The sequence below is a fragment of the Dipodomys spectabilis genome, unplaced genomic scaffold (assembly GCF_019054845.1).
Source record: "Dipodomys spectabilis isolate Male_0828 unplaced genomic scaffold, ASM1905484v1 ptg000002l, whole genome shotgun sequence".
In the NCBI taxonomy this organism is placed as follows: Eukaryota; Metazoa; Chordata; class Mammalia; order Rodentia; family Heteromyidae; genus Dipodomys; species Dipodomys spectabilis.
Window position 1 is genome coordinate 3,039,355 of NW_024870679.1, and position 143,090 is coordinate 3,182,444.

A 143,090-nucleotide genomic window follows, 5' to 3' on the forward strand; every position below is an offset into this window, starting at 1 on the left:
AATCTGTGGAGAAAACCCGAGAGCTGCAGGCCAGGGCAAGAAGGAAACAGACGCTTATTGTACAGCTGCGGTACATCACGTAAACACAACAATATTCTTACAATGCTTATAGAATAAGGTATTATAATCCCCTCAAGGGATGTGTCTCAGCCAGTAAATGGCAAATAAAGACTAAACAGAGGCTCACGTGATTCAGTTTATGCCTGTAGTGAGAGAGCGAGAAAGAAGGTAACAGACAGGAGATATCAACCTGTAGCCAGGACTGGCTATATCATTTGTAAAACTGAGTGCAAAATGCAGCTACAGGGCCTCTGTTCAATGATGACCAACTTCACTATGGCGACAGCCGAGCTCTGGACCCAGCTGAGTGACAGCAGGCCTTCCCTGCTCATAAGTCCATTGTGTGTAGCCTCTATGTGAATGGAGGACAGTGAAGGTATTGTGTGGTGACTGACATCCTATCTGGATTCGGGTATGTTCACTCCACATCTGTAAGTAGCCCCTGATCAGCTGGGGGCTCATGGCTCAAGCCTGAAATTCTACCTACTCAGGAGGCTGAGATCTGAGGATCACAATTCAAAGCCAGTCCCAGGGAAGGAAATTATGATTCTCTTATCTCCAATTAACTACCAAAAAGGAGTGGAGCTCAAAGGATAGAGTACCATCCTGAGCAAAAAAGCTAAGGGACAGTGCCAAGACCCTGAGTTCAAGCCCCAGTACACACACACACACACACACACACACACACACCCTACAAAAACAAAACTATAAAAACTCATGATCATGCCAGCAGTCCCATATTGGTCTTGTTCCATCAGCCATCCAGTCATTTCAGTGACGGGGCCTCTCCAGGACTTAGAGCTGGTGCCACTGCAGGGAAGGGGAGATCCCCTGCACAAACAGCAGGCTCATAGTGGACCTCCCTGAACAAGGAAGGCTTCTTCTATGTCATGGGGTTCAGGCAACAGCCATGGAGATCAGAACACTACCCAAGAGTTGTGGGTTGTGTTAGTTCCCTTTTGTATGGCTTTGGGCAGCTCACTTATCTCTGAGCATTTATTTCTAGGAGTACAGTGCGGGGATGAGCCCCACGGAGGATCCCCAGTGGGGTAAGATTAGGACCAGGTGTGTTGCGTTGCTCAGGTGTAACAGGTCAGAGGTCCCCACACACCCTGAGCCCAAAAGGAGACAGACACACAGAGGAGCAGCAGGACACTTGAATGTCTTTATTGGGGCTCGAGCACAGCATGACAGTTGAAGGCGTGCAGACAGGGCAGCAGAGCCCAGCCTAGGCGTGCCTCAGACACACATAAAGGTACAGCTTTAGAAAAGGACTGACCAACACCAAGGAGGGGCAGGGAAGGAAGAGAGTAGGAAGGGAGGCCAAGGGAGGGGCAGAGGCCAAGGCTGAAGGGGCCACCTGGCCTCTGCTATTGCACTCATCCTCTGGCCACTGGCCAGGAAGTACAGTATTGCAACTGGTTTCCTCTCATCCAAGGCGTCCCCTTCTCAGACCCCTGAGCCAGATGGGCAGACAGACCCCTTCCCTGCCCGTCTGCCCAGCAGCATCTTTTAAAACATATGACAAGGGAGACAGAAAAAAAGTCAAAGGTGAAAATAACGAAATGCCCCACCTCTGCCAAAAGCACAGATCAGGATGTTGGAAGGAGTCGTTGGGCTACACAGGAGCCCCTGGAAGTCCCCCCACAACTGGAGTGTGGGGTGGGAGGTAGAGTCCCAATCTGGGGGAGGGTTGGGCTAGCAGTGGCTGGGGGTGGGAAAGTGTGGGAGCAAGTCTCACCTTCAACAGATTCCAATAGGCCATCTGCTGGCAGAGGAAACACCCACAGAGAGAGTATACTGGGACCACCCTGCTGGATGGGCAGATCCCAGGGGGCACTTTTCCTGGGACATCACACACACTCACACACACACACACACACACACACACACACACACACACACACACACACACACACACACACAGGAGAAAATGAGGAATCTGGGAAGGGGAAGAGGATGGGAAACAGGGTAGGGAGAGGGTTTGGGGAGACAAAGCCTAACAAAGAAGACAGACCACCAGTAGCACGTGCACTACACACAGGAGTATAGTATGTATGAATATAGATACTATATGTGCATATATATCTCTTCAATGTACAGTAGAACAGAACAGCAGGACCCAGATGGTTCTGGGCCCTGAGGGTCACATGGGAGCTTTTCCACCAGTCTGGTATACAAACAAGGATATAGGAGTCTCTCAGCAAAAAGATTCGTGCCTGGGTTCCAGAGTCTCCCTATGTCTCTGGCTTTCTGTCTGTCTGTCTGTCTCTCTCACGCTGGCGCCGCTTTAAGAGAGGGTGAGGACTTCAGCCTGGGCATAGTTGGATGAGAGGGCGTCTTGGCAGGTCTCTGTGTTTAAAGAGCACAGGTGTGAGACACTGGGACGCACGCTTTCAGTTCAACATTGCCTTGGGGGCGGGGAGGGGAAAGCAAAGAGTTCAAAAGCAAAAGAAAGGGAGAAACAAAGAAAAAGATATTAGAAGGAAGCCAGCTGCTGACCTGCAGGCTGAGTGCTAAGGAACAGGCCAAGAGCAAGTTGGAAGGCATAGGGACCCCAAAGCTAAGAGGCAAGGAAGAGCCAAGATGGGTCGAGGAGTGGGGTGGGCCCTTCATCACCCCTCTTCCAACCCAGCTCGAGGCTAAAGGGACTCAAGTAGCCAATACCTTCAGAAACAACCAGCTTTTCAGAGGTTCTAGTGTAGTGGGAAGAGGGACCATAACTCTCTCTACAGCTGAGCAGGAAGGCAGCGGGAAAAACTGATGTGACCTTTGGTTCCTAAGTCAGGACCCCAGTCAAACTATCCCACAAACATCTCCATCTTTCTCCACCACCTTGAGCTATTCCATTATCCCAGGTAGCTGGCGAAGAAGGTTCGGAGCAGAGTCATATTATGACCAGTCCTACCCTCCATGTAGCAGAAAGAGTTTCAGCAGATGGAGGGCATGCAGCCTCAGGAGGAAAGGCTCGCAAATAGCATCATATGGAGCAACCCAAGCCTTCAGGGTCCTCATTGGTACTACCTTCTCAGCCTGGGGTGTTGAGGCTTGGGTCAGGGAACTGGGCTAACAGTGAGGGTGTGGGTTTCAGCCATATACTAGGATAACCTGAAAAGATACCGTGTTTGTGATCCTGCATGGGGATCATCAAATTGAGCTTCCAGACCTCATAGCTTCTGTTCTGGAGTCTCCTGCCATGCTGAAAAGCCTCAGTTACTTTCTTGGGACACATCTCAAAATGACACTGTTTCCACATCCTTAATACTATGGGTTCCAGCCACTTCCTTAAACACTGCCCTTTGATTCACTAGTGTTCTGAGGCCCCAAGTACCTCCCAGAGCTTTCCCACTTTTGTGCTAGTACTGGAGCTAGTACTCAAGGCCTCATGCTCTTGCTTGGCTTTTTCTGCTCAAAGCTGGAGCCCTATTTATTGAGCCATACCTCTACTTCCAGCTTTTTGTTGCTTAATGGGATCCCTAAGCGTCCCTTGGATTTGTCTTCTCATGCTGGCTTCAAACCACGATCCTCAGATCACAGACCTCCTGGATAATTAGGATTGCAGGTGTGAGCCACTGGCACCTGGCTAGAACTCCATTTCTGAAGACAAGCAGGGAGAGCTGTGCTCTTACACTGTACTCCTAATAGAAACCTGTTTGTGCATTTTCAACAATACTCAGCCACAGCCCCTAGTCCCCAGGGGAAGAGGGCAGTCTCTGAACTCCTGTAGCTACTAGATCCTAAGAAGCACTAGGGTGAGAAGGGCTTTAGGGGGCTTTTTTACTGACATCCATGGGTCATTCATGACATTCCTTGGGGCTCTCAGACATTTGGGGAAGTTTTTCCTGGAAGACTTTATCTTACCTTAGATTATCTATATGACCTACCATGGTTGGGCCAAGGGTTACAAAGGGTGGCTCTTGCCAGGGTAGCATAGGCTCTGCTTTCCTAGGTACTCTATGAATGGCAGCCCTGGCCCAATGGTACTTCAAGACTCCAGGTTCTTAAGCTAGGTGCTAGTGGCTCATGCCTGTCATCCTAGCTACTCAGGATGCTGAGGAATTGTGGTTTGAAACCAGCCTGGAGACTTAAGTCCATAAGACTTCATCTCCAATTAAGTGCTTTCAAAAAAGGCAGAAGTAGAGCTGTGGCTCAAGTGGTAGAGCATAAGCCTTGAGCAAAAATAGCTCAGAGACAGCACCCAGAGCCTTAGTTCAACCCCCAGGACTGGCACCACCACCAACAAAAAAGTTCAGGCTCTTGGCAAGTGCTCGGCCTTCCCTCTTCCTCTTCCTGTCAGCCTGGCTATATAGCCCAAACATTCTCTTCCCCTCTCATGGCACCTCACAGCCACTCTTCTCAGAAATATCCAGCTGTAGGGCAGCCTCTAGAGTTGCCCAGCCTTGGGTCAGATTGGAAGATGCTAACTAATTGGTGTTTATGATACTTCTCTGCTGTGGAGAAAGAAACCAAGTCCCAGCTGTGGAAAAGGTTTCTAAAAGCCAAAGTAATAGGAGCAAATCCAAGTCCAGTACAAGGAAAAGCAAACTACACTCAGATTTGGGTAGGAGAGACCCTTCTCCTAAGAAGGGCTGCCTGAGGCCTGGGTAGGCCTGAGGCTTGTACAGGTAGCAGCTCCCAGGCCTTTAAGACTCAACTGTTTTCAAGGTCTCCCCCTAACTGGGTCCTGTCTCTCTTCTCTAAAGCAGGTGGGGTTGGGGGAGTGTGGGAGTTTCCCCCAGGCACTAGGGGCTACAGCCTGGCACTGCTGTGCTGTGTTGCCCAGGGACATCTGTACCCCCCACAGGGGTGCTGTGAGCATGCCCATCCTCGTAGGAGGGAAGAGGGGAGGAGGCGGTGGGTGCCGTGGAAACTTGGGCTCCTGACAACTTGAGGGCTGCCTCCAAAATAGCTGCCTCAGCTCCCCAAACCAGAAAGGCATGTCAGAGAAAATAACTGTGGTACCCATATGAAACCGGACACCCGGTTCACAGTATCCCCATCAGACCCTGACCCTCCATGCCAGCAGCCCTGTGGGGCAGGGCTGGACCTGCTGTGAGGAATCTGGCCTCTGTCTTGGCTGAGGGGGAGGAGGAAGGGAAGGGCATCTCCATCTTGCTCCACAGGCTTCTCTATCCTGTCTCTTAAAAGGGTCTGTCCCCTCTAAAGGCTGGTCACAGGGATGTCCCTGTACTCCCGCTCAACCTTATGGGTCACTTCATTCTGACACTAAGCGGCAGGCAGCCTCACAAATCACAGTAGGACTGGTATCCTCTCTAGAGAGCTATCCAGCATCTGCTCAGGGTTGCTAGATGCACTAAAATTATGAAGCTCCTGGCATAGGTTTTACACCATACCTCAACCCCAGGAAACAATCTGATCTTTCTCCCCCAGCCACCTTTTGAGGTAAGCTACAGATTTCCCAGCCTCCTGCCAGATCCCTAAAGCTGTCTTGCCAGGCCTATCTTTGCTACTCTGGAGGGAGCAGATATGGACTTTCCTTAGTCACTCCCTCTACCAAGTTGCATAATCTGACTCTAAAAATTGCCAGACGCAGGGCTCTGCTGTCAGGTCTAATTCCCATCAGGTGAAACAGGAAACGTCTTGGCTTGAGGCTTTCTTTCCTCTTCCTGGGTCTTAGGCTGAGGAAGGGGCTTGCTGGGGGGAGGGCCCAGCGAGCAGGTGTGCGCCTCCCTAGGATTGGCAGCAGCAGGTGCAGGCAGGATGGCTTCTGTCGCCTCACTTCCCCTCAGCTGTCCCTGCGCAAGGTGTACCCCTGCTCACTCAATGACTCACAAACCTGTTGTGCTCCCGGGCTCGTTAGGTAAATGAATACACTTAATTATAGAAATTAGATGAGTCCCCGTTCTGGCAGGAATACAGAGCAGAGGCTGGGTGGGAGCGGCAGGTGACTCAGAGGCAGGGCTGGGAATCTGAGGGACCAGGAGAGGGAGTGAATTGTCGCAGAAGCAGAGGAAGCAGTGTAGAGATGGCTGTGGCACAGGGTGCAGATGGGATGCTGGGTGGGCTGTTGGGTATCACTGCGGAATCTGGGCACGGGCCACTGGAGAAGAGCACTTCCCTGCACCCAAACAGCCTGCCCAAGGCTTAGAAGCCCAAGAAGCCTCTATCTGCAACCTAGGCCAAAGCTGGAAAATACCAAGCCCCTGCTCCCAGGGCAGCCCCTGCTCCCAGGGCAGCGCTGCTCAGGGACCCTTCTCTTCTGAGGAAACAAACCCCCTTTATGCCCGCAGAAAATGCGCCACATGACAGCCTTGTTCTTTGCTGTTCTTAGTGTGGAATGGACAGACAGACAGACAGATAGGCTGCTTGCTTACTGGTTAAAGGCCACAGGAATGGAGATGCATAATAGGAAATATTAATAGGCTGGCACCAGTGGCTCATACCTGTAATCCCAGCTATTCAGGAAGCTGTGATCTGAGGATAACGGTTCAAAGTCAGCCCAGGCAGGAAAGTTTGTATGATTCTTATCTCCAATTAACCAGTAAAAAGCCAGAAGTGGAGCTGTGGCTCAAGTGGTAGAGCACAAGTCTTGAGTAAATAAAGCCAAGGAAGCACACCCAGGTCCTGAGTTTAAGCTCCAATACTGGTACAAAAAAAAAAATTTAATGTAGGCATGCCTCCTTGGCAAGGCTAAGTGGTTCCAGGTATAACATGTACTATCCATCAGCCCATGGGACCCAGGTGGGGTGGGGTGGGGGGGCACAGGGAAGCAGAGCCCCGAGACACATAGCCTAAATGTGCTGGCACCTATGGCTCAGAAGAGATCAGATAGATGGAAGGCATGGTAGGAGACCTCGCAGTAATCTCCCCTTGTGTCTGGGCTACACTGCTAAGCATGTTGGGGAGCTGGGTGCTGTGTAGGAGAGGCTTGGGGGCCTGAATGCTCCTCAACTGACTGGCTACTTTCTCCCTTTGCTCTCCTCCAGCCCCAGGAGGGCTGGGAACTGGGAGGGCAGGTGACTGTCTGCTTGGAGTGTGCATTCCTGTGCCCAGAGGCACAGCTAAGGGGCAGAGTGGCCAGGTGGGGGGCTGGTGAGGGAATGGAAGGGATGGGAGAGCAGGAGCTTTCTTGGAGGGTAGGGTGAGCTGTACCGCGATGCCAATGGAGACAGCCCCAGACTGGTTCCAGCCGCTCCGGCTATGTTGTTTAGACTCCGGGACTTTTCACAGCCTTGGTGAAGAAAAGGCACATGGGTCAGAAGGGCACGGCTCCTTCGGAGCAGCTCCATGGCACATTTCAGGGAACTCTGGCAGGATAAGTAGCCCAGATGGAGGGATCTGTCCCCTCCTGGGAGAGGTTTCCTCACTCTCCCTGGCCCCTGGGTCTCCTGGGTTCCTAAAGACAAATCCCAGCCAGTTGATCTTTGTCCTGTCCTATCCCCAAACTAAATTATCCTCCTGCTCCTTGATGACCCACATGCACAAAGACTGCCCCCCCACTCCTTCAAGAATCCATCTTCTCCACCCTAAGAAACCCCAGTTTAGAACTTTCCACCTTCCTCTCAGAAGCCGACACTCTGATGCATGGGCAGCTATAGCTTAATGATGGGGTCAGTGCCAATGGCTCCATGAAGTCCAGACCCATTCTCTCCTGGTCCTACATGTAGCTGAGCAAAGAGAGGTGCAGCATTGTATGATGTGGGGAAAGTTGTCGAATGCACACTGGGAGTTTGGCGATGTTAATTGCCACACTTGCTTAGCAGGGCCCGTTTCCCAGCAACCCACCTGTTCCCTCTCGAAGGTCACTCTAATTGGCTGAGTTACATGCTTGTTGCCAAGAAGCAGTGTGAAGGCATCTTGAAAATAGAGCAGCTGGGCCCCACAGCACCCCAGAGAGACAGGGTGGGATGCGGGCTCCATTGCCCGGTGCACATGCACCCGTTTTTCATAAGTGAGGCTGTTGCCAGCGCACTGGGACTTTTTAACTTGCACCCTCACACCTCTACTTCCACGGAGCCCTTCACAGCACAGGGAGGGAAGTAGGGGTGCTTGGCACTGGCTCTGTTTGCTCAAGTCCTCCATGGGGTTAGGGTTCTCTCCACCCCATATTTGAGGCTGTCCATTTACCAGGCTCCAGCCAGAGCCAGGCTGAATGATGCAGTACACTGCATATTTGAAGCAGAAGATGGGAGAGGAGGGCACGTCCCAAGCCTGAGGATCTGGGCACAGGAGTGACAAGTGAGTTATGAGTTCTGATCGTTCTCCATCTGCAGCCATTTGTCTGGAGCCTCTGGGCTGTCTCCTTCCAGATGCCATATTGCTGATCCCTCTTCTGCCACCCAAGACACATGTGCTAGATATACAACATCAGGATCTGGCAAAGTCAGGGTGGCCTGGGGATCTCATAGGAATGGTGGTGCTTAGAAGGCCTGAGAAGGTGCCCTGGGAGCCCTCTTGGGCAGCCAGATGACATCTAAGGGGCCAGACACATCACATACTCTCCCTGATGCAGCCAATGACCCTGCCTCACTGAAACTGGTCTCTAACTGGGGTATAGAACAATGGGAAGTAGGGGGTTGAACTGGCTGGTTAAGAAGTGCCCAGAAAGCTAGGGATGAGTTTCATTTTAGGAAGAGCTAAGACTTGTCCTAGAATTAAGGGAGGGTGTTTAGGAAGGCTAGGTCACAGGGGTGGGCAAAAAACATAAACATGAACAGAAACCAGAGAAGACTATCTGGTCTCAAGACCGTTGGTCCTTGCTCATGCTTGATCATTTTACCATCTCTTCTAGGGCAGGAGTCCCTGGTTCCACAGCCTAACTTCTGCCCTGCCCCCACAGTGGACGCAAGGCCTGATGTTAGAATTCCTTCCTTCCTAGACAGGCAGGGAAGGGGCTGGTCCCCAACTCTCAAAATCTTTCAGGTCACTCTGAAGGGGATGGGTCTCCCTTGCAGACTTTCACATCCTAGGTACTTGCAAATCTGGCCTCCAGGCTCCCAGTGCAGGATGGAAGGGAGGGGGCCTTGTGCAGGCTCTCTGAAGACCTGGGACCTGGTATTTCCTGGGACTACTTCCTTAGGGCAGGAAATGCCTCTTATTCAGGAGATGTAAGGCGAGGATGGCAGTGAACTTGTAGGCCAGGCTTGAAGGCAGGAGCAGGTCTCAGAGGCAGTGAACGTGATGAAAATGGAGGGGAGGAGCTAAGCCCCTGGCCTAGTGCCTCTCAAACTTCCTTAGCATTGATCTTCCCCATGGGCACTTTGGGGAGAGGGAGGGCTCTAAGGCCTCTTTCAAGATTATGGAAGCATTTCTAATCTAGAAACTGGGAGATCAGAGTACCAATTCTAAAAGCGGGGATGCATCCAAGGCAGAGGAGATGGTGGCCATGGACTCCGGGGAGGAGGGGACCTCAAGCTCTTTGGAGAAGGTTGAGGATTCTCAGCTTTGTGAGGGCTCCCCACCTTCCCGGCTTGGGGAACCATACCTTTTCGGACACTGCCATCAGCACAGGCATAGTCCCCAGCACTGAGCAGGAAGCAGGCGGCTGCCTTCTTGTTTCTGTCCCGTGTGCCAGAGCGGCGCAGGGCCCGGCGCTCCTCGGGGGTAGGGGCAGAGGCCAGGGGCTGGGTGAGGCCAGCTCCCTCCTCATCAGACAGCACCGCATTAGCATCGCCATTCTGCTTGGAGTCTGAAGGGCAGACAGAAAAGAGGCTGAGGAGCTGTTGTGAAGCCCATCTGGGGTCTCTCAGATTCCAGACCCAGAATGTTCCTTCTTTAACCCGAGGAGGGGCCTAGGGTCACTGAGAAGGAGTGTCATCAGAGCCAGGGAACAGGCCTGTGTTTAGGACAGGGGCCAATGACAGAAAGGATGCTGTGCTTGCTTACTTTTTTAAGTTTTACTCAGGACCTTGTGCTGTTCCTTGGCTATTTTGCTCAAGGTTAAGCATTCTACCACTTGAACCACAACCCCTCTTCCAGCTTTTTGGTAGTTAACTGGAGATAAGAGTCTCACAAATTTTCCTGCTCCAGCTGGCTGTGAACCACAATCTTCAGATCTCAGTCTCTTGAGGAACTGGGATTACAGGCATGAGCCACCAACACCTGACTGTGCTTGCTTCTGAAAGTAGTTTCTTTCCCAATCTAGGTCTGGTCTATAGAAATATTCCCTGGAGTTGGAGCATAGGACAGATACCCCACGTATAGACTCCTCACACCAGCCTGCTAGAGATGTACCAGATCAGCCCAAGGCAGGTGACAGGCAGACCCAGCTTCCCCTGGGTCTGACTCAGGCTGGCTCTGGGTGAGTGTGTATGGCCCAGGGAAGGCCTGAGTTGAGAGGTCAAACTTATTCAGAGGTGTCCCACTGTACCACCTAAAGTGGATGTTCTGTTCACTAGGTAGCTAGGCCCAAGGCCAGTGCCCAAAAGATTTGGGGGTCCTCTGCTCAAAGAGGACTCTCCTAGTGTCAAGGAGACACTTGGGAAGAGGCTCTGATTCATCTCTCCAGTGCAACACTGTGAGCTCTTGCCCCTGGCCTCTGTCAAGCAGCTGCATTGTAATGCTAGAGTAAGGTGGTGACTCTGACATTGACAGCAAGCAGCCAGACAGGCTAAACACATGGCTGACAGGGCCTCAGTGATGTGTGCATTGAAGAGTGCACCCAAGACCTCTGCATTTGGTTATGAGGATCTGAATGGACTTTTAGAGGACAGAAAGGATTGCCTGGGGCATTTATGTTCACATATCAGGAAGGAGTACCACTGTGGTGGGAAGAGAAACCCTGGGGGCGGGGTACTGTCCTGTCAAAAGTCTCTACCAGGGAAGACCCCAGGAAGGGAGTGGCCCCAGCAGAAATTATGGGCACAGGCCAAGAAACCTCAGCTGAGTGTCCTGATTCAGGTGGCTCCCAAGGACTCCAGCTAGTTTGTTACAGCGCCTAGCTAGATGTTCCTGCCTCAGTCTCTTGGTTCAGCCCAGCGCTGTTAGTCTGATGTCCAACAGTCTTCCAACTGGGCACCCCACCCTTCCCAGGAGCCCAGCCCATCCTAAACACTGGTATCTTTCCCACCTTCTGGCCTAGCCTGCATTGCTGGGAAAGGAGCTGATTTCCTTTTTCATGTCCTAATCCAATGCAAGTGAGCTTTCTTGGGTGACCTTTCCTTGCAGGAAAAGTTAAGACTCCATGCCTAAGACCTCCCTTCCAGGGATGCAGACATCAAGTTCTTCAATCTTCCTCCCTTCTCAAGACTGTCTGGGCCACTCCTTTCTTGGTTCCTTTCCATGCATGTCAAACCCTGAGCCCAGGCCTCCCTCTGGCTTGTGCTGAACAGAAGGCAGCCACCCACTGCTGTTACGTTATCACATTTATTGTGCCCAGAGACACCAGACGAGACGATTGGGAAAGAGGTGAATCATGGGTTGATGCACCTTGGAGGAACAGCTGCCCCGCTCTCTGGCTAATGGCAGTGCTCAGCTTTTGTAAAGCGATTTTAACTTCTCAAAGTGCTTCACTGATTTGGGTCTCATCAGTCTGGGGCTAGGATATAGATATAGCATTCCTACCTTACAGGAAGTCTATGCTGAGAGAGAAAATGACCTATCTCGGAACACACAGACAGAGACCTCCCAGCCTTCTAACACAGAACACCATGCATGTTCATCAGAGCCTGAGCTGGATGCAATACTCGACAGATTCTGACATTCAGAATGTCCAGAAAGCCACAAAATAAGATTGATCTCTTCTCCCTCTTTCCCTCCCTCCTTCCCTTCCTCCTTTCCCTTCTTTTGCTGGTACTGAGGTTTGAACTGAGGGACTCAACACTAGCCAGACAGGCTCTCTTTCTGAGCCACACCTACAGCTCCCTAGCAGCACATCCTATACTGAGGCCACTATAATAAACCAAGGCAGTTCACCCAGGGGGCTCTCTGGGCCACTTAAGAGTAAAGGGGTCCTCCTCCCCAAACCCTACTCACCTGCTCGTTTCCTCTCCAGCACGCCCTCTTCCCGGGCAGGGGGGCTGGTGTCACTGTAGGTGCTGTCCCGGGGCGAGGTCTCCTCTGATTTGCAGTAGATAGGCGACTCAAGCTGAGCTGGCCGGGGCACGTGCTTCTTCCTCTTCTTGGGCAGCTTCTGCTTGGCCATGGCTAGGGAGTAGTACATGCCGAAATTGTTGACAATGACCGGCACCGGCATGGCTATGGTCAGCACCCCGGCCAGTGCACACAGTGCCCCCACCAGCATGCCAGACCACGTCTTGGGGTACATGTCCCCATAGCCCAGCGTCGTCATGGTGACCACGGCCCACCAGAAGCCAATGGGGATGTTCTTGAAATCGGTGTGGTCGTTGCCCCGTGGGTCGGAGGGCCTGGCCCCTATGCGCTCCGCATAGTAGATCATGGTGGCAAAGATGAGCACGCCCAAAGCCAGGAAGATGATGAGCAGCAGGAACTCGTTGGTGCTGGCGCGGAGCGTGTGGCCCAGCACACGCAGCCCCACGAAGTGACGCGTGAGCTTGAAGATCCGCAGGATGCGCACGAAGCGCACAACGCGCAGGAAGCCCAGCACGTCGCGGGCCGCCTTGGACGACAGGCCGCTGAGTCCCACCTCCAGGTAGAAGGGCAGGATGGCCACAAAGTCGATGATGTTGAGCAGGTTCTTGACAAAGTCCAGCGTGTCAGGACAGCACACGATGCGCACCAGAAACTCCAGCGTGAACCACAGCACGCACACGCCCTCGATGTAGGTCAGAATGGGCTCTGTCTCCACCTCCCGGCGGAAGCGCACGCTGGTGATGTTCCCCACCCGGTGGATTTCAGTTACATTGCGGTCAATGTTGAAGGCCTCATGAGTCTCCAGGCAGAAGGTGGTGATGGAGACCAGGATGAAGAAAAGAGAGGCAAAGGCCACTACCTGTGGGCCAGGGAGGGAGGACAGTTTAAGGAAGCTGTCAAGACAAGGGTGGATGGACCTTGCTGGGAACAGCCATCTCTGCTCATGGAGAGTAAGCACACCGGCTACCCACCAGGCAGTCTTTTCAGACTAAAGTTGGATTAAGAGGAGCTAGAACTCTCCTTGGAAGGTATGTGTGGAGGAGTGTGAGTACTAAGGCTTGAACTCAGACCCTGGGGACATCTCCTTAACTTTTTTGCTCAATGCTAGTGCTCTAAGCACTTGAGCCACAGCTATACTTCCCGCTTTTTGATGGCTAATTGGAGATAAGAGTTTCTTGGACTTTCCTACCTGGGCTAGCTTTGAACCATGATTCTCATATTTCAGCTTGGGTAGCTAGGATTAAAGGTATAAGCCACTGGCTACCTCCTTGGAGGGTTTTAATATACCTGTGTGGGTGTTGTAGAGCAATATTTCCTATCTTCACAGAGTACACAGAAGACAGAGGCTGCCCTTGGCTGGAAGCCATATGTCAAGGAATAACAGCTACCTGGCCCTTCCTGCAGTAGTTCTGCCAACCTTAGCCTCTTTCCTGTTTCAAGGCTTCTTAAACCATGATGGGTTACAAATCAGCTGAAAAGTAATTCCAAGGCGATTTTGTCTCAGGAGATTTGGGGTAAGGCCTGCAATCCTACCTTTCTCACAAGCTTGGAAGCTGAGGCTGTGTGCACTGACCACTGCTGAAGTAAGCAAGCTGTAAGATGCTGATTTCTCAAAGCAAGGGCCTGTGGCCAGAAGTACCAGATCCCTGGAAACTGGTTACACAGATTTCAAGACCCACCCAAACTGAGTGAGGTAAAGGGCTTAGTAATCTACTTTAATAACCCTCCTATGGCAATCCTGATATCCAAATTTAAGGCCCACTGTTTTCAGGAATGTCCACAGGCAAGGACCTCTTTCTGCTGGCTAAGTCTATTATCCACAGCTCTAGACATGGCCCACCTAGTTTGTCCCTGATGACTGTGTAGGTAGTAAGGAAATCTGTGAAAGGACAACATGCCCTATGGCAGGTGACAAGGTGGTCTGCCCAAGACAACCAGTCTTCCCCTTCCTGGAAATGGACACTGAGCTCTACAGAAAAATGAACTGCACCCATCAGGATCACTGTGGCTGACTGATCCTGATAGCTGCTGTTGGAATTACGACAGCAGCACTCGGGAGACGAACAGCCAGGCTTAAGTGTCCAATCATTATGAATGGAGATGAGATGCATGTGTAATAACACCAATTACGGAGCCTTCATCTGTTATTCATGCCTTGCCATTCAACATTCAGTGCTGCCCTGGTGCTGGGGTCTTATCTCCTTTCCTGGCTATATTGCTCATCCTGCTTGGGTGTGGCTAGGCACCCTCCCTGAGTAGGTGACTGAGGATAATGGGGTGGGGGGGAGAAGGAGGGAGTGAGGAAGGTCTTGTCCCATTTTTTTTTTTTTACAACTCCTAGGCTTTCTCTGCCAGGATTTCCATCCACTGCAGGCAGATCTGTTTTTCAGAGGTTTTCATCCTGAGGTGTCTGTATCGGGGAGGGGGAGGAGCAGTCTGTTCTTAGGACTGTAAAACACCAATGGTGAGCACAGGGCAATCAGACAGACAAGACAAGCAGAAGCACCTCTAGGGCCTTTGGAGCTGGACAAGTCCAAGGAGAGAACTTTGAGCACAGACATTCATCAGCTGTCATTCTGTGCCCAGCACGGTTAGTCACTCTGTATGCATCATCCCCTTCATGCTTCCCAGTCATCTGGGAGGCAAGTCATATCCCATTTTACACTGGAGGGACTGGAGATCAGGCAGGTTACATATATGTCTCAGATTACACAGCCTGGGAGAGATGGAAACCAGCATAAAACTGAAAACTGACTTAAAAGTCCATACATTCCTTTCCTACCACGCTGTCCTTACCATCTCCTGGGCAAGGCTATTTCCCAGGCCCAGGAATGCCAGCTCTAAATGATCAAACCTTCCTGTCACCTCCCTGATACCTGCTACTTCATCCTGGGGGGGGACGTACCTTGGACTTAAGACAGAGCCCCCATCTCCCACTGTGGGGTTTCTCTTCCACTTGAGCAGGATGGGTTGATCAGAAAGAGGTTGGAAAGGAAAGAAGGGTCCATAGACAGATATGCTCCCTACTTTATAGCTGCAGCCCATCCTGCCTGCTTCTCCCCAGGAAGGGGAATTTCCATGCCCTTGCTGGCCTCACAAGCCAAGCCAATGCAGGTTAAAAAAGCTGTGGGCAAATGGCTCCAGCCTGTGGCTCTTCTCAGCCAACAGAGATGAATTGGCAAAAGCACCTGCTGGTGGTGAGTGATGCTGGGGGGCGAGGGGAGGTGATCCTGACTCCATTGCCTTCTCCAAGAAGCAGAAGGGGCTGGAGAAGGGGCAGGAACGACTAGGAAGCACGGGAAGTGTGCATTCTCTCAGGGACAGTTAGCTAGGAGAGATACCCCACCTGGGAGCCTGCGCATGAGGTTAATTAGTGATGTGGAAAAACAAGTTGAGGAAGAGCTGCCAAGGGGCGAGCAGAGGGAGCAGAGCCAGGAGGGGTTTGGTCTCACCCACAGGCCAGGACACTTTCATGGCTGCCTGCCCCGGTGGCCACTGCCTAGGTTCTTTTTTTTTTTTTTTTCCCTGGTCGTGGGGCCTGAACTCTGGGCCTGGGCACTGTCCCTCAGCTCTTCAGCTCAAGGCTAGCGCTCTACCACTTGAGCCACAGCGCCACTTCCGGCTTTTTTCTTTTTGCTTATGTGGTGCTGAGGAATCGAACCCAGGGCCTCATGCTTGCAAGACAAGTGCTCTACCACTGAGCCACCTTCCCAGCCCTGCCTAGGTTCTTGCAGTAGGCAAGGGTACTCTTCAAATCTCACGAGGTACAGACCACTCTCCAGGGGAGAAGCACACTCAGTTTTTTTCATTTGTTTTGGCTTGGTAATTTTTTATGCTAGTACTGGGGCTTGAACTGAGGGTCTGGGAGCTGTCCTTTAGCTTTTTTTTTTTTTTTTGGTCTGGTCATGGGGCCTGAACTCTGGGCGCTGTCCCTCAGCTCTTCAGCTCAAGGCTAGCGCTCTACCACTTGAGCCACAGCACCACTTCCGGCTTTTTTCTTTTTGCTTATGTGTGCTGAGGAATCGAACCCAGGGCCTCAGGCATGCAAGGCAAGCTCTCTACCACTGAGCCACCTTCCCAGCCCTGTCCTTTAGCTTTTTTGCTCAAGACTGATGCTCTACCACTTAAGCCACAGCTCCATGGCTTGTTGGTAATTCAAAAATAAGAGACTCAAGAACCTACCTGCCTACCATGGCTTAGAACCCTCCATCCTCAGATCTCAGCCTCCTGAATAGGTAGCATTATATATGAGATCCACCAGTGCCAGCTTAACTATCTTCTTGTTTGAGAACATAGCATCTAGTGTATTACTCGGAGTTATAGGTTCCTGCAGAGCCTATATTATTCCTCTCCCCTGAATCATTCCCCAAGCTGGATTCTTTCCTAAGCTAACCTGCAGGTCGTTGATGTCCTCCCCAGGGACAAGAACACTGCTTTTTTTCTTTTCCATGAGGCCCTTAGTTGGGGGCCTCCCAGGACAAAAGGGGGCTCAGGAAGTAACTGGAGCAATGTCATCCTGCAAGGGGGCAGAGCTTGTGCTTGAGCCTTAGCCCCAAGGGCTACCCTTCAGGGCTAGCAGGTACATACATCTGAGTTCCCTGTCCCTCAGCCCAACTGAGAGCAGAAGACAGCTAAGGAGCTCTGGGCTGGAAGCCTTGGGTTGGTGAGAGCAATGGGGTTCCACTGCCTCAGTTTCTCACCTTGGTGCTTACCCTTAACCAGGTAAGTGATGCCTTGTGCTGTTTCCATGGTGGAAACTAACAGATCTTTCCATTACATGAAGACACAGGCCATGAATCTTGCTGGAAGCCCAAATGTGGTCAAAAAAAAAAAAAAAGTTAACTAGCTGTACCATGACCAGCTCCTCTTCTCTTCTAAATACCCTGGACAGGAAGCTCTTGCCTGTTAGGACAGCACTTCTCCCAGCAGACATGGGTCCTGCAAGTACTGTCCATCTCCAAAAGCCTAGGTGTTTTAGCTAGTGAACCAGCTCTCCTGCCAGCTTCCTCTAATTAATCACCAAAAAAGCTAGAAGTGGAGGTGTGGTTCAAGTTACAGAGTATCAGCCTTGAATGAAAAAGCTAAGGGACAGGATCCAGGTCCTAAATTCAAGTCCTAGTTCAAGCACGCATGCGTGCATGTTTGCATAGGCACACACAACTGTCTTTGGACAAAGGAGAGGACATACTTCTTGATTCAAGTCTGGTTCTTCCACTAACCTGTGTTATAACATGGAAATCCAAGCACCTACAACATGCCACGGTGTTGGAAAGGGCAGAAAACATCCCAAACATGCTTGTGGAAGACTGTTCATAATTAAATAAGTAAAAAATACATAGCTTGTCAGAAAGTGCGAAGGACATAGGAAAAATATCAGAGAGGTGGGGTCTGACGTGGGAGAGAAAATTCAAATAGGATGGTCTGGTAAGATCACAAAGACAAGGTGATAAGAGCCCTGAGGGAGTGAGGGGGGAGTCCCAGGAAAAGCCTTCGGAGCTCCTGAGGCAGAAGGAACAGACACTGTACGGCCTTAAGGCTATAGTGTGCATGGCGTGCTAGAGGAGATGAGGATAGAACCTACTCTCTATGGCTGGTTGATCTGAGGATTAAATGATTCTTGTGAAACTCAGCACAGAGCTTAGTGTCTCAGAAATCTGGCACAGGCTAAGGGGAAGAGGTGACAGACACCAATCACTGGGAACTGAATACAACCACTGGGGACAAGGGAAGGGAGCCTAAGGAAGGAGGGCCAAGGAGACAGATGGACAGATAAACATAAGGAGACTCATACCCAAAAACCTATATTAAGGATGAAGTGTAGGAGAGGGGAAAATTGAGAACACAGCCAAAGCGTGCAGAGGAAGATCCATGGTGATGGGTGAGGGGCTGAGCCTCCTCAGGAAGTGAGATCCCAGTGCTCAAGTAGTGCTGGGAAGGGAGCAGAGCATCTTGGTATAATATGAGCAGTAAAGGGACAGAGCTTGCTTGAAGAAGGTATCTTTCCATTGTCCCTGGATCCTGGGTGACCACCTGCACTGAGGCCCAGAACCTAGCATCAGGGTGCCTCTGACTGCCCCCCCCCCCCACCCCGGCTCCCTTAGGAATAAGCCTTGGCCCTCTCAGCCTGAGCTAGGATCTTCTGATTCCAGCATCCAGAACCAATCTCCCCCTGGGCTCAGCCTCTGCAGAGTCATCATTGGGGCCCTTCTACAGCCCTACCTGGGTCACTATCAAGTAGCATTCCTGACTATTACGCCTCCATGTTGCATGCAGATCTGCCTCTGTCTGGATGGTCTCCTGGCCAGGCAATTTCCCTTTCTCTGACTCTCCCCGGTTTGACATCACCCACACCAGAAATTTATTATTTATATATGTATTTATAACCTACCTTCTTCCAAAAATTATTCCAGAGAGCCAAGTCATTATCCTACAAGTCCTAAACAGCTCAATTTCTATTTTCTCATACAATCTCCCCCTATTTTCCATGTAGAGGTTAAACTTATCATTTCCTCTCACCCTATACTGAACTTTTTAATGACTACCATGCAACTCAATACCATCTAGTATTATTTCTTGTCACTTATTTCTTTTCATGTGTGTGTGTGTGTGTGTGTGTGTGTGTGTGTGTGTGTGTGCCTGAACTAAGGTTGGAACTCAGGGTCTGCATGCTGTACCTTAGCTTTTTTGCTCAAGGCTGTCATTTTACCACTTGAGCCACAAGTCAACTTCTGGCTTGGAGGTTAATTGGAGATAAAGAGTCTCATGGACTTTTCTGCCTCATCTAGCTTTGAACTTGAATCCTCATATCTCAGCCTCCTGAGTAGCTAGGATTATAAGCATGAGCCAAGAGCATTCTGCTTCTTTATCTCCTGTCACCCAATTTCTTTCAGCTGCTACCTACTTCACCTGATCTGCCTGTCTGTCCTCAGTAAAGAATACCTCTGCCAGGTGCTGATGGCTCATGCCTGTAATCCTAGCTACTAAAGAGGCTGACATCTAAGGATCACGGTTCAAAGCCAGCCTGGGCAGAAAAGTCCATGAGACTCTTATTTCCCACCAGAAAACCAGAAGTGGCACTGTGGCTCAAAGTGGTAGAGCACTAGCTGTGAACAAAAAAGCTCAAGGGCAATGCCTAGGCCCTGAGTTCAAGCCCCAGGACAAAAACAAAACAAAACAAAAACTCTGACTCATCATTACATTCTAGAACCCAGCTTGGTGTCTGTCATGTAGTAAGTGCTCAGCAAAGTCCTTTGGATGAGAAGGTCAAGCAAATTTCAGCTTCCTTTTCCAGTCAGGGGTGGGGAGCTGTCGAGAGGAAGATCATCAACCTGAATGACCAGGGCTGGGTTGACAAAGGTATGCCCAAGAATACCTCTAGACACAGGGTCCTAGGACTCTGCAGCTCACCAAGGTAAGCCAAACCCACTTCCTGATGGAGCCCCTGCCAGGGGCTGGGCGACCACCCACAGCTTAAAGGACACCTCAACAGGGAGCTGGGCCAGGGTCATAGCACACTGTTCATGTGCAGGGACCAAGGATGGTAGACACGTTCCATGACCACCAAACAGGCTGACATTGTCTGTGGCAGAGGTGGAGGGTACAAGAAGCTTCCTTTTCCCAAGGCCCAGCTGCCTGCTTGCTCCTGCCTGTTCTTCTTACTCTCCAAAATAGCCCAAATTTATCCCTCCATTCCACACCCCACCCAAATGGCGACAAATAGAAACACCTCATCATCCAGAGCCAAGATGTTCAGAGGCAAATGTTATTCTGTTCAAAATGAGAAGGAAAAACACCAAAGAAAACCAGGAGGGAACTAAGAGGCTGCCCAAGGCAGGATCTGCAGAGAAGCCACAGCTTTTTGCCCGGCTCTCTTCTGCTTCTCAAGAAGGAGGTAGACAACCCACCCCACTGCCCTCCTGGGCCCAGATTTCCAGTCACCCTAGCGCAGAGGGTACAGATTATTGTGGCCATTGAGCAGTGGGTCCCTAGGCAAAACTAGATCCAGAAAAGCAAGACGACCTTCAGAAGTAGGTAGGCAGGAACAGAGCTCTTCATTGCTTTCCTAGAAGACCTTATTTTTGTCCCTTTGCCAGGGCCAGGGGAAACTTCACTCCTAACCAAACCTTGCGTCTTTTTTTTCTTATGTAAGCCCCCCAAGTGGGAAAGAGGGGGCCTCATACCAAAACAATTCTAGGAGGAGAGGCCAAGGAAGGGATTTGGGGGAGGAGCAGGAAGGAGCTCCCTCTGGCTGGATGGCCTGCCTCTCTGAGCTGTGCGCAAGCCAGAGGCCCTCTCTGTGCTGAAGCTACAGGAGGCAGTATAGGAGCACAGATGGGGACTCACGAGACTTGGGTTTGGATCTTTGTTGCCCCAACTGTGCCACATGGGGTAAGATTTTCTGGACCTCATCTAAACTGAAGTTAACAATCCCTGCTACCCCTGGGTGAGGAGGTAGCAAAAGGAAGCAGAGAGCAAGCCTATCCTCACACTGATGTTTGTACAGGGAGAAACACAATCCTCACCACCCTCCCTTCAGGAGCCGTGGGGATGCTGTGGGTCACCTTCTTCACTCAGAAGGGAGGCATCATGGGAAAACAATCCATCCCACAAAGTGAGTTAGCCAAAAGAGAAAGACTACCACCCCCAACACAGCCAAGAGCAGAGTTAAAGCTAATCCAGCCTGAGATCTCTAGAAAATGGAAGGAATCAGGCATCCCAGGGCACATTCATTAGGCCTTGGTCTGCTCTCAGAAAAGGAAGGTGTGATTCTATAGTTCTGGGTGCTGTGCCAAGTCTTTTCTAGTCCCCTACCCTAGGCGGTAAAGTCACCTTGGGGACCACTCATTCTGCTTAGAACACTGGGGAAATGGGGACAGGACCAACCTGCTCCTAACTCAGGCCACAGTGAATGGAGCAGAGGTGAGCAACCTGACCAAGAGTCCATCTGAACGTAACAGCTCCATGGGCCAGGCCGGTAGCTAGGCAACAGGCTCTCCTAATCAGCTCGGCTCACTTTCCATCTGTGTCTCTTTTGCTCTTGTCATAATGCACTACTCAAATGACCTGCTGGGGTTTGCAAAGAGATGCTTTGGGGCAGAATTAAACTTCTCTCCCTCATGCACCCTCCTAGAGGACATCCCAAGTTCACTGCCTTGTGGGGCTGCAGATCCTTTCCAGGGAGATAGTGATTGAAGGAAAGTATGCACACAGAGCCAAGGAAAAGGTAGTATGTGCATGTGTGCCAATGTTGGGGCTAATGGCTTGGGCAATGAGAGTGTGCATAGCTCCTGAGCTCCTAGCATAGCACTATGTCCTTAGACCTGGAAGAATCCCTTCTGATGTCCCCATTGAGTTTTCTGATGTCATCCACAGGAGGTAACCTCAGAACTTCATGCAGGCCACAGCAAGAAACTAGCCACTTTGCCATCCTGCAGATAGCTCTGTTCCTGAGGTGAGTACATGGTAATCACAGGGGCAAGAGCTTGTAGATCAGGGAGCTCTGACTTTGAGAGCTCAACCACTATCTAGGGTTGTGATCTATCTAAGGGTGTGATCTCAGGGCAAGTATTTGTCCACTCACAGCTTCAATCTGTTCAGTGGGGGCAATAACCTTAAATTGATAGAGGGTAGAGATTAGCATCAAGTATGTGCAGTAAAATACCTGCACAGGTCACTCAATGAATAGTACTTATTAATATTTAAAAATTTTATTCTTACTGAGTGCTGGTAGTTCACATCTGTGATCCTAACTACTCAGGAGGCTGATCAGATCTTAGGATTGTGGTTTGAAGCCAGCCCTAGCCAAAAAAAAAAAGTCTGTGAGACTCTGATGTCCAACTGACCACCAAAAACAGGAAGTGGAGCTGTGGCAGAAGTGAAGCTGTGGCTCAAGTGATAGAGCACTACCCCTGAGCAAAAAAAGCTCAGGAACAGTGCCCAGGCCCTGAGTTCAAGCCTCAGGCCTGGCACCAAAAAGGAAGGAAGGAGAGAAGGAAGAAAGGAGGGAGGAGTAGAGGGAGGGGAGGAAGGATAATCTCATGTGTAGCAAAATCCCTTATAGTCATAGAGGAAAGATGCCAAGAGGTGAACAGCCCAAAGACCTCAGGATGGGCAGAAGTTGAGCCTAACTCCCCTAACCACCTGCTATCCTGTCTTCCTGGCTTGCTCCCTTTCCCTATGTCTGTGAGGCTGAATCTACCTCTTCCCTATTTCTCAGCTTTGAGAATCTCAATGGTCTGCATGTGTCTCTCTCCCCTAGTGCAAACAGCCAAGAGCCAACACTAGGAGAGTTAGCAAACTGCATGAGAAGTAGTTTGCTAGGGGCATCACCTTCTGAACTGGTCTCAGCTGGAAAGAAAACAAGGCAGTGAAAAAGATCCCTATCTTCTAGCTCTAGAACTACCTGTAGTCTCAGCCTGGCTAGCTGTGGTCTCTGAGACCTCCACTTGTCCCTTCTTTTCCAGGCAGGTGATGCATCTGCCTTCGTTAGGCATTTATGCCAGTCAAGCCCTATTCTCTTGACTCCTCTACCCTCTACCCTGGGTGGGGAAGAGGAACTTTTCCTTCTTTGACTGGGATGAAGTTCAGCCCAGAGGTGTTTTGGCAGCATTCAAGCTCATGAACAAGACAACCTAGAATGCCAGCAGTACCCATCAGCTTTCACTTCTCAGCAAGAAACAGTCCCCAGACCACACAAATCACATTGCTCTTTCCAGCCAGGGCTTTAAACTACAGCTGGCTGTGAGGTCATACAACAGCCACCAGGGGTTTTATTTTTTAAAGAATGTAAAACCCCCTTCAGGGTCTGAACCTAACTAGGTGGGCGACTCTGTCCTGTTCCACCACCCCTTCCACCTATAGGGTTTTAAGAGAAGCTTAATTTAGGGAGGATAGGGGAGAAAGCAGGTTTTGTCTAAATCAACCTGTATACTCCCTCCCCCCATACACCCATTTCTAGCAGTAACCTGAACCAGGGCTTTCTGGGAAGCCACTGTGAGGCACAGCAGCAAGAAAAGGAGCTGCAACAAATCTGGTATCACCACCCGGAAGCCTGTGGCTGGCCACTGCCCTGGGAACCTGAAGGGCCCTACTGTTCCAGGCCCTTCCAATCTTAACATGCCCCCCAGCCCAGCAAATGCCAGGCTAGATCAGGTGTGCTGGAGGCCTCCAGGCCTGGCCTACTCTCTGAAATGCATAAATGCCAGCACGCAGAGCGGCTGGCAGGATGTTAATGGGGTGGCACAACATGGAAGCATCTAACACACACACCCCAGTTTCCTTCCTTTAGCCCGTGGCTCACCCTGGCAGGAGGCCAAACTCCACCTTTCCAGGTTGATGGGCCCGGGGAGGGCAGCTGAAGATGGGGTGTGGACATTAAAGGGGCTAGAAAAGCCAAACTGAGGGCACCCCACTCACTGGAAGTGGGGTGGGGTGGGGGATGCGGCAGAGCAGGCAGCTGGGATTGAGTCCAAGTAGTAAGTCAAGTGTGTGCAATCTCCTGATGGAGCGTGCAGGGGAGAGAGAGGGTGGGAAGTGTGCAATTCCCTAGAGGGCCCTGAAAGGAGTTGGAAAGAAGGCAGGGACGGCCTGCCGTGTTAAGTGGCTCTCTTCCCTGCCCCTACCCACCACTCCAGCACCGCCAGGCACCCCTTGGAGACAAGGGAGAGGGAGGAGAGAGACAGAGACACAGAGAGACAGAGAGAGACCCGGGCTCCTGCCCTGCCACTCACCCTGGCCGCCCGGGAGGAGTAGGGATCCTCAAAGAGCGCCCACATGCGGGGTTGCCAGCCACGGCAGCCCCCGGACCCAGAGCCGGGCCCTGCGCCTCCCTCGTGGGGGCCCAAGCGCTGCAGGGCCAACTCCCGCTCCTCATCGCCGGCTTCGTCATTGGGCCCCGCGCCGCCGCCGCCGCCACCTCCGTCCGGGCTCTCGAAGATGTCGAGCGCCTCCTCGGCGTCGCGGTGCTGCCGGTAGGTCATCCAGCAGCAGGGCTCCACGTCGGTCTCGTCGATGCCCCAGAAGGTGAGCTCCTCCTCGAAGAGCGGCCCGCACACGTCGGCCGGGCAGTGCAGCTTGCCGGTGCGGTAGTAGTTGAGCACGTAGGCGAAGACGCCCGGGTGCCGATCGAAGAAGAACTCGCAGCCCCCGCCGCCGCCGCCGCCGCCGCTGCTGCCGCTGCTGCCCGCACCGCCGCCATCGGAGTCGGGCCGGCCCCCGCCGTCGGGATCGGCCAGCCAGGCCAGCCGGGTGCCCGGCAGGGTGCGCAGGGTGCTGCGGTAGGTCTCATGTCGCGTGCCGCCCACGTTGATGATGATCTTCTCCGACGCCTCGCCCTTGGCCATCTCCTCCTTCAGACATGTTTTGGACGGAGGCTTGTTCCCCGACTTGCGCCCGCGGTAGGAGGAGACACACACCGAGCTGATCATAAGAAGCGCTGCGGGGCTCCGGCTTGGGGCGGCCGCTGCCCTCCAAACACCCTTCCCGAGGAGGCAGCGTCAGGCGGGGAGGGGGAGGAGAGCAGGAGGAGGAGGAGGAGGAGGAGGAGGAGGAGGCCGGAGGCGGCGGCGGCCCCCTCTGCGGCGCGGCCCTGCCCCTGCCTCCCCCCCCCCCCCGGGGCGCCGAGCGGGAGGAGTTGGGTTTCTCGGGTGCACAGGTGGTTGGGATTTGGGGAGGCAGCGCCGAGGAGGGAGGCGGGAGGGAGGAGACGAGAGCAGAGGACTCAGGCGAGGGCCCCCCGGGGAGGTAGAGGCACGCAAAGGCACACCACCACCGGGTTGGGATTAAGGGCACTCGCAGCCGGGGACACGCCCCCCTTAGCCCTCCCCCCAACCCCCCGAAGATGGGAGAGGTGCTCGGTCCCGGAGCGGCCCGGGGGGTCGGCGGCGCGCGCGCGCTGGCACTCACACGGGCCGCCCTGGGGCTCCCACCGCGCCCAGCCGGGGAGCGGCCGGTTCCCCGCGGCGACGGCGGCGGCGGAGGGGCAGCAACAAGTCCTCCCAAGCGGCTGCCGGGGCCGGGCCGACGCTCTCACAGCAGCCGCAGCTCCGCGGGCCCGGGCTGCGTGCGGTCAACACGAGGAGGCGGCGGCGGCATGTGGCCTCGTCCCCCCATTCATAAATCCAAGCGCTGGGCACGGATGGCGGGCGGGGCTGAGCGCAGCGAGGAGGACCGGCGGGCCGGGGCTGCGCAGGGCGAGGCGGCAGCAGGAAAACAAGCGCGCCCGAGGAGCGAGCCCGAGTCCTGCGTCCACGGCCGGGAGCTGCGCCGGACTGGGCGCCGCGCTGCGGGGGCCGCGCCGGGCGGAGGGGGGGGGGGAGCCTCAGACGGGGCGTCCTGCGCGGCGCCGAGCCGGGGAGGCGGGGCTGCTCCGGGGAGCTGGGCACAGGGCGCTGGCCCAGGAGTCCTCGGGGCGGCGGCCGGGCGGCCAAGGACACCTGCAGGCTTCCACGGCTGCGCTGAGCGGGAGTCTCAGCGCAGCGCTCCGGCGCCGGGTTCCTGCGATCTGGCGGCGCTGGGAGCCGCGCCATCCACGCGTCTGCCCATCTCCGGGCTGGCCGCCGGCCTTGGCTCTCGGCAGAGGGCCGGCGGGAGGTGGACTAGGGAAGAGGATGCCTGGCCGCCGGTGCTGGGACTCCGGGGCTTGGTTCTGCGTCTTCTCTCCCGCGATCGCTCCGGGATGGCGCCTTTTCCTCGCGGCCCCGTTTGGCCTGGGCGCGCCCTCCGCCGGGCGGGGTGGGCGGGGCGCAGCGCGGGGCCGACCCGGCACGCTGCGGGGCCCGCGCAGATCGAGCTCAGCCTTCCCCCGGTGCAGCAGATCCCGGTCCAGGCGCGTAACCCCCTAGCCGCCAGTGCCCAGCCGAGCGCGCCGCCCCTGCGCGCCTCCGCTAGCATCCCCTCCCACCCCCCCCCCCCCGGGTCCCTCTCCCCGCCTCTCCTGAGCCGCGCGGCTCCTCCCACTGCAGCCCGGGTGACACCCAAGCGCTCCAGACCCCTAACCCCTAACCTCCGCCCACCTCCTCTTGCAGAACCTATTTCCCTTTCCTCGTCAAGCCAAGCCAATGCTCTAGATTGCCTTTTCACTGTGGCTGCTTGGAGACCAAGATGGAAGAGAGGCTGCCCTCGCCTGCCCCAGACCACCTTGTCCCGATTCTGCCCCTTGGAAGCTTGTTGGCTTTTTCAGATCAAGGTTGGCCCCTCCATCACCTGAGCCATACTTTCAGCGAGGCATTTTTGCTGGTTAAATTGGAGCTAGGGTCTTCGCTGCCTGGACTGGCTTGGAACCTTTGATCCTCGTGTCTCAGCCTCCCTAGTAGCTAAGGATTACAGGCTAGAGCCACCCGTGTGCCACCATGCGCTTCATTCTTCATGGCTCCCGTCACGGTCATCACAGTTCCCACAGGAACTAGACCACCGGAAATAGGACCTGGCCTTGGGAAGAGAAGTCTGGTTTGAGTGGAGAAATGTGGGGTGGTCGGTGGCCTTGAAGATCAGTAGGTTACAGCTCTGGTTCATGGCAGGGCACATGGGAAGCGCCGGGTCCTGCTTTGTGACCACCACCCCTGTTCCACTCCTAGCAGCTTTGCCTGGAATCTGCCTCCTCTCCTCTCCCTTCTCTGACCCTGAGCTCCTACAGGCCACACTGTGCTTTTTTGTCTTGATAGCTCTCACGGTGCCTGCCTCTGAGAATCTGTTTGCTAAGTGATTGAGAAGCTGCCACATCCAAAGCATTAGGCACCAACTGGACTTTGCTGGCCCCGTCCCAAGAGCGACTTCCAGATTCATTTGTTTTTATTTGTTTTTATGCTCAGAACCTCTCTTACATCTTTAATTAATATCTCCACCCCTCCCCTCCTAGAAGTCTGACTGGGTTATATAAGGAGGATTTGGGGGCAGAAAAGTAAGGTGACGGACATACCTTCCCTGAGCACCTGTGCGCCATACCACTTCCTGGTTAGGCACTATCTAGCTATACTGGAAGGGGGAAGGAGGGCTTTCATGTATCCCCCCCAAAAAAGTTAGAGGCCTAGAACAAAGACAAAGGATTTGTGTGTGTGTGTGGGGGGGTGTCTGTATGTGCCAGCCTGTGTCCTGAACTCAAAGATGGCACTCTATTACTTGAGCTACATCTTCACTTCCAGCAATGGATTTTTATAAGCAGAAGTCTCATCATCAATGAGGTCATAAAAACAAACATGACTATGATCTTTGACGATCTGTACTAATATGCAGAGATGTGTGCCATCCTAAAATGAACAGACATTGGTAAACATCTTCTCGGTGCCCAGTTGCCTCTCTCCTCAGACCCAATGTCTGCATTTTAGAGTTTAGCATTTAGAGTTTGCTGCAGAAAAATATGACTGAGAAGATACAGGACTGGCCAGGGCTCAAATAAGGAAGAACAACTGAAAGTATATTAAAGAATTAACTAATGGTGCCTTTAAAGCTCTCTCTTGGCTATGTCCTGACAAGCTCCTTGGAATCTCTCTCCTCTTTCCATTCTTTGATGGCTGATTCCAGTCATTCTGGAGAAAAAGGGGAGTGAATGAGTGAGAGAAAACATCCCAACATGCCACCTCTGGTACATCTATCCACTCAATAAACACAATGCCTACCACCTTCCAGAAGTTACTCCAGGCACTGGACATCCATCTGTGAAGAAAACAGCTCTTGTGCCAGGGAACCTCTGCTTCCCTTCTGTGGCGCTGGTGGGTGATGATGAGCACCCAGGGAGATGGTGAAAGGAGAATTCTTCCAGGGAAAAAAGGAGGCCAGGAGGGAAGAGAAAGATGGGAAATCTTGCATGGGAGTAGGGGAAGCCAGAACCAGCTGAAGAAAACAGGCATCCTGGTATAGGAGGGCTGCTGGCCAGCCCCCAGAGTTGGGAGCTTCATCTCAGGCCAGAGGCCTCCAGAGAAAGCTTTGCCACTCACTGAAGATTTTTCTTCTGCATGTCTGGACTGATCTGTTTCCTGAGTCTGGGCTTTTCTGGGAGATATTGTGCTATGGTTGACATCATGGGACTTATTCCATCAGCTCCTCGTGTGTATTCATATTATTACTCTCAAAAACAGAGAACCCATGTTAGGGGAGGAACACAAAGACACAATTCCTATGTGCCTCTGATCATATACAATAATATTTGTTGAAATGAACTCCAGGCAATGGGACAAGAGGTTTATTTCTTTGTTGCTTTTGTTTTCTTTTTGTCTTGTTTGTTTACCTGTCTTTAGGAGGCTAAAGGTGGGTATGGAAATGGAGGGGAAAGGGGTAAATAAATGCAGTAGTGGCACTCACTGGACGGTATGTTGAGAATGAACTATACAAATGTGTGTGGGTTTGGGAGGGGAAAACTGGGAGAAAGCAAGAGAAGGGTGATGTGCAAAAGGAAATGTACTTGTTCCCTGACTTACGTAAGTGTAACCCCTCTACGCATCACCTTTATAATAGCAGTTTTAAAAATTAAAAAAAAGAAGGGGGGAGGGGAACCCAAACAGAACACAGTGCCCAGGAATTTGATAGGAAAGCCCTCTCTACCTGATTGCTGGGTGCCTGCCTACTGTGGGTGGGAAGGTGCTGCCCTCTGGTGGTTGATGTTAGGACAACTTGGATCTGGGCCTCACCCACCCTCAGTTCCAGGCTGTGATGTTGAGGAGAAAAGCGGGGGGTGGGGCAAGGTGGAGGGAAGTATTAGCCCAGGGCTTCCCAATGACTCTAGGGTATCAGGTGTTGTTCTAGATTCATGCTCCCATCCAGAACTCTGCCTTTTCTCTCTCCTTTTTCATTCCTCAGTATCTTGATAGTTAGCTGGGTGCTGGTGGCAACCTATCAGAACCAAGGTGGGTACTAGTAGTTCAGGTCTATAATAGAGCTAGTGGAGAGGCTGAGATCTGAGGATCTCATTTCAAACAAACTGTTAACTTCAATGAACTAGCAACACTGCAAGGGGAGATGTTTTTCAAGCGGTATAATGGCAGCTTGGAGCAGGAAAGGCTAAGGGAGAGCATAAGCCCCGAGTTCAAGCCCCAGTACTAGGCCAACGCAACGCATGTACACATACACCCACACCTACATCTTGGTAGTTGCAGGTTGAAGCAAGACTGGCAGCCAGAGCTGGAAATTGTTATTTCCCAGAACTTTCTTCCCCATTTTCATCTTTTCTCTACCCTCTCTCCCAGGGCACCCTGTATCTTCTGGCTGTAGGCAAGAGTAGGTGACTGGGAGCCAATTCGCACTATGATTTCCCTTAGTGGATTTCTCTTAGTGGATTTCCCTCACCAGGATTAGGGGCATTGCTAAAAAAAACAGGGAAAGATGTTTGATTTCAGAACAGCAAGCTCCCATAACCTTCCAGAGTCCCTCAAAGAAAGCCCTTGCCTTCTAGATTCTGAGGCTTTTACTGAAGTAGTGAACCTAAAATCAAAGCTTTTTACGTTACTTCTTCTTTCTCCATTGGGGGTTTCTGTGAGCAGAGAGTCTTTGGGTGTGATCTCCCTTCTACTTCCCTTCTTTGGGCTTCACTTGTTTTGAGGGGCTCCAGGTCAAGGAGTAGACCCCAGGAGTGACCCAGCAAGGTTATATCCATTGGTACTCACAGCTCTCTCTTTTGGCATTTCAGCTCCTGCCAGGGAACACCAACCCCTCCTCCTTCAGGTTCAGGCCAAGAAGCCAACATCCTTTCCCAGCATGCCCTGAACCTTCTCAGCCCAGCAAATTGAATTGCTTTCCCAGATATCATCACCAGGCAGGGAGGAATAGGCTTTTTCCCTCATGGGTTGAAGAAAGCAAGGGTGGGCAAGAGAAGGCTGGGAAGCCTCTGTTTGCTCAACAGCTCATTTTATCCTCCCACTCCTACCCCCAGGCAGCCTGCAAAGACTCACATGCTCCAAATCGAATGTGAGCATCTTCCCAGAAGGGCTCTGGAGAGAATCTAACCTAAGAGGACAGCATAGAATGACCCAGGTATTGTTGAAGTCAGCTACAATGGCTCTGACTGAGGGTTAAAGGTAGGGCTCTTGCTGTCAAGATCTCAGTGAAGTATTTGGGTGGGGGGCTCTAGAGACTTCCATAGATGGCCTTTGATGGCCTAGAAGGATGCAGATCATCAGCTCAGGCCAACCCAAGACTCAGCACCTCATGCACCATGGATTTGGGCTAGAATGGACCTGGGTGCTCATCTTTTTGAGGGATTTCTAGACTAAGCAGCCACCGGGAACCTGGAAGGCAGAACAGCTACTGGGACTGGGCCAAGGGCAGAGAAGTCAGGGCTCATGTGGCCTCCATATACAAAAAAAAAAAAAAGGATTCATGGAAATCACAGGACCAGGGGCAGCTGAGTGGACTCCCTCAAAGGCTTCATTGCTCAAGGCTGCTGGGCTGGGGGTCCAGCTGGGGTCTGGGCTGGGGATCCAGCCGGGGTCCAGCCTGGGTCCAGAGAGCATTCCCCCCCCCCCCATTTCTTCTCCATGTTAATGCAGGGACTGGCTGGCAAGATTCCTTGGCACTCAGGGTTTCTCCATCTAGAAAAGTAGATTCCACCCACCTGGGCTAAATTCCAGCAAAACGGGTTCATTCCATTAGAGCAGTTAATCTGTCCTGATGGGCTCAGTCCCCTCCTGCAGTGTCCTGGGGAACAGGGAAGCAGCTGTCTGGAGAGGCAGACCAAACTCAGGACTCTCATGGGTAGACACGAAGCCCAGGGATCCTTCCCTGCTTGGCTTGGCCCTGGAGATAGGGGAGAGATCCAGAATGCTGCCTGCCAAGACCCTGGAAGCCCGAGAGCAGACCTCCATTGATTCTTTCTGCTCTGCAGCTGGCCTTGAGCATATGCCACAATCTATTATTATTATTATTAAATTGTACAAAGGTGTTCCAATTCTCAGGTTATGAGAACAATGTTTCTTGGTCAATGTCACTCCTTCCTTCATTCTCCCTCATTTTCCCTACCCTTAAGTTACCTAATCCAGTTTTACATCGAATATAACGACTACCCTTGCTAACCTTTCCTCCCTCCATTCCAGTGCCCCCACCCCCACTCCTTGGCCGATCTTCAAAAACATGTTTCCATTTTCTAGCATTCATTTTGATAAACAGTCCATTAGTTGTTCAGAGGAGTTACATTTTTGGATTCCTCTCCTAAATGTACCATCCTTTAGTCAGTTTGTTGTAGGTAAATGTGTTGATACCTGTGTATGTTATAATGCACATTTGTGTGAAGACATGGCATAATCTTTTTTGTGTGTCATGAGACTTGAACTGAGGGCCTGAACACTGTCCCTGAGCTCTTTTGCTCAAGGCTAGCATTCTACCACTTTGAATCACATTTCTACTTCTAGTTTTCTGGTGGTTCATTGGAGATAAGAGTCTTACAGACTTTCCTGCCTGGGCTGGCTTTGAGCCATGATCCTCAGATCTCAGCCTCCTGAGTAGCTACAACTACAGGTGTGAGCCACCAGTGCCTGGCTATAACGTAATCTTCAAAATGGTTGGTTTGCTATTGCATGAGACATACTCTTCCCATCTCCCAAGTGTGTTCCCATGTGGGCCAGCATGCCTGCCAGTGGTGATAGGGACACTTCAAGCCACATCATGACTGCTTCCACAAAGCAGAGACACCTGCCTGACCTGAGCCAGGTGCCTGATGCCAGTGGCTCACACATGTAACCCTTGCTCTCAGGAGGCTGGGGATCACAGTTTGAAGCCAGCCTAGGCAGGAAAGCCGTGAGTCTCTTTATCTCCAATGAACCACTAGAAAGCCAGAAGTGAAGCTGTGGCTCAAGTCTCACAGTATGAGCCTTGAGCAAAAAAAACTAAAGGATAGCACCCAGGCCCTGAGTTCAATCTCCAGGATGGTCATAAATCAATTAATTGATATTAATAAAATAAACCCTCTAGCTGGCCCCAATGCTTCATACCTGTAATCCTAGCTACTTGGGAGGCTGAGATATGAGAATCATCATTCAAGCCAATCCAGGCAGGAAAATCCATGAGATTCTTACCTTTAATTAGCTACCAGAAAAGCTGGAAGTGGAGCTATGGCTCAAATGGTAGAGGGCTAGCCCTAAGCAAAAGAGTTCAGGGACAATGCCTAGGCCCTTAGTTCAAGCCCTAGGACCTGCACACAAAGAAGAAACGACCTATTCCCTTGAGGTTTTCTTTTTTTGTCAGCTATTTTGTCATTGTGACAAAAAAAATCTAACATAAAATTGGTTGCAGAGAAGTGGGGCTCAGCAGCATTTGGAATTGGCTTGTAGGAGAAATTTGGAAGAGTTTGGAGGTGCAGGCTAGAGGTACTGTTTGCTCAGCTTAATGGGTGGTTTTGTGGGACCTCAGAAGATAGGAATGCAGACAGTGCAGACTGCTCATGAAGTTTCTGATGGGAACAGGACTCTATTGGGAATTGGTTTAGAGGCCAGTCATGTTGCATTCTAGCAAAGAACTTGTCTATATTTTGTCTACATCTTGAGATTTTTATGGGATACAGAGTTTAAAGACGAATTACTGCTGAGGGAAATTTCAAGGTAATGTAGCATTTGGGGTGTAGTATGGTTGTTTCTAACTGCTGTTTACAGAAGCAAAAAAAAAAAAGCAAAGCAAAAAGACTTGAAAAACTTGCAGTTGGTTAGAAATCCAGTGTTAAGTTGGGGCTGAGGAAGTCTTGGTTTCTGAAAAGATTAGTACTATTCAACAAAACAAAATCCAAGGACTGGGCTGGGATGTAGCTCTGTGGCAAAGCACTTGCCTAGCAAATACAGTGTCCTGGATTCAATCCCTAGTACCAAAAATAAAATACAAAAAAATACAGTTAAAAAATTAAATACTTTGCATTGGTATAATAGGTAAGAGGCTTTGAGGGTATCTCAGGAATTGGCCAGATGCCAACTACCACTGGCTCAAGGGCATGAAAGAGTACAACTCATTGGAAAGGATTTGTCTTGAAAATAATGTGTTTTCAGGGCCCTGCTGACATATGGCTGGCTAGGAAGTTGGCTCCCCAGGATTTCTTTCACTATCTGCACCCAGGCACTTAGAACATTGAAGTTATGGACCAAGGAGGCCTGGATACTGCTTGAGTTGACTAACAGCTTTCACAAGATGCTGGTTTGTAGGCATGCAACTTGCAAGAATTATGGGTCATGAGGCTTCCAGCCAGGTTTCAAAGAAAGGCTTGAGAGACTAGGATGTCCCTGCAGACATCCTCTGAGAGGGCAGTACTCAAATCTGTGAGCATGAAGCCTACGCTTCGACTGAGACCCTAGAACACTGATAATGCCAGCAATGTGGAATGTCTTCCTGGAAAAGCTAAGCATCCAGCCCAAGAGAGAGGGCATGTAGGCTGAAAATAGCAAGATCAAAAGTGGTGTTGCCCAAGGCCACTGGAGTTCAATTGTGCCATCGTGAATCCCAGAGGCCACACATGGTGGTACAGTACTTAATATTTGCCCTCCTAGGTTTCCATCTTTCTTTGATCTCATCCCTCCTTTGTATACTCAGTTCTTCCCTTGTAGGATGGAAATGTTTTCTCTTGGAAATATATAACTTTCTTTTTAATTTTATAGGAAATCCATAGCTTAAAAAAATGGTCTTGAGCAGGATGCTGGTGGTACACTCCTATAATCCTAGTTACTCAGTAGCTGAGATGTGAGGGCTGAAGTTCAAAGCCAGCCCCACCAGGAAAGTCTGTGAGACTCTTACCTCCAATTAATCACCCCCAAAAAGCCAGAATTAGAGCTGTGGCTCAAGTGGTAGAGCACTAGGCTTAAGCACAAAAGCTCAGGGACAGTGCCCAGACCCTGAGTTCAAGCACCAGGACCATTATATGCGCGTGCACGCACACACACACACACACACACACACACACACACACACACACACACACACACTGCCTTGAGTCTTAGTAGAGGTTCTCCACTTAGAAGATTTTTGAACGATGTTGGAATCGTGAAGGATTTAGGGACTCCTGGAGATGGTCTAAGTGTATTTATAAGCTAGCCATGAATTTGGGGGCAGGGGGAGGAATGGAATGCTATAGTTTGAGTATAAAGGATTTCCCACAGGCTCAGGGGCTCTAGCTGGTGATGGCATTTTGGGACTAGATAGAGGAATTAGGGCCCAAAGGTATACTTCTCAAGGTTATACCTCATCCCTTGGCCTTGCCTCTCTTTCTGCTTCTTGGCCATTATAGAGTGGTCAGACTATGCTATGCACTCCCTCCATATAGCCCAGCAACTTGCGATCAAGGGACCAGGGACAGATCTGTCTGAATGTGCAAGCAAAGTAAGCGATTCCTCCCTCTCGAGTTGTCCTCTCAGGAATTTTGATCACAGCCAGGGAAAGCTAACTCACTCTGACAGTTCTTGCTTAGAGTCCCTCATGTGGCTGCACTCGCATGTCAGCAGAGGCTGCAAACCTCTGAAGCTCGGCTGTTCTGAACGTTTCCTATGGCGTGTTGATGTGGCTGGCAGTTGACACGGACTGCTGGCTGGGGGCTCAGCTGAAGCTTTCAACTCCAGCACCTGCAAGCACAGAGCTTCTAGCATGGCAACTGAAGAGTGTTGGACTTCTTACCTCAAAACTGGCTTCCCCCAGACTCAGTATCTCTAGAACACTGCATGCAGGGTCAAAGCCCTTGCTAACCCAGCCTTGGAAGCCACATAGCACCACTGCTGCCGTACTGGGCCATTCAAAAGAGCCACGTGTTCATGCAGAATCAAGTGGAGAGGCCTACGTTTCATTTCCTGATGTGAGAACGAGTAGGGAATTTGGGACCTTTTCTTGAAAACAAACTAACAGCCAGGCGCTGGTGACTCACACCTGTCATTTCAGTTGCTGAGAAGGCTGAGATCTGAAAAGTCAGGGTTCAAAGCTAGCCTGAGCTGGAAAGTCCATGAGACTCTTATCTCTGATTAACCAGCAAGAAGCTGCCGGAACTGAAGCTGTGACTCAAGTGGTAGAATGCCAGCCTTCAGCAGAAAAAACTAAGGGACAGCACTCAGGCCCTGAGTTCAAGCCCCAATACTGGCATAAAATAAATAAATAAGCTCTTGAAGGCCAGCTGGTTCATTGCATGGGTGATGGAAAGATGCGGACTTCAGAGTGAAACATGCCCATGGGCCCAACCAGGGTTATCAAGAGAGAAGAAGGTAAGCTATTTAATGAGCACCAATTATATTCCTATATGGAAATAATTATTTACTGTATTCTAGCAAGAGCAGTTCATTTATCCCTTATAGCATCTCCTCTGGGAAAACATTTTTATGGACATCTTTGTTTTACAGATTAGAAAATGCAGGGTTGTGTTGCCCAAGGTAAGTGACAGACTCATGATTCATGACCAAAATGACTGTCTGTCGCTCATCACTGAGGTAAGCATGAGGCAGAAGCCGCTGTCTCTCATATCTTTCTGCGTGTCCCTCTCATCTCCCTCCCCATCCAGTTCCTCCATTCAGGGATGCAAATGTAGCTGCTTACCAACTCTCAGAACTGACCTGCAGGCATATCTTCAGCTAGAGCTTCCCCACAGGTGTCAATGATGGATGAGAAAGACCCTAGAAGAGGCTCATTACCTGGGCACAATTGTCTCCTCTCAATGTACAAACCAAGTCAGTGCCCTCTCCTTAGTTCTGGAACAATTCTGTGACCCACAAACTAATAGTGGAGGTGATACTGGGTTATTTTCTAGGCCTAGACCTTAAGAAACCAGCAGCTTCTACTTCTCAATGCCCATCTCTCTCACTTTCTGTCTCTCTCTTGGTCTCTTTCCCCCACCCACTCCTTGGTGCTGATTTTGGAGCTTGAACTCAGGTCCTCAAGCTCTCGCTTAGCTTTTTTGCTCAAGGCTGATGCTTCACCTTTTGAGGCACACCTCCAGTTCCAGCTTTTTGCTGGCTAATTGGAGATAAGAGTCTCATGGACTTTTCTGCCCAGGCTGGCTTGGAATCACAGTCCTCAGATCTCCTCCAGAGCAGCTTGTCCACCTGTTGAATATCACTGAGCGACTTCAGTTGCTACCAAAAGAGTTGCTCAAACTATCCAAGCCCAAATTCCTCACCCATAAAATCATAGTTATTTTAGCCACTAGAATCTGAGTTGACTCGGAACTCAGCCTGGACCAACATACATTTTCTCATCCAATCTATCTGTTATCACTATCTGATAGACTTGGACATTTAAATAAAGTGATTAAGTAATTTACCCAAGGTCTTCTAGGAAACACAAGACTCAGCTTGCATTTATATTTGAACTCGTACTTGAGGAGTCTGACTCCAGAGCTCCCCACTGAAGCCTTTTTATTATGTTGTATCTTTGAGGGCCCAAGATCTCCTTGGAGAAGATCTTGCATTTCAACCATAAACATTACCTTCTGCCAAAGTGACTTTTTTTTTCTTTTTAAGTACTGGAGCAGTACTCTTTAAGTACTGGCAAGATTTGGAGTCACAGGGCAGAGCAAAACTCAGCAAAATTCAGGTCAGTGGGGCTGATTTGCTTATCTTCTGACACCTAAAGCAAGCCTCTGTGAAATGTTTGTTCAATGAATAACCCTCAAAGGAGCCACAGAGTGGAAGAGGATGGGAATGGGGGTGGGGCACTGAGATCTGGACAGAAAGGGTTTTCTGCCATCTGGTGGCTGTGCCTGGAACAACACTTTTTTCTGGATGGCAAGGGAAAAACAAAACAAAATAAACCTTGAAAGAATCCTTGGGGGGGGGGGGGGGGGGTCATTGGTTGCGTCTAAAATCACACAGCATTCGGAGACCTTCCAGACTGAAATGGGATAGGGTGGGAATGGGGCTTCTTCAGGATCCAGACATCTTGCCTCTTGGGGCGTCTGTTCTTGAGGGAGGCAGGAAGTAGGGCCGCTGATGCCGTCAGTCCATCCCACTTTTATGGAGCTCAGCGTTCAGTGATATTTGTGATTGAAATTTGCCAAAGTAAGTGGTATCATAGCTTATACGTCATCGTAAAGTTTCTAATAGAGATAGCTAACCAGAAATGAAGGGTGATTCTCAGAACTTAGAACATGGACTTGTACCTGCCAACTCCCGGCCTCTCCCCGGACCCCATCACCGAGGTTTCTACCTCCCTGTGTGTCCTCTAAGACCTCCAGACACTGGTGCTGTCAGCACTCCGCCCTTACAGAGTGGCTAGGTATAGCATCCGAGCAGGGTAGGGATGTCCCCGGCACAGCCCTGAAGAGACTAGTATACACTATCTTCACATCAGACAGGGACCCATTTTCCTCACCTGGAAAAATCCAGACCAGAAATATCTTTCTGAGAGAACTTCTAGAAGGATCTCAGAAGGATAGACACGTGGAGAAGAGGCCCACCACAAATAGGTGCTTATCTAAGGGCATTGCCTTAAAAAAATACATATGTCCATTTCCAAACATCTCAGCCAGCACCCTTAGGAGTGCTGTCTGCCCATCCCAGACCAAACTTTCACCCCAAAGTTTTGCTCAGGACTTTTGCCTCACCCCATCCTCTCTTCTAACTCCAACAACTTGAGTAAGAAATGCAGAAGGAGCTAGGCATTGGTGGCTTAGACCTATCACCCTCGATCTTAGAAGAGTAAAATCTGAGGATCATGGTTTGAAGCCAGCCTAGGGCAGGAAAGTCCATGAGACTCTTACTTCCAATTAACCAGCAAAAAAGGAAGTGAAGATGTAGCTCAAGTGGTACAGTACCATCCTTGAGCGGAAGGATCGATTTCCCAAGCCCTGAGTTCAAGCCCCAGTATCAACAAATTGAAAAAAGAAAAGAAAAATGTAAGAGGATATGTGGTAAGAACAGACACTTTATTGTACACCAGGATTGGAGAGAGAGGAAGGTGTGGCCCTGGGGTGTGTGTGTGCAATACCCCACCCCTCCCCTGGGCTGAGTGGTTCTGGACCCAGGGCTCTGACCAGCATGGCACACATAGACTTGAACTGTTCTAAATGTGTACCAGGACCGGAAGTGACTGCCTGGTGTGTGTGCTTGGGTCTATACAAAGCAGGGTTTTCTGTGAGAGGGGACCCTGGGCCCTCCTCTCTCAGCCTCCATCACTGGGCCCTGTGAAGGGGACACATCTCCCACATTTCAGGGCCTAGTGGAGGGACCCAGGGGTGTGTGCAGGGTGTCAGGTGCATTCCAACCTGTTCGGTCTCGCTTCTTTTTCACAGTGGGGAGGACTCTAGCGGGGAATGTGCGGCTGTGAGGATGGGCAGAGGGGAAACTCCCTGCCGGGTAATACTGCAGGCCTGCGTGGGCCCTGGTGCCCCCAGACTCATGGCTTACGCAGGCTGACTTGGGGGGCCTCTTCCCACACTAAGCAAGCAGCAGCCCCTGCAGATTCTGTAGGGCGGAAACCAACCACGCCTGTCTTACCTTGTGTGCCCCACCTGTCTGTCCCTCATCTGGGCTTCAGGTGTCATGATACCTCAGGAGAGAGGGTAGAACGCTCCCTGAGCAAGAAGCTGGTAATTGAGGTTGAGGACAGAGAGGGGAGGAGACTCTTACTGGCATTCCCCAGCTCTGCCCCAAATCTCCAAAGCAGTGGAAGTGGGGGCCCTGTGCTGGGATGTGGGGCCTATTCCATCTCTTTCCTGCAGAGAAGCGGGACTGGGGCCTCACCTGCCCTGTGACCCTACCTGCCCTTGATGGCCTGTGGAGGCAGCAAAGGTTTCATTGGACAGCTGTTCCTTTCTCAGCTGTGAGAATCATCTCAAGGACAGGTATAGGGCAGAGGTGCTGTACGAAGCCATCCTAAGACATCCAGTACTTTTCCTGCCCCAGAGCTTGTGACCACAGTAGGAAAAGCAAAGAGTTGCCTGGACAATTAACTTGAGAGGGGGGGCTTCCCTCTCCCCAAGGCCCTCCTTCTCACAAGAGGTATAAAGATGATGAATCACCAGTAAGAGACACATGCCTTATCCATAAAGCTGAGGGAGAGGGAAGAGAGGCAGCCTGGGCTTCCAAAAGGTGGGAAACACTGGGAGGGTCACAAATCAGCACCCTACACACACTCACACTCGTGTATATACATCACACACACACACACACACACACACACACACACACACACACACACAACTCTGAGCCCTACAAACACACAGGAAAGACTGAGCCAAGACAAGGCCTGGCCTACAGCAAAAGGCTACAATGAACACTACTTGAGCTCACAACAAAGCAGACAGCCCCAGCTCAGCCCCCTCTTGCAGACTTGCAGGCTGGGGCTTAGCCCAGCCACGCTACAAAATTAAAAATATATCAAATATACAATGAAAATAGATCTGTACAGCACTGAGGATGAAAATAGTCCACCAGCCACAGTATAATATTGGGTTTGTCATTTCACAGCATTTACACCCACATATACAGATTGAATGTACAATAGAAATAGCATAGAGAAGAGGGTAGATAGGGAAGTCTTCTCCTGGGGCCTGGTTTTCCTGCTGCTAATTCTGCTTAGGGCTAGGCATGGAGCCCGGTAGAAGGTATTGTTAGGTGAGGGGGGGCGTGTTGATGGTAGGTCGCTGTAGTCCCAAAGTTCATCCCTTTGGGAGATCTGGGCTCCTCTCAAACACTGGGATAGGTGGGATTGGGAGAGCTAGAAATGAGAGGTGTGAGGGAGGGCTGGTTGGGGGAAATGCCCCTCTCCCCCACCTAAGAAGGGGGGTAACCAGAGGACCCATGACTAAAGGGGGGACCTGTTCCTGCTCTGTTCCTCCTAGTACTGAGAGCAGTTGGTGGGGGGGGGGGGGTGTCACTAAAATGACTCAGGACCCTCCATGAAGGTGTCCCAGACCTATTTCTTCCCTGCAAACCAGAGCTCTCAAAGATGGAACATGTCTTCCATCCATCCATCCATCCATCCATCCATCCATCCATCCATCCATCCATCCATCCATCCATCCTTCCATCCACGGATACTTATTCTCCAGTCAGGTCCTGCACTCTGAGAATAGTCGGGGGGGGGGGGGGAAGTCTTGAACATGGCGGCTGGGGGATCCTGCCATCCGCTTCAGCCTCCTGCAGGACAGAGGCTCTGTCTTGTAGCACTGTATGTGATACGGCACCACAGGCCAGGGAGGCTTGGGAAAGCTTTCCAGGGTGTTTGCACAAGATGTGTGTGTGTGTGCCACAGGGAGAGTGAATGGCAGCCCACAGGAGCGCCAAAATGACCTGTCTCCCCCCAGAAACAAGGTTTCCTGGTTAAGAGCCCCTGAACTTCTAAGGGAGAATCCGCCACTAGAGGGAAAATGAGGCCCCAGGTGGGGGGAGGGGGGAGTGTGCTTCAATTGTGCTCCAAACCATCGAGATTGTGCTGGAAACTGTCAAGTTGTGCTCTGGTCCCCTTCTCTCTTGAGGAAAGAGGCAAAGGCCACCACGCTGGGGGTCCAGGCTGGGTGGAAGGGGACCAGGAGATGGCTGAACCCTAATCTAGGCGGGAAGGTTCTGGGCCTAGTTGTTGTCTTTCTAGGTGGGATGAAGGAACATACCCTAGCCACCCCAATAAGGGCAATGACCTCCAAAGATTCCAGCTAAAGCCAGGAGGCCAAGGAGGCCTCTCGGCAGCCAAGATGGATGCTCAAGCCAAAGGGTAACACCTACCCCACCAAACCGAGTTAAGAAGCTTCTGTATACCTCCTACCAAGTCTGAGCCCTGAGTCCTGGCACATGGGTTCCCCCCCGGATCACTAAGGCAGCCTCCTGGCTCAGAAGCCGCCCAGTCTGGGTTGGCTGGTGCCTCTTCCCATGATCATGTGACCACATGAGGGGACCTCAGACCTCAAAACTGCGGGTGGCAGGTTACAGGAGGATTCCCCTATTGGGAATCCAGACTCGTGGATTGTTCTGGTGACATGGCTGCAATTTGGTGAGAGGTTCTCAAGGGTAAGAAGTGGGGGATAGAGTTGTCCCCAGCCTCCTGCTCAAACCAAGGGAGCAGAGTGCTGGGGTCGAGATTGAGCAAGCTAGACCCTCTGTCCTTGGCAGAGGGCCTGGCCTGGACCTGATGGCCACCATGGAGGAAGAGGGAAGGCCCAGATAAATGGGCAGGGTGGGTGGGCATGGGGGGGGAAATGGACTGGTTGGGGGCAGTGGTCACAGCTCTGACTCAGGGGTGCTGGCCAGGAGGTAGCCGCTTCCATAGCGTCCGTTGGGGTTGCCGCTGGTGTCTAGGGGTGATGTGCTGCCGGGTCCCAGATAGGAGCGGTGGGTAGGCATGGGGGAGGGCGCCTCGCTGGGCACCTTGCTGAGGATAAAGCGGGTCTCGTCGTTCTCTTCCAGGTTTGAGATGTCCTTCATCATGCGGCCCTTCTTGTAGGACACGGAGAGGGTGTTGGAGCCATCGGACAGCAGGTGGAAATGTCGCAGGATGAACACCACAGGGATGGGCAGGGTCGCCACGATGATGAGGGTGACCAGGAGAGCCATGGCCCAGTTAGGGAAATACAGGTAGCGCTCTGCAGCCTGAGGGTGATTGAGTGGTAAGGGCTGCTGCCGGTACAGTGATGGCAAACACCTCCCTGCCACCCCCCCCCCCCAACCAGGTCTGCAAGACAGCCCTCTTCCTGCCCTCAACCACGATCTGCCACTCTTCTCCCCTCCCATCACCCTAACCAGGCATCAGCAGGTCAGTGGCTCTGGGGTACTATTGGGCTTGAACTCACCCTCATCTTGGTTTAGCTACCTCAGACATCTCCATAGACATGGAGAGAAACTAAGGGTTTGAAAGACCTGTAGTGAGCCTGTTTCCCCATCTGTGCCGTAGGGATAAGGCCATTGCTCAGGGTGAATGTACAGATGACAGGCTTGGTATGCACAGCCCCTGACAGGGCCTGGCACAGAGTTTCTGCCCTATAAAGGTGTATCCTGTTGCATTAAAGGCCTGAGAAGGTGTCCGTGTCTCTGAGGTCTCCAGTCCCCACCACTTACCTCCTCCTTGATCCAGGCACTGTAGCCTGGGGGTGTGACCCCCAGCTGGATGATACTGGCTGTGGTGAGCACGGCCATGCATAGGGGAGACACAAACTTCCACATGTAGAAATAGAAGCGGTAGGGTTGGAACCCCAGCATCTCCGTCAGTTCCTGCATGAACCTGCCAGGCATAGCAGAGGGCACCTTTACCACCACGCCCCTCTTACCCCCAGCTACCTCTACTAAAAAGCCTTCATTGACTAGTTCCTTCTAGGCTTTTCTATGCCATTCGATTTTATTCTCCTAGGCTATTCCAGTCTATTCTTATTTTGTGCCCATATTGGGGGCTTGAACTCAGGGGCTTCTGCTCCTACTTGGCTTTTCACTCAAGTCTGACACTCTACCACTTGAGCCACGCCTGCATTTCTGGCTTTTTTGCTGATTAATTAGAAATAAGTTTCACAAACCTTCCTGCCTGGGCTGGCTTTGAACTATGATCCTTAGATCTCAGTCCTTTCAGGTAGATAGGATTACAAATATAAGCCACCAGCACCCTTTCTAGGTTTTTCCTTCAAGGCTGACATGTTACTATACTTTATATTTTGTTTTGTTTTGTTTTATTGTGCCAGTACTGAGGCTTGAACTCAGGACCTGAGCATGATCTTTTCACTCAAGACTGATGAAGTACCACTTAAGCCACACTTTTTTTTTAAGTGATTAATTGGAGATAAAAGTTTCTCAGACTTTCCTGCCTGGGCTGGCTCCAAACCTCAGTCCTCAGATCTCAGCCTTCTGAGCACCTAGATTTACAGGTGTGAACCAGCTGCCTTGGCTCCTCCCAGGTGCTTTTGTAGGCCTCACCTTCAATACTCATAGTGTGAGGCCTGGTGGACTCTTGAAGGCTCTGCTCTACCTCGAACCATGTTCCACCCAAGGATTTGATACAGCCTGTCAGACCTGCCCTGGGTGAGCATGGGTAAGGGCACTAGACAATTTGTGTTCACTGGAGCACACGCTGCATGGCTCTTGACTCCCCCTACTGGAGAAGATACAGCGATGCACCTTCTTAGCATCCAGGTTTCTCACCTCAAGGTCTAGAATTGCTAAGAATTGCAAGAGGCAGGCAGGTCATAAAGCATACAACACTCATCTTTCCCTAAATTATACTACCTGAAATCAGGCAATTCAGTCTATTACAAATGTAAGCAATCATGAGTGTTAAAGATAGATAGAACTCGGTCACCAATAGATGAAATCACGTATTTTCATACTGCCTGATAGTTATTGAAGGTATCTTAAACATTCATATTCATCACTTCTTTGAAATCATGTTTGGTACTAGATCCACAAGCAGATCTTATAACTTAAGGCAATAAAAATAAAGTACATGTGCTTTATTATTCTGCATATTAAACAATAGTTTTTTATGTGATTACTTTCTTATACAATCCTATATAGTTTATGTTATGCATTTAGAAATGATATTCTGGGCTGAAGGTGTGGCTGAAGAGGTAGAGCACTTTCCTTGAAAATGCAAAGTCATGAGTTAAAACCTCAGTATCACTAATCAATCAATGAAAATGATACTGTTGCCAGGTGCTGGTGGCTCACATCTGTAATCCTAGTGACTCAGGAAGCTGAGATCTGAGGATTGCAGTTCAAAGTCATCCCAGACAGGAAAGTCTGTGAGACTTATCTCCAATTAACCACCAGAAAATGGAAAGTGGAGCTGTGGCTCAAAGTGGTAGAGCACTAGCTTTGAGCACAAATGCTCAGGGACAATGTCCAGGTTCTTAGTTCAAGCCTGCTGACCTATCACAAAACACATTAAAATGATACTCTGTAAGATACCAGTGCCTCACACCTGTAATCCTAGCTATTCAGGAGGCTAAGATCCAAGGGTCATGGTTCAAAGCCAGCCTAGGCAGAAAAGTGTATGAGATTCTTATCTCCAGTTAACCAACAAAAAACTGGAAGTGGAGCTGTAGCTTAAGTGGCAGAATGCCAGCCTTGAGCAGAAAAAAACTGAAGGACAGTGTCCAGGCCCTAGTATTAGCACACACACCTTCAAGTCCTAGTATTAGCACACACACCTTTAAAAAAAAAGATATTCTGAGAATGGAAATGGCACTGGGTAGGGGCCATTGCACCCAGAGTTAGAACCCCTCTAGCAGTGTCTTCCAGCCCTGGTTCACAGGGCAGAGACAGGGGTGTCCCCCCTTTCATAGGCAAGTGACTCCTGTGAGAATACCCCAATTCCAAGACTATCTAGGAAGTTTCAGGGTTGAGGGGTCACTGGAAGTCCCAGGCATTGCTGAGGACAAGGAAAGAGTGGCCACAGACAATGCTGAGCTGAGCTGAGCTGCATTGGTAGAAAGAGCTTTGTGGGAACAGGGATTTCTCCTTAAAGGGGGGGACAAGGCTGAGCACTGATGGTAAGTGAAGTCCGTCCTCAGATCAGGCCATGAGACCAGACCCATCCTTACCAGACCTCATCACTGAATATCTTACCCTGCCTGACTCCAAACTTGGGCCCAAACCACCGTTGGAAATCGTAGCCACTGAGATTTACAAGTTAGTTCATTAGTTATTTTTACTATTTACTTATGGTGGTCCTGGACTTGAACTCAGAGCCTGGGTGCTGCCCCTGAGTTTGTTGTTGTTGTTTTTCTGAAGGCTCTCTATTGCCCGAACCACAGCTCCATTTCTGGCATTTTTTGGTAGTTTATTGGAGATATGAGTCTCACTGACTTTTCTGCCTAGGCTGGCTTTGAACCACCATCCTCAAATCTCAGCCTCCTGAGTAGCTAGGATTATAGGTGTGAGCCACTGGTGCCCAGCTACTCCATAAGTTCTTGAGGGCAGGGAATCCTGGAGTTCCCACCAAATGCTTAAGAAGTTGAACTGGATTCTGGAGAGTTGGTACCTAGGACAGAGGCCAAGGTTTTTTAAGGCAATTTAGGCTGGGAGTAGACTTGAACCCAGGACTCATAGATCCTCAGCACATTTCTTTTACTAGCTAATGGCTTATGTCAGTCATTCCCTCTTTCTAGGCTTCAGTTTCCCAGAGTCTATGGTCTGTTGCTCCATTCACAAGCAGGTCTAGAATACAGGACCCTCCAGGAAGTCATGTGAGACTAAGCCTGCCTCCTGCCTCCTGCTTCCCCTCTCCTTCCCCTCTCCCCCATACCTCTCCCCTTGTCTCCCTTACTTCTTGGTTCCATAGATCCAGGCCACAGCAATGTTCTCAAGGATGACGATGACGGTGAGTGGCAGGGTGGCTGAGTAGTCATCGAACATGGTGACAAAGTAGTTTCCGGAGCGCTGGACGAACAACAGCCCCACGAAGAATGCAAAGACACAGCAGCCCACTACAGAGAGCCGAGAGGCCGGTGTGGGGGCAAAGGTGCAGGGTGGACAAGAGGCTAGCATTCCCGCTCCCTTGGGGACAGCTCTACCGGAGGGTGCTCAATGCTGGGGTTCTGAGCCCCCCTTCTGGGTAGGAGGGATTCTTAAAGAAGGCCCAGATTCTCCTATCTCCCCCATCCCTGGTCAATTCCATTTAATTACGGCATTGAACTGAAATGATTCTCTGGATCTCTGTCTCTACCTCCGTTTCCTCATTGAGAACCATAAGGTACTCCCTGCCTGAGGGTAACAGTGGGAAGGAGTTCTGCATGGGACCCGAGATATACTAGCAGGGTCCAGGATCCAAAGGGGCTGGAGCTAAGAGGGTGGAGCGGGGTGTGAGCCGGTGCTGAGCCCTGCCCAAGATGAGCCAACAGGGCCTCAGCCAGAAGGCAAGTGAACCCAAGAAATAGGCCCACCTCCTGACTCGGGTTTGACTCCAGTTTCCAGCTTTCTCCTTCCGGCTGTGGCCCAGCTGTATCCCCAGAGAGAAGGCACAGCCCAGGGAGAACCTGTCCACCTGAACCCCCAGTCCACCTGACTGTCCCGTACGTGGGCAGCCACAGGTCTTACCTGTGAACATCTCCTTGGGCACCTTGAAGGTGTCGATGATGGGTGTGGTGATGCCCGCCATGGTTCCGATCATGCTGCCCAGACCCAGGTTGATGAGCATCAGGAAGAACATGACAGACCAGAACGGAGAGGCAGGGAAGTGTGTCATGGCCTCCGTGAAGGCGATGAAGGCCAGGCCTGTGCCCTGCACAGACTGAGGGTAGAGTGGAGAGTGAAGGTTCAAGGCCCACCCACACCCTGGAAGCCCCCTGCTTCCTTCCCTCTGCCCTTGGGGCTTTTAGGAATCATTGCTCTCTGTTTCCTAGAGAGCACCCCCCCCCCTAAAACCTGGATCCCATTGATTGGATCTCAGCCTGTTGGTTGGGAATCCTGAGGCACTGGAATCCCCAGGTAGAATAGAAGTACCAGGAATTCCCCTGCAGGGGTCTAGGATCCACAGGTGGTACAGCGACCTTGGGGATTCAAGGGAAGAGGCTCATGTCTAGAAATGCCCAGCACAACCACTTCTTCTAAGATGTCTTCCTTGATTGCTCCCACCTTGCTGGCCATCCAACCTCTGAAATTCTGACAGTTGCCCTGTGGCAGCTTTTAGCGCTCCATCACAGCGATTTGATTGGTCTTTGGTGAAGCTGGTCTAGGGTTTAATTAAGCCACCAGATAGCTCAAGAACAGCTTGAATGCTTGGGTTCTGCTTCCAGGGCACTTGGCCACAGCACACACTCACTGCCTTACACGTTCTCCTGTGATTTCGAGGGAACACATACCTCCATCTGAGTGTGTAATTCCTGCCAATTGGATTTGATCAAGGTTGTAGTGTATGAAAAATCTGCTATAATTCTAGTTTTATTCAGAGAAGCAGGCCATCCCAAAGAGGGTGCGGAATGTTTATGGAACACAGAAAGGAGAGGTTCTTAATGCTGTTGGGAAGAACCCAGGCGATGGATTCCCAAATTGAGCACCTTAGCTATTTTCATTTTCTGTACCAGTACTGAAGCTTGAACTCAGGACCTTGAGCTTGCCCTTGGTTTTCTCATTCAAGGCTGGTACTCTACCACTTGAGCTACCCTTCCACTTGCAGCTTTTTTGCTGGTTAACTGGAGATACGAGTGTCTCAAATTATTCTGCCTGGGCTGGCTTCAACCTGTGATCCTCAGATTCTAGCTTCCTGAGTAGCTAGGCTTACAGGAGTGAGCCACCAGTGCCTGGCTCCTTTGGTCTTGATCATCTAGGAAGGGTCAAGGATGTGGGAAGTGGCTCCTTCTGTTTAATGGAGCTCAGACATTGCTTAGAGAAGCTTCTAGTCCCATAAAGAAGGGCAGGGTTGGACCAAGCTATGGGAGCCTGCTACAAGTGGGACCCTGTGGGTTTCTCTATCCTGTTACCCATATAATTTGACTGAACAGTCATTTTTCACCAATCTTGGAGCTTGAACTGAGGGCCTAGCAACTGTCCCTGAGCCTCTCTGTGCTCAAAGCTAGCATTCTACCACTTGAGCCATCGCGTCACTTCCAGCTTTTTCTGTTTATGTGGTACTGAGGAATCGAACCCAGGGCTTCATGCATGCTAGGCAAGCACTCTACCACTAAGCCACATATCCAGCCCTCATTTTGTTTTTAATTTTCATTTTTGGTGACAGTCCCTGTGCTTGAACTCAGGGCCTAGGTGCTATCCCTGAGCTTCTTTTGCTCTACCACTTGAGTCACAGCAATACTTCCAAGTTTTCAGGGGTTAACTGGACATAAGATTCTCACAGACTTTCTTACCCAGGCTGGCAGTGAACCATGATCCTCAGATCTCAGCCTCCTGAGTAGCTAGGATTACAAGTGTGAGCCACTAGTGGATGCTTTGTCTAATTCATCTTTGTATTTGTCCACTTAGTAGCTGTGAGATCTTGACCAAACCCCCACCTATAGGCTACTCATGGCTAAAACCAAGGGATGATATTAATGTTCAACTCCTAGACCTGGAGCTGGAGCACAAAGGACAGACAGGAACACAAACCTGTGCCTCATGCATCATGAGCAGCCTCTGTTCTAAGTGATTATATATATATTTATATACATATATATATATATATATATATGTATATATAGCAGGACCAGACACCACACAAGTCCCCTCAATTAATAGGGAAGTTACTCACACTGACTGTCTCTGAGATGGATAGGCCTGCCTTGGCCCCTGGTCTAGTCTTAAGCTACTTCATGGCAAGGGCTTCTGCTGACACATCCTCATTCTCTCTCTGTGTGGGCGCATAGTGGGTCCTTCTCATGACATAAACTAGTGAGTCCCTATGGGCTTTCTGAAGCCAAGCTCCAGCTACCCTGTCTCTGGGCTCCTGCCTGTCCTGGGTAGAAGAGCCTGCCTCCTACCTTGTTCAGCTCATCCTCCAGGAGGCACGCATCCAGACCCAGGTCTGAGAAGTGCTCTTCCTTTACAGTCATGATGACGTTGTACATCTCCATGTAGTCCTTGGTGGTCAGGTGGGAGAAGTTGACATGAGGTGGAATGAGGTCCCGACTTAGGACATTGGAGTTGAGGTACCCAAGGATTTTCTCCGCATTCCTACAGCATAATGGGGGAGAGGGTTGGGTAAGAAGGCAGGCACACAGGCAGGACCCCATGGGCCACACCTCTGAGCCTGCCCTGTGGGCCATGTATCCCCGTGGGATACTTGATGCTTTCCTAATGCAGGCCTCTTGCCCCACACGGCCCACCTGCCCACTCCTGATGAGGTAGGCTGGGGAAGGAGGGACCAGAGAGGACAGGCCACCTACTCGACCACACACTTCTCATTCATGATGTTGGCCTTGAAGCCCAGTACAGCAAACACCACCAGGGTAGCCAACACTGAAGTGAAGAAATTGATGAAGGACACCAGGGCAGCGTCAAAGTGGCAGTTATTGTCCTGCTTGTTGTAGCTGGAGAAGGCGATGACACCACCAAAGCCCAGTCCCAGGGCGAAGAAGACCTGAGTAGCTGCTTCTCGCCACACCTGCGGGTCCAGCATCTTGTCCAACTGTGGGAGAGAGCCATGACGGGGAAAGAGACACACATGGAAACCATTATTATACTCAGAGCTCGGCACTGGTTGCTCACGCCTATAAGCCTGACTATTCAGGGGGCTCAGCTGAGGATCTCAGCTCGAAGCAGGCCTAGGCAGGAAAGTCTGGGAGACCAACCACCAAAAAGTCAGAAGTAGAGCTGTGGCTCAAGTGGTAGAGCACCAGCCTTGAGCAAAAGAGTTAACGGATAGCATCCAGGCCCTAAGTTCAAACCCCAGACAAGAAAAAAGTTACAATCAGGTATTTTGGGGTTCCCTATACCCCTTTTCCTCACACCCTCAATGGAGACTGGCATCATAATAAGAATGTCCTGGGCTGAATGACCCAGGACAATGCACCTAATTCATCTGAGCCTTAGTTTCCCCAAGTGCAAAACACAGATGTCAATTTCAGAGGATTGATGTGAGGTCCTAGTAAAATAAAAAACGAATGCCAAGTGCTTGCATGGTAAATTCTGTTAATCTTAGCTGCTGTCATCGCTTACCATGGAGCTGTCAGACGAAGGAACATGACCAAGATCAATGCAAGGGGTTGTATCATGCACAAGTCTAAGGAGTGACATTCTCTTAGACTAGGGTGTGAGTGGTACCTCCTAGAGTCATGTAGTCAACAGCCTGTACAACAGGATGAGCGAACTGGGAACTCAATGTCTCTATATGACCTTCCCTCCATCCCAAATAGAACAACCCCCACCTTTTGCTTCTTTCTCCCTGCTCAATCTTTCCTTCCACCCCAAAAGAAGCCACACAAATCTACACACTTCAAATCACATAACTGACACCCCCTACACACACATCCCTCTGGACAGAAGCAGCCCCTGCCCTAGCACCATGTCTTCAGACCTTACAAAGGCCAAGCCACCACAGCATTTGCATGGACGACACAATTTCCAAAGCCCTTTCCGTATCTGTTTATCTTTTACTGTTTGTTCCTTGAGGCAAGGTTCTAGCACTTCTGGAGTTTATTTCTAGTAGGAGAGGTGAGCATTGCTCAAATGATCTCATCAAGCAATGCTAAATTGCAAACATGACAAAGGGCTGTGGCAGCCAGACGCTCAATGTTCTGAGCACCTGTAATGGGGGATGCAAGAAAGTCAGGAGGCGGCCAACCCTTCCCCAGGGAAGGGATCCTGGAGCTGAGATCTGACAGGTGGCAGTAGGGGCAGAGATCAGATGGTACGGCTGAGGGGTACAGGTAGAGTGGTGCAGGTGGGGTCATGTTTCTGGCTTTTAGGTTGAATGCATGGCAGTGGGAGCAGAGGAAGAGGAACGTGTTAGCACAGTTGGACAGGGCAGATCAAGACGAGAGCTCGACACGGCGCCTTTCAGAGGGAGGAGATGTCAGGTAGGCAGTTGGGCAGAGAATCTGGAATTTAGAGGAGACAGCAGAGCTGGAGGAAGAGGCTGGGAGTAGCAGCTTCCTGGAAGGAGGTAAAGCTAGGGCTGAGGTTAGGAAGTGAGGAGAGGCTGGCCCCGGGCAAATCCACTCTCAATGTTTCCCGCAGGGAAGGTGAAGAACCTTCTGCCAGGAAGTGGGAGAATTGGGCAGGAAGAAAACTCAGGGAGAGCCTGATTGAGGAAGGCCAGGACGGCCCAGAGACCAGCGCTGAGAGAGGACATCAGCAGTCAGGTGGGTGTTTAGAAGTGAGAGGTCTAGCCAAGCACCAGCAGCTCATACCTACAATCCTAGCTACTCAGGAAGCTGAGATCTAAGGATGAGGGTTTGAAGCCAGCCTGAGCAGGAAAGTCTGAGACTCTCCAATTAACTAGCAAAAATCTGGAAGTGGAGCTGTGGCTCAAGTGATAGAACATTTATCTATCTATTTATTTATCTATTGAATGAAAAAGCTAAAGGACAGGCACCCAGGCCCTGAGTTCAAGCCCCAGTATTGGCACAAAATAAAATGATTCTCCCAAAAAGCAACAGGAAAGGTGGATGTTACATACACCGGACAGGCTTGCTGGCCTGCACAGTGTCCCTACTGTCTGCGCATCATGACAGCCCTCCCAACCAAGCTGTGGAGCCTGGCTACTTCCCTCTGGCTAGATCCAGACCTGGTAGAGTTATGGGCAGTCTGTGAGAGCCAGAAAAGAAAGGAGAAGTACAGGACTTTGTGAGAGCAGGCATGTTTAAGTGAACATGCTCTGGTCATGTCTCATGAGTGATGAAAATCCTCAATGGCTCTCCTCTGACTTTTGGAAATCCCTGTCCACCTTACCACTCTCAACAAAGCACCAGGGCCTTTCATGTCTCTCACCTTGGTCATGGCAGTTCCCTCTGCCTTGCATTCCCTTCCTCCTGCTCACTTCCTGGTGAACTCCTATTTATTTCTCAAAACCTAGCTCAAAGAGCCGTCTTTGAGGCTTATTCTGATTGCTGGTTACAGAGCTAGGCTTTGGGCTGTCACAGCTCTAACCATGACTGTCATCCTTCCAGAAGTACAAACTTCTATTCACACCTGTGTGAACAGTGCCTGATATGTAGAAGAGCTCTGAAACAGACAGACAGAAAGACAGACAGACAAAAGCTGACCTTGTGCCTTCAGGAAGGACCAGACAAGGGACTTTGAGGTTGGATCTGCCTTTTGGGGCTAAGATGTCATCTTCTAAGGCAGATTCTTGGGACTTCAAAACTTCTGCTTTGTAAAAAATAGCTTTTTTATTTGTGGTGGTCATGGGGCTTGAACTCAGGGCCTGGGTGCTGTGCCTTAGTATTTTTGTTTTTGTTTTTTGGTTGTGGGGCTTGAACTCTGGGCCTTGGCATTGTGTCCGTAAGCTTTTTCTTTTTGCTCAAGGCTAGCACTCTACCACTTGAGCCCCAGCTACAGTCCCAGCTTTTTGGTGACTAATTGGAAATGAGAGTTTCACAGGCTTTTCTTGCCCAGGCTGGCTTCAACCTGTGATTCTCAGATCTCAGCCTCTGGAGTAGCTGGGATTGCAGGCATGAGCCACCACACCTGGCTAAGCATAGCTATTTTAATGCTGATTCCTCTCTTCTTTTCCTCCCTCCCCTTTTTTTGTAATTATTATATTTGTAATTTACATTAACCATTACCATAAGCCATACACATATGTAATCCAAGCACTCCAGAGGCTGAGGTAGGAGTTTGAGGCCAGCCTAAACTGGCCTAATAACCTAAGGAGAGCCCTGCTTCAAAAATAAACAAACAAGACATTAGCTCAGATTTTACAAAAAGGTTCAGATTGTGAGACCCAAATACATACTATCCTTAGGACTCTCGCAACTCCCTACCATTAAATAAGGGTGTAAATTCCTGGTGACCATTCAAAGGCCATTTCATAAGCAAGGCAGCCATTCCAGTAAGACATCATAGTCCCAAACTTATCAGCACAGCTTGGAGACCTCCTCAGGACTGTGGGATATACTATGATATTAGACAAAAACAAAATTGTTTCACTGTCTTTTAAGATTGTATCTATTATTTCCAGGCTTCATGGTGCATGCCTATAGTCACAGATGCTTGAGAGGCTGTAGGTAGGAGGTCCTGGTTAAAAGCAAGGGACACTATCCAAAAAAGTTTGTAAAGCGGGGCTGGGAAGGTGGCTCAGTGGTAGAGCACTTGCCTTGCAATGCATGAGGCCCTGGGTTCGATTCCTCAGCGCCACATAAGCAAAAAGAAAAAAGCCAGAAGTGGTGCTGTGGCTCAAGTGGTAGAGCACTAGCCTTGAGCTGAAGAGCTGAGGGACAGCACCCAGGCCCAGAGTTCAGGCCCCACAACCGGACCCAAAAAAAAAAAAGTTTGTAAAGCAAAAAACAAACAAAACCAACAACAAAATCCCTACCAATACAGGGAGGTGGTATGGAGGCCTAGATCAAATGGTAGAGGCGGTGTAATAAGCTTAAGGCTATAAGATCAAACCCTAGTACCATCCTCCCTCCCAAAGACTGTATCTGTTTACTATTGCTCTTCCATTAAAAAAAATCATGGAAGCTTGACACCCATTGCTCATGTTGTAATCCTAGCTACTCAAGAGGATCTCAGTTTGAAGCCAGCCCCAGAAGAAAAGTCTGAGACTCTTATCTACAATTGACCACCAAAAAGCCTAAAGTAGAGCTATAGCTTAAAGCACCAACCTTGAGCAAAAAAAACCACAAAAAACAAAAACAAAAACCTAAGAGACAGTTCCCAGGACCTGAGTACAAGTCCCAGTATTGGCACACAAAATGGACTAGTAAAAAATCAAAAAGTTGGGAGGATAATGTAATGAATTCCCCTTATACCCACTCCCCAGCTTCAACAATTATTAACACCTGGCCAACCTCACCCTTCTCCATTGTACCCAATTCCCAGTCTTCATACTATTTTGAGAGAAATTGATGGATCCAGATCCCTTTTCGAGGCTCCCCAAATCACCTGCAGCCATACTTGTCCTTTGAAAGGATTGTGTCTCGGTACCCCTGCTTCCAGCCTGCACTGGAGGGGCTCTCTCACTGACAGAGATGAACAGATACACAGTGTGAATCTGGGAGTAAACTGAGCCAGGCTCCTCCAGTATGGAATGCTTGATGTTCTTGGAGTTTTAGAAGATTCTTAGCTAGGCACTGGTGGCTCACACCTGTAATCCTAGCTACTCAGAAAGTGAGATCTGAGGATCACAGTTCAAAGGCAGCCCAGGAAGAAAAGTCTGTGAGACTTTTATCTCCAATTAGCCAAAAAAAAAAAACCCCACAAAACTCAAAACCAGAAATGGAGTTGTGGCTCTAGTGGGAGAGTACCAGCCTTGAGTGAAAAAGCCAAGGGACAGCACTCAGGCTCTGAGTTCAAGCTTCACTACCAACACACCCACACAAAAAAGTGCCAACCCCTGTCCAGACTCGGGGTGCCCCACATCCTTTCCAGACATGAGGACACAACTGCAAGAGGAAAGAGAAATCAGCTCTCCCTATTCAGTGCCCTCTCCCACTCCTAAAACAGCAATGGCTTCTTTCTGTTCTTTGGCACAGTGGCTGAGTCATTCTCGCATCGAGGGAACAAGGTGTTTCTCAGCCTGTGACTCATGGACATGAAGATGCTTTCCCAATGCACACGCAGCTGCTGAGCCCCCGCTGAGCTGATGGGACAGCAGCACACACCCTTGCTCTAGCACCACTATGGCACCTGCCTGCACAGAGCCAGACAGGCCATGAGACACCAGATGGCACTGGAGTGCCGAGTTTGCACTGCCCAAGAACAATGTCACCTTCACAAGAAACAAGGAGGATGATTGCTAATGGCCCTATGTGTCAGCAGCAGCTCTATGAGCTCCCCTGACTTCCTTCCTCCACCCCATCTCACAGCTGTGGGAACAGCTGCTGCACGATGAACTGGGATCTGAACCAGATCACATGGTTTTTTCCAGTCCCAAGGCCAGGCAGCCCCCTCCCTCTTGCCAAGAGGCCATGGCCCCAATGGTGGGAGTCAAGAAGTTCCACCAGCCGGGCGCTGGTGGCTCACGCCTGTAATCCTAGCTACTCAGAAGCTTAGATCTGAGAATTGTGGTTTGAAGGATCCCACGGAAGGAAAGCCAATGAGACTTTTATCTCCAATTAACCACCAAGAAGGCAAAAGTGGTGGTGTGTCTCAAATGATAGTGCCAGCCTTGAGTGAAAAATCTAAGAGACAGTACTCTGGCTCAGAGTTCAAGGTCCAGTACCAACACACACACACACACACACACACACACACACACACACACTCTGGGCCCAGAGTTAACAGAAGTAGTGATTCTGTCAATTCCTATGCTTTACTTGGGGAGCCCAGATGCCCACTTCCTTCTCCAGATGTAACCATACCTATAGCACCCCATGTAAGCCTCTAGAGACACTGATGTGGCTACACCACCTATATATACATATTACCATATACACATGCATACATATGTGCATGCATATTCCTTTCACTGTACTGTCTACATAAGAACTGTCCATGGAGCTCTCCTGGAATCTAGGACACCACCTTGTCCTCAGGCTAAATACTTTCTCAGTATGCTAAGCTGGGATCACAGAGTTCCCAAGCTCGGAACAGGCTGCTGCCCTGTTTGCTTCTACCCATTCTCAACCTTGCCACACAGCTTGTTTACTCATCTGAGAAATGGCATAATGCCAAGAAGCTTGAGTGAGCCAATGTATGCATCAGGGCACCATCCATCCACTGTAAAACACCTCACTTAACTGGGTGCTATTGACTCATGCCTAGTTACTCAGAAAGATTGATATCTAAGGATCACAGTTCAAAGCCAGATCAGGCAGGAAAGTCCATGAGACTCTTACCTCCAATTAACCAGTAAAGAGTCCAAAGTGAAGGTGTAGCTTAAGTGGTAAAGTGCCAACTTTGAGCAAAAAAGCTAAGGGAGGGGCTGAGAAAGTGGCTCAGTGGTAGAGCGCTTGCCTTGCATGCCTAAGGCCCTGAGTTCGATTCCTCAGCACCACATAAGCAAAGAAAAAAAAAAGCCGGAAGTGGCGCTGTGGCTCAAGTGGTAGAGCGCTAGCCTTGAGCTGAAGAGCTGAGGGACAGTGCCCAGGCCCCACGACCGGACCCAAAAAAAAAAAAAGCTAAGGGACAGTGTGCAGGCCCGGAGTTCAAGCCCCAGTACTGGCACAAACAAGCAAACAAAACTCCTCACAGATGGTGGGAAGCAGCCTGCTGTCAGAGAAGTTGGAGAGGGAGAAGCTGCAACCTGGATCTCGGAGGGGTTGGTTCTGGACAAACAGCCGAAGTCCATGTGCTCCCCAAGCCCTGGACACTATCTGGCTTTTAGTGCTGCACCTGCCCCCTATCCCATGCTCTTTCACAATGGCAGCCCACATTCACTTCCTAGGATCTCCACTACTTCCTCCTCCATCCTCACTGACAGCCACCTCACTTCCTTCACTGCTGAGACCCCCTCCTGACAGCCCCTCACTGGCCAGCATCATGCATGGACTGCCCTTTCCCTCCTGCTGAAGACCAACTGCTCCATGTGGGCTCTCAGCCTCTCCCTGATGCTACCTCTACAGTAACATCTGTCTCCTCCCTCTTTAGGGATTTTTAAATATACTCAGTTCAATGATTGTGTGTGTGTGTGTGTGTGTGTGTGTGTGCACATGTGCACGCTCACATGATGGCACTGGAGCTTGAACTCAGGTCCAGGGAATTCTTTTTTTTTTTGGGGTCCAGTTGTGGGGCCTGAACTCTGGGCCTGGGCGCTGTCCCTTAGCCCTTCAGCTAAGGCTAGTGCTCTACCGCTTGAGCCACAGCACCACTTCTGGCTTTTTTCTTTTTGCTTATGTGGTGCTGAGGAATCGAACCCAGGGCCTCATGCATGCAAGGCAAGCACTCTACCATTGAGCCACCTTCCCAGCCCCAGGGAATTCTTACTTAGCTTTTTTAGCTCAAGGCTAGCACCCCACCACTTGAGCCATAGCTCTACTTCCAGCTTTTTGCTAGTTAACTGGAGGTAAAAATCTAGCTTTTCTGCCCAGGCTGGCTTTGAACTCTGAACCTCAGATCTCAGCCTCCTGAGTAACTAACATTATGGATGTGAGCTATCAGCACCTAGTAAAATGATACTTTTCTTTTTTCTTTTTTTTTTTTGTGCCAGCCCTGGAACTTGATCACTGTCCCTAAGCTTTTTTGGCTCAAAATGATCACTCTACCACTTGAGTCACAGCTCTACTCCCATCTTTTTAATGATAAGAGTCTCATGGACTTTCCTGCCCTGGCTGACTTCAAATCTCCAGATCTCAGCCTCCTGAATAATGAGGATTACAAGCATGAGCCACCAGCTTAATAATTCTTAATATAGCATATACAGTTACCAGTTATCAAAATAAATTTAGAGCCTCTTCACTTCAAAAGGAAGACCATTGGCATGTCTCCTCAACACCCTCTCAAGTCTAGCCCTAAGCAAGCACTCTACTATTCTCTGTTTCTAAGGATTTGCCCGTTTTGTCCATTTCATATAATTGTAATTATACCCAGTGTGGGTTTTAGGGTCTGACTTCTTTCATTTGGCTTAATGCTTTCAAGGCTTTTCACATGCCTCTTCATTCCTATTTCAGGCTGGATAATATTCCATTTTATGGAAATACTATCTTTTGTTTATCCATTCATCAGCAGATGGACATTTGGATTTTTTCTGCTCTGGGGCCACTATGAGTAATACTGCCATGAATTTTCATGTTCAAATGAATGTTTGTGTCCACATATGTTTTCAGTTCTCTTGGGTCTAGGCCCGGGAGCAGAGTTGTTGGATGATATGCTAACTCAGTTTAACCTTCTGAAAACCCATCGGGCTGTTTTCCAAAGCTATTGCACCATTTAAACACCATCAGCAGTATATGCTGGACTCTTTTCAACATGATCACAAAATTCTGAGAAATACCTTCGACCTCATGGTCCTCTCTAGTTACCACCTCATCTCCCATTTCTCTTTCTCCTTATGTCTCTGATTCCTCATCTTGTGTTTCCTTTGCAACCCATTACTACTAGATTTTGTCCCCAGTACTCTACCGAAACAGCTTTGTCAAGGTCTCCAGAGATACCTCACTGTCAGATGATCCATCACTTCTTCAGCCATTCTCAAAGCATTTTCTCCATTCTGTCTCTTTCAATGGATTCAACTCTTTCCCCTTCTTCTTCTTCCTTCACCAGCACTCCCTCCCCAACTCCTGTTCTCTGACAGTGCCCACCCTTCAAGTGACGATAAACCAATCAATGACCTGAAGTTCTATTACCCTGGCCTCTCCGATCTGTACTCCAGACTCCTGTCCAACTACTTGCTAGTGCTTCCACCCACCTGATGTTTCAAACTTGCCATACCCAAAGCAATCCTCCAGGTGTCCTCCCCCAGATCTTCTTCCCCCACCATCCTCCCTCATCTCTCTAAACATCAACCCCAGCCTTCTGGTTGCTTAGGTCATAGACCTTGGAGTCACCTTTGATTCTTCTCCTCCTCACACATCTCACATCCAAGTAACAGCAAACCCTACTGCCTCTATTTGCTAAGTGCATTTTTAACCCAACCACCCCTCATTACCACCTAGCCTCAGCCTTAGTCATCTCTCATCTGGAAATCCTCCTCAACAGGTCTCTATCCTCTCTGTGTCCCCTTAGGTTCAGAATACTTGCTCATAGCTGGCACTCTACCACTTGAACCATTCCTTTAGCCCTCCTTTTTGCTGGTTAATTGGAGATGAAAAGCTCTCAGACCTACCTGCTCTGCCTGGCTTCAAACCTCAATCCTCAGTTTTCAGCTTCCTGAGTTGCTAGGATTACATGTGGGAGCCACTTGTGCCCAGGTTGATGATGGAAAGCTTTAGAGTCCATAGAGACCTCCAGTTCTCCCAAATGAGTTATGAGATGCCCTGGTCAAAAATATCCTTGGATCAGGGTGCCCATGGCTCACACCTTTAGTCCTGGTTTACTCAGGAGGCCATGATCTGAAGATCATGATTTGAAGTCAGTCCCAGCAAGAAAATCCATGAGACTCTTAACTCCAACTAACCACCAAAAAGCCAGAAGTGAAGGTGTGTCAAAAGGGGCAGTTCCTAGCCTGGGCAGCTGCGGGCAATGACCTGGCAGTCTATATTCCTATATTCTAGAAGAAGTGAAGTGGCTTTCAGTTCTGGTCTGAAACAGTCATGCCTTTCAATGGTTCTCTATCTGAAGTCGATTTCTGGTCCTTCCTTTCTGCAGATGACCTAGCAGATCTGGAAATAGGAGGGAAAAACTGTGAGAAAGCAAGGGAAGGGGTGACATTGTCCAACAGGAAATCCACTCTTTGCCTGACTCATGTAACTGTAACCCCTCTGTTTTTAGCATTTTCAAATAAAAGTCATACATAAAAAAGATAATTAAGAATCTCACCCCAGTGGGTCTCACTTGGCTCAAGTAAATAATGGCTCCGGCTGTTCCAGGGCCTTTGCTGGGGGAGTTGGGTCTCTGAGACCCTCCATGCTTCCTCTCCTTGCGCAATACAGCCCTCAGGGTCAAGGGCAGGAGCTTCTCCATGGAACTGCTCACTGGACTTGGTGTGAAGACCAGCCCCACAGGCTCCAGACTTACAGGCCAGAATCACACAGGCTGGAGATTCCACTATGCTGGTTTTTGTTGTTGTTGCTGTTCGTGGGGCTTGTACTCAGAGTTTGGCACTCTCCCTGAGTTCTTTCCTCAAGGCTAGCACTCTACCACTTTGAGCCACAGAGCCACTTTCAGTTTTTGAGTGGTTAATTGGAGATAAGAGTCTCATGGACTTTGCTGCTGGGGCTGGCTTTAAACCATCATCCAGTATCTCAGCCTCCTCAGTAGCTAGGATTATAGGCATGAGCCACCGGCGGCTGGCTTCTGTGCTGGTTTTTGGAAGATCTGACTCCTTTAGCATCTTCTGGGTCTAATTTTTAGAAGCCTCGTTCTCATGAAGACACTGGCCTCTGCGAATGCTAAGATGGATTCTTATGGCTTCCTAAACATGGAGGAAAAGATCTGAGAAGGAGGCAATGACTTCTGTTTAAAGCCATTCAGCATCCATCTGATTGGTAACAATGAAGCCTGACAGATGTAGGGTACAGGAAACTCTCCTGTACTGGTCAGGAGTCAGAATGGCTACAACCACTTTGGAGAGCATCTTGACTAAAGCTATGTCTACCATGCGAGACAGAAATCTCATTCTTAAACATGCATACCCTAGAGGAACTTGTGTACATGAAGACCTGTGGTATTAGCCATGATGAAAACTGGAAACTACTTAAATGGTCATCAACTAGAGAATGAATAAGTAAATTTTAGTTTAGTCCTATTTTGGAATATGATATAGCAGTGAAAAATCAATACAGGTGAGCTTCAAAAAGTAGTACTAAGCGAAACTGAAAGCAAATCACATAAAGACACTAATCCGGGCCATTTCTGGAAAGTTTAAGAGTGTGCACAAATGCTACTTATGGAAACATGTGTATGTATAATGACTTTCAAAGAATGTATTAGTAAGATAAATCCTAAATTCAGGGAAGTGTAGGTTATGGTGTGAATGTTGGTGTCTTCCTAAATTCCTATCTTGAAACTTATCACGCAGTGCAATAATACTAAGAGTTGATATGTCTGAGCCAAGCACTCGTGAATTATGCCTGCAATCTTTGGTACTCAGGAGGCTGATATTTGAGGATCCCAATTCAAAGCTAGCCCAGGCAAGAAATCCCCAATTAATCAGCAAAAAGATGGAAATGGAGCTTTGGCTTAAATGGTAGAAAACAAGCTAAGGGACAGTACCCAGACCCTGAGTTCAAGCCCCAGTAGGGGCACAAAGAGAAAAAAAGGGTGAGGGATAAATATGATAGAAATATAATATATAATAGAAGTACATTAAGAATATATGAAAACAGCATAATGAAACTCACCAAAAACTGGTAAAAAGAGAGAGAAAAGTGAGAAGGAGAGGAGTTAAAAAAAAAAGTAATATAGATGGGTAAATTTGACCAAGTATATTATATGCATGCATGTAAATATCACAATGAAACCCCTTGTACAAGTAATTTATGCTATTTTTATTGTAACTATAAAGGTGATATACAGAAGGATTACAGTTACATGAGTCAGGTACAGAGTATATTTCATGCTTTTAAAAAAAATAGCAGGGCTGGGAAGGTTGCTCAGTGGTAGAGTGCTTGCCTTGCATGCCTGAGGCCCTGGGTTCAATTCCTTAGCACCACATAAGCAAAAAGAAAAAAGCCAGAAATGGCGCTGTGGCTCAAGTGGTAGAGCACTAGCCTTGAGCTGAAGAGCTGAGGGACAGCGCCCAGGCCCAGAGTTTGGGCCCCACGACCGGACCCCCCCCCCAAAAAAAAAATAGCAAATGTAAGCCACTAGTAGCTCACACTTGTAATTATAGTTACAGGAGGCAAAGATATGAGGATCGTGGTTTGAAGCCAGCCCAGCAAGAAAAGTCCATAAGACTCTATTTCCAATTAACCACAAAAAAGCTGGACTAGAGCTGTGGTTCAAGTGGTAGAGTGCCAATAGTGAGCAAAAAGAGCTGAGTGTGAGGTCCTGAGACCCTGAGCCTGGGTACCAATACATGGACACACAATAATAAACTTTTTCCAATGGAAAAAATACATATCTATTAATATAATAGACTTTCTTAAGAAATTAAATATTATAGATGTCACTAAAGTGCATGTGTAATTGTTCCTAATCTTACTTCTGTCCTTCCCCAAAGGCAGCTAGTTCACTTAGTCTTAGTTCACTTGTCTTAGTTCACTCCTGTGGCTATGACAAAAATTAAAAAAAAACAACCCTTAAACTAGGTAATTTATTAGCAATAAAACTTTATTGCTCACAGATCTGGAATCTGGAAAGGTCAAGGTGAAGTGGTCAGCAGATCCCATACTTATGAGCAGATCTTGTACATCATTCTCTACTTTGAAGATGGTACTTTCTCTCCCCCACTCATCGTGTGGGAGATGAACCCAAGGATTTCCTGGACTTCTTTTATAAGGACACTAACCCCGTTCATGAGAGAGAGAGCCAAGAGAGAGCTCACGTTTAAACTCTGAGTTTAAACTTAGACCCTGAGTTTAAGCATCAGGACTGCTCAACTCTTTGGGGGTTGAAAGGACTAAGTGGGGGGGTGAATGAGTTCCTTTCTCCCTTAATTTAAGATTCCCCCCAGGGATAGGATGGGAGGGTCTCTTAGGCATCTTTGACGTTCCTACTGTCACAGATTCACACAATGAAGTTTCCTCCCATGATTGGATAGAGATCTCAGCATTTACCTCATCCTAGCCAAACCAGTTTCTTCACCAAGCTCTCACATCTGCTCAGTGCTTTTCCACACCCTTGCTCGGCTACAAAGTCCTCTTGAATCCTACCAAAATCCTATCAGCATCCCAGGCATGGCTCATTTCAGATGTTACTTCCTAACCTAAAGCTTTTCTTGATTTTACCCAGACTGGTGGAGCATCCTTATCTTTGGATCTACTTTGTTTGATTTTTGTCTATTTGTTTTGTGCTGGTCTTGGGGCTCGAACCCAAGACCTACCTGAGCACTGTCCCTGAGCTTCTTCTTGCTCAAAGCTAATGCTCTACCACTTGAGCCACAGTGCCACTTCTGGCTTTTTCTGAGTAGTTTATTGGAGATAGAGTCTCACAGACTTTCCTTCGCTGGGCTAGCTTCAAATGGTGCTCCTCAGATCTCAGCCTCCTGAGTATCTAGGACTACAGGAGTGAGCCACCAGTGCCCAGCATCTCCTTGGAATTATGAGGGCAGGGCCCAGGGTTCCCTTTCTTCCTAGATCCTTCCAGCACAACATATAGCAGGTGTTTTGCATGTGTTCAGTTGTATGAAGCTGACCAGACCAGTGGGCCTGGGCATGTTCCCAGCACACAGGAGTCCCAAATGCTTACCTTAGGAGTGAACATGTGCAGGATACCATCGACTGCTCCTCGCAGCAGCAGCCCCCGGACCAGGAAGCAGGCCAGCACCACATAGGGGAAGAGAGAGCTGAAGTACATCACCTGCAGAGAGGACAGGGACCCACTGTCAGGAGGAGCCCCTCCAACAGCAGGCACCGCCCCCCTCCCTGCTCACAGCTGGGGCCCATGAGCCTCCTCTGATACCAGGTGGCACAAAGCAGAGCCCCGGAGCCCCTGGGCACAGAGCCAAACCCACCACCCATCTTGGCCCTAAGCCCAGGCAGAAACAGGAGCAGGATAAGCTGAAATCCACATGGCTGTTCCTGGGCTTTGTTTGCCTCTCAAGTTCTGGAGCTCAGGCTAGTGGTCCCCACCCCTAGAACTGCTGAAGGATGAGGAAAGCCTGAATTCTCTCTCCTCATCCTCCTTCTTCATCTTCCCAAGTGAACCCATCAAGGATATCTCCTGGGGCTGGGAAGGTGGCTCAGTGGTTAAAGCGCTTGCCTTGCATGCCTGACGCCCTGGGTTCGATTCCTCAGCACCACATAAGCAAAAACAAAAAAAGCCGGAAGTGGCGCTGTGGCTCAAATGGTAGAGCACTAGCCTTGAGCTGAAGAGCTGAGGGACAGCGCCCAGGCCCAGAGTTCAGGCCCCATGTCTGGACCCAAAATAAAAAAAAAACGGATATCTCCTGCTCTTACAGCTTTCACAGATGACATCCAGGAAGCTAGAGAGGGCTCCCAAGAAGAGTCTATTAGAAGAAGGTCTAGCTCCTAGCCATTCTCAACCATGTGTATTTTTCCATCACATGTATGTTGTACATTTCCACTGCCCTGGTACATGGACACACACAGAGGATACATCTACAGACCGCCTGCAGCACTGAAACAAGTCCAGAGGGCAGCGAGCACAGGGTGGTACAAAGACTAAGAGCAGATCAGGCCATTTACTTGGCCTTAGTGTCTCCATAGCCCCATCACTGCTGAAGAAGGCAGTAATTCCTTTCTTTTTTTTGGGGGGGGGGACGGTCATGGGGCCTGAACTCTGGGCCTGGACGCTGTCCCTCAGCTCTTCAGCTCAAGGCTAATGCTCTACCACTTAAGCCAGAGCACCACTTCTGGCTTTTTCTGCTTATATGGTACTGAGGAATCGAACCCAGGGCCTCATGCATGTAAGGCAAGCACTCTACCACTGAGTCACCTTCCCAGCCTAGTAATTCCTAATTCTTAAGATTATTGGGGACCAAGTATCCTCATGAATATAATATATATAAATATAATATAATATATAAATATAATGATAGTTCTATGAAGTGCCAGCTAGTATTTTGGCATTTAGAGATGGAAGAAGTCAGTTACTAGGGTGATGTCCCCTTTCCAGAGCTTCCTGCCAGGCCTCTAGGTCCAGCTTTGAGACAGCACAGTTGCATGCTAGGCAAGGTGCTTTTCCTCAGTTTTCTCATGTGTCAAATGAATGGATGACATTGTGAGACACCTAATATTCTTTCCATACCTTTCAGTCCATGAATACTGGTAAGTGACAAAAAACAGCCTCAAGCTGAGTGCCCATGGCTCAAGCCTATAATTCTAGCTCTAATCAGAAAGCTGAGATTTGATGATCATGGTTCAAAACCAGCCCAGGCAGGAAAGTCTGTGAGACTCTTATTTCCAATTATGTACCAAAAGGATGGAAGAGGAGAAAGAGCTCAAATAGTAGAGTGTCAGCCTTCAGCCTTGAGTGAAAAAGCTAAGAGACAGTGCACAGGTCCCGAGTTCAAGCTGAGTACCAGCACACACACACACACACACACACACACACACACAAGGCCCTACTTTGAATGGGTGTGAACCACTGGTAAAGGTGTAAGACATGCTTGGTGGGCACCCTTGGAGGTGAGACTGCTCAACAGCTGTCTTTAGGGGACTCTGAGTCCTTTCACTCAGACAACCCTAGCATCACCCTGCTCAAAAACCCTTCAACTGTAAACATAGCAATCTGCTGGCTTTTGCCAAAGATTGCTTAGAGTAGACTGTGTTAGGAAACTGGAGGAGATGGAATCTAGACAAGACTTCACTGGATCAATATGTCATGAGCAGGCCTCAGTTATCTGAGAGGAGCCAAGTAGAGGTTAGATCAATGATTTTCCAGCAAATGCATTCCTGATGGGCAATACCTCCACAGCACAGGATTGTGTGGCAGTAACAGTCTCACCCCTTCTCCAAGGCCACAGAAAGGCCCTGATTCAATCATCTGGAATCCTCAGACTTCCCTTAACTTACCTTGCCTGAGGACTGGATGCCTTTGACGACAGCCATGCCCACAATGCTCCAGGCCACCAGGAGACACAATGTCATCTTCCAATTGAGCCCCCCACTCTCTGAGATGGAGTTGGAGATGTCCAAGGCCTCTCGGTACCAGAAGTACGTAGTGGCTGAGCTCTTCTCACACTCTGCTTCCACCACTGAAAGCACACCAAGGGCCACCCCGGGAGGGCGTGTGAGGATGGGGGCGGGAATGACTGAAGGTGGGCACCAGAGGGGTTGTAGGCAGTGATCTGGCAGACCCTGAGGAATCCTGGGGTCTGGGAGGCTTCAGGATACAATGACCTGGCAAAATTCCCACCCGTGCTACCTCCCCTTCATCCACTCAGGGAAGGTAAAGACGAGTCAGGCTAAATTGGTATAAAATCGGGAGCTGGACCTGGACTTTCAAACCAAATCATTGGCTAAATGGATCATCTGAACATAGGAAAATGACTTCTGTTCCCATCTGTGAAGTGAGATGATCATCACCATGCCCTTTGCAGGATTAGCACACAACTAAGATTATTTTTGGACTCATGGTATAGGGTAACACCTAATAGTTCGTCACAACTAAACTAAAGCCATGCTTCCTAGAGTTTTACTTATACTCATTATTTTATTCAACCCCCTAAGGACTCTGTAGGCCAGGCTAAAGAGGGATCATTTGTCCTGGGGAAGGGGAAATGTGGAGCAGGGTGTTAAGTGACTTGTCCAATAAGCCAACAACGACATCCCAAATCTGAGTGCTAAGCCTATTAGACTCTGTTCTGGGGGCAGAGTTGACTGGAATCCCCAGTTGGGGGTCAGTCAGGGGACCCATACTTGCCTGCTGTGGTCCCATTCCTGATGACAGGACATTCGCTCCAGGGTAGTGGGTACTGGAAGGACTTGAAGAAGTAGAAGATACTCCATCCGATGATCACATTATAATACAGCCCAACGAAGAGGCAGACCTGAGGAAAAGGGCCCAGGGCGGTGTCACCAAGGTTGCAGAAATGCTACCTGGGCCCCACACTCCAACCAAGGCCCAACAGCTCAGGCCATCAAGAACTCAGCTGCCCTCTCCCAAGGAGGAAAATGAGGTTGAGGAGCAATCAGTGAGGGCCTGCTCCAATGCTCCATTCATCTGTTACTCAAGCAATCCACAAAGGAACTCTTGCAATATTAACATTTTCTCCTTTAAGCAATGAACTCTTAAAAAGTTAATCCATTCCAGTTCAACATTGCTCTGAAATACTTGAAGCCCCTCCCATCTTTTCCTGATGATGAAGAATTCTAATTAAAGATACCTTCCAGCACCAGGGAAGTACACCCAGCTTTTGCTCTTACAAAAATAGCCCTAGAGGGCTGTGTGCATTTTGAGATTTTTGTGGCTAACTGGTTTCCTATGTCCTTTCGAGACACTATTCTGACTTTTTTGTTTTGATTTACATCAGTATTGGAGCTTGAACCCAAAACCTTGAGCTTGAGTTCTCGCTTGGCTTTTTTGCTCAAGGCTGGCACTCTATCACTTGAGCCATAGCCCCACTGCTGGCTGATTGCTTGTTCACTGGAGATAAGAATCTCACAGACTTTTCTGCCCAGGTTGGCTCTGAATCTCAGTCCTCAGATCTTAGTCTTCTGCGTAGCTAGGATTACAGGTGTGAGCCACCAGCACTGGACTACTCTCCTAACTTTCAAACTGTTAGCAGCTCATCTTTAGAAAGATATCGCTTTTCATTTCTTGGACAGTCAATAACTGACATGGAAGAACTTTACTTGAAATAGGAGTCAGGGCTTTGATGAAAATTCTGCCCATGTTTTATGGGCATCCATGGTAGATGCTTCCAGGTTGTAGTGAGATTTGCTGCTCAGCCTGAGAGGCAGAGTCCCTTGTTTAATATGCTCCACTTGTATGCTGAGTATGGTGGCTAACACCTGTAATCCTAGCAACTCAGGAGGCTGAGATCTGAGGATCATGGTTCAAAGCTAGCCTAGGCAGGAAAGGCCGTGAGATTCTTATTTCCAATGAACAAGCAATAAACCACTCAGAAAACCAGAAGTGGCGCGGTGGCTCAAGTGGCAGAGCACTAGCCTTGAGCTGAAGAGCTGAAGGACAGCACCCAGGCCCAGAGTTAAAGCCCCATGACTGAAAAAAAAAAGTTCCACCTGTGCAGAGTACAGCAACCATGTGCAGGAGTGAACTCTGGTGTCCAACAGATTCCAGTTTTTATCTGAGCAGACTTTACCCTTTAAAGGACATTTAGTGTCCTCACTTTAGAGCTCTCAGCAAGGTCCCCCTGGATGAACCTGCAGGTTTAATGGGGTTCCATCTAGGATCAGTGAAGATGCCCTGTCTTCCAAAACCTCATGGGTGGATATTAAGGTTCTTCTCTGAGACCTCCAACTGCTCGTCTGTATACAGCATGAATTCAAGGGGACCCTGACCCCAGGATTGCCTTTTTCTAAGCCTCCATTTTGCTAACTGAAACACATTTTGCCCATGGAAAGGCAAGGACTGCTCCTGTGGGCTGCTGATGACTGGTAAGCAGAGACAAGTATCCAGGATGGTCCCTATGTCCCCAGAGAACTGGCTGGGGTTTCACAGGCCCTCGTGTATGACATAACCTATCTTTTCCTCCTTTGCACCATCCTCAGATAGCACCACTGTTTCAATGTGCCTGAGGGACTGTTCAGTTTAGGAAATATGCTGACTGGGCCCCGAGTCACCAACTGAAAGCAAGTCTCATATGGAGGCTCTTGGCCCAGGATGCTAGCCAACAAGCCTGGTGACCTCTCCCCCCTCCAAGTACTCAGAGTACCCAGAGTTCTCCTCTGCCTCCCACTTAGTGCCTGCTGTCCTCCCCCCCCTCCTGCCCCCATGACACCCAGCCCAGGACTCACAATACAGCTGGAAAAGCCGATGCCCCCCAGGCGGGGACACACATAGTGCCACACACCGATGCTGCCACGACGGATCCTCTGGCCCACAGCCAGCTCGAGAAAGAAGAGGGGGATGCCAATGATGATCAGCAGCACCAGGTAAGGCACCAGGTAGGCACCTGTGGGGAAAGAGAAAGGGGGTCAGCAAGGGTTCACAGCCTGGTGACAAAGTGAGGGAAGAGCTGGCAGCCTTGTCCTGAAGCCTCAGCCATACCTCAGCTCTTCTGCCCAGTGTCACCAGTCCTGGTGCTCCTCTGTGAGGACACCTTCACTATGCTCCTCTCTTTGACTCCCCTGGCCTGAAATGCTAAAGGAGGGACCATATTGTGTGTATAGTTGCCTTCTGCTCATAAGCTCAGCTCAGAAACAGATACCACACTGCCTCTCAGGATCCACATGTCAAAACCACACGCAGACAGACACTCTGTGGACACCTGTCCATACCTCTCCCACCCGCCACAGCAGCCCCAGACAGTGTGGGCCCTGCTCATTGGCTGCCAGTGGCTCAGCCCCCAGCAGTCCAGTCTGTTTTTGTCTGAGCAACAGCTGCCATAGCACAGTGGGCAGATCTGAGAAAGAAGATATTGGAAGCTCTCCAGGGAAAGAGGGTGTGACCAGCATCACCATTAATCCGTGGCTAATTGAGAGGAACGGGAGAGAAGTTAGCTGTTTAGGAAAGCGTGGTTGGAAGTATCATAAAGGATAGAATGGATCTCGCCAAAGATTCCAGATGACAAATGAATCTTGCAGTCCTAAACCTAGCTGTAGACACAGCCTCAATTCCAAGTGACAAGGCATTTAGCAGGAGAATTAAAGCCACATCTAGACATGGTCGAGTGCATCTTGCTGAGAACTGTGCCAACTCCCTAGCCCTGTTAAGCAGCACTGTCAGCCAGGCCTGTCTATCAAACAGTGTCAGTGCAGCCCCAGCCACTGGGGTCCTGATGGTCACCCCAAACCTCCAGACCAAACCTCTGCTTACCCCCCACCCCAGTCAGAATCCCACATGCTCCCCCATAAATGCTGAATCTGCTAGTGAACGCTGGGTATAAAACCTGGCACTTGGCAACAGTCAGCTGTTTACTGCGGGTCTCTTCTGGGCCAGGCCTGAGCGTGGGGGGATGCTAGAGCAACAGAAGGCTGAAGATATCAGCCTGGAAGAGCTCACAGGCTGCTGGGGAGGCAGGAATCTTAGAATCCATGGGCAATATCACGTGTGCACACAGCTACACACACAGCCCCAGCTGAGCACACACATGCTGCAAGAGTGGCAGGTGCAGTGGAGCTAATCAGGAAGACAATACACCAAACCTCACACAACAGCATCTAACTCCTTACCACCACCCCCAAACACACATGTACAAGCACACACACACATGTTCAACATGTCACCAACAAGCAGCCCCAAGACAGCCCTGGAAGGGAAGGAGGGAAGGCCTAAAGGATAACAGGCAAAGACCCCAGGTCAGTCTTTAACTCAAACTCTGGGTCTCAAGCAGAGAAAGGCAACCTGCTTCAGGGACAAAGGGAGGCAGCACCACTGTTTTTGTATTTTGCCCCAGTGACCTCTGGGTGGAGTAAGATGTACAGAGAGACGGGCTTCCAGGTGTGGGCAAAGTAGGTTAGAGTTTGTTTATTTGTTTTTCACTGTTTGTGAGGGCTTGAACTTAGGGCCTGGGTGCTGTTCCTGAGCTCTTTTACTCAAGGCTAGCACTCAACTTCTTTGAGCCACAGCTCCACATCTGGTTTTCAGGTGGTTAATTGGAGCTAAAAGTCTCACAGACTTCCCTGTCCTGGTTGGCTTTGAACCATGATTCTCATATTGCAGCCTCCTGAGTGGCTAGGATTACAGGTATGAGCTACTAGCACTGGAAGTTTAGAATCTTCTATGGATGCTTTTCTCCAAAGAACTGGGGAAAGCCTCCAAAAGTGATCCTGTGGCAAAGGCCAAAGAGCACCCTCACATGCCCCAGCCCTGTGCACCCTAACCCTCTCCAGCCAGGTCACAGGGCATGGGTCTGACTGTAGTTTTCTCAACTGTGCCAAGGTTTGGTTGACCAGAATGCTCAAATTGCTGGGTACAGTCTAGATGAGTAGAATTTGTGGTTCACCAGAGATACTTTTATACATCAATCTTGGTTGAAATCATTTGGAAATGATTTCTTCCATCTTAAAAAGAATTTTTTAATTTTTGGGTCACAACTGGATTTCCTTTGATGTTCTTAGCAGCTTTCAGGAGGTTGAGGTCTGAACAGCTTGAAACACTGCTCAAGGTATTAGGAAACTAAACAAAATGAGTCTATAGGTGAGTATATTTGGGTTCCCTGAGGTTCACTAGGCCTCTAGAAATGTGTATGTCTCAGTCTATACCCTGTGCTTCACTTCTGACAAACTTTGAGTTTATTCCTGGGGTTTAAAAAAATCCAGCCCTAACCCATTGACATATGGATTGAGAAGAAGGCAACAAAGAAATCCTGGAGTCAGAATCCTGGCTCTGCCACTTACTGTATTATGTAGGGCAAATTCATGCTTTCTCTGTGCTGTTATTTTTGTCATCTACACAGAGGATGAAAACAACTAGGCGCTGATGGCTCATGCCTGTCAACCTAGCTCCTCAGGCAGCTAAAGATCTGAGATCTGAGATCTGCCAACTTGGGCAGGAAGTCCATGAGACTCTTATCTCCAATTAGTCACCAGAAAACTAGAAGTGGTGCTGTAGCTCAAAGTGGTAGAATATTAGCCTTGAGCACAAAGAGCTCAGGGACTATGCCCAGGCCCTGAGTTCAAGCCCCATGGCTGACAAAAGACAAAAAGAATGAAAAACATTAGATAGCACTCTATGAAATTGCTGATATTTTACCATTTTGACTTTACAATATTGCCAGTTTATACACCTTGGCTCTGTACCTATCACGTAGGTCTGTTGTAAGAAAAATTGAGTTACTAGCAAAAGACAGAATAAGCAAGAATAGTTCCCTGTCTTTGTGTGAGCACATGTGTGCATGAGTGTGAATACATGTACATGCAAGCCAAAAAGACTCGGATTCAGAACCAAGTATCGAGGCAGAGCTGATAATCTAAGCTAGAAAGGACAATGTGAGCAGAGTATGGAGATGACCCTTTTAGTCCCAGTACTCGGAAGCTGAGGCAGGAAGATCCACAGTTCAAAGCCAACCAGGACTACATAATAAAATCTTGTTTCCAAAAAACACAATAGAGTGTGGTGGCTCAAGCATGTCATCCTAGCTACTTGGGAGGCAGAAACTAGGGGATCAAAATGTGAGGCCAGCCTGGACATAAATGTTCAAGAGACTTCATCTCAATGAATGCCTGGGCGTGTTGGCATGCACCGGTTATCCCAGTTATAGGGGAAGCACCATAGCTAGGCTCAGTACACCTGCTATCCCCCATGACACACATAAGCAGAAGTAGGAGGATCACAGTCCAGCCCAGCCTTGACATAAAGCAAGATCTTACCTCAAAAACAACACACGCATAAAGGGACTGGCACGGGTCAAGCATAGAGCCCCTGTCTAGTAAACACGAGGCCCTGAGTTCAATTTCCAGCACAAAAGAACAGGAAAAAAACAACTAACCCACAGAAAGTCAAAGTTAGAGGTTCCCAACTAAGTCTCCACAGACCACAAGCCATCCAAACCATTTGTGTGTTGCCAGCTCTTCTCAGCATCTCTCAGAGCATAAGGAAAGCATGCACTTTGGTTTGTAGCTTGCTTTGGGTTCATCTTATATTAATATGGTGACCATGCCATGCAAAACCAAAAACTCTAACTGGCAGCTACTTACATACATAATTTGTTAAAGTCTTTTATGCAAAGTGGCCATATGGTGAATATATTATATAAGGGTGAAAAAGGGAAGCTTCTGGCCTAAATCCTACAGGCTATGGACACATACACCTTTCCCTTCAATAGAATGAACAGAAGAAGAATGAGAAGGTCCCCACCAGGCTTTGTCTTTTATTTATTTTTTGAGAGCAGGCTTGAACTCAGAACCTCAAGCTCTCACTTGGCTTTTCTGCTCAAGGCTGGCTCTCTACCACTTGAATCACACTTCTATTTCTGGCTTTTTTCTGATTAACTGGAGATAAGAGTCACAAACTTTTCTGCTTGGCCTAACTTTGAACTGCAGTCCTGAGATCTCAGACTCCTGAGTAGCTATTGTTACAAATGTGAGCCACCAGTACCTTGTCTTCTTAACCAAACTATGTCCTAGAAGGGAGGGAAAGGTCTCTGAAAGGGAATGCAGTTTTGGAAAGGCTACATGGTGGAAATCCCTCAGAACAGAGCAGGAAGAGCTGGGTTAAAATGCCTGCCAAGTTGTGGTCACCCAGGAGTCTGGAGTATGGTGGTCCCAAGGGCAGGAAACTCAGAAACCTTTAAGCTTTCTATTAGCTGGTTTTGCTCAGGAACAGAGGCTGGGCTTGGAAATCTTTCCAGCCACTGGAGGTTTCTCTTTGTTCATTTTCTGTAAGTTATCCCATGGTTTCAAAGCAGGCTACTTATGGAAAATACCAGTTTACTCTGTGTGTGTGTGTGTGTGTGTGTGTGTGTGTGTGTGTGTGTGTGTGTGTGTGTGTGTGTGTGTGTGTGTGTGTGTGTGTGTGTTTTCCCTTAGCTTTTTCAGTCAAGGCTAGCACTTGAGTCTTGGCTCCATTTTCAGCTTTTTGGTGGTTCACTGGAGATAAAAAGTCTCAGGTACTTTTCTTCCTGGGCTGGCTTTAAACCTTGATCCTTAGATTTCAGCCTCTGGAGTAGCTAGGATTACAGGTGTGAGCCACCAGCACCTGGCTACTGCCAGAATCCTGATGAACAATGCCTGGGGGCTTCTACCTGTGAGTATACATACATACATACATACATATATATATATATATATATATATATATATATATATATATATATATATATATAGTTGGTATGTTTTGGGGGGGATGATATACATCCCAAAGTATGGAATGAAGTACCTAAGCTGGGGACAGCCTGTCCAGCTCATCCTAACTCTGTCCCAAGCTGAAACTTTGATCACTAAGTAAGTTACCCATGACCTTAAGTAAGTCACCTAACAAATCTACACCTATATTTTACACTCAAAGGAGGACCACGATAACTCCTTCCTCATATAAAGTTGCCAGATAAACTTGGTTTTGGTTGCTCCAAGGTGCTCAGCTATCAGAAGTTTCAGGCAACAAAATTGGTGCTATTACCCAGTAAGGGCTTACAACAGTACTTAGCCCCTAGTAAACATTTGATAATAATGACCAACAGTTGCTCTTTTCTCCACGATCTGGTACTGTGTAAAGAGCATTGACTCCTTCTTGCTCTCCTGTAAGGAGAGAACCACTGTGATCCTCAATTTACAGAAACATGGATTGGTTCAGCAGTTTGTACTAAATGTCAGAACTGAGCAGCCAGCTTGGGATTAGCACCCAGACAATGTGGAACCAGAGCTCTTGGATCGTGAGGAATCTTACTCGCCTATCTGCAAGGACTATGGTTGTGCCTTCAGCAAAGAGGTCCTCCTTGCCCCCCTCAGCCTGGACCATTTTTAGAGAACTCTGGTGCATCAAGGCTGCCTCTTACCCCCTCCATTTTTCTGGCACAGGTAGGGGAATCTCCAGATGTTGCCAAGGCCCACGGAGAAGCCAATCTGGGCCAGAATGTACTGAAGCTTGCTATTCCAGGCTGGCCGGTCCTCTGCATCCAGCTCCTCCTCCACCGCCTTCTGCTTGGCACCTGTCTCTCCAGCCACATTCAGGACACTCTGCTTATAATCCACTGGCTCCTCAAGGGCCAGCAGGTCAGCCACCGACTCGGTGACATGCTCATTGCTATGCTCACGCTGGGTCACTTTGCTGTTCTTCGGCATGGGTGCCACAGGGGCTGTGCAGCCCTGTTCCCCCGCACACAGAGAAGGTGGGGCTCCGCTGTCGTCAGCTTCTTCTCATCCAGGGACCTGTGCAACCAGGTGAGCAGGAGAGCATTAGCTAACCACATCAGGGCAGGGTGATGGGGAGATAAACAGGGACACAACCCAAATCGAGTCCCGGCACACCCTCAAGCTAGTCAGGGGTCTCAAGTGTGATTTCCTCCCCAACAGAGGGCCTGCTTAGGAGCTCAAGGCCTACACCAAGTTTCCCAGAGATCTTACCTGAGCATCATAAGCAAGAGCAAAAACAGGCAACTCCAGATACCAGAACCCAAATAAAGGGCCACCCATCACGATAATTGCTTTCTTTCACACTGCAGTGTTCAAGGCTCTTTAGAGATTCTCTCCATCTTCCCTTAGTCCCCATAGTTCCCATAGTCATGGCTACCAAAGCCATAGCTCCTGTGTTCTTGTTAGCCAGAACCACCTGGTAGGGCCCTGGGCAGCAGAGTCTCTTCTCAAGGGTTTTTCTATTCAAACTGCAGTCCTTGCTGAAGTATCATGTGACGCTTCAATATATATGTTGACAGTGTCATATTTAAGCATTATTTACTTAAACCTAGTTCTCTCCTTATTATTCCCTTATGGTGAGAACTTTCAAACTCGTTCATTGGAGCTTTTTTGAAACATAAAGTGCATTACTATTATCTACCGATATTATATTCAATCTAATTGTATCTTATTGCCCACTGATCCACCTGTCCCCATCCTTCATTCCCCCGACTCTCCCAGGTTATCTGGCCCAAACTATTCTACTTGCAGCTTCCAGAAGACTTTTTAGATTCACATGCAAGTGAGACTGCCACAGGACACCATTTTTCAATGCCTGGCTTATTAGACTTAATACAGTAATGTCTAGTTTCCTGTATGTTGTTACAATACCACAACTTCATCCTTTGTTATGGCAGAATAATATGCTGTATTCTTTAAAGAAATTCTTCATACCAGCTCAGCGGGATCAAATGATCTCTCTCTCTCTCTCTCTCTCTCTCTCTCTCTCTCTCTCTCTCTCTCTCTCACACACACACACACACACACACACACACACACATACACACACACAAATGTAGTCCATAAGCTGGGTACAGTTTTGTATGCCTATAATCCCATCAACTTGGGAAGCAGGGATAGGAGGAAGTCTGAGACCCACCTAAGCAAGAACAGGAAACACTATCTGAAAAATGAACTAAAAGCAAAAAGATTGAGGCACCCTGATTTCAATCCTCCTTACTCACCTTACCCTGACTCTCAGGCCCATCTCAGACCTTCAGAATCATTTCCTGAATCTTTACAGGATGCCCAGCTAAGTCAATGGGATATGTATCCCTCCCACCAAGAAAAGCTCTAGAGGCGTTACTATGGAGCCCCTGGCTACCAGCTACCGTGGTCTCTTCATTTCCCTAGGCAGGAGCGGCTAAGCAAGCTCAGCTAAGGATTCTGGCACCAAAGACCTAGAAGTGTCTGCTCCTTGCCAACAATTCCCAGGTCATTGCTCAGCAGTGACATTATCTGAGGGCCACTGCAGCCAAGAGCTGGTTGTCCATCCTTCAGTGACATTTTTACAGCAGATAATGTCTGCACAACACAGGCGGGGGGAGGTAGAGCCCTCCCCCGCTCCTGCCAGTCCGCATTTATCTTTTCTGCTTTTTCTTAAAGAAACAAAGCACCAAGAAAACAAGTCCTTTGAAGAACCTGAGCATTCTGTTACAATTCAAGGCACCTCCTTATTAAGGGGAGGCTGGAGGATTTCAAATTAAACACCGTCCCTCAACCCCGCCCTGCCTGCAGTTACCCTGAATCTTTCTAGGGATGTAAATTAGCCAGCTCTGTAATTACTTTATTAAGAGAATGAGCTGTCTCTGGCAGCTAGGCTCAGTTTGCACTTCTTAAATGATGTGCCACCTGAACAGCACAGGCAAGGTTGCTGTGCAGCCAATGGGTTCAAGGCCATTCTTTCTACTGAGCTTGATCTTCTGACTGATTCTAACAAGTATCTGGCCTTTGAGGGGACCTGACTAGCTAGCTGTTATGCATGAGATAAAGCCACAAGGCCCTTAGCTAGGGACCCCGTTCATGTCAGTATGTAGAATCAGCTGGCAGGAACAAGATTCCAGGGTCAGCTGGATATGGTGGTACATTCTTATAATCTCAGGAGGTTGAGACAGGAGGATCATGAATTTGAGGCCAGCCAAGGCCTGTCTCCAAAAAATAGCAAGACTCTGTCTCAAATAAAAAAGAAGTAATAGGGCTGGGAAGGTAGCTCAGTGGTAGAGTGCTTGCCTTGCATGCACGAGGCCCTGGGTTCGACTCCTCAGCACCACAAAAACAGAAAAAGCCAGAAGTGGTGCTATGGATCAAGTGGTAGAGCACTCACCTTGAGCTGAAGAGCTGAGGGACAGCGTCCAGGCCCAGAGTTTAGAGCCACGACCGACGACCACGACGACCACGACAACAACAACAACAACAACAACAAAGTAATAATTTTTTAAAGGACCCCACTGTCTTAGGTCTTTGGAAGAACTGGGACAGAACCAGCTGCCTAAAAGATTTCAGAATTCTCCAGAAGGCGCTCTCTGTTGGGACTCCACAGTGAGTCAGCTGCTCAGCATCGCATTGTGTCCTGCAGGGTGCCCAAGGTGGCACTGTGTCTGTGGATGCTTCAGCCTTCACCTGCACCTGGGAGGCTGCTGTGTTGCTCATGCTATATAAATAAAGGAGTTATGTAATGGAGAGGTCTGTGTCATGGACTGGTTGTCAGGATGAGTCCTCCAATCCCAGCAGGTCCCTGACCTCCTGAATCTCAAAGAGAGAAAACAGAAATGGCTGCTTGGGTAATTCATATGGAGAACTTTCACTAAAGACTGGAGCTGAGGAGTAAGACTGAGGTTCCTCTAGGGATTGTAATCACTGCAGTGGGGGGTGGGGGTGACCCTGGACTCAGAGACTCTCTCTAGCAATTGTGCTCACAACAGGATTTGATCAGAACAGTCTGTAATATATTAGGTCTGATATGCTGATCATCAAATCTCAAATGGGATAAGCCAAGGAGGAATCCCACCAATCTACCGAATCCATCTTTAAAGTGACCAGCTAGAACACATTGCTCCCCAAATAGCTTGGAAGAGTGGCAGCTCTGATCACCAATATGATATGTATGTATGTACGTGTGTATGTGTATGTGCGTGTGTGTGTGTGTGTGTGTGTGTGTGTGTGTGTGTGTGTGTGTGTGTGTATGCTACTACAGGGGCTTGAACTCAGGGCCTGGTGCTGTCCCTTAGCTTTTAAGTTCAAGGTTGGTGCTCTACATTTGAACCACAGCTCCATTCCTTTTTGTTGGTTGATTGGAAATAAGAGTCTCATGGACTTTCCTGCCCTGACTACCTTTGAACGTTGACCCTCAGATCTCAGCCTCCTGAGCTGTATTACAAGTGTGAACCACTGGTTCCTGGCTTAGGGCTGCGATTTTTAAAGTATCATTTTGTAAGATAGAAGGACTCGCAGACAAAACTATTGTGCATGTTGTAGGAGCCAGAGAAGGCCACTTATAGCAGCAGCCTGGCAAACTACAGGGCCATGCTCCATGGGGCATAAGCTTCTCTTTCTCCCCAGATGTCAATAGTGCATACAGATGTCTTCCACTCTAGGATCAGAACCAGGAGCCCCTGTGCCCTCGGCTTTGCAGGAGGCAAACAGTTGGTGTGAACCTGAAAACTAAAGTGCTGGGCTGTAGCCACACCTGGAGAATTCTGGGCCCAGTGATTATGCTCAGGTAACAGCGGAACCAGATTCTGAGACATTTAAAATTTGAGGGATCCTAAGAATTGCCCAACTCAAATATTTTCATTTGATATATGTGGAAACTGAGGCACAGAGAGAGGAAGTAAGTAGTTCAAAGCTACTCAGGCCTCTCTTAGGACTTATCCAGAATATCATCTGGATAAGTGGCTCAGCAGAGTCAGGGAATGTAAGACAGTGGGTGTGAGGAGTAGGCTGTAAGATCAGACCTGGGTTACTAGGCAATTCATTCACTTACTCGTCTGGATGTCCTCTATATACAAGGATCTGTTCTAAGGGAAAGTGAGCAAAACAGGCCATGTGTCTCATCTCCGGAAGTTCACTTTTCTTCTGGGAGAGCTAGATAGTAAAGAAGTAAGTGTGGACTATGATGGCTGAAGGTGATGTGTGATCCAGGGAGAAATAACAGGAGAGGGGACCAAGCTGGTCCTTTATGCAGGGCAGGGGGACAGTCAGGACAGACAGCCTGGTGACACTGGCATAAAAGCCTGAATGATGAGAGAGAATCAGGCAGAGGGAGACACATACACTCCTGGAAGAAGGCATTAGGAATTCCAGGAACAGTAAGATGGGCAGAACAGCCAGAATCGGGGGGGGGGGGGGGGGGGGGGGAGAGAGGTGGGGAAGGGGAGGGGGAGAGAGAGAGAGAGAGAGAGAGAGAGAGAGAGAGAGAGAGAGAGAGAGAGAGAGGCCAAGAAGTGTGGTAGGGTTTTGGTAGCTTGTGAAGAGGCCAACCATTTGCCACAGTCTAGCTATGTCAGTTTAATGACAGACCCTTCTCCCAGGAAGACTGTTTGGAGGAGCCAGTAAGCTGCTGGGAGGGAAGTATCTGGCTGAGAGCTCCTCATACACCAAGGACCCACATGGTAGCGGCTGTGGTCTGGAGGCCTACAATTATTTACCTTTCTATATACCAAATATGTACATTTTCAAGTTCACATTTGGTCATATAAATCCCTTCTTTCTCCTCAGGAAGGGAAAAAGTGAGTTCAAAGTGGGAGTGGAGGTAGGCAGGAGAAAGAATGTTGGCTCATCTTAAAAATGTCTACCTTGGGGGCTGGGAAGGTGGCTCAGTGGTGGCTCACACTTGCCTTGCATGCGTGAGGCCCTGGGTTCAATTCCTCAGCACCACATAAGCAAAAAGAAAAAAGCCGGAAGTGGCGCTGTGGCTCAGGTGGTAGAGCGCTAGCCTTGAGCTGAAGAGCTGAGGGACAGTGCCCAGGCCCAGAGTTCAGGTCCCACGACCGGACCAAAAAAAAAATGTCTACCTTGCCAGGCACTAGTGGCTCACCCCTACAATCCTAAGGCTGGGATCAGAGGATGGTGTTTCGAAGCGAGCCTAGGAAGGAAAGTCCATGGAGACTTTTATCTCCAATTAACCATCAAAAAAGCCAGAAGTGGAAGTATGGCTCAAGTGGTAGAACTCCAGCCATAAGTGGGGAAAAGAAAAAAGCTAGAAGGCAGCACCTAAGTCCAGTTCAAGCCTACCAGTGGCACCTACACAAAAAAGTCTACCTTTATGTTTGTTTATGGAGCTGAGGATCAAACTTAAAACCTTACACATTAGGCGAGCAAACATTCTACCCTGCCACACCTCCATCTCAGAAACACTTACTTTTGTTTTGAAGAACCAGATTCTCTCCTGAGGCTGCTAGTCAGCAACCCCCCCCAAAGCCCTGCCACTTGCTACACTCCAGTGCCCAAAAGAGCCAGGTTAAGGCTGGTCAGATGTGGGCCCAAAAGATCAGCAATACTATTAGTAATAAAAATAAGGCATCATATAAAAAGTTTAGCCTTTTATTCATGAAAAAATATATCCTATATATAGTATTCATAATTAATTGAAACCATTTAATGTTTTGTGCATGCATGCATGCACGTGTGTGTGTGTGTGTGTATGTGTGTGTGTGTGTGTGTGTCTGTGTGTCTGTGTGTCTGTGTGTCTGTGTGTGTGTGTACCACTGGGCCAGGCTGTTTCCCTTGGCTTTTTTGCTCAGGGATGGTTCTCTATCACTTGAATCACACTTCCACTTTTGTTTTTTTGCTGTTTAATTGGAGGCAAGAATTTCTCATATTTGTCTGACGGGGCTAGCTTCTAACCATCATCTTCTAATCTCAGCCTCCTCAACAGCTAGGATTATAGGTGTGAGCCACTAGCTTAATAACACTTTTTATATACTCTGCTGGTATTGTATGGGGTAGGGATTTTCCTCAGGAGTCATTCAACCTCAGCTGGAATCCCAATTTCACTGTACATCACTTCCTGGGCTTCAGTTTCCTCATCTGTCATGGGAGGATGCTAACAATGGCCCTTCACAACACCGAGGACAGTCATGCAGTCCCAGACCTGAAGGCCCTCAGGAGTCACTTCACCAATGCTCCTGGACCCAGGGGAACCGGACTCAGGGGACCAGTAGGAAATTTCCTTCACTCCAGCATACAGAGGGGAAAGCTCAGACCCAGGGGAGACCACAGCTTACACCACACAGGTCCGTTGTGTGCTCTGTCATTCTGTAGGTTGAATGACCCCTTTAAAGAGCAGGTGGCGCTAGTGACCTGGAATAACCCTCCCGCTTCCCATCCCTCAAGCCAAGTTTCCTGAAACCTGGACTCCACAAACTAGTGAATGACCAGCTTTCAGACCAGGGCTGAAAATCCAAACTCTACCCTGCCAATGATCCCTGGGACTAGCATCAGGATCAGAGAAGGACCTAGAAGGGGAGATTCCTCTCAGTCTTGCCTCCTAATCCTACAGAGCCAACCATGATCCAGGCATCAATCAACTGTACCAACTGTACCACTGTGTTCACTTCCCTGGACCTCAGTTTTCCCATGTGTGGATCTGGGTGACCTCCATGGCCCCTTTCCGCTATACTATCTATCCAGTGAGTGCCCTGCCCATATGTGGCTGTGACCCACCCCTGGCAATGGGTGCAGCAAGCAGGGTTTGTAGGCAGTCTGTCCTGCCACCTCCTGTCAGCTGAGAGCCTGCTAGGGCACCGCCGTGGGGAGGTGTTGACAGCCATCTCAGCCGTAGTCTAATTATCCCCCTGTAGTAGCTGGGGTGGGTTGTAAATTTGCTTTCACAAGCCGTGTGTCAGACGATGAAGTTACGTGGTACTTTCTGAAAGGAATGCCTCAATTACCTTTAAAGCACAATGGCAAGAAGGGCTGGAATGCTGAGCAAGTCTGGGTGCCATCTTGTCACTTAGCAACCCAGGCGGCTCACAGCTCAGAATAGCTCCTGGGACAGAATCAGGACTGAGCAGTGAACTGTGAATCTTCTTAAAATAAGAGGAAAAAATTAGAGCGACTAGGAGAAAGACAGGTAAAAATATCTCCAGCCAGAGTGCTGATGGCTCCACAACAATTTTTTAGACACAGCATCAAAAAGTTAGCTTAGACCCCTCCCCCAACCTTTACTGGCCGCGCGGCAGTGCGCCAAGCCGCCGGCCAGCCGGCCCGGCAGGGGCTGCCGGAGCCACAGAGACACAGGGGGCTGCTTGCAGATCACCAGGTACCGGATTGCAGAACAGCGGATCGCCAGGAACAGAGAAACCTACCAGCCGGGAGTCTCCAGGAGGATCCCACCCCACCCATCACTCTCCACCGGAGCGGAGAGGCTCCATCCCGCCAAAGCCGCCCGGCACCAGCAGCGCCACAAAGGGACCTGTCCGCAGCAACGACCCGGCGGGGGGCCGCCCAACCCAGCCCGCAACCACCCCAACTGAACTCGGACTGCAACAACAACTGACAGACTGCAACAACAACTGACGACCTACAGGGTGAGTACCCATCAGGGGACAGGGAATCCATCAAGGGAGACCAGAGCTGGAGGGAATCCCCAGACCCTGACCTAGACTCCCTACCCCAACACCCGGACCACAGGACCCACTAAAACTGGGAACTGTTCAAGAGCCCCACCAGCCGGTGGAGCACACTCTGCTGGCCAGGCCAGAGCAAGAGCGCCCCGGGAAGGGAGCTTAAATGCTCAAGCCAGGAACAGTGCCCCTGGGTCAAGACTACCAACAGTAGAAGAAATTTGAACTGTGTCCTCCAGGCTGCATAACCAAGGTGGTATACACATTAGCACAGGCCTAACGAGCGCGCTCCAGGCTGGGGCCGGAACCAGGCCAGGGGACCGGCGCCTGAACAAAGCAAAAAGGGTCAGAAGTGGGGCTGTGGCTCAAATGGTAGGGTGCCAGCCCTGAGCTGAAGAGCTAAGGGACAGCACCCAAACCTAGAGTTCAAGCCCACAACCAGCCCAAAACAAACAAACAAAAACACATCAGGAGCCCATAGCAGACTCCAGTATTTGGGAGAGTGCATCCAGAGCATCTGATCTTCCCAAGAGCACCCGCAGGAGCAAACACAAGCAGTCTAGGCTGCTCAACCCTTCCAAAGGCGGGAATTGCTACAGTAGAGAGCTGAGAATCCTAAGTGAATAGCAGCTGGAAATAGGCTCCCAACAGAATCCAGATCAGACACAGACTCTCTCTACCAATAGAGAATCAGCAACCAAGCAAAGACAGACACACCAAAACAAGATTGAAGAGCAGTCTCCTGAACCCCCATGCGAAAATCACAGAGAAAAATCACAAGGTTTACCACTACCCAGGACAGCAAGCTCACCTCAAAAGCCAGCAGCCACGCAGGGGAGAGCCCCAGTGGGAGCAAAGCAGGAATGGAAGACAAAAACTACATCCAAGGGTTGCTGGAGGCAATGACTCAAGAAATAAAGCGAGAAATGGATCAGAAATTGAAAGAGCACAAGGATGAACTATCAAAAGATATACAGGATATCAAACAAAAATTGGATGCAAAAATAGAAGCTGCACAAACCTCAGTAAGAAGTGAGATAAACGCCAAATTAGAGGTAATGCATACTGATATCACCTCATTGAGAGGTGAGATCAGTACTCTGAGAACCAACATTGAATCCATAAAGGGATCCATTTCCACCATGCAAACCACAATAGAAGCCACGGTCAACAGAGTGAATGAAATGGAAGGTAGAGTGTCAGATACAGAAGACAGAATACACCAACTGGACCAAAAAGTGACAGATATGGAAAAATCACTCAAATTAAACCAAAGGGAAATTCAAGAGCAAGCAGATAATGCTAAAAAATTTAACCTTCGCATAATCGGAGTGGACGAAGGTGAGGAATTCCAGAGCAAGGGAATGCAACACCTATTTAACAAGATAGTCAATGAAAATTTTCCCCACCTCAAAAACGACCATCTTAACTACATCACAAAAGCTTATCGAACACCCAACAAGCAAGATCCCAGGAGAAACACTTCTAGGCACATAATAGTAACAATGATGGATCTGAATAATAAGGAAACAATCCTGCATGCAGCAAAAATGAAGAAGGAGCTATACCACAACGGGAAAAAAATTAGAATCACTGCAGATCTCTCCACACAAACAATGAATGCAAGAAAAGCCTGGGAAAGCACCATACGAGCCCTGAGAGCCAATAACTGCCAACCCAGACTGATATACCCGGCAAAGCTAGCATTCACATTCGATGGAGAACTGAAAACTTTTAATAGCAAAGAAAAACTAAATGAATACATAAACATTAAGCCAGCATTACAAAGAATTCTAAGAGGGGGGACACAACCTGAAGAAAGCAACCAGGAACTGGGACCTGCCCCAAACAGGCATTACTCAAAGTCTAACTGAGCAAGCACAGGAGGAAAGGAAAGAAGAAAAACTTAGGAAAACGGAATGGCAGGGACAACAATGCATCTCTCTATACTTTCTCTTAATATAAATGGGCTGAATTCGCCAATTAAAAGAAAACGAACTGAGGACTGGATCAGAAAACAAGACCCATCCATCTGTTGCCTTCAGGAGACCCACCTCTCAGCCAAACATACAAACAAACTCAGAGTGAAGGGGTGGAAAAGGATCTACCAATCAAATTCCCCCAATAAGAAAGCAGGTGTAGCTATCCTGATATCTGACAAAATAAACTTTTCATTAAAATCAGTACAGAAAGACAAGGACGGACATTACATATTAATAAAGGGAACAATCCAAGAGGAGGATATAACCATCATCAACTTATATGCCCCAAATATCGGTGCACCCAGATATGTTAAACAAATGCTCTCAAACTTACAGAATAAAATAGATCCCAATACGATAATACTAGGAGACTTTAACACGCCACTCTCACCAAAGGACAGGTCTACCAACCAGAGGATTGGCAAAGAAGCTACCGAATTAAGTGAGGCCATACTTCAAGCGGAATTAACTGACATCTACCGAGTATTTCACCCTAAAACAACACAGTACACATTCTTCTCAGCAGCTCATGGAACTTTCTCCAAAATAGACCATATCATAGTTCATTCAAGGAACTTAAGCAAATACAAAGGGATCGACATAATCCCCTGTATCCTATCTGACCACAGTGGAATCAAGCTAGCTCTCAATAACAAAGCATACCGCAGAAATTTCTCTAATACATGGAAATTGAACAGCACACTCCTTAACAAGGCCTGGGTAACAGAAGAGATCAGAGAAGAAATAAAGCATTTCCTAGAACTCAATGAAAATGAAAACACCTCACAAAGAAACTTGTGGGACACAGCAAAAGCAGTCCTGAGGGGCAAATTTATTGCCCTCAGTGCCCACATCAAGAGAATGGAGACAGACCAAGTAAATAATCTCATGTTGCAACTAAAACAGCTAGAAAAACAAGAAAAAATGGGACCTAAAGCTACTAGACGAAGCCAGATAACCAAATTGAGAGCAGAGATTAACCAATTAGAAAATCAGAAAACCATAACCAAAATAAACCAAACAAAAAGCTGGTTCTTTGAAAAAATAAACAAAATTGATGGCCCGTTGGCAAGATTAATTAAAAAAAGAAGAGAGGAAACCCATATTAATAGGATTAGGGATGCCACGGGAAACATCACAACACGTACCCAAGATATCCAAACAATTCTAACAGACTACTTTCAAAAGCTATACTCTCTAAAGGAAGAAAATCTGGCGGAAATGGATGCATTTTTAGAGAAATACAAGTTACCCAAACTGAGCAAAGAAGAAGTTAACCAATTAAATAAGCCAATATCCTATAATGAGATACAGGAAGCTATCAAAAGTCTTCCAACAAAAAAAAGCCCAGGACCAGATGGATTCACAGCAGAATTCTATAAGACCTTTAAAGAAGAACTAATACCCATACTCCTCAAGCTCTTCAGAGAAACAGAGAAGGAGGGAGCTATCCCAAACTCATTCTACGAAGCCAATATCACACTCATCCCCAAACCAGGCAAAGACCCAACCAAAAAGGAGAATTACAGGCCAATCTCCTTGATGAACACAGATGCAAAGATCCTTAACAAGATTCTAGCTAACAGAATCCAGAAACACATAAAAAAAATAATACACTATGATCAGGTAGGCTTCATCCCAGAGACACAGGGATGGTTTAACATACGTAAGTCAATAAATGTAATCCAGCATATCAACAGAGCCAAGGTCAAGAATCACATGATTATCGCCACAGATGCAGAAAAGGCCTTTGATAAAATTCAACATTCATTCATGCTAAAAACTCTGGAGAAAATAGGAATAGAAGGAACATTTCTAAAAACAATAAAAGCCATTTATGACAGACCAATAGCCAATATTATACTTAATGGGGAAAAGCTACAACCAATCCTCCTAAAAACAGGAACAAGGCAAGGATGTCCACTGTCTCCACTCCTCTTCAACATAGTCCTAGAACCCTTAGCCAGGGCAATAAGGCAAGAAAAAGACATTAAAGGGATCCGCATAGGGAAAGAAGAAGTGAAACTATCCCTTTTTGCAGACGACATGATACTATACCTCCACGATCCCAAAAACTCCATCCCCAAACTTTTAGAAATCATAAGTCACTTCGGCAAAATAGCAGGATACAAAATAAACCCACAAAAATCAGTTGCCTTCCTATACACTGATAACGCACAGGAAGAGAGGGAAATAAAGGGAGCAACCCCATTCACAATAACCTCCCAAAAAATAAAATATTTAGGAATTAACCTAACCAAAGATGTAAAAGAACTATTTAATGAGAACTATAAAAAGTTAAAGAAAGAAATTGCAGAAGACACTAGGAAATGGAAAGACCTCCCATGCTCCTGGATAGGCCGACTTAATATAGTAAAGATGGTGATACTTCCAAAATTAATATACAAATTCAATGCAATTCCTATTAAAATCCCAATGACGTACATCACTGAAATACAGAAAACAGTCCAAAAATTTATATGGAACAACAAAAGACCTAGAATAGCCAAAACAATTCTAGGGGATAAAGACAATATGGGAGGGCTATCCATGCCGAACTTCAAACTCTACTACAGAGCTATAATCACAAAGACAGCATGGTACTGGCACAAAAACAGACCCGAAGACCAATGGAACAGAATAGAAGATCCAGATATAAATCCACAGGCCTACAGCCAGCTGATATTCGACAAAGGAGCCAAAGACATACAATGGAAGAAACACAGCCTCTTCAACCGCTGGTGCTGGGAAAACTGGGCAGCCACATGCAGAAAACTAAAAGTGGACCCCAGCCTATCACCATGCACCAACATCAACTCAAAATGGATTAAAGACCTTAACATTAAACCTGAATCTCTGAAACTACTGCAGGACAGAGTAGGAGAGACACTTGAACTAATAGGCACAGGAAGGAACTTCCTGAACAGAGTCCCAGGGTCACAACAAGTTGGAGAGAGACTCGACAAATGGGACTACCTTAAAATAAAAAGCTTCTGCACAGCTAAATCTATCGCAACTAAGCTAGAAAGACAACCAACTAATTGGGAAAAAATATTTACCAGCAATATATCAGACAAGGGGTTAACATCCTGTATATACAGGGAACTCAAGAAACTAATCCCTCCCAAACCTAACAAACCAATTACTAAATGGGCAAGGGAACTAAAGAGGGACTTCTCAAATGAAGAAATAAAAATGGCAAAGAAACACATGAGGAAATGTTCATCATCCCTGGTGGTGAAGGAAATGCAAATAAAGACAACCCTGAGATACCACCTTACCCCAGTCAGAATGTCCCACATCCACAAATCAGCCAACGACAAATGCTGGAGGGGATGTGGAGAAAGAGGAACCCTATTACACTGCTGGTGGGAATGTACACTTATACAACCACTTTGGAAAGCAGTCTGGAGGGTCCTTAGAAAGCTAAAGATTGACCTCCCTTACGACCCAGTCATACCACTTCTAGGCATCTACCCTGAACAACAGGAACCAATATACAAGGACACGTGCACCTCCATGTTTATTGCAGCACTGTTCGCAATAGCTAGGATATGGAAACAACCTAGGTGCCCCACCACAGATGAATGGATCCAAAAATTGTGGTATCTATACACAATGGAATATTATGCAGCCATTAGAAATGACAAAATAATGGCATTTGCAGGGAAATGGATGGAGCTAGAAGGAATCATGTTGAGCGAGGTAAGCCAAGAACGAAGAGACAAACGGTACATGGTCTCCCTCATAAGTGGATGCTAAATCCAAAAGGTTAGTGATACGACAAAACTAACAGGACTTAAGAAACAAAGAACTCCCGCTCATCTGGTTGAACCACTACTAAATATCCTCATGCTGCTGATCACAAATATGGTATATAACATGTGAACACTGTTATATATTACAGACTGTGGTAGACAATTTGCTCCAGGGAAGTTAGAATGAACTTGTGACTTTGAAATTATGTAATCATTTAATCACAATCAAAAAAAAAAAAAAAAAAAAGAACCTCGGGGAAGGGAGGGAGGGAGGGGATGGTAGGGGGAAAACAATGGAGGGGGTAACAATGTTCAAGAGGAAGTGTACTCATAACCTCACTCATGTAACTGTGACCCTCTGTATAGTAGCTTTACAATAAAAAAATAAAATAATAAAAAAAAAAAAAAAAAAAAAAAAAAGTTAGCTTAGGAGGGAGAGGTGATTTCTTTCACCTTGAGAACCAGGCATGCCTGGATTCCCCACTGCATAGCTGCTGGAGATGAAGGAGCCATTCTGAGATGCTGAAGTCAGCCCCTCTGAGCACAGGGGCTCAGGGAATGGTTCTCTCCTATTTGAACCACAACTCCACTTTTGGTTCTTTTTGCTGGTTAATTGGAGGCAAGAGTTTCTCAGATTTGTCTGCCGGGGCTAGCTTCTAATCATCATCTCCCAATCTCAGCCTCTGATTCTGATTCTGGGGTGTCTTGTGTCCAGGAAGGTTGTAACAGGACACTCAAAGGCCAAACTCCCCAGAGGAGCTGAGTGGAAAAGCTGTCATCTTTGGGAAAGCCACAATGATAGACCCCACAGCAGTCATCTCTGAGGTGTACCCAACTCTGCCACCCTCAGGTCTGCAGCTCTGGGAAGAGCACTGTAATCTGACTATCATAAAGAAAAACCTTTGCACTGTGGTTTGAAGGTCCGGTTCAAGAAAACCTGAAAGTTTCCAGTGCCAGTGGAATATAGTGCCATGCCTATAATCCTAGAGACTTGGGAGTCTGAGATTTGAGAATCTCGATTCAAAGCCAGCTCAGACAAAAGAGTCCTGGAGACTCTTACCTCCAATGAACCCCCTAAAAAGCCAGCAGTGGAGGTGTGGCTCAAATGGTAGGGTGCTAGCCTTGAGCGGAAAAAGTTAAGGGGATAGCACCCAGATGCTGAGTTCAAGCCCTAGTACTGGCACAAAACAACACTTTTCCCATACTGAAATCCCAACTGACATCTTCATGGGTAATAGAGGAAGCAGGGCAGAAAAAGTAAGCCCGCTGAGTAGAGAGCTTCTGGGAACCCCAGAAATCTGCATGCCTTGGCTGGCGCTTTAGTCAAGGGCAGCTCTCCATACATTTGGGAGGGCCTCAGCCTCTTGAAGCCAGAGTTCTGTTCCTTACTCATTTGTAAAATGGGGAACATGGCTTATCTACCAACTGCATCAGGTTACCACACGGGTAGAAGGAGAAAGAATGAGAAGCTTATTGAAAACTCAAATGCCCAGAAGTGGTCATTTCTTTTACTCCATTTTTCACAGGCTTGTTGAGTTTATGTTGTAGTCTCCCACTTATTTCAATTGACAAGGACAAGGAGAAATTCTGGCATATTTCTATTATATGCGCTCAATGAACATGATATGCATAAAATAAATGACTTCTTATTTTAAAAAACTAATGAATTTTAAGCTCCTCAAAATTTCTACAATCTGAGATATTTTCCAACTATTAATTTGTCCTATTTTCTGATGTAGTATTGTGTGTGCGTGTGTGTGCTGGAAATGGGGCTTGAACTTAGGGCCTTGTGCTCAGGCTTGACTTTTTTCCATTCAAGGCTAGCACTCTACCACTTGAGTTACACTGCCACTGCTGGCTTTTTGCTGGTTAATTGAAGATAAGGGTCTCACAAACTCTTCTGCTTGGGCTGGCTTCAAACTGTGATCCTCAGATCTCCGCATCCTGAGTGTTTAGGATTACAGACAAGAGCCACTGGCACCTGGCTTGCAATAGTCTAATCCCTAGAGTATGTCCTAAGGATCAGTCAAGTGATTGATAGTTTAAAAGCTAACATACACCAAGAAAGAAGCCTGGCCATCATTTGATGGCTTTCTGCCTCTTTTAAAGGAGTCTATATTTGTACTCTGCCTTGCTCACTGTGTAGCTAGGATCCATCTCCTTCTCAGAGGGATAAAATGGGTGGGTACAATCCAGCTCAGAGCATGCCGGAGGACTGATGGGTCAGTTCCCAACAACAAATCAGGCCAAAAAGCCAACTGGACCTTCTGCAGCCTCCTCTCACCTTCCTCTCATATTTCCCCAGTGTGTTCTCTGCAGCTGATACTTTGTTTTCTGAGTCAGGAGGAAAAAGCAGCAGGAAAAGGGGCAGAAGGGGAGGAACTGGCACTGGAAAACGTAGGTGTGGCCAAGTGCAAACAAGATCTCTTGGTTCCACGTTGCTATTTCCTGAGAGGAAAACTCTTGTTCAGTACATACCAGGGCTGTACATTTCCCCCACCCCCATGCACTCCATCTTGTGCTAGAATTAATGCTGATGCTCTACTGGGAGCTTCCAAGGGCAGAGTAGCATGTAACTAAGATCGTAACAACAGAACAGCATGTAGCAATGCTCATGTCAACAGCACACAGGCCACCCTGCCTGAGTAGCACTTCTGTGGCAGTCACTCTGCTCAGAGCCCTAATGCGACCATCTTCTCCCATCCCTCCAGTAATTAGAATAGGAAAGTAGGTGCCACTATTATTCCCAGCTTACAAAGAAATGGAGGCTCCAAGGGATCCATTGCCTGTATTTCACTGAATTCAAGATCCCTGATGCTGGTACTTTTCTTGAGCTTAGTCTGCAGGTAAGGTCAATGGAAGGTTCTCACTGGAGTAACATCACCCCTACTTCAGATTAATTGGCATTCTAAATGGCCCTTGATGCTACATTATGTCCTAGTTTTAAGATGCAACAATGTACAGAAGCATATATTTTCAAATCCATGAAATGAGGTAACCAGTCTGTGTGCACAGTCAATACAGAGAGGCCCTGGATTTACATTGAGATGGCCTGCCTCTGGATCCTGGTGCTACTGTAGAAAGATCTCACGGGATTTAGAGACAAGAAAACCAAGTTGCACCCCCTGCTCTACAACTTACCAGCAGCAAGCCTTTGGGAACATTTTTGGAGCTGATAAGCTGGGATGAAGGTTCCTAAACCATGAGTGTAAGGCCCCTTCAGGTAAGACATGGGGGAGGGTCTGGGCTCAATCAAGCATAGAGGCATATCCATCCACAGTCCCACAATGCCGTGGGACTGGTAAAGATGGAGCACAAAGAAGCCCAAAGACTCAGCAAGCCTGCTGAGAGAGGCAGGTGCTTGGTACTCAAAATGTTCCCACTGCCCTCTTGGGCTGGAAGCCTGTAAATTACAGACACTGCTAGAATAGGGCATTTCAAACATTCCTCCACCCTTTGCTCCTTCTTTTCCTTTCCTTTCCTTCAACATATATTTACTACATGCTCTGTGCCAGGTAGGCCCTGTTCTAGGACATCAGACAGCAGAATAAACAACATTCCTACACCATGGATTCTGCCTAGTGCAGCGCGGAAAATAAGTATGCAATATGTAACAGAGGTTGAAGGGATGGAGTAGGGCAGGATTGTAAGAAAATAGAGAGGAGTTAAGAAAGCACCCACTAGAGCTGGGTGTGTAGCTCAATTGCAGAGTGCTTGCCTAGCATTCTGGGTTAAATCATTAGTACCAAAGAAAAGAAGAAACAAGATGATAAGATGACAGGATTATCAGAGTAAGACAGTGAGCTGTGTGGCTATTCTGGGAAAGCATTTGAAGAAAAGAAGGTGAAACAGAAAGTGCAAAGGCCCTAGGACAGGTCACTAATGCTTGGTGAATGCAAGAAACAGAAAGGTCATGTGACTAGAACATCCTGAGGGATGGCAGATGAGAGGAGCCGAGAGGAAAGATGGACAGTAGGCAGAGCAGCGAAGATTTATCAGCCATGCACAGCAATTTGGGCTTTCTCTCTAGAATCACAGGAAACTCTTTTGGGTTTTCAAGCAAAAGGTAGACTGTGACACAACTAGTTTAAAAGGTATCACTAGCTGCCTTGTAGATCAACAAGAAAGGAACTTGGAAGGGTAGGTGAAAGATGGGAGACCTGGATAAGGTTTGGATTTCAAAGAGAGGCAAAAACAGGGTAACAGAGTGATGAAAGGCATCTCAGGTGTCAGCTAGGTAGAGGGCCCAGGAGAGTTAATTTTTTTTTTTAAACAGGAAAAATTTAAAAATCAGATGTGAAAACATCTGAAGACCTAATTCCTTTCCGCATTTATAAGGGGCCAAAGATGATGACAGATGGATACTCAGAGCATCTGCCCAGATCCTCTGACCTGGATTTTCTTAAAGCTACTATTTTTTTTCCCTTCTCATCTCAGAGACTCACAGAAGGGATCAAGGGTGTCCAATTACCTGAATTACTAATGGGCTTCTGAAGAGCGCTTGAAGCAATAGTGATTGAGAACCCCTTCATTACAGTCCCCACATGATGTCTCTTTCCTGAGGACCAAATGGGGCTGTCTCTCTTCCACTGCAGCATTCAATGCAGCTTTACAGAGGGCCTAGCAGGAGAGCCCTTCTCTAGGGAACAAGTCACCACAAACACCTACTGCGTTATTTATCCTCCCAACAACTTAAGATAAATTATAATCCTCATGTTAGGAGTAAAGAAGCCTAACCTCAGAGAATCTAATGTCTGTGTACAAGATGACACAGACGTGAAGTGCAAGAAGGGAGATTCAAACTATTATCTATAGTTTTTCTTCCTTTTTTGGGTATGAGAGAGAGAGAGAGTGAGAGTGTGTATGTGTTACTAGGGCTTGAACTCAGGGCTTTGCGCTCTCCTTTAGTTTTTTCTCTCAAGGCTGGCACTCAACCACTTGAGCCATACCTCCACTTCCCTGTTTTTGCTGGTTGACTGGTGATAAGTCTCTCAGATTTGTCTGCTCAGACTGGCTCCATACCACGATCTTGGCACTCAACCCTGCATTCTTTTTTTTTTCTTTTGTCGGTCATGGGGCTTGAACTCCGGGCCTGGGCACTGTCCCTCAGCTCTTCAGCTCAAGGTGAGCGCTCTACCACTTGAGCCGCAGCACCACTTCTGGTTTTCTGGTGGTTTACTGGAGATCAGAGTCTCATGGATGTTCCTGGGCTGACTGTGAACCAAGATACTCAGATCTCAGCCTCCTGAGTAGCTAGGATTACAGGTGTGAGCCACCAGTGCCCAGCTCAGCCCTGTATTCTTTCTTCAATCTTTTGCATATCTTAACACTCACAGAAAATAGTTTGGCATACTTGAGTAAGTGGAGGAGGCTGCCCTACCCTAGGCCATCCCAGGTATTCTTAGGGAGGCAGGCACCATAGTTTCTGGACCACAGGCTACCCTTCCCACACTGGTGGGAAGTTCTGCAATGTGTCTCACTTAACAAGTAAGCAGTAGAACAAGCACATCTACCACCACTTCCCTGTGATCAAGTTTCCTCAGTTAGCTGGGTGTTTTTTCTAAGAGAAACAATATAATATAATTTGGGGCACTGGTCAAACAGATTGCTTCTGGCTGTTTTAAGGAGTCCCCAAATTCTAGCAGACTGATCATTTGGGTAGTGGGGCAGGACCATGGACAGCACCAATCAGCTTTTCTGGGAGTCAGCCCCTTGGCCACTCAGCACAGGAGTACCTGCCCTCCTTCCCTCAGATCCAGGGAAAAGAACGGCAAGTCCCCACTGAACACTGGAAAGAAGAATTCCAGCTGCCCTACTGGAACCACCTCACCAGGTGACATTCACATCCCTCAAAAGGCAGCTTTCATGAGCAGACTTCCTGCCCTGCGTACAGCTCAAGTGGGGGTTAACAACTACAGGGTTACAAGAGTCATATAAATAGAAGCTGGGTGCCAGTGGCTCATGCCTGTAATCCTAGCTACTCAGGAGGCTGAGATCTGAGGATCATAGCTCAAAGCCAGCCCAGGCAAAAAAGTCTATGAGACCCTTTCCTCCAGTTAACTACCAAAAAGCCAGAAGGGGGCATGGCTCAGGTGGTAGAGCACCAACTTTGAATGAAAAAGCTAAGGAATTATGCCTATCCTCTCAGTTTACACACACACACACACACACACACACACACACACACACACATCTTAGAGGAAAAAAATGCAACCAGTAGGATTTTGGGGTGTAAATCAATGAATTCTATTTGCATACCAAAGAATAGATGGTAAATTTGTGGTATGCAGAATCCAGCAGAAACTGCAATTAAACCAGTAATTGGAAATGATAGAGTAGAGCACCAGGTTACTTGTCTTCAGATGAACTGGTAGAGGGACTCTGGAAGGCAGCATAGTAGCCGGGTAGGACAGGTGCAGATGCTGAGATGACCCCAAGGCCCAAATCTAGAACATTTGCTCTTCTGGCTTTTGACAGACCTTACTGCCACCTCAGAAGAGCGATAGAACAGCAGGGTTTAAATCTCAACTCCCAGGTTGGGGACTGAGGCAGCCTAAGAACTCACTTGACCCAGAATCATTCTCTGAGAGTGAGCATGAGAATAATTTAGTACAGTTATTCATGCTGCATCTGAGCTTATGTTCTCACTTGTGAGTTTTATTGTACAAAATGACTATGTTTTTTTAAGTAACTACATTTGCCCATTGTTAATAAAACAATTTGCTCATGGAAGGAAAGATGAGTTACCAATGAATTGCGTTTCCATAAAATGGCTGCACCTGAAGCAAGGGTTTCTATGAACTCCTTTTTGTCCTCTTGGGAGGGGGGGAGTACTCTTTCTTCTATTCCAGTTGCTCAGCCTCACTTACAGGAACTTCTCAGTTGGTTTTGAGATGGAAGGCAAGCTAGGACTGCATGCATGGGCCAGTTCTTCTAGGGTTAAGTGATTCTCACAGGGAATAGACAGACAGCAGGAAGAATTAGAGGTCACATTTCCTAGAACAGTGGCTCCCTAGAGCTGAGGAAATCAGGGTCTCCATGGGGCAAGATCAGAAAGCAAGAAGCATCCATCCGAGTAGCCCCACCAGCAGCTGCTGTAAATAACCTTGGTGTGTTAGCAGTTTTGCTCTGGGGTCTAGGGCCTCATCAGAGACTGCTGCAGATTGCTGGCACACTGTCCAGCAGAGAAACCTGACACATCAAAGCTCCCGTCAGTGACTGGCTGTCCCTGATTCTGCAGACACAGAAATCCTCAGGCACCATCCAACTTGTTCTGACCCTTCTCTTCCTGCTTGTCAACAACCCCTACCTGAAAGGAATGAAGTCCAGGGTGGTAAATGTCAAGAAGAATAAGACAAGGATAGGACAATAGACCACAAGACAGAGCCTGGGATCTCTGGCTGGAACCTGATCCACTTAGAACCAAATGGCACATCCATCCCCCAGACCTTGGAAGTTTGATTCTGTTCATTCTCTATCCATTTCCCATCGCTGGAGGCCCATTTTCCCTTTCTCAGGACACCAGCCTGAAAAACAGAACCTAGAGGCTTAGCCAAATCCGCTCTATAAGAGCCTAGATTGTTGGCAAACATTTAGTAAGAACTTATTATGGAAACACACTACATCATGTGGTGAAGATCATAAAGTTTGGCATCTGACAGAACTGAGTACTGATTCTCAGGTTGCTACTCACTTACCTATGTGACTATGAACAAATTATTTAACCTCTCTGAACCTCAAATTCTATATGGATTACAGTAACTGTCCTCTGGGATTGTAGCAAAGATTAAACAAGATGGTCTGTGAATAAAGCACTTAGTGCCTCACATAAGCCTCAATAAAAAGCTGGATATTATTACTGTATACCAAGGATGACATAAGCACCTAGAACTCAGAATTGTATTCTCTTCTGTTCAAAGCATACACACAAGGCATTTCCCAAGAGCACTGTCCAACTGGACCTCTGACCTCTGGTAGCCTAGGACACTGGTCAGGGGAGCCTGGCATCGAGTTGTGATATCAGGGTGTGCTGCTGTTGTTGTTGTTGTTGTTTCCATCCTGGTGTTCCAGATGTTTGGTACCGAGGATTTCTTGCAATCTAGCCTGGAAGCAAGTGATAACTCAGACCTTGTCTAGGAGAAAAGCTCTAATCCACCTTCCCTTAAATACTGCTGATGCTTATCTTAGCAGTTTAAAGGGATTTTAATGATGAATTGTCCTGCTGCAGCAATGCTGGACGGGAGAGGAGTATGATGGGAGGAGGGGTGCACAGGCAAAAGGGAGCTGCTGCTCTAAAATCCTCTCACCACAGTCTCCATCATCTGTAAAACATATTTCCAGATCCAATGAGGAGGGCAATCACTCCAGAGTGAATGTGAACACACACACACACACACACACACACACACACACACACACACACACACACACACACACACACACTTCCAGTAGCAGTCTGGCCTCATCCTTGCTGCATTTGGGGATATTCTTTCATTCTAGACACAAGATAAGACACTCAGGAACCTTTAGGGAAATAAAAGGCCCACACCATTTTTCCCTTTCCTCTCTAGGAAAGGCCAGCCTCGCTCTTTCTTACAACTGTCAACTCTATTATAAATAGGACAGAGGGAAAGGGAATAGCAAGACCTGTTCAAAGAGAAAGGAGCCTGAAATCTATCCAGCAGGTTCCACAGCTTTGGACAGGCCATAGTCACAAATAATTCCCAAGGAGTTTGCAAGTCGCTGTGGGCAACCTCACCCCAACAATAGTCCTGCTCCTGCTCGGCCTTCCCCATCCAGAGTCTCACAGGCTTAAGGGTGTCAGCAGATTAACTACATGGAACACCTTCAGTGGCTCCTACACCCCTTTCATACTCAGGAGCAGAGCAGGGGAAGAAAGAATTGCCTTTGGTTAAGACTTACTACAAGAGAAGAAATTGGGGGAGGGGGGTCTAACATCTAGGGGCACATGCTATGTTCCCAAAATTAGACCTAAAATAAGCCTGAGGAAATGGTATCCTTACAACCAAGAAGCTCCAGAGGTGTTGTAAGTTACCTGATGGCACCTGGCTAGCAAATGGCAGAGCACTGGGCCCAGCTGAGACCACAATAAGACTCTTTAGATTCCCCTTCCACAGTACCTCAACCCCTACCACCTGGTCCTGCTCACCTTCCCTATGAGGTCAGAGCTCCTAGGCCCTTGACCAGCAGATAGACAGTCTGAGCTCTATTCTGAAGATTCTTGACCACCTCTGGCCTGGAAGCCCAAATCCCCTTGGGGTTCTGGTCATTCCTGTTCACAAGTCCTGCTAAAGAACTCTGTTGAACTCACAGACAGCTGACACACGACTCTGTGTGTGACTCAGGCCAAACAAACTCCAATCGGAGCTGGTGGGCACGATTTGCCTCCTGCACTGAGTCACCCTAAACTGCAGAGAGTCACTGAACTTCAACCACCTACTTAGCCACAGCTGCTCCATTAGAGAAAAAGCCATCGGAAGAGTAAGAGCTTCTGACAGTCCTGCAGATGGGCTGTGGCCAAGGACAACCTGGTGTGACCTCAAAGTCCTTCCTGTCGAGGTGATGGACCCACTCGGATAATGTAAGCACAGGGCAAGGCACAAGAAGCCCCAAGAACCTCCTCATGCTCTGACCTTCTCCAGATGTCAGTGGGAACGCTCCGGACAGCTTTAGTGAGACCTGCAAGTTCTGGTTGAATTTTTATAAAGCCATTACAGGATCTTCTCAGTTCTTCAAAGTCACATTAACAAGGCCAAGGTCTTTACCAGAATTTTCCTTCCCTTCAACCCAACCCCACATTTGCCTCTCATTCACAGATGAACTGTCCTCTAAAGGTTGCTCTGGTTAGAAACTTCTTAATCCAAACAGGCCATTTTATATGATCTACAGGATAGACCATTCATATAGACATACAGACATATAGACATATATCTGTCTTATATAGACAGAAATATGTCTATATGACATAAATATGAGACAGATCACTCATAGACATGTGCTTATCTATATGAATGATTTATACCATATATAATATGTAAGCGCATTATTTGTATCTATATCGAGATACAGATATTTAAAGAAAGCATGAGCGACAAAGAAATATATCAAATTTAAGAAGAAGCCTAGTTAGTTGACTGTGACTCTACCCTGTATAAGGTGAGTGGCCTCAAAACTTTTGAACTTGGACCCCTGACAGGGCAGTTTAGGTCTTAAAAGGAAACATCCGGCTTCGGTGCCAGGCAGCCGCGCCCCTTGGGGCGCTGGTACCCCGCCCCTCCCCCTCTGCTCACCGGCAGCTCGGCTCACACAGGTATAAATGTGGCGGCGGCCGCTCTCCTCGGCGGTGGTGCCCCTGGCGGAGGAGCGCACCCCGTGCGCGTCCCCCGATCTCTTCCCAAATGCACGTCCCTAAAGGGGGAAGGGGCTCTACTCTAGCTCTAGATTCGAGAAGGTCCTGCCCCAGGACTGGAAATGAAATATTCGTATTGGGCTGGGGCAATCGGTTTCTCTTGCCAATGTTATCCTCAAGGTCATGGGCCTGAGGCCGAGTGTCTGGGGCTGGGGTCCCGGGGCCGTTCAGGAGTCCCCGCCGAACTGCGCCCTGGGCGCGCGCGTTTCCAGGCGGCGGGACCCGGGGAGGAGGAGGAGGCCCTCCGCGGGCGTTGCCTCTGCAGCTCTGCCCCGTTACCTACGGAGTTCTGGGGCCCTTCTGAGCCCCAGAAGCTGAAGTCCATATCCAGCCAGTGCGTGAGCTGCTGGGCACCCTTGATGCGCCGGACTGGCACAGCCCCATCGCTCGGTCGCCAAGCAACCGGGAGAGGAGCAGCGCACGGAGCCCCGCGCCCGTGCAGGATAGGGCTGATACCGGGAAGCGCGGCCTCGCACCTCGTCCTTAGGCCTCCCCGGCTGGGGCGGGGCTGGCACGGCAGAGTTGCTGTGGCCGGCCCGGTAAAACCAAAGCGGGGCAGGGCTTAGACACTCACCTGTCCCGCGTGGGCCGTCGCGCGGACTCGGCCCTGAACTCCAGCCGAGTAGCTGTGATCCCCGACGGGTGGCGGGCGCACAGTCCCTTCCACGGGCAGCCCGACAGTGGCGGTGACAGGCCCTGACCGGGGTTGGGGGACCCCGGGAGCTGCGCGCCGGCGCACGCGACTCCAATCGCTGTCTTCCTCCCGCCGTCCGCCAGTCCCAGCCGGGCGCCCGCTCGCGCTCCGGGGCTCTGGGAGACTGGCCCGGAGGCCCAGGTGGCACGGCGGCGGAGCGAGCGCGGCGATGCGAAGGCTGGGGCCGAGTGCCACCTCCCCGCGCCCTGGCCGCACCGGCTCTGCGGAGCGGAACGGAACGGAGCTGGGCGGAGCGCGGCGCACACGGTTCCCTCGCTTTCCGAAAGGCCACCCTGGCGGCGGGGCGCCGTGACGCAGGCTTGACTCACGCGTCAATGCGAGGCTCTCGGGCCGCGAGCGAGGCTCTGATGGCAGAAGCAGGCGGAGGGCACGATCGGGAGGGGGTAGCTAGGACGCAGCCCCGTGAGGGCCCTGGTCAGGGGACCCAGACCTTTGTGCTCTCATCGGGGCCTCTGTCTTCCGAAGGAAATGGGGCCCCCATAGCCAAAGACCTCCTGAGCCCCAGGCCTCTCTTTACAGGCTCCCCTCTTTCGATCCTCCTTCATGAACTCGATTCCATCCACAGAGATTGCCAGACCTTTCCGCCTCCACGCTCGAGTTGCCTCAGTTAGCTTTCCTTGAGCTTTCTTTTTACACCGCTGACCTTCCTTCACCCTACGGTCTACATCATTTATCTGTTGGGGTGGTACTGTGTGCGGGGAGCTGCAGAGGCTGATGGAAAATCAGAATAGAGAAGAGAAGCGTTGGGGGAGGTAGAAAGGGATTTGCCCACGTAGTCACAGAAGGAGCCAGAAGGGCTGAAGAGTAGGGGACAGTGAGGTAGAGGAGAACTCTGACTGGACTCTCAGCTGGTGCTGACCTCAGAGGATAGGCAGACAGATGTAGGGAAAGGGCAAACCTTGTGGAGAGAACAGCATTTCTAGGGCATAGATATAAGCGAATGTGGAAGATAGGCCCGGGATCATGGCTGTGCTGGGGTAGGGCTCCTGCATTGGGAGTCAGACATTGCCCTGCCTTCATCTGAGAGAACTGTTTGGGAGGTGAATTGTCTCCTCACCAAGGTGAGGGAATGGGAGATGAAATGGCTTCAATTATTCCAGAGAAAGGCCACAGGGCTGTCTCTGAGAACTCACAAGGAGCTGAGATTTCATTCTTACCAACCACCAAGTTAGCCTGCTACATAGATGTTGGAAGAACCCTTGAAGTTCCGGGGCCAGAGTCACAGGACTTGTTACTCTCAGCATAGCCGTTATTGTGTGATGCAGTTCAAATCCCTTTCTCTTAATCCCCAAATTTTAGTCCAGGGAGACCGGACTAGAACCCTGGTGATACACATATATACCAAGGAACTGCATGCTTAGGAAACCCCACACTTTTCTAATGGGCTACAAAGCGAATCTGCCTATCATTTGCCCCAGGCAGAATCTTTCTTATACAGACAGCAAACAAAACTGCCCTCCACTGGAAGGAGACACTACCTCTGTCGTTTTCTAGGCAGTTTGCCACAATCTGAGACAAAAAGCCTGTGCCTGTGATGAGAGGTGTGAGGATACAGGATATTCAGTGCAAAGTATCTCTCACTAGACATTACATTCAGCCAATAAGGAGTTAGCAAGCCTGGTGTTTACTTGACGCTGTTGTCGACATGAGGATATCAAGACAAGAAATCAAGACCCGTTGTGACCCTGGCCTTTATTGAATTTGGACCTAACCAGAGAAGCAGAGCCAGGGACAGGTGCAAGGAAGGAAGTAGCAAAGGATGCAGGGGATGTGATAGAAATGAACAAATACAGCTCATAGGGTGTGGAGAGGAAAGACAGCCTCAAATAAAGGCAGTTGTAAGGCAAAGGAGCTTGATGGTGGTATGGTGATGGATAGGGAAAGGACTCTGGAATCTGACGAACTGACATTTCCATCCGGACTGCCATTACCTGGAGATCTTGTACAAGTTATATAATCTATCTGAGACTCAGTTTCCACTTCTACAAAATGAGTGATATTTATTTCTTACCACTGTTGTGATGATCATGAGTATTTTAAAATACCTGGTCTTGCATGTGCTTAATAAATAATTGTTATTAGTGATACTATTAAATGATTGTGTTACTGACCAAAACAGGGAATCTAACAAGAGGAACAGCTTTGGGGGAAAAGGTAAGAAGAGCATGGATTTGGGACATAAAGTAGGAAGGTGTGATAAGCAAATGTCCTTACCTCTCTACCCTCTATCATGTCCCTCCACCTAAAGTCTCAGTCTTGCAATATCTAGTTTCCCTGAATAAAGTTCTCTAGAGAAAACCAGTATGAATCAGTCTCCTTCTGCCTTCATGGTCACCAACTTCCTGTGGAGTCTTTATTCCTTCCTGTGACTCTCTAGTCAACTTACTTCCTCTGTACCATCAAGAACACTCCAGCCTTCTCTACTGTCTGTCCTCAAGCACTCTTCTTACATCACTACACTCTTGTAGGAACTGCCTTGCCTCAGGGAGATCTCCTGGCCTTCCACTGAGAATAATTATACCAGCCCTCAGCTGCACCTACAGGAGCACCCACTATCTCTTCCTTCCTCCTGAGAAAGTAGGAGAGTTTCTTTTGATGTCTGAATCTACTCCCACCTAGCCTCTGGATCCCATGGCCGACAGTGCCTTAAAATCTCAACAAATATCAGCTCTTTCCAGCTCTCCTGGCTCCTTAGCTTTTCCTTTCTACTGTTAGCTTTCTACTAGTTCCTTCTCTGTAGCTGTTAAGCATATCTTCAGAGGCTTTAGAATCCACTATGCTCTCTCCTCCACAGTCTCCATTTCTCCACAAACGCTCTGCCCCTACCATTTCATTCTTCAGCCCATTCTGTTCCATCATGCTGCCAAGATGGCTCTCAACAAACAATACCTCTGTGTCACTAAATCCATGGGACACTTTGCACTCCTCATCTTGTTGGCCTCTCTGTAGTGTTTATCGTGGATACTTCTCTTTCCTTCTGATACTCTCTTCCCTCCTTTTCTGGGAGTCACTGCTCCTGATTTCCCTCCTGCCTTCCAGCATGCCCTCAGTTTCCCCTGTTAATCTTTACATGCTGGCTTTCTCTTAGTCCTGTCCCTTCCTGACTGGATGCAATTTTCCTGTACTGATGCATTTCCATTTCCATCTCCATTCCATATGGTCTCCTGAGCTCCACATACTCAACTTCTCACTGGGCCTTTCACTCAAGGTACAAGCTTGATGCTCAAAGACCTACCCTGAAAAATGTTCAACATTTTGCTTCTCTTTCCTCCTCTAGTACCTCTTGCCTCCATGAATGAACCACTGAACCAGCCACCTTGAACCTCTTTCCTCTCACCCTTTCATTTAATCCATCACTAAATCCTGGGGGAGGAGAGGTTCCATTACTACCTGCCTCTAGACTGTGACCTACTCCAAACTATGACCATTGCTCACTTGAGCTCTGATGACTCCTTTCTAACCCAACTCTGATCTCCACCCCTTGGAGCCACACAGCTGCAAGGGGGATCTTTAAGAAATGAAATATAATCGCATCTCATGAAGCTTGCAGCTTTTTACCCACACTTTAAGCCTGTGTGGGTAAGACTAGGTCCTTGTCTCCAGCCTTGTCTGTCGCTCCTCTTCCGTGGCTTTCCTGCAACCCACTCACTCCACTAGCCTTCTCTCAGCTCTTCCCACTTTCTCCCACACCTTCCTGGTTTGGGTTTCAGCCCATATGCCCTCTCTGCCAGGAATCTATTTAGTCCTCTCCTCCTTTTCCCTCACTTCCTGTCTACTCACCTCCATCCGTCTCCTGACTCTGGAGAAGAATTAGATCAACTTGCCAAGTGGACATCTCCCTCCATCCTTTGTATCTACAAAGGACGCATTTTCACACTAAATAATTAAGAATGTGACTATTTAGATGCAGAAACTATGTCTATCCTCAATACCTGGTATACACCACAATAAATATTTTCTGAAAGAACGATTAATGTGTTTAGAAATATGGGCAGAGAGCAAGTGACGGGGTGACACTATCGAAAAAGAAATATGCTCCCTGACTTGTATAACTGCAATTCCTCTGTATATCACCTTTATAATTATAATTAATTTTTTTTGTTGGTTGTGGGGCCTGAACTCTGGGCCTGGACGCTGTCCCTCAGCTCTTCAGCTCAAGGTGAGTGCTCTACCAGTTGAGCCACAGCTCCACTTCTGGCTTTTTCTGCTTATGTGGTACTGAGGAATCGCACCCAGGACTTCATGCATGCAAGGCAAGTACTCTACCACTGAGCCACCTTCCCAGCCCATAATTAATTTTTTTGAGAAAAGAAATGTGGGCAGAAAACCAGGAAAGTGAGACAGAGATAAATTCAGAAGTTATAACCATTTAAAAAGTGGAGGAAGGCTGGGAATGTGGTAGAGTGCTTGCCTAGCATGCGGGAAGCCCTGGGTTCGGTTCCTCAGTACCATATAAAGAGAAAAGCCAGAAGTGGCACAGCACTGTAGCTCAAGTGGTCGAGTGCTAGCCTTGAGCAAAAGAAGCTCAGGGACAGTGCCAGGTCCTAAGTTCAAGCCCCAGGACTGGCAAAAAAAAAGTGGGGAAAGGTGAAGCCTTAAAAAGGAAATGTGAAGAAGACTGGGTGGTGGTGGCTCACACCTGTAATCCTAGCTACTCAAGAGACTGAGATCTGAGGATCACAGTTCAAAGCCAGCCCAGGTAAATCAATCCAAGAGACTAATCTCCAACTAACCAACAAAAAGTTGGAAGAGGAGTTGTGGCTCAAGTGGTAGAGCTCCAGCCTTGCTTGAAAAGGCCTAATGAAAGCTTGAGGGAGGCTCTGAGCTGAAGCCTCAGTACTTTCTGTAGAAACTTGGTGGTAAGTACTTACCTCTAAAGGAGGAGAAGAGCAAGAAGGGTCAGCATAAAGTATAGAGAGGAGGAATCCATAGGTGAGAGAATAATGTGTCAAAGAAGAAAAAAATTTCAAGAGGCAAAGACAGATCACAGTGTCAAGATCTATAGTGAAGTAAGGCACTGGTGGCTAAGGGACAGTGCCTGGACTCTGAGTTCAAGCCCTAGTCCTGGCCCAAAATAATTATAATGAATAAAAACAAACAAACAAACAAATAAGGAGACATGTTCTCTCACCTTTCTTTCTTAACTTACTTTCTTCTATCCAAGCCTGCCTTCCTGAGGAGACACTAGAGTGATTCTCCTGTTTCTCTCTACATATAACTTAAGAAAACTATGCATTATGGGCTGGGAAGATAGCTCAGTGGTAGAGCACTTGCCTTGCATGCATGAGGCCCTGGGTTCAATTCCTCAGTACCACATAAGCAAAAAAAAAGTGGTGCTGTGGCTCAAGTGGTAGAGTGCTAGCCTTGAGCTGAAGAGCTGAGGGACAGTGCCCAGGCCCAGAGTTCAGGCCCCACGACTGGACCCAAAAAAAAAAAAAGAAAAGAAAAGAAAACTATGCATTAGTGGCTCACATTTGTAATCTTAGCTACTTGGAGGCTGAGACCTGAGAGAGGTGGTTCAAAGCTAGCCCAAGCAGAAAAAGTCTATGAGACTCTTACCTACAGTTAACCAGCACAAAGCTGGAAGTGTGGCTCGAGTGATAGAGTGCCATCTTTGAAAGAAAAAGCCAAGTAAGAGCTTGAAGCCTCTGAGTTTCAAGCCCCAGTGCTGACACAACAACCAACAATAAAAAATAAGAGATCCACCTCCCAGATATATTAAGGAGTAAAATGTAGGAAGTATTAGCTGTGGCTTTTCTCAGGACTCATGAAACATGTAATTGTCCAACATTGTGTTTACATTTTTGAGGGCTTCTTTTTGTATACGTATGTGATAACTGGGAACTGAACTTACGACCTTGTGCTTTTCAGGCAAGCTCTTTACTACCTGAGCCATGACTTCAGCCCTTGTTTCTGAGTAGCATAAATACACAAATGCTAAGATATAACCTCTCCTTTGTTCTGAATAGCACAATTACTTGATTTCCTCCAGTATGGATATTCTAAAACATGAATTCCAAATTCTTTGACAATGTTTCCTCAAGAAGTGAAGTCTATACCCCCTACATTTGACTATGGGTTATGTGGCTGATTAAGTATGAGAGATGATCAAGCCATAAGACATAAGCCGTTGTCTCTGATCTGAGTCTTGCTCTAGAACCCACCTGCTTTCTGTGAGACTATTGGGAAATCTCATAGAGAAAAACTGGGACTCTCAATCCTAACCCTAACTGATTTCCTGATCTACAGCTAACCCCAACCTGCCAGCCAGGTGATGTGTGAGTCATCATGTAGGAGCTCCTCCAGATTTCAACCAACCAAGCCTTACCGTTAAGGCTACATAAAATAGAGATACCAGCCCAACGTATACGTTCCCAGATGCCTGCTCACTGAAACCATGAGAGAAAAAGGACTGTTCTTTCCAATCTGCTATATTCTGTAAATGATTTGTTATGCTGCAGTAAATAACCAGAAGTACCATGTCACTGAGTATGTATGGTAATAGCTACATGGTCAGGGACCCCTCAGAACCAACTTGCTTTTCACTTGGAGAGCTCCTTCCCTTCCTGCTTAGACACTAAATGGAGCCTCTTCCTACTCCCAGCCATCATAGGAACCCCATCCTACCAGTTTATGTTGGATCAGCCAGGAAAATAAGCAAATCTCACCAAATTAGGGCTCAATATCTACAACACAGTTGATAAAAAAAAAAAATCTCTACCCATGGTTGTGGTGTCTGGGAAGATAGCTATCCTGCTATAGCCTTGGCAAATTAAAAAAAACGTTTTGGGCTGGAAACGTGGCTCAGTGGTAGAGTGCTTGCCTTGCATGCATGAGGCCCTGGGTTCGATTCCTCAGTACTACATAAGCAGAAAAAGCTGGAAGTGGTGCTGTGGCCTCAAGTGGTAGAGCACTAGCCTTGAGCTGAAGAGCTGAGGGACAGTGCCCAGGCCCAGAGTTCAGGCCCCATGATCAACCAAAAAAAAAAAAAAAAAAACCAACCAACAAACAAAAAACAGTTTCTGTGGCTATGTGGCATTTTATCTATGGGAAGTGGCAAATGCTAATGTAATTCCTAGGGGCAATGAAAACTGGGATCTTGAGTTTGAGCTACACATATCCTTCAGGCTCAACCCAACATCACTAGTGCCTCCATTTCCTCCATTTCCTATCCTTGCCCATGACCACTTTTTCTCATGACCTAGTGTACTTTTCTACTGAGAACATCCTTGGACTTATCCTCTCACTAGTCAGCCAGAGTTTGCCAAAGAAATAAACCACATTTGCTGTTCTGAGATGGCAAAGGAGAAGCCAGAAGGTCTGAGTTCTCAGAGATGGGTTCAGAGAGCCAGCAGGGTATAACAGCACATCAAATACATGCTTAAGGCTTAATATCCATTATATACAGAACTCAAGAAACCAACCCCTCTCAAATCTAACAAACCAATCATTAAATGGGCAAGGGAGCTAAAGAGAGACTTCTCAGAAGAAGATATAAAAATGGCAAAGAAACACATGAGAAAATTTTCATCACCCCTGGCTGCAAAGGAAATGCAAATAAAAAGAACACTGAGATACCACCTTACCCCAGTCAGAATGGCCCACATCCTAAATTCAGCCAACAACAATTGCTGGAAGGGATGCGGGGAAAGAGGAACCCTACTGCATTGCTGGTGGGAATGTACACTAATACATCCACTTTGGAAATCAGTCTGGAGGTACTTCAGAAACCTAAATATAGACCTCCCCTGTGACCCAGCCATACCACTTCTAGGCATCTACCCTGAACAACAGGAACCAATATACAAGGACACGTGCACCTCCATGTTTATTGCAGCACTGTTCGCAATAGCTAGGCTATGGAAACAACCTAGATGCCCCACCACAGATGAATGGATCCAAAAATTGTGGTATCTATACACAATGGAATATTATGCAGCCATTAGAAAGGACAAAATAATGGCATTTGCAGGGAAATGGATGGAACTAGAGCAAATCATTTTGAGCGAGGTAAGCCAAGAGCAAAGAGACAAATGGCACATGGTCTCCCTGATATGTGGATGCTAAAGCCAAAATGCAAGGAGATATGACAAAGTAAACAGGACTCGAGAAACAAAGGACTTCCACTCATTTTGTTGTATCATTGCTAAAATGACTCCATGTTCTTGACCATATATATGGGGTGTGTGTGTGTGTGTGTGTGTGTGTGTGTGTGTGTAAACATCTGAGGGAAGCTAGGAGGAGGACAAAGAATCAGAGGGAAACAGGAAAACATACAACAGTGGGGCCCATCAGCTGCACTGGACATTGATGAAAATGGACTAAGCAACTTAAAGGCAGAGATAGGAGGAAGGGAATGAGAGGGATAGAGGGAATAGCTTACATAAAGCAAAAGGAAAGAAATATAAATACCACCTGATGTGGAAGAAATAGCTGTAATGTCAAGGCTCATAGAATTCACAAACTTTATAGACCATGATAATCACAATTTGTCCTGTGAAGGTTAAAATGTGTATGTGACTTTAACTAAGTATCACCATTCCACAATACTGTGAAATATGTGAAATTTATGTAATCACCTAATCTCAATAAAAAAATATTTTTAAGGGCTGGGAAGGTGGCTCAGTGGTAGAGTGCTTGCCTTGCATGCCTGAGGCCCTGGGTTCAATTCCTCAGCACCACATAAGCAAAAAGAAAAAAGCTGGAAGTGGTGCTGTGGCTCAAGTGGTAGAGCACTAGCCTTGAGCTGAAGAGCTGAGGGACAGCGCCCAGGCCCAGAGTTCAGGCCCCACGACCGGACCCCATAAAAAAAAAAATAAAAAAAAAATACAGCTTAGCTGGGCACCGGTGGCTCAAGCCTGTAATCCTAACTACTCAGGACACTGAGTTCTGAGGATTGCTGTTTAAAGCCAGTCTGGACAGAAAAGTTCCTGTGAGACTCTTATTTCCAATAAACTACTCAGAAAAAGCCAGAAGTAGTGCTGTAGCTCAAGTGGTAGAGTGCTAGCCTTGAGCAAAAGTAGCTCAGGGACAGTGCCCAGGACCATATTTCACATCCCGAGACTGGCAAAAAAAAAAAAAATGCATGCCTAAAAACTTGGCCTGTGGAAATGACCATAATAATTGTCCCTCACTCATAGGATGCTGAGAGATCAATGAGATTTTCCCAAGTGCCACATTCATTACAGCAGCTGGCACATAGTAAGGCCTCAATACACATGAACAGCTGCTACTGTGAAGGTAGAGAAGATGTAGAAGGAGGTGAAGATGGAGATGGTGTTATAGTGAAGAATAGGAGCTAAGATTTGGGAGAGAGGGTGCTTCAGAGCAGAGATCTTTTTTCTTTTTGTGAAAGTACTGGGGCTATCCTTTAGCATTTTTGCTTACTCTATCACTTGAACCACACCTCTAGATATAAAAAAGGTAAATGTGGGCTGGGAAGGTGGCTCAGTGGTAGAGTGCTTATCTTGCATGCATGAGGCCCTGGGTTTGATTCCTCAGCACCACATAAGCAGAAAAAAAGAGCCGGAAGTGGCACTGTGGCTCAAGTGATAGAGCTCTAGCCTTGAGCTAAAGAGCTAAGGGACAGTGCCCAGGCCCAGAGTTCAGGCCTAACCCCCCCCCCAAAAAAAAAAAGAAAAAAGGTACATGTTTCTCAGATCAGTCAAAAATGGATTTTGTTAGCATCTAAGGGTTTGTGTTTGAGTTAAGTCTTGCTCTATGATGCTGTTTAGAAAAGGTATAAAAATTCACTTTTTCTCTCTGCCTTAGTGTCTTTGTCTCTCTATATAATTCTTAGTTATAGCATTACTGATGTGAAAAATATCCAAACTTTTTATTTATTAAAAGTTTTTCTTTAAGTGAGGCAACAATGGGACATGGCAGCTAAAATAGTGTTTTTAATAGGTTTTTGTCACTATAACAAATACCTGGAAGAAGCAACTTATAAAGCCAAAAGATTTCTTTTTGATGCAGTGTTGGAGGTTAGGTTTCAGTTCACCCATTACTTTAGGCTGGTACAACACATTGGGGGCAGGGCAGGTTGTACAAATGGAGAAGAACTGAGGAGAGAGACAGTGAGGGAGGGGTGAGAGGCCCCTGGAGGTTTTGAAGGGGCTTCTTAATTACTTCCTGCCACCGCTACCTCAGCTTCCTCCATGACTCACACAAACCTCAGAATGGCTTTTTTCTCATCTCCTTAGCAACGCAAGGACAACATGCCTGGTGATGACAAAGATGAATGGATATGACTCTTTACTAGAGTAAGAAGTACCACACAAATATAGGTCAGCCCACTTTGCCCACAACTCTAAAAGTGGTCTTTTCTTCTTGGAATTCAGTGACAAAGAACATGACCCCTGAAGAAGCAATTCTATAGAACCTTCTGGAGCAGCATCAGGGTCTCCCAAAACTAAACACATCCATAGATAAACATCCAGTGTCAAAATCAAGATCGACCTTCAAAAAGGATGACTTTAAATGACCTTTCACTGTATATAAATCAGTATGATACACAGCCAGGCAGACTTAGGATCTGATTCTAGTCTACGTGACAGGTGACCTCTAACAGATCATTTGATATCTTTGAACTCAGATTCTTCATTTAAGAACTGGACCTCATATCCTTCTCTCTAACCTCATGTGATTGCTATAAGAACAATGTGAGATGAAACTGCATAAACTCAAGTCAGATCTGGGGGATGTCCACTTATTAGCTAATTAAATCACCAAATAGCCATCTGCCTTGGGAATTTTAAAATATAATGTAGTTGCTCCCCTTAAAGGCTGAAGTTTCACTTGAAAATAATTTACAACTAAAAATTCTAAGCAAGATAATTCAGTGACATAAATGGATACAAAAATCAATATATTATAAGTCTATTAACTTCCAAATATGCAACCATTAGTAAGAAAGTGCAAGAAATGACTCAGTTACAATACCATTTTAAACACACAAAAAAACTTGAAAATAAATCATAAAAGATGTGTAGAAAATAGATGTGAGGAAAGATTCCATATGTTACCCAGATATTAAAGAAGTTTGAATGTTAAAGAAGTGACATGTTCTTTGGAAGATCTGTTTGTGGAAGATAAAACACAATAGCATGTTAACTCTTTCTAAGAATTATTCTTATTAATCTCTGAGAATCTACACTCATTAAGAACTGCAAAATAACTCTGGCCGGGTGCCAGAGGCTCATGTTTATAATCCTAGCTACTCAGGAAGCTGAGATCTGAGTGAAGATTGCAGTTCAAGGCCAGCCCAGACAAGAAAGTCCGTGAGACTCTTACCTCTAATTAACCACCAGAAAACTGGAAATGGAGTTGTGGCTCAAAGTGGTAGAGAACTAGCCTTGACCAAAAAAGCTCAGGGACAGCACCCAGGCCCTGAGTTCAAACCCTAAAACTGAAAAAATAAAAGTAAAAATAACTCTGGTATAAGGACCTGAGTATAATCCCTGCCCTCTATCACAAAATTAAACAAAATAATTCCAGCGAAAATAATAAAACTTTTCCTTTGTTCTCTTTAACTGGACAAGCTGATTCTGAGGTTCATGCAGAAAAAAAGCAAAAACAGGGCAATTTTGAAAGTGTTATATGAAGAATTAGCTCACCAGGTGAGAAGGTATTTCAAAGCTATCCATTTGAATTACTGTGGTCCTAGTCATGAGAAACACATGAAACAAAACACAAAGTTCAGAAATAAATTCAGATAGGTTGTATGAAAGGAGGTTAGCCCTCCTCTTGACAAGGATGGAAGAGGTCCTGGGGCCTGAAAACGTACGTATGCCACCTACTTTGTGGCATTTAACTATATTTTACAAATCATAGGTATAGAAAAGGAGAAGACATACAAACTAGTGGTATTGAAAAAAATTCAATAACAATAGTAGGAAACGTTTCCAATCTCAAAAAAGAGGTCATCCATGTAGAAAAGACTTAACACCAAACAGAAAATAAGCAACATAAGAACATCCCAAGACACCTTATAGTTAAAACACTAATCATACAGATTAAAGATGTTGAAAGCTATAAAAGATATAAGTAACTTATAATGGCAAGCCTATTGGAATAATAGCTTTTTCAACACAAACTTGAAGTGCAAGGACAGCATGGAAGGAACTTAATTCAATCCCTGAAAGATGGCAATGGTGAACCTAGACTAATATATCCAGCAAATCTATCCTTCATAAGTGATGGAAAAATTAAAACCTTCTATGATAAAAGCTAATGAAATTCATGACTAAATAAACAGTACTAAAAACAAAATATACTCTAAGGAATCCTACCCACCAAAGAAAAGATCAAAAACAGGAAAATACAGAAAAGAATAAACTCTATAAAATGCGATTAGCAAAATAGGAATAGGAAAGAGCAAGCATCATAAAAACAACAAAATGACAGGACAAACAACATGCCTTTCAATAGTAACATTGAATGTAAATGATTTTAACTTTCCCGTAAAAGAATGGAAACTTATAAAAGCAAGACCCAACCATTTGTTGCCTACAAGAAACATATCTTATGGACAAAGAGAATTATAGGCTTAGATTGAAAGGAGGAGAAAAGATTTTCCAAGCCAGTGATCCCAGAAATAAACACAGATAAAAAATCATTTAAAATATGTTACTATATTTTAAGTAAGATGCTGCCTGGTGCCACAGGCATGAGCCTATCATCCTAGCTACAAGAGAAGATGAGATAAGGAGGATTGTGGTTCAAGGCCAGCCCAGGTTTTAAAAAAAAAAAAAAAAGCCTATCTCAAAAGTAAAAGCTGGGGGCTGGGAAGGTGGCTTAGTGGTAGAGTGCTTGCCTTGCATGCATGAGGCCCAATTCCTCAGCACCACATAAACAGAAAAGTCTGGAAGTGGAGCTGTGGCTCAAGTGGTAGAGCACTTGCCTTGAGCTGAAGAGCTGAGGGACAGCGCCCAGGCCCAGAGTTCAGGCCCCACAACTGGCACAAAAAAAATAAAAAAGTAAAAAGTAAAAGCTGGGCATAGTGAAGTGCATATAACTCCAGCTATGGCAACAAGTGTAAACAGGAGGATTATAATCCAGTCTGCCCCTCCTCTACAAAAAAAAATCCTAATCTCAAAAATAACCAGAGCAAAAAAAATTTTTTTAAGGGACTAGAGATATGGATCAAGTGGTAGAATAGGTGCCTAGTATATGTGAGGTCTTGAGTTCAAACCCTAGCATATCCAAGGTAATGAGTAGCTACAGATTGTGTGTGTGTGTGTGTGTGTGTGTGTGTGTGTGTGTGTGTGTGTGTGTGTGTGTCTGTGTGTGTGTATGTACCAGTCTTGGGGCTTGAACTCAGAACCTGTGCACTGTCCTTGAGCTTTTTCTGCTCAAGGCTAACACTCTACCACTTGAGCCACAGTTCCACCTCAGGCCTTTTGGTGGTTAATGGAAGATAAGAGTCTCAGGGATTTTCCTTCCCTTTCCTCAGATCTTAGCCTCCTAGGTAGATACTGTAAGAAAAGAAAAAGAGCAAGAAGGGTTTAAACTCAACAGACCAACAGACTTTTTTTTTTTTTTTTTTTTTTTGGGTCCAGTCGTGGGGCCTGAACTCTGGGCCTGGGCACTGTCCCTCAGCTCTTCAGCTCAAGGCTAGTACTCTACCTCTTGAGCCACAGCGCCACTTCCAGCTTTTTTCTTTTTTCTTATGTGGTGCTGAGGAATCCAACCCAGGGTCTCATGCATGCAAGGCAAGTGCTCTACCACTGAGCCACCTTCCCAGCCCCAGACCAACAGACAAGCTGGGAAAGGCAACCAAGTCTTCCGTCCAACTAAAAAGGAGATGTCACATCCTCCTGCCCCACCCTTACAGCTAGGATCTCTTTAAATATTAAGCAGAAAAAGTGAAGTCAGGCAGGGCAGACGGAAGGGGGCAAAATGGAGGCGGGGTAGGTGAGCAATGTTATTTTGACTGAAGAGTTTCAAGGTCTCAACACAAGCTGCTTCATCGAGGGCATCAGCATCAGATGTGGCCTTGGTCTCATGCTCTCTTCCAAAATTGCTGGGTGCATTTGCTCAGGCAGAAGGGGATAGGAGATGATTCAGTAGGGTCAGCAGCAGATATAGTGGTCAGGAGAAAAAGTGAATGCTTTCAGTTTAAATTATTTCCCATCAGATAGGATTACAGATATGAATCAGATAGACTGTTTTTTGGTTTTGTTTGTTTTGTTTTTTTGGTGCAGGTCCTAAGGCTTGAATTCAGGGCATTGTCCTTGAGCTTTTGTGCTCAAAGATAGCGTTGTTCTTGAGCCACAGTTCCACTTCTCATTTCCTGTGGTTAATTGGAGATAAGAGTTTTAGAAATTTTCCTGCCTGGGCTGGCTTTGAACCGTGATTCTCAGATCTCAGCTTCTTAAATAGCTAGGATTGCAGGTGTGGCCCACCAGCACCCAGCTTGAGGGATATTTTTAATAAATGACATTGGTTTATTCATCTGAAATAAAGTAAATCTGAATCTGTTTCTTACTCCTCTACCAACAAAAATTATAGCTGTATCAATATTGATGAATGTAAACATTTAAGCCACAGGAGCACATCAAAAGCAGGACTTAGAGGGATATTTATAGACCTAAATAGATCTATCAGAAAAGAAAAAAGGTTGAAAATCAATGAGCCAGGCAACCATTTCAAAACCTTACAAGAAGAAGTACAAAATGGAACCGAATAATGCAAAAGAAAGGAAACTGTAATGATAGTATAGAAATTAGTGACATAGGAAAGCAAACTTACAGTAAAAGGTTCTCAAAATCAGAAGTTTGTCCTTTGAAAAGCCCAGTTATTATTTTAAGTATAATTTTATTGTTATTATTAAGGTGTTGTACAGAGGGATTATCATTTCATAAGTCAAGTAATGCATACATTACTTTTCTTTTTTGGATGTTACCCCTTCCTTTGCTTTCTCCCAAAAGCCCAATTAATTTTAATGAAACTATGAAAGCACTATAAGAAAACATGGAGGGGATTGTTCTCATGTTGAGTGGGTTGGGTAGGGAAGTCCTTTCCAAGAGTGACATAATTGCTGGCTTCTCCTTTGCCTCATTCTATTTTATTGTTCTCAAAAAAATCACTTGTCACCATCTGGCATTCCAGTCACTTTCCTGTTTATTTACTTGTAGAAAAAGCAAAGCAGATGAAAACTGTATGCTCAGCACCAAGACAACATCCTGACACAAAATAGGTGCCTTGATATATCCACTGACCTATTATTAAAGACAATGGTGTGAGCTGGATACTTGTGGCACGTGGTTGTAATCCTAGCTACGCAGGAGGCTGAGATCTGAGGACAGAGGTTCAAAACCAGTCTGGGCAGAAAAGTCTATGAGACTCTTATCTCCAATTAACCTGCAAAAAGCAGGAAGCAGTGCTGTGACTCAGGTAGTAGAGTACCAGCCTTGAAAGAAAAAGCCAAAAGAGAACATGAGGCCGTGAGCTCAAGCCCAGCTACCAACATACCTACACAAAATTGACAGTGGTGTATAGTGTGGAGGAGATACCTGTAATATATGAAGAGTTCCTTAAAATAATTTTAAAACTAGAAGAAGATGTAATTGGGAAGTTCATGGAAAATAAAATATAAGCAGCTTTTACATATGTTAAAAAAAAAGATGTTCTGGTTCATTTGTAACAGGAAAAATGCAAATTGAAAAAATCATCAGACTATTTTTACCTATTATGCTGGCATTTTAAAAAATGCCACACATGTAAGTAAGGGGAGAAGAATTAAATAGTAATCTCTAGAGAAGGTAATTAGGCTATCTGTATTAGAAGAACACTAACTGGTTGTCCACGAGGCCATATCTATAAAAAAAAAAAGGCATATATTCATTTTACACATGTTTAAAGACATTCATTTAGAGAAAAGATGCTCCTTGAGCAGTATTTGTGATTTAAAAAAGGAAACAATTTAGATATCCATCAACAAGGAACAGTTTAAATAATTTACGGTACTTCCACGCAATGAAACTCTTTGCAGTCATTAAAATGAACAAGCCTGCTCTATATGTTCTGATCTGGAAATTTCTACAAGATGTGCCCTTAAATGAAATAAAGATGGAGACTAGTGTGGAGTGGGTGTGATCATTTGTGTGTGCTTGTTGAGCCATAGATGCTTCTAGAATGACATGTAAGAGATTGGTGACTGTGCATGCTCTGAGGTCAAGTACTGCATGGTTAGGGGTGGGCCTTGAAGAAAGATTTGTTCTTCATCATCTGCTGTGGCAGCCCTATCTGCTTCTCTGTGAGATCTTTAGAACGCCCTGGTAACTGGTCTCCTCTGCACTAGGTACTGGGGTGGGGACTGGAGGAGTGGGGGAAGGGAAACTTGTTATTGGAATTCCTTCCATTTTTCTTTGTGCCTGTGTTACCTGTTTATTAAGATGGCAAAATGAGCTGGGCACCAGTGGCTCAAAACTGTAATTCTAGCCACTCAGGAGGCTGAGAAGTGAGGATCAAGATTTGAAGCCAAACCCAGGCATAAAATGAGGCTTTTATTTTCAACTAACTAGCAAATAGCTGGAAGTGGAGGTGTGACTCAAGTGGTAGAGCATCACTCAGGGCTCTCATAAAGCTCAGTGCCCAAGCACTGATAAAGAGAGACAGACAGACAGACGGACACAGACACAGACAGAGAGAGACAGACAGACAGACAGATGGACAGAAATGTGGGTGAGGCATAGCTCAGCAGTAAAGTGTGAGGCCCTGAGTTCAAACCCCAGTACTGCCAAAAATAATGACAAAATACATTTCCCATGCTCCTCCATGCTTCCTATCTGCCCCTCTCTTCAGCTGCCATCTCCCCACAACCTTCTCCATCCATGTATACTCTGCCACTCTCTTCACAGGGCACAGTGTGAAGAACATCGACTTTGATGCCAGTTGCTGCATTCTGTCTGAATCGGAGCTTCCCTGATCCTCATCTATGCTGGGGGAGGGTAGGTGGGGGTAAAAGTATCTGTGGCACTGGGGGTGGTGAGGACTAAATGAGACAATGTGTGAAGTAACCACTCAGTAAACAACAGTTATTGCACACTGGCTTTTCTGCAAGGTGGTTGCAATACAGGGGTGGACGGGTCCCTACCAAGTCTTGAGCTCCGACACATACTCAGGAAGACAGAAATGACAACATTTTCTAATATTTGTTGGGAGCAGCGCCAGGGTGGCTCCTGTGTGTACCTGGGGATATGAAGAAGGAGGCCATTCCAAATGATCAGGTAGGTGCCAGGTATCCCCAGGCCTCAGACTCCAGCCTGGGAGAAAGCAGCTTTTAATGTAAACAAAAGGAGGGGGGTTGGCTGCTCTAGTAGGACCAGTGACAGCCAGGATCAGGATCAGGATGTGCCAGGAGATAATAAAAGGGAAGGGGAGTGTCTGTCCCACCAGATACAGGGAGGGAGGGAGCATCGGATACAAACCCCCTCGCCTGAGGCAGAGCACCAAGGTTTCAGAACCAGAGTCAAATATAGACCCGTTTTCCCTAAAAGCACCAGCCACTGCTTCTATAAATACCTCAGCCAGTTTTCCGGGGGTTCTCATGTGACTTTGATGCCTACCTCGGCTGTGAGGATCTGTTGCCATGGTGACCAGCCCCGTGACCAGCCACTCTTCATTCATGGCAGGTTGCAACGTCCTGGATGGAGGATGGAGTGCTGCTGGGGGCGGAGGGAGAGCCAAGGAGAGGAAGAACAGGGATGAACAATGAATAAGGATAAAATTCCAGTTCTGGGGGGTAGCGGGGCAGGCAGACTGCAGGGCTCTCTAGCTTTACTGCAGAGACAGTCTGGTCTGACAGAATTATTGATCTCCCTGGGCTGCTGTCAGGGAAGAAACATTTTTATTTGCGAAGCAGTAGACATCTTTGCCTTGGAGTCAAAGAATCAGAGAGTCGGAGCTAGAAACACTTCAACAAACCTCTAGGCTATTGCCCTTGTTTCAACAAAGAACAAGGCCCAGAAAGATGGGGTGACGTCCAAGGTCACTCAGCAAATCAGTTGCAAAACAGGGGCAAGAACGAGGCTGTGTGTCATGGACCGATTTCCCTCCCCCTAAAGACAGCTCAGCTCTGGACTGGGTCTGTGGTCGTATACAGAGATCTAAGTGTGGCTCTGATAAGTTGAACTTGAGCTAGTGTTGCTCCCAGGTTAATGCTCCTGGCTGGAATCATGGGTTGGTCCTCCGAGGGAGGAGAAAACAGAGCTTATTTAGTCTGTACCAAAGTCAGCATGACTCCTTGGCTGATAAAATGTAGTAGAGAATGCCCAATAGATCATAAAAGTTGCTGCAGTGTTGAGAAAAGCCAGATGTTGGGCTTAGTCAGTAATGGAAGTTGTTTTTTTTTGTTTTTTTTGTTTTGTTTTTTTTCTGGTACTGAAGCTTGATCTCAGGGCCTTACCCTCTCACATGGATTTTTTTTTTTTTTTGCTGAATGTTGGCACTCTATTACTTAAGCCATAATTCTATTTCAGGTCTTTTGCTGGTTTTAATTGGAGACAAGAATCTTGACTTCTCTGCCTAGGCTGGCTTCAAACTGTGATTCTACACGTGAATCACCAGCACCTAGCTTGGAAATCTCTTTTTGATTCAAATACTACCAGATTCTGTCCTTCCCTGCTAAGATGCAGAGGGAAGGGGTCAATACATTGTGCTTCAACAGAGCTTCTGGACTTAGGTGCACATGGGTTAGTAAATAAGAGAGACTCTTATTAACCCATAAGCTATTCTCCAGGAAGTGTTCAGGCCAGGAAGAGGGGTGGACCTCAGAAATCAGGGGAAGAGATGGTCACAACCAGGTGCCAGTAGCTTACTCTTATAATCTTAGCTACTTGGGAAGCTGAGATCTGCCTGGGCAGGAAAATCCATGAGACTCTTCTATCTGATTAACCACCAAAAAGTCAGAAGTAGAGCTGTGACTCAAGTGATAGAGTGCCAACCTTGAACAAAAAAAAAAGCTCAGGGACAGTTCCCAGACTCTGAGCTTAAGCCCCAGGACAAGCATAAAAACAGAATGGGAGGAGGGAAGGAGAAAGAAAGAGGAGAGAGAGGGAGGGAAAAGGAGAGAGAGACACAGAGACAGAGAGATTGAAAGGGTCAAGAGAATGTAGCCAGGTAGGTGGATAGGGAAAGACTTTTATTCTCAGTGCACTGGATAGGGCAGAAGCTGAGCAGCTTGGGTTGAGTCTGACAGAGGTGGTAGCCAAGTCTTCAGATGGGACAGCTACCAACCACACAGATGATTCAAATGATCCAATTGCCTTCAGCAACAGAAATGAAAGTCTAGGAGGAGATGGACTCAGGAATGACAAAGAAACACTGCGTAGAGACTCAGGACAAACCCACACATCATGAGGAGCTGGAAGACCATCAGCACCTGGTCACCACCTGGTCTTGGGACGAATGTTCAGCAGTGCTCCATGGAGCCAGAGAGGCCCAGGTGGAGCTCAGAGATAAGGATGAAACGTGGAGGGCCGAGAGCTCCACCTGTGGTAGCCAGCCTGCTCCCCAGCCTAGAGAGGTGAGGGCATTCATTCCAAGAGCCCCCATCACCTGCTTCATCTGTCTCTTCAGCAGCTGTACACTTGCTGTGTGTGCTTATTCTACCAGCATTGCAGCTGCTGGAGGCCAGAGACACTACCTCAGCTGGGTCTAAGATGCCACTGGCTTGTAACAGTTGGCTAGAATGAATTACAGGTCTATTTAGGATGGCCTGGAAGGTAGAGGTATGGCTCAGCAGTAGGGTATCTGCTTGGCAAGCATGAGGCCCAGAGTTCAAATCCTAGCATTGTCAAAAGAAAAAAGAAAGAAAAGCAAACTCGATGGTCAGGGAAGGGCTGGTGTTTTGCTTGGAAGCACAGCTGGAGCTTGCCTTTGGAGACAGATTTGGATCTGAGTTCTGGCCCCCAAGTGCCTTTTTTTTTTAATGCAGCTTAAGTGGGATAAAACTACCTACTTTGATGAGCAGTGGTGACACAGACATAATGGTCACACAGGGGCACATTGAAAGAGAGCACACAAGCTCTCTCCCATCACAGAATGTGAAGGAAAGGAAGACCCAAAAGGGCTTCCAGGCCCTCCCTTCCGGACTCTCCCAAATCCACCCTACCAGCTCCTTCCTGGGCTCCACCTCTTCTTCCTAAAAGGTCCTCCCACTTGTGTCCTTTGATCCAAAGGCTTTCTTTCATCCAAACAGTCTCATGGACTTTCTTGCCCCGCTTGGCTTTGAACCTCAATCTTCAGATCTCAGCCTCCTGAGCAGCAAGGATTGCAGGCATGAGCATGTAGTAGTGGGCTTGTCTTACATTCCCATCTGTGCTTTCTCTTTGTACCATGTTAAATGTGCTTGGGCATCCTTTTATTCTATCCCTTACACCACCACGAACAGCATACCATTATGACCCCCATTTTTACGAAGCTAGAGCTTGAACAAGTGAAGAAATTTGCCCAGCATGACACAAACAAGAAGCAAGGCCAGGATTTGATTCCAGCCATCCTAGACCCAAGTAGAGCCCAGGCTCTAAATCATGATTTCTTGGTATATTCTACAAAGTAAGAAAATGGTCCCGCCTCCATTTCTCTTGTGAAATAGTTCAAGCAGGATCAAAGTCCATTCTATAGATGAAGAAGGACAAGCCAGAAAGTATGTTAGTTGGCCTTCAATACTATCACAAAATACCTGAGGCAACCAACTTACAGAGAAGAAAAGGTTTCATGTGACTCAAAGCTTTAGAATTTCCAGTTCACAATTTGTCAGCCCTATTACTTTAGGCTTATGGCAAAGCAGAACATCATGAAAAGAGTATGTGCTGGAGACAAACACACTCACTGCATGGCCAGGGAGAAAGAAAAAGAAGGAGGAGGAGGAGGAGGAGGAGGAGGAGGAAGAGGAGGAAGACGAGGAGATTCCCATAATGCCCTTTAAGGACACATTTCCAATGACCTGAAAACTTCTAAGACCTTCTTCTTCAATCTCTACTTCTCCAAATATTGACTGCCTAGGTTAGAAACCTTTAACACTGGGCCTTTGGGGGACATATATGGATCCAAATATAGCAAGGAGTATTAAATGATTTGCCCAAGGCCACACACCATCTGGTGGTAAGGCCAGTCCTAGAACTCAGAGATTTTATGCCCAGTTCTTCACTTTCTCCCTGGCTCCTTACTGCCTATGGCTGAGATTCTTGAGATGGCAATGCTAGGACTATGGGACCTTGGCCAAGAACCTGGCCTCGGGCCTCCGCCTGGGCCTAGAAAGCTTCCAACCATGGAAGAATTTGCTTTGAAGACAAAGGATGATTCCTGGCAAGGAGAGACGTTCCTATTTCTACTCCAGACAAATGAGAGGCTGCCACGGATTCCATGATAAATCTTTTTGCTAAAGATGATACATCGCTTTGGGCTGGTTATATGCACAGAATCTTTGGACATTAGACAAGTCAATTACTGAGACCAAGTCTTCAGCTCTGAGCAGAGATATTTTCATCGAGTGGCTGTAAAGGAGCCAGAACCTCCCAGAGATCCAGCTGGGAAGCTGTTTCACTTCGTGTTTGATGCTGAGGGAAATGTGCAATGGTGGGACTTGCCCCAAGTGCCCCAGAGAAAGGGGTCACCCTTCCCATCACAATGACCTCCATCCTGCTTTGAAGACCTTTTCCTGAGGTAACAAGAAGGTCAGGGCCAGCTAAGGATATTTAGAATCCCTAGTCTAATGCATCCTCACTCTCAATTACCAAGAATCAAGGAATTTTCTGTTCTAGGCCAAACCCTAATTACAGGTCTGCAAATGGGCCTTGCTTCCTCAGCCCCAGCTCTCAGAAGCATTGTGTCCCCCCAGACCCCAGCTGTGTCATTGCCAGAGCTCCAGACACCTCCACATCATCACTCCTGACCTTCGCAAACCAAAGGGAATGGCTCTAAGCCTGGAGATCAAGCCTCATCCCTTCACACCAAACCCCCTCTGCCATCTTACAAACCCTAACAAGAAGCACATGGCTGTTCCTCCTGAAGCCATAGGTTTTGAATCCAGTGTGTTTGCTGCCTCTCTGGCCCAAGTGTGGCATTCTACGCTTTGGGATCAGACCAGATCCTGGCAAGAATCTTGTGGTTTTGCCTCGTGGCTAGATAGATTGGGCAGATCCTTAATCTTTTTCTTTTAATGTTCCTCACCTGATAGTGTGCCAATGGTCTACCTAGTTTCAAAACACCAAGATTCATATTGGGAGCAGAAGATGAGAGGGTGGAGTGCTAAGAAATAGGGAGGTGAGAGATAAAAATGGTGAGGGCAGGGGTTGCAAGATGTAAGAGCTTGAATGTTATGCTAAAAATGCTTAGATTTAATTTTAAAGGGAATGGACAAAGCTGGTGGGGAAAATGTGAAGCATGGGAAGAGAATTGCCAGATTTAGCAAATAAGAATGCCAGACATTCATTGAAGTTAGAATTGAAACTGGCCAGCCTGTGTTTTATCTGGCTGCCCTGCCAGGGAATAATAGAAAAGTTCTCTGGACATGGAGGGAAGAATTTGTTTCAGGGGCAGAGAGACCATTTAGGAAGGTGCTATTATATTCTAGGCAGGAATGATAAAAGCTGTTATTTGTTAAAAAACTCTTTTTGTCCAGTGATTTTTTTTTCATTTTTTGGGTCCAGTCATGGGGCCTGAACTCTGGGCTTGGGCACTGTCCTTCAGCTCTTCAGCTCAAAGCTAGCGCTCTATCACTTAAGAAACAGCACCACTTCCAGCTTTTTTCTTTTTGTTCATGTGGTGCTGAGGAATTGAACCTAGGGCCTCATGCATGCAAGGCAAGTGCTCTACCACTGAGCCACCTTCCCGGCCCCTGTCCAGTGATTTTATAATGACTTTATGTGTATAGATTCATCTACTTTTCATAACAAGTCCATGAAACATGCATAGCTTGTGAAACTCTACAGAGACTTCAGCACAGAGTGGTTAGGAAACTTGTCCCAGGTCACAGACCCAGCTATTAGCAGATCAAAGTTCGGAGTGCAAAGCCCTTGTGCTTAAAACTCCATGTTGTCATGCTGACACACCAGAGGATGGGGAGAAAATTCATGACATGCAGCACTGATGAGACCTGAGTGACAGAGCTGTGTGAAAGCCCCAGGCCACTGTCTGGGGGCAGAAAGCTAGAGGAGAACGGAAGATCCCTAAATTCCCTGTGGAAAGGGGTTGGTAGAAGCAGCCCTTCTTCAGCATAAATCAAACAACAGAGCTTTATGTCTCAATCTACCTTCTACCTCATTCCTCCATGACTATCCCTTACTCCACAGGTGAATGGGAGACTTTTTTTCTGATACTGAGGCTTGAACTCAGGGCCTGGGTGCTCTGTCCTTGAGCTTTTTCACTCAAGGCTGGCACTCTACCCCTTGAGCCACAGCTCCATTCTCTGCTGGTTAATTGAACATAAGTCTCTCACAGACTTTCTGCCCAGGCTAGTTTTGAGCCTCAAGGACTCCTGAATAGCTAGGATTACAGGTATGAGCCAGTGGTTTGACTTACTGGAAGACTTCTTAAACTCCAGGACAGGCTACAAGTGGTGAAGAAAAACCACAGGGCAGTTAGGAACTGTTATACTGGCCAGGGCTGGAGGCAATCTTTGTGGTTATGGGTCACAAAAGGAGAATGAACACACAAAACAGCAATGATCTTCAAGGTGGCTTAGAGGTACCACAGTGGTAATGGGGGGGTGACAGGACTGTGGGTGAGGAAGGGCTGCTGACTGGGGCAGGTGGGGGAGGAGGGTGCCCTGAAGTGAGTTGTGCTCAGCAGAGCGTCGGCTTGGTCCCTAATGGTGGTCGTGGGGTCTGAGGGAGACTGTGCTTATCCCAGGACAGACTGTACTGATCAAGAACCAAGCAATGGGGCTGGGAAGGTGGCTCAGTGGTAGAGCGCTTGCCTTGCTTGTCTGAGGCCCTGGGTTCGATTCCTCAGCATCACATAAGCAAAAAGAAAAAAGCCAGAAGTGGCACTGTGGCTCAAGTGGTAGAGCGCTAGCCTTGAGCTGAATTGCTGAGGGACAGCGCCCAGACCCAGAGTTCAGGCCTCATGACCGGACCCAAAAAAAAAAAAAAAGAACCAAGCAATGAGGAAAGGAATCTAAGAAAGGCTAATGCAGTATTATCCTAAAATCATACAAGGAAAGGGGGAGATGGAGGTGGGAGCTGGACCAGGAGACTCTTGACTGCACCTGGGAGGCTAGCACAATGGAGTCCACATCGAGGCTGAAAGAGAAGATGAGGCTAGAGTCATTTCCGAATACAGACTATTGTTCGTACTCGGGGATCACAGGTAGACGCAAAGGCACGGTGCTCTGAGAGTAGATGCGATGCTTCAAATGTGAGACCGAAGCTGAGGGCAGAGCTGGGCTGTTTCTGGGACTGTGAGTGAACCGCAGCCAGATCCATCTGCAAAATTAGGACAGACCACAGCAAAGTTGTTCTGAGAATGAAGAGGAAGGGAGTGGAAAGCTGAAGTGTGTGACAGTGAAGCTAGTCCACCCTCTGCCTCAGCCTGCCCTTTCCACCCTCTTCTCCTCCTTTCCCCCCTCCCTCGTAAGGCACCAGATAGAGCCTGTTCTGGGAGCATCTGCAGAGCAGCAGTCAAGAGACAAACCACATCACAGCCAGCCTGGCTAGCGCCTGGGTCCCCTACCTGCCACCCCTATCCTGGGGTTTGGATCATCCCCACACAGGGGGATGCTCCCCTCAGGACATCCTACCTCAGCTCAGTGGGACCAGCTCACCTGGACCTCTCTGCGGTGGCCCCCCCACACCGCCCCAGCCACCACACAATCACCCACGACCCTCTACCCAGGAGGTGCAGATCAGAACCGGACCCTCTACCCAGGAGATGCAGATCAGAACCGTGTGAGAAGCCCCACCAAGAGGATGGGAGGCTCCAGTTCCTGCCAGCCTGGAAATGTACAAAGCCCATCCCTCGGGACCTAGCAGGAGCCTGACGTCAAACCCAGGCTGAAAATACAGTCTGGAAAGTCACGCGGTGCCCGTGACAGACCAGCCACCCTCCCCAGCAAGAAACGTGGGAGCTGAGAAGCACGTAAATCCCAGCTCTTTCCAGGCTCCCAACAGCAGGGGTGGCCTAGGTGAGCCTGCAGGATTCCTGCTGAGAGAGATCTTGGGTTTCCCCCCCACAGACACACTCCCCCTTCAGGGGGCTCCCTTGACCGAGACACCTGCAGCCAGCCTCTCCATCCCCCACCCCTCTGCCACATTCCTGAGAGCAGCCAGGACAGAGCAGCAGGGGAGAGGATGGGAGGGGGAAGGGTGGCCATTGTAGGCCCACTTACTCCCCCACCCGTGCAGGACTTCCCCAAGCTATAGTGTGCTGGGACTCAGCTTCCCAAACCCTACTGGGAAAGCCGAGAGAACTCACCAGTTTGACACAGATGGAAGCCCTAATCTAGGCTCAACGAAGGGATGAGAATAGAGATAGCCCTAAACACAGGCCACAGTTGACACTTGGGGACCACTGCTTGATGCTAGGTCAGGTGTGCCTAGGCATTCTGCTCTTAGCACAGATCTTGTCACAGATCTTGCCACTTCGAGTCTGAAACAAGATAAGCCCAGAGCTGGACTGCTTCCATCAAGTTCCCTGTCACCCTTTGCCATCAGTGGAGGCTGCTTCCCATCTCATTTCTCTACCAGCTCACCTTTGATTTTCCCGGAGGCAGGGGGTAGGAGGTGGGCTGGGGGGGCAGCAATCGATGGTCCTGGGGCTTGAACTCAGAGCCTAGGCACTGTCCCTGAGTCCTTTTGTTTTGTTGTTCAAGGCTAGTACCTTACCACTTGAGCCAGAGCTGCACTTTCAGATTTTTTTTTTTTCTAGTGGATAATTGGAGATTAGAGTCACCTGAACTTTACTGCTTAGGCTGCCTTTGAACCATGATCCTCAGATCTCAGACTAAGTAGCTAGATTTCAGGCATGAGCCACCAGCACCCAACTTCCAGCTCACCTTTGAATGTATTTGTTAGTCACCTGTTTGTTTTATCATGAAAATACTGTACAGAGGGGTTACAATTACATGGGCAAGATAATGAGTACATTTCTTATCAAGCATTGTAGCCTCCTCCTTTGTTTCCCCTTCCCATCCTTTCCCATCCTCCCCCCCCCCCCCCGCCCCTTCCACCCAATTCTCTCCCCCTCCCCCCACCAAAGTTGTAAAGTTCGTTTTTGACATAACGACTTGTACATCTCATTGTTGCAATGGGTCCACCTCTATCCCTATTTAAACGATTTGTTTTTCCCCTTCCCCTTCACAAATTATACCGACATCAAATACAGTGAAAGCAGAGGTTATACTGTGGGTGGGGGGAGGGACATACAAAGCAACAAAGAAATAATCTTATAAATGTGTTAGAAACAATCACATGAAAGAAAAAAAACATTTGAATGCATATCTTAGGGTTCATTTCCCTAACATCACCTTATCTGACCTTTTCTGCTTGACTAGTCTCCCGTTTAATCTAGGATCTGGTCCCCATTATCTTCCAACTTATCATATGTTGCGCTCTGTCCAATTCTTTCTGTTCCAGACTCAGCATGGCTACTTTCACACATTACTGCAGGGCCTCGACTCCTTCTCTGTCCCTTACCATCCTATTTGAAATCACACACCCACACCCACCCACACCCACCCACACACACACACACACACACACACACACATATTTTCTAGCTCTTTTTTTTCCGCTGCAGTAGTATCCATGGATGCAGATAGTTTCCATGGATGTAGGACACACAAGAGAACAATCCTGTAGGTATTTGTAGGCTACCATCTCATCTGTGTAATATTCATTCTTCTAATTCCCACTTTCCTCTTTACATCCTGTACTTTAAATTTTTTTTCTTTTTTTTATTGTGAAAATACTGTACAGAGGGATTACAATTACATGGGCAAGATAATGAGTACATTTCTTATCAAGCATTGTAGCCTCCTCCTTTGTTTCCCCTTCCCATCCCATCCTCCCCCCACCCCCTCACCCAGCCCTCCTCTCCCCCCACCAAAGTTGTAAAGTTCGTTTTCGACATAACAACTTGTACGTCTTACTGTTGCAATGCTGTACTTTAAATTCTGAAAAACAGAGATAACTAATATTGAGACATCTTATATTAGATGGAAAGAGAAAGGGAAAGAAAACCAAAACGTTGGCTTAACCCTTACAGTGGTTCAAACCTATAATCCTAGCTACTCAGAAGGCTGAGATCTGAGGATGGAGGTTCAGAGGCAGCCCAGGTAGACAAAGCTGATTCTTATTTCCAATAAACCAGCAAAAGGTTGGAATGGAGGTGTATAATAGAGTGCCAGCCTTGAGTGAGAAGGGCAAGCAAGAGTGAGAGCCCTGAGTTCAAGTTCCAGTAACAACAACAACAACAAATGGAGAGAAATATATGCATGCATATTTGTAAAAAAAAAAATACAGAGCTGTTTGTGATCACTTTCTCCTGCCCCCACACCCTTGTCTATGGCCCTCAGCTGATGTTGGGTGTTTGCCTGAGTTTGAGGGAAGAGGAAGGGCAGGGTGGGGGGTCAGTGTACAGGACACACAGTGATACCTCCCATAATATTTATTGAGAAAATTTGGAAAAAGCTTGTCTATGTGTCTTCCTGTATCACAGGAAGTAGGGAGAAGCCAGGAGCGATTCTCTGATGCATGCACACAGCCAGAATAGATAAACTGTTCTTTTAAAGTTTTACTCCCAAATAAATAATGCAATTTGCTACCCAGACCAGGGAAGCTTTTCATGGCAGTTTTGTATTTGCCAGGGCACTGTGGCACATGGCACCGCTCCAGCTGATGAGGCATACACACTTGTTCAGACACTTGCTCAGACTCTGGAGGCCTCCTGGGGCTGGCTGAGGGAAGGCAGGGCCACTGGAGGCCTCACACAGAGAAAGGCCTCCCTTATATCCCACACACCTCCTACCTTGTTGCCTCCCTCTGGTAGCACTTTCCAGTGCCTCTAACAAGGCCCATGGGACCGTGAGGGACTGCCCCCAGGTTCCTGCTGGCACTCTGAGAGGTCCCAGTCTTCCTCCAGCCCTGAGCACCTGCCTCTGCAGAGGATTCCCCGGAAGGCTGGGAGCCTGTAAATTGCTCAGGGCAACAAGGTGCAGCTGGGAAAGACAATTGTAAACTATGGGTCCAGCATCAAACCTGACTTAGCCCTGGGGAAGACTCAGACTAAGAGCTCCAGGAGGGCAGGGAAGAGGTCTGTCCACTCCGATTCCATCCTTCCTTAATTCCCACTTAGGGACAGTCCAAAAGCAGCAATTGAGGCAGAAGTGCTGAACTCGTGTAAAGCAGCTGCAGTTAGGGCACCAGTGGCTTATGCCTAGGTATTCAGGAGGCTGAGATCTGAAGATTGCAATTTGAAGCCAGCCAGGGCAAAAAAAAATCCATAGGATTCTTAGCTGCAATTAATTAGCAAAAATTGGAGCTGGTGGTGTGGTTCAAGTGGTAGAGCACAAACATTGAGTGAAAAAACTAAGGGACAGTACCCAGGCTCTAAGTTCAAGCCCCAATTCAGGGAAAGGAAGGGAAGGGAGGGGATAAAGAAAAGTAGTCTGATATGGAACCAACCCAGATGCCCCTCAGTAGATGAATGGATCAAGAAAATGTGGTATATATATATACAATAGAATTCTATGCCTCCATCAGAAAGAATGACATTGCCCCATTTGTTAGGAAATGGAAAGGCTTGGAAAAAATTATATTAGTGAAGTAAGCCAGGCCCAAAGAAACATAGGTCCCATGGTTTCCCTTATTTGCAGTATCTAGTATATGTATGAGTCAAGCAGAAAAGGTCAGATAATGTGATGTGAGGGAAATGAACCCTAAAATATGTATGCAAATGTTTTTTTTTCTTTCATGCGATTGTTTCTAACACATTTATAAGATTATTTCTTTGTTGCTTTGTATGTCCCTCCCCCACAGTATAACCCCTGTTTTCACTGTATTTGATGTTGGTATAATTTGTGGAGGGGAAGGGGAAAAACAAATCATTTAAATAGGGATAGCAGTGGACCCATTGCAACAATGAGATGTACAAGTCGTTATATGGAAAACGAACTTCACAACTTTGGTGGGGGGGGGGAGGATTGAGTGGGGGGTGGAGGGAGGATGGGAAGGGGAAACAAAGGAGGAGGCTACAATGCTTGATAAGACATGTACTCATTATCTTGCCCATGTAATCGTAACCCCTCTGTACAGTATTTTCACAATAAAAAAAAAAAGAAAAGAAAAGTAGTCTGGGGGGGTGGGAAGGTGGCTCAGTGATACAGCTCTTGCCTTGCATGCATGAGGCCCTGGGTTTGATTCCTCAGCACCACATAAGCAAAAAGAAAAAAGCCAGAAGTGGCGCTGTGGCTCAAGTGGTAGAATGCTAGCCTTGAGCTGAAGAGCTCAGGGACAGCGCCCAGGCCCAGAATTCAGGCCCCACAACCGGACCCAAAAAAAAAAAAAAAAGAAAAGATAAGAAAAAGTAGTCTCCTACATCAGGAGAGAGATTACCTCAACCTCTGCACTATGTCCCCAGGTACAAGGAAATTTTTCTTAAAGACAGAGAAGGGGGAGGGAGAGGGAGAGGGGAAAAAAGAGAGGGGGATTAAGAGGGAGACAAAGGAAAAACAGGGATGGGGAGATTGACATTACTTTCCTGTCGGAAGAGAAGAGGAGCAGGGGGGAGGGGAAGACAGTGAGAATGCTCTTCTGCGCTACAGAGCCTGAAAAGTGTATAAATACATTTCCCAGAGTCCTTTGCAGCTAGAGTCCACCAGGATCCAGTTTCCCTAAGGAAATTAGTATCTAAACCTTGTGGGGAGAGGATAGTTAAAAGACAGCAGAGGCTGAGGGGGATTCTGTCTTCTGAATCGACTGTGAGATGTTTCTAGGGAACTGGACAGCAGGGCAGTGTTTCCACCAGGTCTGTCTTGTGGGAAGCTCAGGCATTTCTCCAAGCTGTGACCTTCCAAGATTCTACAAAATACCTAATGCCATTTAATGAGTTCCTTTCTGTGTAAATCAGCCAGAATGGAAGCTGTTGTCCACAATTTAGAATAGTGATTCATATCAGAAGAGATTCCAAGTGAGAACCTCCTAAGGAAATGAGAATCTGGGACTGGTTTTCTGGATACATTGCCTTTTGAGACCACAGAGGGCTGGTCAACATCAGAGGTAGCAGACAGCTCATCCTGAACAAACAGTTATATGGCATCTGAGGCCACCACATAAATGTTACTGGAGGTACTTGCAGACTGAGCAGCTGCTAACGTCAACCTTGTGGTTTTTTTTAAGTGTATTATAAACGATTTCAAATACACACAAAAATAACGTAAGCCTGATCAACCCCCAGGCACCCATCCTCAGCCACTTTCCAGGTTTCACACTACCATTCCAGCTGTACTGCAGCTTCCTATGACCCACTTCACTGCATTTTATTGAAGAAAATTCAGTGCATCATTTGTGTGCATTTCTGGAGGATTATATTTTTTTTCTTTCTTTTTGTGCTGATACTAGGGCTTGAATTCAGGGCCTTATGCTCTTCTTGCTTAACTTTTTCTCTCAAGGGTGGTATTCTACCATTTGAGCCACAACTCCACTTCCAGCTCTTTGTTGCCTGTTAATCAGAGATGGACTGCCTGGGCTGGCTTTGAACAGAGGTCCTCAGATCTCAGCATCCTGAGAAGCAAGGATTACAGGTATGAGCCACTAGCATCTAGATCTAATGGATGATTTTTTAAAAAACACAGCCTCAATACTATCATTTCATGTTTTTAAAAATTAACACAATTCCTCCATATTGTCAGATATCTAATGTGTATTCAATTTTTCCCAATTATCTTGGTTTTTTCTGAAAAGCCAGGTGCTGGTAGTTTATGCCTAAATCTAAGAATCAAGATTCAAACCAACGTGGGTAGTAAAAGTCTATGACACTCTTATCTCCCATTAACCAGTAAGGAGCCAGAAGTGGAACTGTGGCTCTAGTAGTAGAGGATCAGTCTTGATTGAAAAAGCTAAGATAGAGTACCAAAGCCTTGAGTTCCAGCCCCAGAGCAGAAACACACACAAAACCAGTTGGTTCGAATTTGTTTCTAGAACTCTTTTTCAGCTAAAATTCCATTGCAACTTGGCTTCTCCAACGCAGACACGTTACATATGACTTACATGTTGAAATGAGCCAGATGAGCAGTGGCTGTTCAGGGTGGTACTAGGCAAGATGATATCCTCTGAGGCATCTACCTGTGATGGGGATTCTGTGCTCTCATTCCTGGAACCACAAGGCCATGCAGCAGATGGGTGCCAGTGGCATGTCTTGGCCACAGTGCTCTAGTTTAGTATCCAAACTTGGCTTCCCCGAGATCCTGTAACCTACCTCCTCCTTCTTTTGTACATAAACTGGTCAGAATGGATTCTGTTGGCTGCAACAAAGATCCATATTGGGGGAGAGGGGGTGTGATGAGGCTAAACCTTAATTCTGTATCCCACTTTAGAGCCAACAAGATGCTGGCATTACTCATACCAGGTGTCTTCATTATTCTGCATGAGTATCGTTGTCCTTATATAACAGATGAACCTTTAGAGGGCCAAAGAGAAGCAAGGGGCCAACTCCAAGTCTCGTAAGACTTCAGATTCCAGGCAAATTCAGAGAATACTGTTCTCTCAAGGCAAGCCTTCCTTCATATCCCAGGGGGACATGATATTCACCCACAAATGGGAGAGCTAAGGCTAAGATGGACAGGCAATTAGGCAGCACAGAGAGATGTCATCTGGAAAGAGACTCCCCTTTCTCTGTGCTTAAGATGACCTTCCCATCTCAAGCTCCCCTGCCCAGTAGGTGAAATACAGGGCTATCCTAGAGCTTATTATCTCTCCCTCTAGCCATCCTGAGCATCAGGAAGAGGGCGCTCCTGTGTCACTGGAAAGAAAAACAGCTGCCTACCTTGAGCCCTGCCCTAATTCAGTTCTACCCTCTAAGCTCCATGGGGTTTTCTTGCTGTGGGTATGTAGAAGAGGGTACACTTGGAGTTGGTCAAGGAAATAGAGTAAAGGGTCTCAAGAGATGGAACACTCCAGCTTCTTCAGCACAACACTGCCCAAGTTGGCGAGGCCTGGTGGCTCACACCTGTAACCCTAGCTAAGCAGGAGACTGAGAACTGAGGATAGTGTTTCAAAGCCAGCCCAGGCAGGAAAATCCATGAGGCTCTTATCTCCAAAAGGCCAGACCTGGAGGTGTAGCTCAAGTGGTAGAGCACTAGCCTTGAACGAAGAGTCCAAAATCGTTAATTCAAGCCCCAGTACAGGCACAACAGAGGAGGAAGGGGAAGAGGAGGAAGAGGAGGAGGTAGAGGAGCAGGAGGAAGTTGCAGTGGCCTGAGGTTGCCTGGATGGCAGGAGACAGCAGAGGGCCCCAAGGGCTTCTATCCTGCCCTTTCTGAGGGACAGGGACTTTGATCCTGGGGTCTGAGACTCATAAATAACTTCCTAGGCCATGACATCCAGTGGCGGCTGGCTGGCAAGGCAGATGGGCCAGCAGACCTGGCCCGCTGCAGTGGGCTATGACAGGTTTACAGCCTAGAGGCCCACAGTAGTTACGTCGATTTATTACCTTTCTACAATGGCAGTGGGAGCCGCCAAAGGCTGCCAGTGAGCCCTTAAATCACTGCCCTGGGAAAGGCTGTCCCAGAGAGTGGAGAGGCAGGTAGGAGCCAGCCTGGGGGCTGGAGCTTCCTCTGGCTCCTCCAGTTACAGTCCTTCCTAGAGGGGGATTTACAACCCCAGACTGTAGCAGAGCCAAGCTCCCCCACCTCCACCCCCACCCCCCTCTACGCATACACCAGGAGCTAGGAGCTGAACCAAGAGAATGCAGGTGCCCAGTGCCAGTTTGGCTGGCCCAGGCAGAGCCATGCTGAGAATAAGCAAGAATTCTATCCTGAACATGCTGTTGGCTGTACTGTGAGAGGTACTTTGTTCCTCTTCCTGGATGTAGGTGCTCAGTCACTGCACGAGTGCCTGGCTGGGCTGTCCCTCTCCCTGTCTGCATACCCATCTGCAAGCAAGGTCCTCGAGTACAGTTTATTGTGCCCTTTCTCAGGGTATGTGCCTTCTATTTGGCAGCAGATATTGCAAAAAGTGCATGCCTCTGTACTCCAGTGGAGGTTTCTTCTGGGTCCCTCTGAATTAATATAGGAGAGGGACATATTCAAAGGTAGTGGGTTCCTGGTCCCTATCCTATACCTGCTCACAGATGAGTCTGGGACATTAAGTGAGAAAGGGAGCATGCAGGATGACAAGGAGAAGATCTACTGGCAGTGGTGATGATTTATCCAAAGGCACCTGTGGCTCATATCTGTAATTCTGGCTACTAAGGAAGTGGCTATTAGGAGGATCACAGTTCTAGTCTAGCCCAGGTAAAAAGTTCATGAGAGCACATCTCAACCAGTAACTGGGCACAGTGGCATGTACCTGTCACCCTCACTACTCCAGAGAGTGAGATGTGGAGGATCAAGGTTCCAGACCAGCCTAGGCAAAAAAAAAAAAAAAAAATCACAAGACATTATCTCAATAGAAAAATGCTAGACATAGTAGCACATGTCTGTCATCCTCAGTGGTAGTGAAAAGTTAAAAATAGGAGGATCTTTGTATGGCATGCCTGAACAAAAAGCAAGACCTTCCTTTTCTCAAAAATAACCATGCCTGTAATCCTAGCTACTCAAGAGGCTGAGATCTGAGGATTGAACTTCGAAGACTCTTATCACCAATTAATCAGTCAAAGGCAGGAAGTGGAGTTGTGCTCAAGTCATAGAGCTAAAGAACAACACCCAGGGGGCTGGGAAGGTGGCTCAGTGGCAGAGCGCTTGCCTTGCATGCCTGAGGCCCTGGGTTCGATTCCTCAGCACCACATAAGCAAAAAAGAAAAAAGCCAGAAGTGGCTCAAGTGGTAGAGCGCTAGCCTTGAGCTGAAGAGCTGAGGGACAGTGCCCAGGCCGAGAGTTCAGGCCCCACGACTGGACCCAAAAACAAAAAACAAAACAAAACAAAAAAACACAAAAAATACCCAGGCCTGAGTTCAAGCCTCAAAACTGGCCACCACAACAATAGAACAATAAAGGCTGGAGGTATGGCCAGAACTTGTGCGAACTACCTCACAAGTTCAAAGCCCTGAGTTTAAACACTAGTATCCCTTTAAAAGGAGGAGGGAAGGAAGGGAGGGAGGGAGGAATGGAGGGAGAGCAACTAATGCTGACTGAAAAAGATGGGAGCTAAAAGAAGGTGGGCAGGGATGAGTGGGAAGAGGCAAAACGCAGAGATAGATAGATAGATAGATAGATAGATAGATAGATAGATAGATAGATAGATAGATAGATAGATAGATAGATAGATAGAACTAAAAGGAAGCATCCAGTTGTCTGTCTATACAGTGCAGCCAAATTGGCCCCAAGCATAGTCAGGGAGCAGGAAGATGTGTATGTGGTAGAGAATCAGAAAGGACAGGAAAGGAGGAAGGTGAGCCAGGAGGGGAGCAGTAGGGTGAGGCAGCCAATGGGAAACACCATCTGCTTAGAGGGCACCAGGACCTGTGCTTGGCAGTTGTACTACTGTAGCCACCTCCATGAGTGACAGCTGGCCCAGCAGCAGGACCCAGGGCAGCTCCTCTGCCATAGGCTGGCAGCCATCCAATCCTAGTCCAGAGTACAAGTGAGCATAGGGCAAGTGAGCCAGGCCCCAGGAAAGCACCTGAACAGGGGACTCCACCCTCAGGCATATGTGAGCTGGTGTGTGTGTTGTGTGTGTGTGTGTGTGTGTGTGTGTGTGTGTGTGTGCGCGCAGGTACCCAGAAAAGCCTGATCAGCATGGATGCCCAAATGTGTGCATACATGTGGCATCACCATATGCCTAAATACCTCCTGTATACTCTTATGAACACTTTTGTGCTGATCATGGCATGCACCATTTGAAGAGGGCTAAGTTGGTCTTTCCACGTCTTCCTGGAGCCCTAGCAGCTTCTCAGCTTGGTTCCGAAAGTCTTCCCATCGGTCCTTGAATTTGCACCATAGGATTGTCCAGCGAGTTACTGGAGCAGGCTGGGTTTGCTTAGCCCCAGAAATCTGAACCCTGAAAGGTAAGGTCTTGTCATCTGATGCTGAAAGTAGCATTGAGCCACTGTAGACCTCTCCCTATGGGTCTCAGATATTGGGGTGTGCCTGTGTAGTTTGACTGTGCCCCTTGGATGTTTCCAAAAGTCAAGAGGCACCTACAAAGGTCAGACTGTAGTGTGTTGAGACAAGTAACAAATCTCTAGATGTGACATGTGGATCTCTCTAGGTGTCAGGAAAAAAACCCCAGTTGCTCCCCTGGCTGTGGCCTTCACCAGTTCAAACACAGCCTCCTCCACGAAACCTCCTGGAGACACAGCTGGGAATTGTCACTCTTCCTCGGTGCTGCCAACGCCCTGGGCTGAACAGAAGATTGTAACTGGTTCATTTTCAACCATTTCATGCAGGCAAAAATATACCACAATACAATCAGTACCCTCTGCTGTGAGGAAACTTCATTTTCTCAGACCTTCTGATATCTACATCTTTGCATAACTTTCCCATTTGAGTATGGGAAGAACCTGTGACTTGCTTCTAACTGATGGGATCTGGTCAAGGGGACAGGATTTTTGCCCCCATAATTACATTACTTTGAATAGGACTTGTCTTTGCTCGCTGTCTTGTTCTAAAGAATGTCCTGAGACAAAGCCAGGCGCTGGTGGCTCACATCTATAATCCTAGCTACTCAGGAGGCTGAGATCCAAGGATCATGGTTTGAAGCCAGTCCTGGCAAGAAAGTCCGTGAGATTCCAATAAACTACTCCGAAATAGGCCAAAAGTGGCACTAGGGCTCAAATGGTAGAGCACTGGACTTGAGCCAAAAATGCTCAGCAACAGTACCCAGGCTCTGAATTCAAGCTCCAGGACAGGCACAAAAGAAAAAAGTGAAAAACGATTGTCCTTACAGGCTTCGTAATATAAGCAGTCATGTTAGAAAAGCCTTTGGGAGGCATGGGTTGCCTCTAGGAACTGCAGATGCCCTCCATCCACATCTATCAAAGAGGCAAGTCCCTCAGTCCTACAACAGCGTGAACTCTGCCAACAAGAAGAGAAACTGCATTTCTCTTCTTACCAAACAAATATTTCTTAATGTTCTATTAGGCATGTGTTCCCAAATAGCACCTACATTGCTGCTTTGAATGATTTTAAGGTTTTTTTTTCTTCTTTTTGGTGATACGAGGTTGGAATTCAGTATCTCATACTGGCTAGGCAAGTGTTCTACCACTTGAGGCCACATTCCAGCTCTTCTAGTTTTGTTGTTGTTGTTGTTTTTCAGGTTAGGCTCTCATGTTTCTACACAGGGCTGGCCTTGGACTGCAATCTTACCATCTCTGTCTTCTGAATAGCTGAAATTACAAGCTTATACCACCATGCCAGCCCACTTCATACTTCTTTTTTAAAGTGTGTTTATAATTTGGTAGCAACCTCTCCTGACATCTCACCCCTGCCCATCCCTAACATGTTCTTGTCAGCCTAGGACATCAGCAGCTCATGCCTGTGACTTCATACCAACCTTAGCACCACAAGGTCCCTTTAAAATTTATTTAGAAAGTGGGGACTCATTACCTGACATAAAATGGTAACTCCTCTGTACAACACCTTAATAATAGTCATAAAATTAAAATTTAAAACATTCATTTAGACTCTTCTATCTTGCAAGGGAAGGAGCCTTTTCCAGAGATGAGAAACAACTTGCTCAAACTCTAGGCAAATGGTAGAGACAAAATGGATCCTAGGACTTCACCCAGCTCAGGGCTTTCCACACTGAATGTCAGCTATCAGACTTATTCAGGGCTTGGATTGATCCTTCCATTCTACACTGAGACCCAATTAGCCAGAAGCAAGTCACATTCAAAGCTACATCATACAAAACCTTGAATACTGGGAGGTAGAGATCACAGGGGAAAGAGGAGGAAGGAGGGAAGGGAGAGGCTCCTCCTGGCCTCTCTCCACCTCAATCAGTTAAGTCATTATGTTCTTTTGTCATTATGTGTTGTTGTCAAATTAGCCTTGATAAGAAGGCTTAGACTGAACCCTTCTGAGCATCCATTTGCAATAGTTCTCTCAACCATTTTAGAACTGAATCAAGGAAAGCTTACTACATTTATCATGGCCTTTCCCACACTGATATTTTTCATGTAGCAAAAACCAAGATGTGTTCAAGCTCACTAAATCCCAGATGTGGACATGGAAGCTGAGAAGTCTACCCTCAGCCCCTTAATAGAACCTCTCCCAGCACACATGGGAGGTGCCCCAGGCCCTGTCAGCCCCATCTGGTGCCCATCTCCACAGTGTTACCATGACTTCCCTCAGGCATCTCACTGGAGTTGCTGGCTTTTCTGAGGAAGCACAGCCTTGCCCTCCACTTCCTTCCATCCCTGCCCCTTTTCCTCAGTTTCAAACAGCTGGAAGCTCTGTAAGGCAATGTCTCACTTAATCCTGAGCAAGAAGGGTTGGAAGCAGACTGAGGCTTGCTTCCAAAATCAGGCACCCAGGGTCTCCTGAGCCCTAAAAGCCTATAAGCTTCTTCCACATCTATAACGACTTTTCATCTCAGGAAACTATTCCCTGCTCAATTCAGAACTAGTAGAAACGAGTCAGGAATGGTGGCACATTTCAACACTTAGGAGGTGGAGATAGGAAGATCTAGAGTTTGAGCCCAGCCTGGGCTACAAAGCAACACATAGAGACCTAGAAACAAAGGGACATATCCCTCAACCATATCTCAACTAAAGGTTTCCTACAAGCCTCACCCTTCTTACAATACTGCAAGAGATGGGAGCCAGGACTCTTCACCTATCAATCTAAGTGCCCAGCACATGATAGGAGGCAGCTGTGATCTAAATGTTGATATCCCTCTCCCAGTCTAAATTCATGTGTTAAAATTTTCCCCCAGTTTGCTAGCAGTAAGAGGTGGGTCTTTGGGGGCACTGGTGGCCCACGCCTGTAATCCTAGCTATTCAAAGGCTAGGATCTGAGGATTACAGTAAGAAACCAGCCAGGTAGAAAAGTCTGTGAGACTCATCTCCAATTAACCGGCAGAAAGCCAGAAGTGGAGGTATTGCTCAAGTGCTAAGGTAACAGCCTTAAACAAGCCAAGGGAACAAAGTCCTGAGTTCAAGCCTCTGTACCAGCACACAAAAAATGTAAGACCGAGGTAGGTCTTAGGGGAAGTGATTAAGTCATAGGACTCTGTTATCAGGATCAGAATTTGCCCTCATAAAAGAGATGGAAGGGAGTGTGTTTGCCATCTGCCCATGTGAAGACACATAGAAGGCACCAACAATAAGGAACAGGTTCTTCCAAGACGCTAAATCTGATGGCACCTTGATCTTGGACTTCCCAGACTCCAGAATCATAAGCAATACCTTTCTGCTATTTATGAATGACCCACTTGGGTATGTTGTTAAGATTGCCCACACAGACTAAGACAGATGCTCATAAGTGTTTACTGATCAAGGAATAAACAACTGATAAAAAAAAAAAAAACGGCATATGAGGGGCTGGGAATGTGGCTTAGTAGTAGAGTGCTTGCCTAGCATGCATGAGGCCCTGGGTTCAATCCCTCAAAACCACATAATCAAAAACTAAATAAAATTAAAAATGGTACAAGAACTAGGATGCTATACTTGTTTCTAACTCAAAGACTTTGGTCAGGTGCCAGCGGGGTATTAGCCTGCAGATAATGGAGGAAGAGACCAGGATGCAGAGTCTAATTTCTCTGTGAATTGGAAATCTTGACTGACCTGAGATGGCTCCTATTTTCTGTAGGAACATATCTGCCCTTCCATGGTAGAGAAGGGATGCTGGTAAGAGCTATCTGCCCAAGACTCCAACTTAAAAAAGAACACTGTCCCCTGTTCCGATTGTCCCCCAAGTGGCAAAGCAGAGAAGGGAACAGAGAGATACTCCAGCTGGGCTCCCTGTTTGAAATAAGCTGAGAGTCTTCATGGCAGGGAGACACAAGACTAGAGTTCTTCATACTTACTAGGATTTTTCAGGCACTTTAGGGACTGCTGTTAATATACACTCTGTATTCCCTGCTATTATTTGATCCATCAGGGCACAAAGCTTGTCATCCCATAAGAAGCAGCTCTGGGTTGCATGAAATCAACAAACCCATACAAGCTCAGATTTCCAGGGGAGGAGACAGGGGCAGGATGGCCCTGGAGAAGGACAGTCAGCAGTGGAAGAGCTGACACCTTCTTTCCTTCCCAATTTGGAGCTTGAGACCTCTCCCTGTCCTGCTGGAGACAGAGCAGCAGGGTGGTTGCCTGCTCTAGTCCTCTCTCAGCCAACCCTGACAGTGCCACTAGCCAGAGAAAACAAAAGACTTCCCTGCCCTTCATGCCAGCCTCCCTCAGCTAAAGGAATAAAACAGCCCACTTACTTTTATCGCTCACAGATTTCCTGGGAAATGGGCTATTAGTTCCCCTAATGTAAAGATAATAGGCTTGTCCCCCTTAGCAAATGGCACTGTCCCAGCACAAATACACACTCACAATATTGAGAGCAATGCCTGGTTGATGGTGAAGGGGCCCAGGAGCAGGAGTGGGACCTGCACAGGAACCCTGGAGCTGCCTGGGCTCCCTCAACATCACCCCTGGCTTCTAAGTCCTTGGGCAGTGTTGTGCAGATAGTAGGGGCTTTTTAGCTCAAGCTTGGTGCTCTGCCACCACTTGAGTCACAGCTCCAATCCTAGTTACTCAGGAGGCTGAGATCGGAGGATCACAATCAGCCCAGGCAGGAAAGTACATGAAACTTTTTATTTCCAATTAACCACCAAAAAGCCAGAAGTGGAGGTGTGGTTCAAGTGGTTGAGTAAAAAAAGCTAAGGGACATTGTCCAAGCCCAGAGTTCAAGTCCCAGTAAATACACACACGTAACACACACGTAACACACACACACACACACACACACACACACACACACACACACACACACCCCATAAGGGCTTGGTGCTACCTACTGATTGGCCAGGAACAATGGGGTATGATTCTGTTCATGTTGGCTACTTGAGTACACTGTGCACAGTGCACAGACTTCTTTTTCTGCCTAAAGCTCCATTTTCTGAAGCCCTTTTCAAGGTATATCTGTGCCTCTGAATGTCTCAGTTCTAGCTCATAGTAGGCCTCTCCCCAACTCCCTCCTCTGCTGCCCTTGTCCCTGAAACTGTGCGAGTTAACGCAAGACAGCAGGGACAGCCTGACCTAGAGGGCAGGGCACTTCCCTACATTCTCTTCTGTCAGCCATTAGAGGCTGAGTGTAGGTGCCAAGGTCTAAGGATAAGGAAAAATGGACTCACACTTTGTTCTGAAGAAAGGCTTGGTCTAGAACCACAGAGATTCTGGGACATACTTGGGGAGAGTTACACTACTCACGATGGAGACAGCCTTTGACTGAGGGCTGCTTTAGGCCATCAGAACTCTTCTAGGAGGTAGAGATGAAGGTGGGTTCATTTTGAATTTCAGCAGGAGGACACGTGCTTAACTGAGGGACAGAGGGACCCAAATACCCTCCAGCTACTTTGAAGGGCGGATGCATCTTAAAAGAAAGTTATGGAAAAGTCACCAGAAAACATGGAAGCATAAGGTCAGAATTTTAGTGAGCAGATGCATAGGACTAGCCTGTTTACTGATCAGCCTCATGTACTTCCACTTCCTCCTTCTGCTCCTCCTCCTCCATCTCCTTCTCCACCTCCTCCTCCTCCTCCTCCACCTCCATCTCCTCCATCTCCTCCTTCTCCTGTTTGCTGGGCCTCTGAAGCCCCTTCCTGGGGCTCCTCAGCTGGCTCCATGGGCTGCTGCTCTGCCAAGAGATAGCATGCGAGCTGTTCCAGGGCCTCCAGGCTCAGCTGCTGCAGACGCTCCTCATGCTCCTGCCTCAGCAGTTGCAACACTGCCTTGGCATCCTGGGGCCTGAAATGTTTGGCTAGGACCTGATCCAGCTGGTGCCACAAGGGCTGGGGCTTCTTCAAGGGCCTCATGATGACGTTGATGGAGGCATTGGGCCCGATGCTGTAGTCTGAAAGACACTTATCATCAGCCAGGAGCTGGCCACGGAACAGCAGATGCTGCTGCTCCTCAGGCACCTGCAGCTCCTCAGACACTAACTTCTTTAGCATGGCCACACTCTCTTTCCCTGATACCTTCAGGCTGCATCTCCGGCCTAAGAGGAGCTTCACAGTGAGGAACATTAGGCTAGAAAGGAATCAGGAGGGATCCATGTTCTAGGAGCGGCCTTGAAGGGTAAGGGGCTCAGAAGGAGAAGGTGACCCTATTACACTGGCCTTAGGAAGCCAACGGCCCAACCTAGGTAGGCAGCTTCTGGCTAGTGGCTAGTGTCCAGTGATGTCACAATGTGGTCAGAGGGCTCATCTCCAGAGCAGAATTTTAGGGACAGCAGAAGTCTATGGGCACAGAGCATCCATTGTCCATGAGAAGAATGAGGAGGAGAGAGGAGAAAAACAAAAGGGGCCAGAAGAGAAAATGTAGGCCTAGAAGAAAGAAGAGTGGGGATAAAGAGTTGAAAAGAACAAGTTGGTAAAACAAATGACACAGGGGCATTAGGTATCTCCTCTGTACCAGGAACTGCACCCAAACTGTACCCAAATAGATCTCTTCTGTCTCCATGATGCTTTCTGACCAATGGTGGCTAACTTGGATCCAGGGACTTTCTGTCATCCTTGTTGGGTTTCCCGGAAGTAGGCCCTGGCATGGGATTTGGCTACAAGTGTGTAAAGGGGAAGTGATCCTAGAGGCACCAGTGGGAGAGTAAGGAAAGGAGGTGAGGGAGCAAGTGAGAAAGACCTACCCTCATGAGCAAGCTGTCAACAAAACCAGGGCTGTGCCTCCTTGAGAAGCTCTGACCCTTGGCTTGTATGAATGTGTGTCACTTCTGTGGCCCTCCTGGTCTCCAGGTGTGCAGAATTGCCCAGGGACCAGGGAAAAGCCTTGGGCAGGTATGGACAAGTTTACTGCAGTCAAGGTAATCATGCCTTTAGGAACACACATGCTTGGGGAGACCAACAGTGTCATTTCTCACCCATTGCTTTAGAGTGAGTGTGTGTGTGTGTGAGAGAGAGAGAGAGAGAGAGACAGAGAGACAGAGAGACAGAGACAGAGACAGAGACAGAGAGAGACAGAGACAGAGACAGAGAGAAAGACAGAGAGACAGAAAGAGAGAATACTGGAACTTGAAGCCTGTGAAGCCAGTGGCTCACATCTGTAATCCTAGCTACTCAGGAGGCTGAGATCTGAAAATTGTGGTTCGAAGCCAGCCTGGACTAGAATATCCATGAGAAACCATTACCTCCATAGAGTTGTGTCTTCCACTGTGGCCTGTCTTGCCTCCTGAAACCCACATTGGCTCATGTGCCAGGTACTGGACAGATGCCAGTTCCGAGGTGAATAAGGGACAGGACCCTGACTGGGCCTCTGCTGGATCAACACTTCCAACATCACTTTGGCAATTTCTAGTGCAGCCCACAAGGCTGTCTCACGGAAGGCAGAGAGCAAGCTTGCAGAGGAGTGGACTGACATCCCACAGCAGACGGGCTGATTTCATCAAGAATGCCCTCAACCCCCTCCCCCCCCCCCAGGATCCTGTGCTTATTTACTGCATTCACCTTCCCCTATGCCACCCTTCCCTCCTACCTGACCACCTGGTCTTTTCCCACCAATCTAGAGACAGAGCTCACAAGTCCCCTCCCTACTTACTAATGTGCTGCCTCTTTCCACTTCCCTCTCCTGCCCTTACCCAGCCACCATCCAAACTAATGAGCCCTCTTGTTATGTCTCTTCTTTCCTGCAAATACCTCGAAAGCCCACCCCTCCTCTGCTTCCCTAGGAAGCAGGGCCACAGAAGTGACACACATTCACACAAGCCAAGGGTCAGAGCTTCCCAGGCTCTCACCCCTCTCCACCTGTGGCCCTGAACTCAACACTCTTCTCTTCCATCCAGCCCACTTCCTTGGGTCACATTCACTTATGCCATAGCCAATTGTGTCATTCAGATGAATAGTACCAGCTTTTTTATAAGTCCTGGGGCTTGAACTAAGGGCCTTGGTGCTGTCCCTAAGTTTTTTGATCAGGGCTAACACTGTATTATTTGAGTCACAGCTCCATTTCCATTTGGTGGTGGTGGTGGTAGTGTGTGTGTGTGTGTGTGTGTGTGTGTGTGTGTGTGTGTGTGTGTGTGTGTGTGTGTGTGTGTGTGTGTGTGTGTTTAACTGGAGTCTCAGATTTTCCTACTCTGGCTAGATTTGAGCCACAGTCCTCAGATCTCAGCCAACTGAATAGCCAAGAATACAGACATGAGTCACCAGCACCCAGTATACCATCACTTTTGGAATTATAAATAGCCTCTTTGGCCTGGTACCTTAGACCATGGTGGCCTAGCTCTGCTCACCTCCCTACCCTCATTGTCTCTCTATTTTATCCTCTATTCCAGGCACAACAACCTGCTACTACCTCTGCTTATCTGTCCTGTTTGAACTCTACCAAATCATCCTTCAAAATTCCACTTTAAAATCACCTCCATACATGATGACAGATGTAGGATTTTGTGCATATATACACAAACTAAAGAATAGTATACTTAGGAAAGCAGTTTAATGGTGTAATTCCTCTGAACAAGTAAACTATTTAATAAAATGAATACCAGGAAGCAGAAACATGTTTGGGATAGAGGGGTGCACACAAATGGAGGGCGGAAAGATGAGCAAATGTGTTCATTATATTCAATGTACATTATATAAAAGTTGAACTGTGTGACTTTAGGGTAAGAATGGAAGGGGAAAAGATGGAAAGAGTGACATTGACCAAGATGCCAGCCTGATTTATGAAAATGAAACCTCTTTGTACACCCACTTAAATTTCAATAGATAGAGATAGATTAGATAGACAGACAGACAGACAGACAGACAGACAGACAGACAGATAGATAGATAGATAGATAGATAGATAGATAGATAGATAGATAGATAGATAGATAGATAATCTTGGTGCCAGGCTGGGCACTAGTGGCTCATATCTATATTCCTAGCTACTCAGGAGGCTGAGATCTGAGGATTATGGTTCCAGGTCAGCCCAGGCATGAAAGTCCTTGAGACTCTTGTCTCTAATTAACCACCAGAAAACCAGAAGTGGCACTGTGGCTCAAAGTGGTAGAGTGCTATTCTTGAGCAAAAAAGCTCAGGGACAGAACTAAGGCCCTGAGTTCAAGCCCAACGACTGACAGAAAATAAAAACAAAAACCAACTCCTAATGCCAATGGCTCATGACTGTAATCCTAGCTACTCAGGAGTCTGAAATTTAAGGCTGGAGGTTTGACTTATCTCCAGTTAACCACAAAAAGAAGTTAGATCTGTGGCTCAAGTGGTAGAGTGCTAGCCTTGAGCAAAAAAGCTCAGGGACAGCATCCAGGTCCTAAGTTCAAGCCCCAGGACCAGCACACACATACCTAAAAAACATTACTTCCAACATGAAGCCTTCTCTCTTCCTTAGCAGAGGTAACCCAACCCATCTTCGTGTGCAGCCATCACTCCCTGGAACACACTTGTATCAATGCTCCTATACACTCCTATCCCTCTTAGAGGCAGGGACTGGGTCTCATCCATCTATATATCCATCCCCTGCCTCTAGATAGAGCCTGGTACACAAACAGCCTTGAACAAACAACTTCATTGGCAAAGGTCCAATTTAGATGTGCAGAGCGCTGTAGGAGCATGTTACATCCAGTACAGCAGGTTGTGGAAACACATAAACCCGTATACAACCTCTCTCTCACCCTACCTTCTCCCCTGGAGAGATGAAAATCCAAAAATACATAAAAAATGAAATCAGAAGATGATTCTGATCTTTACCAAAGGATTTGT

The 143,090-nt window shown here is 47.8% G+C and overlaps 3 protein-coding genes and 1 pseudogene across 4 annotated transcripts; 1 reads left to right on the forward strand and 3 right to left on the reverse strand.

Annotated features, from left to right (window-relative positions):
* Positions 1 to 1,978: 1,978 nt before the first annotated feature.
* On the reverse strand, positions 1,979 to 24,596 carry Kcnc4 (potassium voltage-gated channel subfamily C member 4). Of its 2 annotated transcripts, none has more exons than XM_042682569.1 (4): positions 23,802 to 24,596; positions 11,995 to 12,931; positions 9,506 to 9,709; positions 1,979 to 2,412 (listed from the first exon to the last, which is right to left on the reverse strand). In XM_042682569.1, exons 1-4 carry the CDS (start codon positions 24,495 to 24,497, stop codon positions 2,351 to 2,353), a joined length of 1,899 nt encoding a protein of 632 aa, XP_042538503.1. In that variant the 5' UTR covers positions 24,498 to 24,596; the 3' UTR covers positions 1,979 to 2,350. The 2 variants fall into 2 exon arrangements, with proteins under 2 accessions (XP_042538503.1, XP_042538496.1); XM_042682562.1 differs by lacking the exon at positions 1,979 to 2,412 and adding an exon at positions 6,999 to 7,252.
* Positions 24,597 to 40,886: 16,290 nt separating this feature from the next.
* Positions 40,887 to 98,010, reverse strand: Slc6a17 (solute carrier family 6 member 17). Its single transcript, XM_042682552.1, has 12 exons — positions 97,933 to 98,010; positions 73,228 to 73,600; positions 67,589 to 67,746; positions 65,532 to 65,658; positions 64,682 to 64,863; positions 62,394 to 62,504; positions 48,728 to 48,969; positions 48,323 to 48,515; positions 45,951 to 46,143; positions 45,181 to 45,340; positions 41,988 to 42,150; positions 40,887 to 41,522 (listed from the first exon to the last, which is right to left on the reverse strand). Exons 2-12 carry the CDS (start codon positions 73,511 to 73,513, stop codon positions 41,154 to 41,156), a joined length of 2,184 nt encoding a protein of 727 aa, XP_042538486.1. The 5' UTR covers positions 73,514 to 73,600; positions 97,933 to 98,010; the 3' UTR covers positions 40,887 to 41,153.
* An 11,778-nt stretch (positions 98,011 to 109,788) lies between these two features.
* Positions 109,789 to 109,894, forward strand: LOC122113005 (annotated as a pseudogene).
* Positions 109,895 to 138,857: 28,963 nt separating this feature from the next.
* Positions 138,858 to 139,409, reverse strand: Ubl4b (ubiquitin like 4B). The gene has a single exon (XM_042675250.1). It carries the CDS (start codon positions 139,407 to 139,409, stop codon positions 138,858 to 138,860), a length of 552 nt encoding a protein of 183 aa, XP_042531184.1.
* Positions 139,410 to 143,090: the final 3,681 nt, after the last annotated feature.

Excerpts from the sequence above, each read along its gene's own strand:
- Ubl4b (XM_042675250.1), bottom strand. The coding sequence starts at position 139,409 with ATGTTCCTCACTGTGAAGCTCCTCTTAGGCCGGAGATGCAGCCTGAAG.
- Slc6a17 (XM_042682552.1), bottom strand. The coding sequence starts at position 73,513 with ATGCCGAAGAACAGCAAAGTGACCCAGCGTGAGCATAGCAATGAGCAT. Across the intron at positions 65,659-67,588 it reads TCGGCTTTTCCAGCTGTATT|GTCTGCCTCTTCGTTGGGCT; the intron begins GTGAGTCCTGGG and ends CCTTTTCCTCAG. Across the intron at positions 62,505-64,681 it reads GCATCCAGTCCTCAGGCAAG|GTGATGTACTTCAGCTCTCT; the intron begins GTAAGTTAAGGG and ends TCCTCTCTGCAG.
- Kcnc4 (XM_042682562.1), bottom strand. The coding sequence starts at position 24,497 with ATGATCAGCTCGGTGTGTGTCTCCTCCTACCGCGGGCGCAAGTCGGGG. Across the intron at positions 12,932-23,801 it reads ACTCCTCCCGGGCGGCCAGG|GTAGTGGCCTTTGCCTCTCT; the intron begins GTGAGTGGCAGG and ends CCTGGCCCACAG. Across the intron at positions 7,253-9,505 it reads TGATGGCAGTGTCCGAAAAG|GCTGTGAAAAGTCCCGGAGT; the intron begins GTATGGTTCCCC and ends TTCTTCACCAAG.